At 44.7% G+C, this 125,983-nt stretch overlaps 3 protein-coding genes across 8 annotated transcripts; all 3 read left to right on the top strand.

Moving 5' to 3' along the window:
* The first annotated feature begins 14,526 nt into the window (after positions 1-14,526).
* On the top strand, positions 14,527-59,341 carry PRDM15 (PR/SET domain 15). Its single transcript, XM_029083161.2, is given in 25 exon segments — positions 14,527-14,571; positions 15,433-15,526; positions 17,095-17,197; positions 17,200-17,249; positions 21,661-21,911; positions 27,597-27,719; positions 28,024-28,122; positions 29,950-30,174; positions 30,768-30,897; positions 31,611-31,792; positions 32,097-32,191; positions 33,366-33,453; positions 36,161-36,328; positions 39,164-39,258; positions 41,742-41,873; positions 43,150-43,284; positions 45,821-45,984; positions 46,806-46,885; positions 47,322-47,441; positions 48,532-48,663; positions 49,541-49,624; positions 50,091-50,266; positions 52,506-52,586; positions 53,360-53,569; positions 55,292-59,341. Coding segments are annotated over 25 exon segments (3,540 nt in total). The 5' UTR covers positions 14,527-14,534; the 3' UTR covers positions 55,778-59,341.
* On the top strand, positions 55,945-88,955 carry LOC100080465 (histone H4 transcription factor-like). 6 transcript variants are annotated; one of them, XM_029083158.2, is made up of 9 exons: positions 55,945-56,029; positions 68,619-68,842; positions 69,656-69,767; positions 71,592-71,744; positions 72,727-72,804; positions 73,124-73,244; positions 74,097-74,235; positions 75,105-75,220; positions 75,963-77,916. In XM_029083158.2, the coding sequence occupies exons 2-9, from the start codon at positions 68,678-68,680 to the stop codon at positions 76,366-76,368; spliced, it is 1,290 nt and encodes a 429-aa protein (XP_028938991.1). In that variant the 5' UTR covers positions 55,945-56,029; positions 68,619-68,677; the 3' UTR covers positions 76,369-77,916. The 6 variants fall into 6 exon arrangements, with proteins under 6 accessions (XP_028938991.1, XP_028938990.1, XP_028938992.1 ...); XM_029083157.1 differs by lacking the exon at positions 55,945-56,029 and adding an exon at positions 56,858-56,921; XM_029083159.2 differs by lacking the exons at positions 55,945-56,029; positions 75,963-77,916 and adding exons at positions 63,278-63,539; positions 88,726-88,955.
* Positions 88,956-94,869: 5,914 nt separating this feature from the next.
* RIPK4 (receptor interacting serine/threonine kinase 4) lies at positions 94,870-125,000 on the top strand. The gene is made up of 8 exons (XM_001511271.4): positions 94,870-95,105; positions 105,951-106,242; positions 112,985-113,133; positions 114,509-114,558; positions 117,091-117,249; positions 118,344-118,444; positions 120,803-121,067; positions 122,817-125,000. The coding sequence occupies exons 1-8, from the start codon at positions 94,921-94,923 to the stop codon at positions 123,989-123,991; spliced, it is 2,376 nt and encodes a 791-aa protein (XP_001511321.1). The 5' UTR covers positions 94,870-94,920; the 3' UTR covers positions 123,992-125,000.
* Positions 125,001-125,983: the final 983 nt, after the last annotated feature.

Here is a 125,983-nt window from a genome sequence, read left to right as displayed (position 1 = left end):
CGAACTCACAGTCTAGAAGGGGAGACACATTAATATATGTAAAGAAATTACAGATTTGTACTGAAGTGCTGTGGGCTGTGAGCCCCATGATTATCTTGTGATTATCTTGTGTCTCGGTACCTAGAAGGCACTTACCAAATGCTATCAGTAGTATTAGTATTTAATGACCCTTTGCTAAATGCCTAAATGCTGGGGTAGATTTAAAAAGTTTGTTACATTCATAATGACAGAGATCTCATTAGGGGAAGGTGGAAAGGCCTTTTTCTGGAACACCTAGCCCTGGACACAAAGACATTTATCGAGTGCTTACTCTCCAGCATGGCTGAGTGGATAGAGCACGGGCCTAAGAGTCAGAAGGTCATGGGTTCCAATTCTGGTTGGGCCACTTGTCTGCTGTGTGACTTTGGGCAGGTCACTTCACGTCTTGGTGCCTCAGTTACTTCATCTGTAAAATGGGAATTGCGACTGTGAGCCCCACATGGGACAGGGACTGTGTCTAACCTGATTCGCTTGTATCCACCTCTGCACTTAGTACCATGCCTGGCCCACAGTAAGCACTTAATAAATACCATAATTATTAATAAATACCATAACTATTATTACTAAGGGCTTGGGAGAGTCCGAGAACGGGGCCACCACTCTCAAGGAAGGATGACTGTTTTTTGCAAATCGCCGGCTCTATCAAGCACATCCACAACTGCGGCCAGTTGCCAACCTGTGGACTGATGGCCCTCGCTGCCCCTTAGATGGGGCGGCATTAGGGGGTAAAAAGCCTCCTAGAGGAGTGGTATGGCTTAGTGGAAAGAGCACGGGCTTGGGAGTCGGAGGACGTGAGTTCTAATCCCAGCTCTGCCACTTGTCTGCTGTGTGACTTTGGGCAAATCACTTAACTGGCCTCAGTTACCTCATCTGTAAAATGGGCATTAAAACTGTGAGCCCCACGTGGGACAACCTGATAACCTGGTATCTACCCCAATGCCTAGCACGGTTTTTGGCATATAATAAGCACTTAACAAATATCATCATCATTATTAATAAATCCTGCCCCCCTGCCAGGAGGGATGGGGACCCTAAAACCGGGGTGATGGAAGCAACATGGCTTAGTGCCAAGAGCCTGGGCTTGGGAGTCAGAGGATGTGGATTCTAATCCTGCCACTTGTCAGCTGTGTGACTTTGGGTAAGTCACTTAACTTCTCTGGGCCTCAATTCCCTCATCTCTAAAATGGGGATGAAGCCTGTGAGCCCTGTGTGGGGCACCCTGATTACCTTGTATCTACCCCCATGCTTATAACAGTGCTTTGCACATAGTAAGCGCTTAAGAAATGCCATTATTATTAGTAGTAGTCTGCTGTGTGACCTTGGGCAAGTCGCTTAATTTCTCTGGGCTTCCGTTACCTCAGTGATGTCATCTGTAGACTGGGGATTAAGACTGGGGCCCCAGTTACGTCATCTGTAAAAGGGGGAATTAAGACTGGGGGTCCCACGAGGGACAACCTGATGATCTGGTATCTACCCCAGCGGGTCTCCGACATTTGTGTGACCTTGGCCAAGTCACTTCACTTTTCTGGGCCTCAGTTCCCTCATCTGTAAAATGGGGATTAAGACTGCGAGCCCCATATGGGACAGGAACTGACTGTGCCTCACGTAATTATCTGTTTAGACTGTGTGCTGTCATTGGGCAGGCGTTGTCTCTATCCGTTGCCGAACTGTCCCTTCCAAGCGCTTTGTCCAGTGCTCTGCACATGGTAAGCGCTCAATAAATACTATTAAATGAATGAATTGGGTAGGGATGGTCTCTTATCTGTTGCCAAATTGTCCCTTCCAAGCGCTCAGTCCAGTGCTCTGCACATAGTAAGCGCTCACGAAAGTGTACTGAATGAATGAATTGGGCAGGGATGGTCTCTATTGCCAAATTGTTCCTTCCTAGCGCTCAGTCCAGTGCCCTGCACATAGTAAGCGCTCACGAAAGAGTAATGAATGAATTGGGCAGGGAGGGTCTCTATTGCGTGGCTCAGTGGAAAGAGCCCGGGCTTTGGAGTCAGAGGTCATGAGTTCGAATCCCAGCTCTGCCACTTGTCAGCTGTGTGACTGTGGGCAAGTCACTTCACTTCTCTGGGCCTCAGTTCCCTCATCTGTAAAATGGGGATGAAGAGTGTGAGCCCCACGTGGGGCAACCCGATTCCCCTGGGTCTACCCCAGCGCTTAGAACAGTGCTCGGCACATAGTAAGCCCTTAACAAATACCAACATTATGATTATTGCCGAAATGTTCCTTCCAAGCGCTCAGTCCAGTGCCCTGCCCATAGTAAGCGCTCGATAAATACTACTGAATGAATGAGTGGGGTAGGGAAGGTCTCTTATCTGTTGCCGAATTGTCCCTTCCAAGCGCTCAGGCCAGTGCCCCGCACATAGTAGGCGCTCACGAAAGAGTATCGAATGAATGAATGGGGCAGGGATGGTCTCTATTGCCGAACCGCCCCTTCCAGGCGCTCCGCCCAGAGTCCTGGCTCCAGGGATCCCCCCGAGTGAAGGAGTGAGCGTTTAACGGCTACCGTAATTACGGTTGTTGCGCCGCACGCCGCCGTGCCCCGGCCCGCCCAGCCCCCGGGGGGGGGGGTCCGGCCGCCCCCGGGGGGGCCTCGACCTACCTCTTCCTCGTCCTTCCCGGGGCAGCCGGAGGCGAGCGGAGAGGACGGGGGAGGGGGGAGGGCGGCGGGGACCCCTGGGGGCCGCTGGCGGCGGGAGGGAGGGAGGGAGGGAGGGAGGACGGGCGGGGAAACTACAAGTCCCATGATGCAGCGGCGGCCCGCCGGCTTCCGGTGCTGCGCAGTTTCCGGAGCGGATCGCGACCTGGAGTCCGGATCCGATCCCCGCCTGCACATTCCAGAGGCAGGTAACCCCCCCCCCTCCCCGGCCCCCTCCCCCCCCCGGCCCCCTTCGGCCTCCCGTCCCCGCGCCCCCCCGGGCCGGGCCGGGCCCGCACTCAAGGCTCCCCGCTCCGCCCGCCCTCCCGGCCCCCAGCCCGGCCGGCCGCCATGCCCGCCGTTCTTTGTTACCTCCCGGCGGCCGCGGGGCCCCGGCCCGAGGTGGGAGGAAAAACCCGGCAGGATCGGAGCCCGGCAGAGCGGAGCCGAGCGGCTCCCGGATCCCCCCGCCGGAGCCCCGCGCACCCCTCCCCCCCCCCACCCGCACCCGCCGCTCAGGGCGCCCCACCGCCGACTCCCCTCCCCCCCCCAAATAAAGAGAAAGAAAAAAAAGCAAGCGAGACGGGGGGTGATGGGGGAACCGAGAAAGGGGGGCGACAGGTCCGGGCCGCTTTCTGCCGGTCCTTGGGGCCGGACTGCCAGGCGTCCCGGGCCGGGCCGGGCCGGGCCGGGCGGGCGGAGTCATTGCCCGCACCTCCTTTCTTTCCCCCCGCCGGTTTTGTCGGTGGGTTTTTTTCCCCTCTCCTCTGGTGTGGTGTGCTTGTCCGTTTTGTAGGAGGGGGTGGAGAGAGAAACCGATGCGGGCCGCGGGGCCGCGCTGCCCGGACACTGATGTCATTTCTCCCGCCTCTGCCCGGCGGCCTGCGCCAACACACTGGCGCTGACACCACCCCGGGCCCTCCCTCCACCATCCTCTGCCCTCCACCACCCCATGGTCTCCACCATCCGTGCCCTCCTCCTGCCCCATGCCCTCCACCTGCCCCATGCCCTCCACCTGCCCCTGCCCTCCACCTGCCCCTGCCCTCCACCCTCCTTGCCCTCCACCCTCCTTGCCCTCCACCACCCCGTGCCCTCCAACCCCGTGCCCTCCACCATCCATGCCCTCCAAACCCGAGCCCCCCACCATCCATGCCCTCCACCCTCCGTGCCCTCCACCCTCCATGCCCTCCACCCTCCGTGCCCTCCACCATCCATACCTTCCAACCCCATGCTTTCCACCCTCCGTGCCCTCCACCATCCATACCTTCCAACCCCATGCTTTCCACCCTCCGTGCCCTCCAATCCCGTGCCCTCCACCCCGTCCCTGTCGCGACTCCTCCTCGGGCCGGTGCACATCCTCAGGCGGCGACAGTGGTGACAAAGCTGTTTTACGCATTCCCCTCCTGTTTCCCTCAAACGGGTTTTGGTGGGTGTTTTTTTTTTAATCATCTTGAGGAAAAAGATGGGATGAGATGGACTTATAATTATACTGAGCATATAGTCATTCATTCATTTAATAGTATTTATTGAGCACTTACTATGTGCAGAGCACTGGACTGAGCGCTTGCAGTGTACAGTCCGGCAACAGAGAGAGATCATACCTGCCCAACAACAGGCTCACAGTCTAAAAAGGGGAGACAGACAACAAAACAAGTAGTCTGGCAATAATAATAATAATAGCAATTACCGGGTTTCCCCGGTGCTCACTCTGTGTGCTGCGCTGCGCTCAGAGGCAGTACAATCGGAGGAGATCGTTCCGTGAAAGGTGAGGTGTCAACACACTTAATAACAATAATGGTGTTTTGTTGAATGCCTACTGTGTTCCGAGCACTGTACTAAGCGCTGGGGTGGAGGCAAATGGAGTTTGGATTCCAAGCGCTTAGTACAGTGCTCTGCACACAGAAAGCGCTCAATAAATATGATTCAATGAATGAATGCGGCCCCTGTCCCATGTGGTGCTCGCTGTCTCAATCCCCATTTCACGGATGAGGTAACTGAGGCCCAGTGAAGTGACTTGCCCAAGGTCACACAGCAGACAGGTAGCAGAGCTGGGATTAGAATCCATGACCTGACTCCCAGGCCCGGGCTCTACTCACTAGGCCATGCCGAAGTCTCGAAGCCACAGGCGCTGGTGAGAGACCTGTTTTCTGACCCAAAATTGGCCCAGCAAGATTGGGGTTTTTTATTACTATTTTTATTTGGTGGGGCAACGAATTGGGGAGACCATCGGGAACCCTTTGATGGAGTGGACAGTTCACTGCAGCATCTGCCCCGCTTGGAGGCCCTTGACTTTGTTGTGAACTCCCCCCCACCCCTTTAAATTTTATTTATTTATATTGATGTCTGTCTCTCCCTGCCCCCAGACCGTGAGCTCGTTTTGGGCAGGGATTGTTTCTCTCTTTTGCTGAATTGTTAGTATAGTACTCTGCACACAGTAAGTGCTCAATAATTACGATTGAAGGAGTGAATGAATGAACGTTTCAGTTTGCTGGGCTTTCAGAAATGCCCGGCAATTGGCCCATCCCTGCCAAGGAAGATTTCTTAGCCAAATTACCTCTTCGAGTTTGAGATTTGTGGGAGTGAAGGGTTAGTGAAGGCACAGTTGGGTGCCTAATTCAGATCAGAGAGAAAATCCCCTCTTGCTTGAATGATGATTGGTTTTTCAATTAAGTTTATACCCCTCTCTCTGTTTTATTTTGGCCCAAAAGGGCTGTCGTTTCTGAAAGTGATGGGTTTGGTGTCGAGTTAAAAAGCAAGAAAATGATGTTGAGGTACAATCTGAATTCCAGTTGGTGACTACGGTTTCAATAATGAAAATTGTCCTGCCAGTTTTTAACAGGGAAGAGGGAGTGGGGAATGTCATCCTATCCCAATTTCCAAACTTGGAAATTTGAACATTCAAGTGCCCCCTTTCTTGTGTCTCCTCATGGTTACCTTTTATAGGGGCAGAGAAGGCTGGGGGTTACTGATGTGGAAGGTAGTGTGTGATGCAGTCTCAAGTCTTCTCCTTTATATGGTGAATTCAATTCGCGCAAAAAAATAGCTTTTATACTCCTGAGAGAAAGTGCCAAAACAGTGTAAATACAAACCTAAAAGAAAGAAGCAGTAAAATTAAACCAGAATTAAAGGTTTAGTTGGAATAATTTGGGGGAGAGGAATGCCATCTGGGTTAGGAGACATAGCCTAAATTTAGCGACTTCTGTTGTAAATGACCCAGGCAAAGGTCTTCTATCTCATTTTGGAGAATATTTTCACTTTAGATTTAATTTCAGTGAATTCAAGTCAAACCCAAAAGAACATTTCATCCTTGATTCTTTAATTCTAACACTCTCTTGAAATTACAAGCATAGTTTTATTTTTGAAATAGTAATTGATTCCTATTTTGCCTTTTTTTATTTCTATTTCTAAAGTAGAAAGTGAGTGTATGATGTTGAGTCCAAAATGCCAATTAGATAAAATATTGACTTTTTTTTTTTGTCCCCAATGCCCTCTAAATTCCAAAGCTAGGGGTTAAAGTACAGTTTATTCTTCTGAACCATTTGCCTTCTCTGAAAGAATGATTTCTCATTTCACATTGGGAACTACCTTGAGCCTGATTACAAACCAAGTTGTGGGATCACTTACCTCACTTTTTTTCCAGCGTATTTAGGATCTGATTAAAAGGTAGATTTGACCCACCGATTCAGAATTGGAATCTGGGATTCCCCAAAATTATTTTTAATGCCGTCTCAAGGCACTTATTCCTGCAGATACTGTTTTCTGTGATTTGAGGTGTTTTTATTTGCTTTTCAAATTCCTTCCTATTTGTTTTGTTCCATCATCACCCATAAAGAACCTGTGAAGGGCCCATTATAAGCTGCTTTCCCCCCATGGTGTTGCTGAAAGCAAGTTAGAGATCCTCACCCTCTAGGACATTAGCAGCTAAAACACAGAATTGGATGAGCAGGTCTGATTGTTTCCCCATTTTTATTTATTTTTGAGATTTGCCTCAGTCATTTTACAATTAAATTGCCTTTGGCACAATTCACAATTTAAAAATCGAATTTATATCTCTGTAATTTGATTTTCAACACACATGTGATCCATTGGTGCTTGATACACTTAATCACCATCACTACTGAAAGAATATTAAAGGGTGGAGAATGTCTAAATCATGATTTGCATACCTGACTATTAGGTGGACCAGTTGTTATAACTGCAGTTGGTTCAAACTTGAAATTTGAACATGTAAGTGCCCCCTTTTTTGTGTCTCCTCATAGTTACCTTTTATAGGGGCAACCCTTTTATAGAGGGATGGGATTGTGCCTTTGGCCTCTTCGAACTCTCCCAGGTTGTAACACAGTGATTGGCACACCTTAAGTACTCAATAAATATTATTGAATGACTTGTCTTCCGAAAAGCAGGAATATTGTCCTTGAAAGTGATATCGCTACTTCTTAAAGCTCCATGTTTTTTAAGACACCACAGAGTTGTCAGGTCCTTGTAATCGATAAAAAGTACAGATCCTAAGGAGAGAATTATATTGAGTGTAATCTTTTCCCACAGAGAAGTACGCTCCGTATATGATTGTTAATTTTGTTTTAAACCATTTTCTTCAAAGGAGAAAGGAAAGAGCAAATTTTTCATCCTTGTCTCGCCTGGCCCTTATTGGGCAAGTGCATAGGAGGTGTTCACGCCAAATGGTTGTCCAACAAATTGAAGAATCTTTCCAGATGAGGTTGTTATTATGAATCCAATTGTTCCCTTCGAAGAGTAATTCCTTCAGTTTACCCTTGTCAGTGAACTGGGCCTAGCACTGTGCTGCATGCCGGGGTCGATACAGAATAACGAGATGGGACAGAATCGCCGTCCCACTTGGGGCTCGTGGTCTGAGGGATTAGCAGGAATGACAATTTCATCTGCCCCTAATCCCTGTCATTTTACTTCTCCAGTATTTAAGGATGGAACTGTTCCCAGCTTCAGAGAGTCTCGGTCAACGTTTTAAAATTCTGCAGTAAGTCAGTGCATGCATTGCTTTTGGCAACACCCCCTCTTCTCACTGATTAGTGTAAAAGTAGAACTAGGGATCTGTGTGCCAATCAAACAATAGTATTTACTGAGCACCTACTGTTAGTGGAGTACTCTTCTAAACACTGTTGTACTAAGGAGAGTAACAGTAGAATCAAAACACATGTTCTTTGCCCTCAAGGAGCTTGCAGACTAGCGGGAACACTAGACACCAAGAAAAGTTACAGGTAGGAGGAAGCAGTAGAAGATGTAAGATCGTGGGACTGCAAGGACTCAAGTGTTTCAAGTAGTGTGAGTGCTGAAATGGGTGTTAGGGGAGATTAGAAATTAATTGAGGAAGGCCTCCTGGGGGCAGATTCGAGTTCAGCACCCACAGCCACACCACAGTCACATCTACCAATCAGTGAGCCAGCGGTATTTATTGAGCGCTTACTGCTGTAGAGCACGGAACTAAACACTTGGGAAAGTACAAAAATCAATGAGTGGGTATTTACCGAGCGCTTACTGGAGGCAGAGCACTTGGGAGAGTACAGTAGAGTTAAGTAAACACGACCCCTGCCCTCAAGGCCTTGACGATCTAACCTGGAGCTTTCAACCTCTCAGGTTCCATGACAACCTATGACGCCAACCAGGATCTCGCCCCCACAACCCTACAGCTTGAGCAGGGCAGAACCGAAGAATTGTGAAGTGGCCGGAAGCAGCAGTCTGGGCTAAAAAAGCAGAAGTAAAGAGCCCAAAAATGTTGGCCTTTGACCCTAAAACAGTAATATAGGGATCGGTGCCTAAGCTGATTGGCAGAGGCTCGTGTGCCAGAGGGGATGGTGGGATGTTCCAGCCTCGATTTATGGATGCAACAAGCTGCTGTTCCATCTTTCCTAGTCTATATCCAACTGCAGCCCTAACTTTGGCTTACCAGCCTCATGGGGTTTTCCCTAGTCCAGGGATCTTTTCACTGAAAGTGGAATGTTCACTTGTCAGGAAATTCATGAGCCGGTGCTGAATGGCCTGGTGTACTCATTCCACGCTGAAATATTGCCACTCCCTCACCGCTGCCGCTCATTTCTTTCCTTAAGTTTATTTTTTTATTTCGTAAGCCTGTGATGTAAAGTGTTTTGAGTGGAATAAAGTTTTAATGTTAATGTTTTTAAAACCCTTCAGTTTCATCAGTGGGAGAAAGTCTTTTCAAAACCTTGTCACTGACGGTTTACATCAAAGTAAAACATTTTTATAAGTTTAGTTCGGGAAGCACCGGAAGCCAACAAAGACCCACAATTGAGTTCAGTCTCCCTTCCAAGGATTCAGGATCCTTTATGAGCCTCTTTCCCTGTCTCTCTCCCCATATCCTTTTTCTTCAAACCAGTGGATCAGTGATATTCACTGAGTGTTCACTGTGTGCAAAGCACTGAACTAAGCACTTGGGGAGAATGCAGGTATAGTCAGATCGGCTTCCTGTCCTCAAGGAGCTTACAGTCTAGGGGATATTGCATAAGTCTTGTTTGGCATATGCCAAAATTCTGGAGTTTTCATTTGTACTTTTACCAGGCACATGGTGAATCAATTCTAAGTGATACAGTGTTGAGAAAGGATTGTAAGTTTTCCACTAAACTTGCTTTTATGAAAGATTGCAGCACCGCTGTGGTTTTTTAGATGAGTTTCCCAAATCCAAGTTCTTGTTTCCTTTGTCCCCAGCACACCTTATTTTAGGGTTATGTTTTTGAATCAACAAAACTTCTTAAACAACCTCCAGTGGTTTGCCTATCGACCTCCGCTCCAAACAAAAACTCCTCACTCTAGGCTTCAAGGCTCTCCATCACCTTGCCCCCTTCCTACCTCTCCTCCCTTCTACCTCATTCTACCGCCCACCCCGCACGCTCCGCTCCTCTGCCGCCCACCTCTCTCACCGTCCCTCGGTCTCGCCTTCCGCCGTCGACCCCTGGGTCACGTCCTCCCTGCCGCGGTCCCGGAACGCCCTCCCTCCTCACCTCTGGCCAAACCTGATTCTCTTTCCCTCTTCAAAACCCCTACTTAAAAACTTCAACGCTCCTCCAAGAGGCGTTCCCAACTGAGCTCCTCTTTCCCCCTCTATCTGCCCCTCTGCCATCCCCCCTTTACCTCTCCGCAGCTAAAGCCTCATTTCCCCTTTTCCCTCTGGCCTCCTCCACCTCTCCCTTCCCATCCCCACAGCACTGTACTCGGTCCTGCTCAACTGTATATATTTTCATTACCACCTATTTATTTTGTTAATGAATTGTACATCGCCTTGATTCTATTTAGTTGCCATGTTTTTACTGAGATGTTCTTCCCCTTGACGCTGTTTATTGGCCATTTGTTCTTGTCTGTCCGTCTCCCCCGATTAGACTGTAAGCCCGTCAAAACGGCAGGGACTGTCTCTATCTGTTTGCCGACTTGTTCATCCCAAGCGCTTAGTACAGTGCTCTGCACATAGTAAGCGCTCAATAAATACTATTTGAATGAATGAATGAATGAAAACTGCACAGTGATTTCATTAGCCACTGATGAGAACCTAGCTACCCCTGCCCATCTCCCTAAAGGGCGCTCTTAGAACGTAGCTGGCTACTTGTGGCTTGATCTGGTCTTCAGACAATTGGGCGTTATAATTGGATAAAGAACCCCCTTTTGGACCCAGGGACTCTCTCATTCAGATCTCCTCTTCTCCACCACTCAGCCAGTGACCTGAGAGTGTTTGAACCTGGTAAACTGTATCTCTTGCTGTGGCTTACAGAAGTGTGCGTTTGCCTCAGCCTCCTTTCCCTTTGTACTGAGATCTAATGAGCAGGATTCCCTTAGGGAATTGAAAACATTATGCAGGGTAACTCCTTGTAAACAGGAGATTAGGAATAAGTTTGTTTAACCAGTGATCTTGATTACTCATATAAATATTGTACCATTACTTCAGAAAAAGCTCTGAATTGCCTCCTCTATATTGCTCTACTCTATTCTCCAGGGTGGTCTGCCCTCTGGACCTTCCAAAACACCATGTATGCATGTGGAAGAGAAGACAGTGGGCAACCTCTGCTTTCAAATCACTTCCTGGGGGATGGGGAGATGAGATTCCCATCTAGAAATGGGAAAATCTAGAGATTTTTTTCAACTTCCTGGTAGCTCCTGGCACTTGACATCTTGGAAATGTTTTTTCTCCTCCCTCGTTCTCCCTCCCTCCTTGTCTCTCCCTCTCTCTAACACACACCCCTACTTAGTCAATGTAGGGACTTTTGTTTCAGAGAAATAATTTTACCAGTTTTACCCAATGATCCCAAAAGGCATGGAGGAAGTTGGAAAGCCAGTGCTGATCATTATACCCACAGCAGGAGAAGGAACAAGACTGTTCTAGACTCTAAGCTCCCCTTTCAAAGCTTTTTGTGGGTAGGGAACAGGTCTATCAAATTTGATATAGGGCAATCTCCCAAGCCACTCAGTAACAGTGGTCCGCACTCACTTAAGCATTCAATAAATACCACTGATCGGTTGTTGAGAGGCAGCTGCACCCAGATCTGTGGGCCACCAGTGATGGTGACTTCAGTCAGATATTGCTATTCACTTGACTCGGTGCAAATTGGGCCTGCTCTTTTTGGATATAAATGGATGTGGGTTGAGTATTTCTACTTTTATATCTCATTATCTCCATCGTCCTTCCTTGCCTCACCCCAGCCCCTTTTCCTTCCCTTTTCCTCCACATGCTTAACCAAATGGGCTGGTGCCTTGGAAGTCTCTCCCCGGCCCACACTGAATTCAAGAAAATCTGGTCCCTTTAAGAAGAGTAGGGGTGATGATAATAATTGTGGCATTTGTTGAACACTTACTATGTGCTCAGCACTGCACTTGGGGGTAGTGACAAGATAATCAAGTTGATTGTAGTCCCTGTCCCACATGTGGCCCACAGTCTAAGGGAGAGGGGAAACAGGGATTGACTCCCCAATTTACAGAGGAGGAAACAAGCAACAGAGAAATAATTTTAATAATAATGTGGTATTGGTTAAGCACTTACTATGTGCCAGGCACTTGTTTTAAGTGCTGGGGTAGATACAGGGTAATGCAAATTGGACACAGTCCCTGTACCACATGGGGCTCAAAATCTTAATCCCCATTTTACAGATGAGGTAACTGAGGCACAGAGAAGTTAAAGGATTTGGCCCAAGGTCACACAACCAGAATGAAACCCCGTGACCTGATTCCCAGTCCTTGCTCTGTCACTACGCCATACTGCTTCTAATATGTACTAGTAATAGAAATAGATTATTAGGCTAGTTTCCTAGGATTTGGTAGTAAAATTGTTAACTTTCACTCAATGACCATATGTATTAGCCACCCCCTTCCCTCAAAAAAAAGCAAAACCACCACGATCTTGGTTGGATTTTAGAATCTGGAGCTTTTATCTGAGTTGGTCAGCTTCTATAACAACTGTTCAGATCAATAAAGGCTGTTTGCACAAGAGAACTTGGAGGATTGTTTTTCTTTAAAGTGAGATCCTACGTTTAGTTTATTATGTAACTGACTGCAAGAAGGTGGCAGTGGTCTTTGTTCTAGGGGAAGATTAATTGTAAAGCAAGTGACCTTTTAAAGGATATTCTAGTTTGGGTTCCTCAGCTGCTTCAGTGAAATGAGGCAACGTGGGTGAAAGGGCCTAAATGCTGGCTTTTTTTCCTTGCTGTCCCTTGTTTTCTCTGCTTTTGGTGCAGGCATTTTTGGATCAGTCATCTGGAACCTAGCTCTTTCTCTTGCCTCTTGCTCTCTGCTCTGTCAGTAGCCTCTTTGAAGTGACTTGGTAGAAGGTCAGAAGGGGCCAGCGTAGCCAGTCCAGTGATACTGGAGCCCTGGCAGAAGGTGGAGAGGGAGCCCTAGGTTCAAATTCCAGCTCTGCCATTTGCCTGCTGTGTGTCCTTGGGCAAGTGGCCCTCAGTTTCTTCATCTGTTAAAGATGGGCATGAGAGAGTTGTCCTCCCTTCACCTTAAATTGTGAAACCCATGTGGAACAGGGAGGTGTACAACCTGCTAATGTTGTTAACTATTCCAATACTTAATTCAGTGCGTTTTACATAGTAAATGCTTAACTTGTTCTTTATTATTATTATTACCATTTGAGACTTTCTGGCTTGGGAGAGCAAAATTTGCCTGTCCCAGAGATACATAAGAGATGTGAGAACTGGGTACTTTCCCCAACTAAATTGTAAGCTCTCCGAGGGAAGGGACCATGCCTATTTACTTTCTTGAATTCATCTAAGCATTTAGTACAGTGCCCTAAGCATTTAATAGAGTAGGTGTTCCATAAATACTGTTGAATAGTCCTAGGAGTCCCACAACAGGCCACCAAAGCAAGGAAGACCCTGCTTCTTCCCTCTCCTGAATTTTTATTATTATTATAATTACTATTATTGTTACTACCACGACTAATCCTAATAATAATAAAAAGTAGTATTTATGAGCATCTACTTTGTTCAATGCACTATACTGAGTGTTTGGAATAGTATACAGAGGTACACTGTGGCAAGTGGCTGGTGGAGGTCTGAGGTCTGTGGAGAATTTCATACCTTATGTACATTTCCTTGGACTGGAAGCTCGTGACTAGAAGCCTATTCTAGATGCAAATGCTACTTGGGAATTGGCTGTTTACCAAGAGTTTGGCACAGGTAGGTGGGCATGGGTTTCATGCCAGGTTAGCAAAGTTGCTTTTTATCTTTTAGGTGGCAGGTCAAGATTCCTGAGATGAGCTAGTTTTAACTTGTCCCTTCCACTTCACTCTTCTATCACACCACTACTCTATTTTCTCTCCATCTCCTCCAACTTCCCCCAAACCCCACCCTCCCTCACCAACGACCATGACCAGGTCTCAAACTAGCCTTCAGCTTGGAAGCATTAGCATAAGGATGCATCCAATCGAGGGGAAAAACTCAGTTTGGATCAGGAAGTAAGCAATCAGTGTGGTCCTTTAGCCAGAGAAACTGGGAAGCTAGGAAGGGGGCTATTTTTTTTTTCTTGAGAAAGGGAGCAGTCGGGAGGAGGGGTGGTAGGGGTATATTTTCTGGGAGGAGAACCCCTGAAAATGAAAGTTCTTGTACTGCCATGGCAATGATCAAAAGTGTTCATGCTTCATTTTTTTTATGGCATTTGTGAAGTATTTACTATGTTCCAGGCACTGTTACTAAGCACTGGGAGAGATACAAGGTAATCAGGTTGAACACAGTCCATGTCCCACATGGGCTCACAGTCTAAGATTCCCATTTTACACATGAGGGAACTGAGGCCACAGAGAATCTAAGTGACTTACCCACGGTTGAGATAAACTTAGTGCCACACTGTCCCTTTTCATGGATTTCATTTGATCCTCCATTGAAGATTCATGGCTGAAAGATAAATGATCCCTTCCCCACATCATGGATTTTTTAAATTTCTCTGTTCCTTTCTAATTCAGTTGGAACTTGTGCCCTATTTATTTGCGATCCTATGGGCCTCTTGGTTGTTCTCCTGAGCTGCCTGTATTTTGAAAGATGATTTGTAAGAATTTAGAAGCTGTCAATTGATATGCAGAGATGAACATAATAAAGACTTTAGTCATTCTTTGGACTATTTTGGATAGTGATATATACAGTGTTGATACATTAAAATGGATGGTAAGAGTCACATGAATCCTAAGGTTACCTAGGCACCCCCTCCTGCCCCCTTTGAAACTCACAATTAGGAAACTTCATGCACATTGCTTTGAATTACTGCCTTTGTTCGGAGGGTCCAAGGATTCTTTAGGATCAGAGGTCGATCTTGCTTTAATGTCTCATCTGGCAAGTACCGCTTACTCTCCCTTCCCCTCTCATGTTTTTGGTAGGCTCCAGAGATGGCTGAAGATGGGAATGATGAGACTATGTTTATTTGTAAGTATGTTTCTCGTGGGGAGGGTTAAGATGCAACTTCCTTCCCAGGTGCAAAATGGGCTCTATGTGCTGCCTAAAGATACTTAAAATAATTTTTAAAAATGAAAAGTCACATCTAAAAGCCTAGATGGTTGGGGTGTGTTTTTTGTTTTTTGTTTTGTGTTTTGAAAAACCGAAAGGGAATTTCACAAGCTCTACATATCCGCTCTTGCTGGATGAAAAACGCTTTGGCTCTTGCCTGGATTTAGAACGAATAGCACAGCCTTCTCTCAGCTATCTACGCTGGGCAGCAGGGATACTAGGATGTATTGACTTTACCAGCCTATTTATGATTCAGGAAGTGACTATGGCTAGAAGTGAGGGAAACGTTTTTGTCAGATTTATGCGTGATATGTTGATGAGACTACATTTCCATGTGCTCTCCTTTCTTGGGGAGGGTTTTTCTCCTCTCCCAAAGAAGAAATTGCAAATGATTCTCAAATGTCTCCAATGAATCTGTTACTGGAGATTAAAAGAATAAATCTTTTTATCATTATTATTTATATTTTTAATGGAATGCTGTATTTATATATATATTTTTGTGCATAGGCATGGATATAAGGAAAACGTCTTGGGGGTGGTTTATGGAAAACAATGCCCATTTTAAATGATATACGGTAATAGAGAGCATCTGCGTTTATTCTGATTTGTTTTTATAACGTGGTGGGATCTCTTAGTTTGGCTGGTGTCTTTTCTTTCCATTTTGTTTCAGCATAGTGCTGGTGAATTCCCTGGAGTTTAGCTTAATAACTGCTAGTCAAGAACTGTGCATTATGTGCTTTGAAGCTTTGCTTATTGTCTCTGCTTGTTTTCTGCTTGTAGGGTGTGAAGACTGTGGTCAGTACCACGGATTCAGAATGTCAGAGCTGGGCCCTGTCGTTATGGTTAAAGATTCCTTCGTGTTGAGCAGGGCTCGGTGAGTGACCTCTACCAAGCTGCATCAGTCTGTTTTCTCCTTCCCCAACCTCCCCTCATTCCTTCCTTCCCCTCCCTCTCTCTCTTGCTCTCTCCTGTGCCCAGAAACAACTGACTGAATGATCACTGTCTGAAATATTAAGAAATCAGAAGTAGTTCATTCAGTTAGTCTTTTACTAAGCAACTACTCTGTGCAGAGCACTGTACTAAAGCCCCGGGAGAGTATAATACAATAAATTTAGTAGACACAATCCCTGCTTTTAAGGAGCTTACAAGTCTAGCAGGAGAGGTGGCATTAAATTAATTCCAGTTTTAAAAAAAGAGTTAGAATGGAGGCGTGGCTAATGTTTTCTGGAAAACACCTTTTCCTCCTCGTTCCTGGAAGGGGTTATCTGTGTTAACATTGATTATGTGCCCCCTCTGAGTCTGGTCCATGGGTCCCTGGATAAGTTTCTTCTATTATGGCTGGGTTTCTCCAGAAAAGAGGAGGTCCCCGCCCACCTCCAAGGCAGGAAGTGACGTGACTTTAGATATGGTTAACCTGAATTTTGGCCTTTTACTTGATTAAATTGTGGCTACTATGGTCGTATTCATGAATCGGTAATAATCATTTTGGTATTTGTTGAGCACTGTGTCAAGCACTGTGCTAAGCACTTGCGTAGGTACAGATAATCAACTCGGCACAGTCACGGGTCCCATGTGAGCTCTCATTTTTTTTGAGTGAAGGTGGGTAGTGCCAGTGGTTATCATTACCATAAGCATTATTTTTGTATCTACTGGGATTCTCTAAGGGAGTATTTGATGGGCTGAGGAGCTAGCTGTATATTGAAATACTTGGTTATTCCCTAGTTGGGTTTTCACTACGCATTCTGGCTGGTGAGCAGTCAGGGAATTAAGGAGCATCCGTCCAACCAACATCAACCTGCCTGGCCTCTTCACGCCACATTCCCAAGAAATCGTTGGCACACAGGCATAGAATGGTCTGGAAACTCCAGGTCTAAGCCATCCCTTCCTTGCCCAGGCATCTGTGTGAGGCCAGCTCCCCATCCCCAAAGAGAGCCTGGACAGCTTACCCATCCAAGCTGGACCAGACCTTCATGCCACATTCCTGAGGTGAGGCTCCGGCTGAAGCACTGCGTTTTTAGCCCATGCAGGGCTAAATTCTGTAAACCATTTGTTGATTCACATTGTCCAGTGGGCTCCAGGAGCAGCCTTGCTGTATGACCTTGGATAAGTCACTTAACTTCTCTGTACGTCAGGTGCCTCATATTATAAAAATGGGGATCCGAGACCTCTTCTGCCTCCTGTGAGACTGTACATCCCGTATGGGACAGGGACTGTGTCCTAGCTGACTATCTTGTATCTACCCAGCAGTTAGAACAGTGCCTGACAAATAGTACACACTTAACAAATACCACAATTATTGTATTATTTTTATTGTCATCAAGTAGCCATGTGTATAATGAATTTGGATGCCCGCTGTCAGCTAAGAGGTGCTGATTTCTTCATTGTAATGGTCAATGGTCAGATGTCCTACTCTTTGAATCACAGCTTTGTTTCGATTCCCAGGTCATCCCTTCCTTCCAATTTAGAGATCAAACAGCTGGAAGATGCCACCGAAGGTGTATTTGCAGTCACTCAGCTGGTTAAACGAACCCAGTTTGGCCCTTTTTGAATTCCAAGAGAGTTGCCAAATGGGAGAAGGAGGCTGCTTTCCCACTGAAGTACGGTCTGGCAGTAGCCCAAGCGCAGTGAGATGTTGGCTGAGTCTGTAGGTGATACCCGGGCAGGGGAAAGAAGTTTGTATGCTGTAATGAGACCAGGTTGCGATGGGCTGGAGAGCAGATTGGGAATGCCTCGTAGAGGAGCGGATTCTGTGGTTTTTCTCGGGATCGGGGGGAGGTTAGTCTATAGTCTCTTCCTTACAATCTGTAGTCTCTCCCTCATGCTGAAGGCAGCAGGCCTCGGCACCAGTGTTAATGGTGTCTGTCAGCACTTGGGAATGGAATGGTGGCAATATACGGCAGCCACTGCTGTTTAGGAGGCGAATGGAAGCTGCATTGCTGGCTCTCAGGCAGATTTTTTCCAGGGGTAAGCCTGGTTCAGGAGGAGAAAGTAGCGAGAAAATATTCTCCTTCCCTCTCTTCCTGAGCATAGGTGCCAAGGCCAAGCTATTGTACCCTATGGAGTTTGGTGGGGAAGATTAAGTCCCCATCGTTGGTGAGGCACAGGGCTTAGAGATGTTCCTGGAACTGTAGTAATAATAAATAATAATGGTTGAATTTGTGACGTGTTTTATTTGGTGCCAAGCGTTGGGATGATAAAATATAAGCAGACTCAAACAGACCCTGTCCTACATGGGGCTCTCAGTCAAAGGGGGAAAGAAACCGGTATTCTTATCCCCATTTTTACAGATGAGGAATCTGAGGCAAAAAGAAGTTAAATGACTTGCCCAAGGTCACGCAGCAGACAACCGGCGGAGCCGAGATTAGAACCCAGGTCTCGACTCTCAGGCCCATGCTCTTTCCACTGGGTCGTGCTGCGTCTCAAAAGCCTGATGGTCATACTCTGCGGTAGCACTATGTAAGCTAACATCCTTTACATTATAGAGACTCGTACCTCACCAAGTCAAAGAAATGATTCATGCAGAGCAAGTGGAAATATAATGCTGGTGATGTTCATTTTGCAACCTGGGTGGGCCAATTTTAAGCAAAGGAGAGGTGGACTGGTAAATATTTTTTGCAGGTGTTCACTATGTGAAGAAGCAGTTATTATTAATAATAATTGTGGTATTAGTTAAGTGCTTACTGTGTGTCAGGAGCATTGGGTATTCGTTAAGCACTGGGGTAGATACGAGATAATCGGGTTGGACACAGTCCCTGTCCCATATAGGGCTCACGGTTCTTAATCCCCATTTTACAGATGAGGGGAACTGAGGCAACAGAGAAGTTTAAGTGACTTCCCCAGGTCTTTGAACAAGTTACACACTGTCAGACTGCCAGTTAAGGGGAGAATCTGATTCTTGACCTCTGGGGCATATTTTGCAGTCCCTCCCCTTTGTCCCTCTTTCCAGGACCTAGTGGAAAGAGCACGGGCACATTTGGTGGGCACATTTGCTAGCTCCAGAGAGCCAAAGATACAGCCTGCCCTCAAGATCTAGCTCTGGAGTGTATATGCATAAGAAGAGGGCATGCTTGTTATGTGACCCAGCATCACAGCCATTTTAAAATAAGGCTAGCATTATTTTGCACCCAGCTAAATAACAATAGTAATAATTGCGGGTATTTGTTAAAACGCTTATTATTGCCAAGCACTGTACTAAGACACTTAAGAGATACAATATAAGTCTGGTCAGGCACAGTCCCTGTCCACAGGGGTTTACAGTCTAAATGGGAGGGAGATCAAGTAATTAAATCCCTGTGGTACAGAGGAGGAAACTGAGGCACAGAGTAGCCAAGTGACTTATTTGAGTCACAGCAGTCAAGAGCAGAGCTGGATTAGTACCCAGGTCCTCTGATTCCCAAACCCATATTCTTTCCCACTAGGCCAAGCTAATTCTTCATCAGACAATCCTGGGCTGCTTTCCCCAGGTCAGACCAACTCCTGCTGCCCACTGATGCCAAGTGCCAGGGTGGTAGGGTATGGGACTTTGTTTCCTTGGCCCAGGATTCCCCTCTCTTCCTTTAGACTGTAAGCTCATTGTGGGCAGGGAATGTATCTGCTAACTCTGGTTGTAATAATAATGGGTATTTATAAGTGCTTTACTATGTGCCAAGCACTGTTCTAAGCACTGGGTTAGATACAAGGTAATCAAGTTGTCCCACATGGGGCTCACAATCTTAATCGCCCATTTTACAGATGAGGAAACTGAGGACAGAGAAGTTAAGCGGGCTTGCCCAAGGTCACACAGCAGACAAGTGGAGGAGCTGGCATTAGAACCCACGACCTCTGACTCCCAAGCCTGTGCTCTTTCCACTAAGCACGCTGCTTCTCAATTGTACTCTCCAAGCACTTAGTACAGACCTCTGGACATTGTAAGCTCTCCAAAAATACCATTGCTTGAGTTTTGTTCTTTCTCCTTTCCCCTCCTTTTCTTCCCATCTGACTTACCCCCATCCAGTGCCACTATTTTCCCAGGTTGGCACAAACCTGATCATTCCTGCTCACATACACCAGAGCTGGGCATCTCATTGGTGTGTTGATGACAGAGGCTCAAAACTCCATTTTGTCCCTTGCCGTAAGCCATACGTAACCCATGCCGTTTTGGGCCATGCGCGGTTGTTATGGGGATCCATAATGCTGCGAATTACAGGCTGGAGAGCCATCTAGGAGTCTGTCAGTCAATCTGAAAGCTCCAAAGTGGCTATACTTTCAATTTTCTCCATATATGTATATTATATACATATATGTATGTGAATATATAAGTATATACATATATATATATATATATATTCCATCACACCCGTACTAAATATTTTTGTCTTGCAAAGCTATTTGAAAAATGACCACATTTTTCTTCCAGGCCACTGTGAAACACCATGCAATAGCTCCAACACATGAAGGTTTGGAGACTCTCAAAAGGAAACTAGTTGGAAGAAAACTAGCTTTTTTCTCCATCTTTACTAAACACAAAACAAGCTAAAATGGAATTTCAGTAGCTGGGATTTAGTTTAGATTATAATTTCCACCTCCATCCCTGGAGATGGAGGGCAAGTGAGACACATACATTTTCTGGACTGGACACAGGGGGATGGATTAGATGACTCCTTCCTATCCCTTCCTTGTGCTTCTGTTTTTAAGAAATGGACTTGAATTTCTAGCAAAGAGAGAGAGGAAAGGACAGATACAGAAAGGAAGGGAGAGAATGATATGGAGAAGGCGCAAAACCAAATTTTCAGAAAGAGATTCGACTGCTTGGTTCTGTTTGAAGATACTGTTGGCTAGTGGTGTACACAGTAACTGTGGGCACAGCTTAACAATTGGGTAGCCAGCTTTTAGCTGAGGGCCCTTTGAAGCTTCATCTTCATATTCATTTTTATGTTTCCTCATAATTCATTTACCTCGAGACTTTAATGGGTCTTAAAAATACACAATCCAGGATACTAGATTCCTTTCTTCTCTGGATCAGCTGGGGGCCCCTCTCCCACCATGGGAGAGAATTGAATCTGAAATACTGGGTGCTCCTGCCCAACTTAATGGCATTTATTGAGTGCTTACTTTGGGCAGGGCAGTTATTAATACAGTTATTAAGCAGTTGGGAGAGTACAATGCAGCAGAGTTGGTAGGCACGTTTCCTGCCCACAACCTGGGTTCCTCTAGGCTAGTGTTCTCCAAACCACGATTTGATTATTAGTCATTCTTTTAGTGTTGGTTCCTGTCACTATATCTGTCTCTCCACTCTCACCCTTTTCCTGGCTCTGTCAAGTCTTCCCTCCCCACAGCCCACTTCTGATATGGAGATTTTGTTTCTTGAGTTCTCTGCACTTGGACCTGTGACCTCTGGGCTTTGGTATCCTCACCACCCCACCCCCAGCCTCACAGCACTTATGTACAAATTGTATATTATACATTATTTTTATGGTATTTTTAAGTGCTTACTATGTGTCAAACACTGTTCTAAGCGCTGGGGTAGATCCAAGTTAATTAGGTTGGACACAGTCCTGATCTCGCATGGTGCTCACAGTCTAAGTACCTGGGAGAAGAGGACTGAGGTACAGAGAAGTTAAGTGACTTGCCCAAGGTCACACAGCAAGCATTTGACAGAGCAAGGATTAGAAGCCAGGTCCTCTGACTCCTAGGTCTGTGCTCTTTCCACTAGGCCATGCTACTTCCCAAATATTTTATGTATATTAATGTTAATTTAACCCCAGGTCTACCAAATGCCTGCTGTGTTATCTTGGGAAAGATGGGGATTCGGTACCCATTCTCCCTTCTTCTTAGACTCTGAGCCCCATATGAGATAGGGACTGGGTTTGATCTGATTGTACTCTGTCTACCCCAGTGGTAGACACTTAGTAAGGGCTTAACCAGAACCATGACTATTATCATTATTGCTTTTTCGTACCCATGGTGACGAATCGGTTCCTTTGGCATTCTTTCTGGCTGATGGGTGCTGGGTGTGGTTTAACCCCACAGGTTTTCCAGAAAAACGGCCTCCGGTTGCTTGGACACCTCCAACGAGGATGACTGCAACTGGATGATGATGGTGAGGCCAGCGGCGGCATACGAGCACCAGAACCTGACAGCCTTTCAGCACAACAGTGACATTTACTTCACCACTTCCCGTGACATCCCTCCGGGCACCGAACTGCGCGTGTGGTATGCGGCCTTCTACGCCAAGAAGATGGAGAAGCCAGTGTTGAAACAGGCCGTCACAGTGGGCAGCGGTAGGTGGGGGAAGCAGTCTTGGATCTTTCTTTGGCTCTGTGATGAATGCCAGGTGCCTTGTTGCTCAGAAGCGGCCTGGTGACTGAAGTGATGAGCTAATTTTGGTTTTAAGTGCTTTTTTTAAGCACTTACTATATGCCAGGCACTTCGTGTTGGAGTAGATACAAGCTAATTGGGTTGGACACAGTCCGTGTCCCACATGGGGCTCACAGTCTTAATCCCCATTTTACAGATGAGATAACTGAGGCACAAAGAAGTGAAGTGACTTGCCCAGGGTCTCGCAGCAGACAACAGAGAAGCAGCATGGCCTTGCGGAGAGAGCATAGGCCTGGGAGTCAGAAGGATATGGGTTCTTAGCCTGGCTCCACCACTTGTCTGCTGTGTGACTATGGGCGAGTTTACTTAACTTCCCTGGGCCCCAGTTTCCTCATCTGTAAAATGGGAATTAAAACTGCATGCCTCATATGGGGCATAGATTGTGTCCAGCTTGGTTAGAGTGCATCTATTCCAGTGCGTAGCACAGTGCCTGGCACATAGTAAGCACTTAAGAAATGACATTTAAAAAAATGTTGGTGCTGTGATTAGATCCCAGGTCCTCTGACTTCCAGGCCCCTTGCTCTTTCCATGGAGGTCAAGATAGCTTTGAGGGCAGGGGTGGAAGGAGCCAACCACTTTTTGTGTAGTTTTGTGTGGAGGAGGCTGGTGTGCTTTCTGGACCTATCTGCATGACTGTTTCAATTACTGACTCTAAAGCTTGAGTCTTTCCTCTTATCCCTGAAGCCAGGTCAGTTTTGGGTATTGTCCAACTGATAATTCCTCTGGTAAAATAGATCTCTAGACTGTTAGCTCCTTGTGGGCAGGGAACGTGTCTACCACGTCTATGTTGTACTCTCCCAGGCACTTGCTCTGGTGCCTGTACCTGCAGTAAGCACTCAAATACCACTGATTGCTTAAAACGGGCCACCCATCAGTAGGCAAAACAAGACACCTGCCTCTGCCTCTCAAATTGCTAAAACTCTTCAAGCTTTTACTCCAGTCCCAGTGGTTTCCTTTTCATTACTAGCCCCCAGGCATATGTGCAGAAGAGCAATCTTACAATTCCCGTCCACTCCATTTGATGGATGCATAATTGCCATAGATGATGTGCAATACATCTAGGATTTCCATATGTTATATCTGGGAGTCTGGCGATCTGGGTTGGGTGAAGGCGCCCAATGCATTAAGGGGGAAGTGAAAAGATGTCAACCCGGGGTTATTGTTTAACTAAGTCTTTTGAGTTACATGCGGTCTCATTGCTGTGATGGCGTTTTGTTCTTCCGCAAGTTGTTATTCCAGAAGCAGTGGTTATTGCTGCCAGGGAACATGGGCAGTAGATGGATGAGCAGGTCTGTATGTATTTGGGGCTTCCTCAGCAAGCCAAGAGTTTTTATCCCCCTCAGGAATGAAAACTCTTTCCCTCTCCTGCTGCCATCTGTGGACTGAATGGGAAACGAACTCAGTATTGATTTGTCTGGTGCCCTGCTTATCTGTTATACCAAAGCCAATGACCTTCTGGCCCAAACATAGACAAGGGCTGACCCAGAGTTTAGGGAGTGGCTGCAGGGTTAACCTGTTCTGTCCTTGGACTATTCTCCATCCAAAGAACTCGATGGAAATTGGATCAGTTCCTTGTTGACTGGTGATAAGAAGGTGGGAAGGGAACAGTTCTACAGTATTAGGGAGCCATTTTACAGTTCTGGAACCCCAGTCTTCCCTAAAGCCAACCGGAAACCCCAGATAAACCTTGACAGCAGCCCGCTGTCTCCAGGTCTTTCATCTTCCCAGGACTTCCACAGTCATCCAGTCAATCAGTCAATTGTATTTTTGGGCGCTTACTTTGTGCAGAGCACTGTCCTAAGCCCTTGGGAGAGTACAACAGAATTAGCAGACACGCTCCCTGCCCATAATGAAGTTACAGTCTAGAGGGAGAGACACATTAATGTGAATAAAATGACTGAACTCTATTGTGGGAATGTGCAACAGTCAAGAAGCCACTCACCTACTTTTCTTTCCTGTTTGCTATCACCCTGGTCTGACCAGTGCAATGACCTTATGGTTCTTTGTTCCACCTTTCAAGGTTTAGGCCAAAGAAAAGGAGCTTGAGCTTATGCTTGATTTGTTTTTCATTTACTAGAGAACATTTCACTGTTCAGTCTGGGAGCCAGGTTTGGAATAATTAACAAAGTCTGGATAAATTTAACCTTGATTTCTTGGTGAGGTGCCAGCTCCGCCAGCAGAGCCTGTGACTTTGTAGAAGCAGTACTGAAATCATTGTTCAGAAACACACCAAGGTTGAATTAGTTCTTGACAGATAGCCAATCAATCAGTGGTATTTATTGAGTGCTTACTGTGTGCAGAGCACTGTACTAAGCACTTAGGAGAGTACAATGCAAGAGAGCTGGTAGGCATGTTCCCTGCCCACAAGAGCTTACAGTCTAGAGGACTGACCACTTAAGTATTTTTCTAGGTGTTTTTTTCCCTTCCTTTCTGGACACGTGAGTAAATCACTTCTTGGAAATGCAGTGGAAGGTTCAGCTGCCAATTTGCATCCCAGGTTTTACTCATTTAGTTCCATCATTTATCTCATATTTTAAAATGTGTGTGTATGCTATTTGTATAATTTATGCTTTTGTCATATCATAAATTATTTCTATTCTTGTCTACCCTTTAGACTATAAGATTGTGGTGGGCAAAGAACATGTCTACCAATTCAGTTGTATTTTCCTAAGCGCTTAGTTCAGTGCTCTGCACACCATAAGCACTCAATAAATACCACTCGATGATGCTGAAATTATGTAGTTATGCTAGCAATAATCACATGTGTATTGGCCACCTCTAGTTGAAAGTTTTAGGAGAATATTTTAATTTGGAGTGTACTCGCTTGTGTAACTGGAAACTAAGTAGTAATAGAAGACAAGGAAATACAAGCAGTTCCATTTATTTTTTCTTTTTTTGTAAGAAGGAGCATGGCCAAGTGGATAGAGTTTAAGGCCTAGAAGTCAGAAGGATCTGGATTCTAATCCCAGCTCCACCACTTGTCTGCTTTGTGACCTTGGGCAAGTTACTTTGCTTCTCTGTGCCTCAGGCACCTCATCTGAAAAATGGGGATAAATGCAATCGAATGAATGAATAAGACCGTGAGCCGCATGTGGGATATGGGACTTTGTCCACCTGGATTAGCTTGAATCTACTCCAACACTTAGTACAGTGGCCTGGTAAATAGTAAGCACTTAACAAAATGCCATACTACTAATTACTAGCCTGCCAGGCAAAATGCATTCATTTTAGTTAGAGCAGAGCATCCTCACCAGCCTCACCATTTATGGGGATAGCTGGTGATGATGGTGTCTGTTCTAGGGGAATTTGGGGAGAAGCAGCTGCTGTCTCAAAGGTAGGGCATGACCCCCCAAAGGCAGACCTGACCGAAAAAGGCAGCAGCAGAATGCGGTCCAGCAAATGAAGGTCTTGGGGAAAAGGTGGTGCAGGACGGCTAGGGTGGAATTGGTGCCCTGAGGGTCAGAACTGGCTTTGGGAATTCTATGGTGATCTAGCTGAGCAGTCTGGGGGAACATTCAGGCTTTGAGATGAAAAAAATTGAAGGAAAAATGTACTCGCTGGCTGTAGCTGCTCCAGTGCCTCCAATTGTTGCCCATCCATCTCTGTATCAGGCAGAAATACCTCACCATCTGATTCAGAGGTCTCCCCCCAGTTATCCTCGCTCTCCTACTGCAGTCCAGCCTACCCATTTTGCTCCTCCAATACCAATCTACTTACTGTACCTCACCCTCACCATTGACCCCATGCTCACAGCTTCCCTCCTGCCTGAAACTCACTCTGACTCATATCAGACAGATCAGCACTCTCCCCATCTTCAGATCCCTACTGAAATCATAGTTGCTTCAGGAAACTTCCCAGGCCTAAGCTTTCATTCCCCCAACCTATTTTTCTTCCCTACTGCCGTTCCCATGGATTTAGCCCCACCTCCTAAGCACTTATTTTACTGTCTGACTGTGAGCTCCTTGAAAAGAGGGCTCATACTTAACAATCCTATTGGACTAAACTCTCCCAAAGGCTTTGTACAGGATTATGCACATAGTAGGTACGAATAAATACCATTGATTTCAGGCCCTAGAAGATGTTTTAGGTTGGGGGACGTAATCCTTAAAATATATTTTCGATATCAGTTGTAGAATGAACTGGATTATCCTGCCCAAGGTTACATGACATCTTTCATGTGGGGATTCAGTTCTGTGGGTTAACACCGGTTTTTGGAAGCTAGGTTCTAATTGGACGTATGTGGTCTTAAATGAGGCTCTAGTCTTTTTATGCCTCTCCAGCGTATTTCACCTGGAATGCGAAAGATGGGACCAGGGCAATGAATTCATGCAGTTGCCCTCTAGCTTTTGCAGCCTAATGAAACAACTCTGACAAACAGATTTTTCTTTAATGGTATTATTGAGACTCCTAGAAAATGCATGTGAATTCATTGTAGAAACAATATAGGCCTCGCAAAGTAATATGTATCTTTCCCCTGACACAACTACAGCATCCCCCGGTTGGTGAATATGATTGAAGAATCCAGTTAATGTCACCCCAGACTGGGGTCTGTTTCTGACAAAGGATGCTTGGAGGAGCCGTGTGATGGTGTCATCCTCATGGTTAGGGAACGTGCCTTCTAACGTCTCTAAATTTTCCCTCTAAATAACCTATTATAGACTCATCATGCATGGACATTTCATGCAAACAGTAGCATACAAAGTAATAGCTACCAGTTCTATCCAATCAGAAAGTATCAACAGAGTTTAGAAAGTTTTATATTATCTGGAGCTGTTCTGAGCCTATTGATAATCAATCAATTGTATTTATTGAGCACTTACTGTGTGCAGAGCCCTGTAATAAGTGCTTGAGTTAGTACAGTATGACAAAGTAGACACATTTCCTGCCCACAATGAACTTACAGTCTAGAGGGGGAGATAGTCACGCCAGAAGATGGTTTTGCTTTTGTTGGTTTTTTTTTCACTATGCATTTTTACCAGAATACCAGCAGAATTAGGAATCAGTCTTCGACAGTTTGAGCCTGCCTAGATAAAGCAAAAATCATTGTCGGAAGAAAAGGTCATGTGCTTGTGCTTGAAGCCAGACATGGTAAGCACTGCAATGGGAATTTTCCTTAACCCAGGGTTCTGCAAGAGCACCTGTCTCCACATTAGAGAACTAGCTGTATGTTGTATTATGAGAATTATTGTTGTTTCAATAAGCACTTTCTACGTGCCAGAGCATTGCACTAAACACTGGGTACAGACAATCAGATAGGACCCAGTTCTTGCACACTATGTGAGACTCACAATCTTAGAAGTGGGGCGAGCCAGTATCTTATCTCCATGGTACAGGTGAGGTCAGAGGCTCATGGAGGTCAAGTGACTTGCCCAAAGTCACAGAGCGGGCAAATAGAGGAGCCAGGATTGGAATCTGGGCCTCTTGGTTCCCAGTCCTGTGCTCTTGGCACTAGGCTGTTTTGCTTCTCTCGAGGTAAACCAAGGCAAGGACCCTAAAAGTCAGGGTCGGGCCCAGGCTGGTGATGGGTCATCTCTCCTGTGTGCAAAGAAATAACTTCCTTAGATTGAAAACCTTTTGCTTTTCTTCAGATGCCTGTTTGGCGAGGATGGAGTGTGACAGGGAAGGAAACAAAATCACATCTAAGCCACCAAATGCAGCCTCCTCCAATAGGAAGAGCAAGAAGTGCATTGTGCCAGCTGCTGAATTTGAAGGTGAGTCAGTGCTGGGCTCTCTGATGCGCTTGGGAAAGTCCATCGAAAGTAAAACACCCGTTCCCTGCCTATAAGGAGCTTTGCTCGCCTTGGGATTTGTGATTTATTTGAGATGTTGCCCAGTGTAACTCCTGCGTAGAGGAGAGACAGGGACTTTTATCCATTCCCAGAATTTTGCCAGGTTTCAAGTCCTGTATCCCTCACTCGTGTTAGCTTGTGATCTGTTCTGTGGGGTGGGGTTTTGTGTTGTGAAGGTGTTTGCTTGCTCTTCTCACCTTGCTTCTTCCTTTGTCCTCCGAATTAGCAAGCGTTCCCGAAAACACTGTGCCTACTGAAGCAGAGCCCAGCCAGTGGACATGTAAAGTGTGTTCAGCTACATTTCAAGAACCTCAGCTACTGACAGGTAAAAAGAAAGAGGAATGCATCTAAAGGAGATTTTAAACTGTGCATGGGGAAGCTCTGCTTTGTGCAGTCTCACTACTCCATTCCATCAGTTCCTCTCCCTGTTTTCCCACTCCTTCTACCTCTTCTCTTTGTAGTGATCCCTTGTGAAAAGATCTTTTTTTAAAGTTAAATAAGGAATGCGGTCTTTAAAAGTTGCTACATTTAAACCTGGCCTTTTAGATTTTTGACCAATGTACAATATGTAATGCCAAAATTGAACTTTGGCTAGAGTTTCAGGCAGTGATTAAGTGGATATAATTAAGGTGCACTGTTTTTGACTTGGGAGCCCTAGTAATAAGCACTCAAGTTTTTAATCTTCAGATTACTGATTAGACTGACTCTTCCTGGGAGCTGAGAGGGATTTTTTTTTCCAGACAAGTTTTAGTGGCAGAAATAATAAGGTTGAGTTTTTGGGCATAGATTGTTCTGAGCTGTCCTAGCAGATTTCCTGATATGTGATTGCTAATCAGGAAGAATTCAGAGGGGATTTGGAATCATTCTTGTCTGATGTGTTTCTTGGTGTTTATCTTTGTAGATGTGTTTGTTCTTTTTGTTGCTGGAAGCATTTTCACCCATCACTTCAGTATAAATAACAAAGCAGCTGTTAGAATTTTTTTAAGGCTGCAAGTTTCCGCGGAAAAGGATAAAGCTCACTAATTTTACTGAACTGAGATGGAACTATTTCGGTGTTGTTTAGGGATGCAGTGGTGATTATTCTAAGAAGCTCCAAAAAATGCAGCCATGTTAGGACAGTTGTTCAAAAGGTGATTCTCTTGATGCACAGTCAAGGAGATGTATAAGAGATAAGGAGTCAGAAAGACCTGGTTCTTGGATCAGCCCCCAATTGCACATTTTCAACCCTTTTCAGTCCACTCAGAAACCCTCAGGTTTCATGGGAGACCTAGGTTCAGGGCTAGGAAAACTAGCTGAAAAAGTCGAGGGGACAAAATGGGGGCACTAACCCCCATCGCCCCACAGGGATTGGCTTCTATGTTTGAATAACTAGCAACAGGAGTTTTATTGCCTTTTCTGATGTAGGTATTGGTTAGCCGGTTCCCTAAGTAACTCACCCAGTCCCATCTTTGGCCTCTTGAAAAATATACTGCTGATGTATGCCTTGAACTCTGCGTCATATTGTCCTCATTCTCTCCTGAAGTATAATTCACTCTTTTTCCAGGGACTGACTCTTTCAATCTAATAGGCCCAACATGTGAGTTCTCTGGGTTGGCCTCTGTTCTACAGCCTTCCTCCTTTTTACTTTGAGGTGGTTTACAGAAGCTGCATCCAGAGGCTTGTTTAATATGAAGTGAAATGTGCTGGGATATCAATCAGTCAATGATATTTATTGGTGCTTACTGTATGCAAAGCACTGTATTAAGTGCTTGAAAGACTAAAATACAACAGAGTTGGTAGACACATTCCCTGACCACAAGGAGCTTACAGTCTACAGTCTTACATTTCTTTGCTGTGAGCCTCATGTGGGACAGGGACAGTGTCCAACTCAATTTGCTTGTATCCACCCCAGCACTTGGTACAGTGCCTGGCACAAAGTAGGTACTTAACAAACACCACAATTATTATGATGATGAAGCTGCAATAGTGGGGTTTGAGGGGTGAAGGTATCTTCATTCCCTCTTCTCTGCAGTGACATTTTCAGTTCTAAAATGGAAGTTGTCTAATCCCAGTGCATAGGATATTCGAGAGCAGCAAAATGAAGAAATGCAGAGATAGGCCCTTTAAGCCTCAACTCTTCCCCACTCATTTCAAGACTCTTCTTCCTCGGCAGAGCACCTGTTGAGCCACCTGGAGCAAGCCAAAGGTGCCCCCACAAGCAACCAGAATGAAGTGACTCTGGAGAAAGAGCCAGAACTGCCTCCTGAAGATACACCTGTCATCCCTGAGGGCATCAGTCCCAACAGAGAACCAAAGAAAAAGCCTCGTAGGGGCAGAAAGCCCAAAGCTTCAAAACCAGAACCTCCCCTCATCATCATTGATGATAAAGAGCCAACAGGTGAGGTGGGAAACCTACCAAGCCCCACTTTCTGGAAGGGAGATTGCTTTTAAATTAATGGTTCACGAGCATATATCTCTACAAAGTACCCAAATCAGGGCAGAAAGCTTGTATCCTCCCACAAAGGAATTTGCAGACCCTTGTATGTTAGCAGGCCCCAAAATGAGCCTTCACAAATAGTCACCCCCACATCTGCAGGTTGGTGCTTCTCTCATGTCCTGCAAGAGCCCATGAAGCTCATATCTGAAACACCAATATTTAGATTGTTCTATTTATTATTTTTCTGATTTATTATCTTGACTTTACTGTGTCAGAGGTTTTAAGTGTTTTGCTCAAGATCATCTAATGGATAGTGGCTGACGTGATGAGGGCTAGGATTCCAGGTGTGATTCTGCTATCTAGCCAGCATTCCATGGTGACCTCTCCAAATGCTCCAAATTTGGGAAATATTTTTTATTTTGGCTTCCTGAATGGTTGAAAGACTATCCAGATCCAGGTCCAAGTACACTATTTTAATGTTCATTTATTTTCCTCTCTTCACACCTGACCTAACCTAAGCATTAAATAACATTTTGGTAATATGTTCTCAGCAGATCGAGTAGCAGAAATTATCACGGAGATCCCACCTGATGAGACCCTGAACCCAACTACAGAGGAGCGGATTATGGAGCTGGTTTTAGGAAAACTGCCCAGCACCACCAACAACATAAGTTCTGTTCCACCGTAAGTCACAGATTAAGCATTTTATTCCCTGATTACTACCCGGAGGAGGCCACTGAGTAGCCTTTTGAGTCCGGACAGACTGTAGTCTGAGGGGAAGTTCCTGGAGGCCTCCCACCATGTTTGGAACATGTTGGGTGGGGTGTTAAATATCAGAAGACTAACATTGGCCTCCCCATTCATTGTGGGTCAAACAGTGTTCTATGGGAAAATCACCAAGAAACAACTTTTCATTTTACCAAAATAGTCCCACAGGAAGTAGCACCCCACCATCCCTCCCGGGGTTTACTACCAGAGGACAATACACAGATCTCTGAGTATCGCATTGTCGGGGACCCCTGAAAGGAGGGAATGAGTGGCCATCATTTGTTCCAGGTATCGTCTTCCTTTCAACTCCTGCTTGCCTTTCGAGCCAGTACTTGGGAGGGAGAGAAGTGGAATCATCCATGTGAACCCCCACTGCCATTTTAGCCCTCTTCTTTCCCTCTTGCCCTCCACTATTTGAGCTCAGCTCTGATTCCTAATTCTGTAAGAAGAGCAGCCATGTTGACTGGTTTGCAGCTGGATGGATGGATAAGAGTTTTGGGGGACTGGGTATTCTAAGGCTGCTCAAACCTGGAATTGATTTCCAATTTTTGCCCATTGACCAAATCAGTTAACCTTTCAACTCTAGCTTCCTAACCCCAGTATGTGTTTTGGGGTTTTTCGCTCTCCAGAAGGTTCACTCATCACCAGAGTTCCATGTCCCTCAAGAGGAGTTTAATACTTTCGAGCAGACATGGAATGCGGCGGAAACTGATCAAGCAATTTGGGGAACACAAAAGAATTTATCAGTGCAACATCTGCAGTAAAAACTTTCAGAACAGCAGCAACCTCAGCAGGCACATCCGCTCTCATGGTGAGTTGTTTAGCATGTGATATCACACCAAGGTATTCATCTTCACCTTGGGTAGAATTTAAGAGAGGACTTGGAAGAGTTATCAAGGAGTAGCTGTTTTCATTTCTTTCTTTCCCTCTGGCTAGTAAGCTGGGGTGCACATGGGGACATTTTGAAGAATTCTGCTTCCTTTTTTCTAATCGAAGGGCAGGCATACTGGCTTGTTTGGAACTTCCCTTGTGTGTTTGGAGGTGTGAGGTAAAATCCCCAATATTTAAGCTAAATTGCTTAAGGCTTTTTGTGAAATTCTTGATTGATCTTTCAGGTGACAAGCTGTTTAAGTGTGAGGAGTGTTCAAAATTATTCAGCCGCAAAGAGAGTTTAAAGCAACACGTTTCGTACAAGCACAGCAGAAATGAGGTGGGTGGAAACAGCCAGATGGTCTTTTTTCTATCTTGCACCCAGTTCTCCTGTAAAGCGAGGGTTGCGTTCTTGCAGAACTCTGCATCCAGGAAAAACTCACGCTTCAGTGCTCACCTGTTCTTATGCTGCACGTGTACTCACAAGCCATTTCTTCCATCGACATGGGCTGCCATATTCCAAGAACCTGGGTTTTGTTAGAACAATGTTCTCTAATTCCCTAAGAACATTTCAACCAAAGGGTGTTGTGAAAGCACAAGGTCTGGCAGAATTGAGTATATGCCAGTGAAACAGGCAGTTTGCTCTGCAGTTTTTATTGATGATGATAATAATAATGGCTTTTATGAAGCCTGTACAGTGCGCTAAATACTAGGATAGGTGCAAAGATGAGATGAGACACAGCCCCTGTCCCACATGGAGCTCATGTTCTAAGGAGGAGGGAGAACAGATATTTTATCACCATTCTATAGATGAGGGAACTGAGGTACAGAAAGGTTAAGTGACATGCCTAAGATCACTCATCAGACAAGTGGCAGAGCCGTACCTAATCAGTTTTCCTGACTCCCAGTTCAGTGCTCTTTCCACTATTCATTCAGTCATTCAGTAGTATTTATTGAGCGCTTACTATGTGCAGAGCACTGTACTAAGCACTTAACTAGCTCACACTGTACCTGGGGAAGAAATGGAAGTTGCATTTGAGGACTAGTAGAAGGCTACTGGGGCATTTGATATAAATGGTGCCAGGGGAAGGTATCAGAGGATAAAGGAATTGAAAGTGGGTAGAGTCTGGGAAGTACAGTATTATCACACTATTATTATTATATTATAACCACTACTGCTTTAAAGCTGCATGTTCTTTTGACTGTAATTTGATGCCAGGTTGTTTTGATGGCTAAAATTACAAAGTCTTTCTCTTATCAAATCAGTTGCCCCTTGGAAAGAAAGCAGCAGAAAAAGTTGTAAAATACAGAATGCTTGAAAAAGTTTAAAAACCCAGAATGTCCACAAACCCTACAATCAAAATTAATTACCAAAATGGATTGACTGAAAGAAACTGATGTAACAAAAAATTTTTTGAGAAATCTAGTCAGGTCCTTATTCTTTTCCTTCATTTTTTGTTTCTAACTCTTGTTTCCTCTTCTTCGTAATTGTATTTCCTCTTTGCGCTTTCCAGGTGGACAATGAATATCGCTACAGATGTGCAACTTGTGAAAAAGCCTTTCGGATAGAGAGTGCTCTGGAGTTCCATAACTGCCGAACAGGTGATGAGAACCCATTCCAGTGGATTATGCTCATTCTATTGCCCTAATCTAATTTAACCCGTGTTTGCACTTCAGCAGTATGTAGATATTTTCCATCGGTTGTTGTTAGTAGAGACATGACTCAGGAGAGAGATCGTAGAGTCGTCAGCTGTGCTTTTCAGTTATTATTCTGACGTGCAGTGGTGCCTAGAACAAGGCACTTGATATTTGCTTCCTTTAAGAAGTTGATACTCACGCCACCCTCAGCCACACAACACTATGTACAAATATGCAATTTATTTTAATGTCTGACTCCCCCTCTGGACTGTAAGGTCCTTGTTGGCAGGGAACGTGTCGGCCAACTCTGTTACATTGTACACTCCCAAGCACTTAATATAGTGCTCCGCACATAGTAAGCATTCAGTAAATACACTTGACTGATTGGCTAAACACGGTAGGCATAGAGTAAATACTATTGATATCAATCAATCAGTAATGCTATTGCAAAGTACTGAACTGAACCCTCGCAAGGCTACTTTAGAGTTAGTAGATAGGCTCTCCGTCCTAACAAGCTTACTATCTAGTGGGGAAGACAGACATTGTATTACATAAGGGAGGAAGCCACAGAGTTTAAAGGTATTTACATAAGTGCTACAGAAGGTGATGGGGTGGGGACCCAAGTTGCTTCGGTGACAGTGATGGGGAGAAGGCGATCACAAAAACAACAACAAAACAACCCTAATAAATTATTGGGCGTGGGCAGAAAAGAGCAAACGAAAGGCACCATTCTGCCCCTAGGCAAAACCATGATGTTAATGGCCCCTGGAGTACTGTCTGGAGTTCTGATTGCTGTGTCTCAGGAAAGACAAAATAGGAACTGGAGAAGGAACAGAGAAGGACAAAGTAATCAGAGGGTGGAACAGTTTCAGAATGAGGGCAGAAAAGGACAGGACTCTTTGGTCTGGAAAGAAGAAGGTGGGGACAGGGCATGATAGAACTGACAAAATCATGAAGGGAGTCAGACGAGATGAGCACAGAGTTGTTTTCTTATTGCCCAGCACCAGGCTCAGTTGTCCACTGAAGGTTGGAGATGGTAGGTTTCAAACCATTTTTTACAATGACGGATGATGAGCACAACAGAAGTTGTGCAGCTTGAAAGTATCCATGGATTTCAAAAATTGGCTAATTTTGTGGACAAATGGCTTAGAACCCATTACTGGATAAATCATGTAATCGGATATCAGGAAGGAAAGGCTTGGTATCTATGAGACAAAATGCAGGGCCAAGTGGACAAGCATAGGCTGGCACTGTTCTTCTTACTATGACCATATAAGCTTAGAATAATTTTCCAAGGCTGTGTATTCTGTAGTTTAATCTATAAAAAGTAATCTTTTGAAGCTATTTTGAAGAATATCTAACAGCTAGCATTTTCTACTTGGAGATCTAATGCTAATACGAAGATTTCAGGTCCAGACTCTGGCCTTGAGCGCTCATTTACTGAGCAGTAGTTGTAGCTAAATCCAGCTAAAACGTGCTGATTCCAAGGGGAGCCTGGCAAATTGGCTCAATCGCCAGGGACCGATGAACATTTCTCCTAGTGCAGGCCCACCTGGACGCCTGAGACTGAACAGGGCCCAGACTGCAGGGGGCACTGCCTGCTTTCTAGTCACCTCTCATTCAAGAAGATGCTTCACAAGATCTTTTCAAGAAAATCTTCCTTTCTGTTGGTGAGAGCAGCCACGTTCCTGGCTCTCTGTTGAGCCCCCAGGGGTATCCCAGAGCCTGTGCTTGTTGGACCTTCTTCTCCCTCAAGCTCTTCCCCACCAGTTCCGAATCCCAGGTCAATCTTCAGCATCCCAGATACTGAGTTCCTATCCTTGGCAGGGGAACTGGGAGACCAGCGACATTAAGTGACAAGACACGCTCCCCACCGTCAAAGCCTTATCGAAAGCACACCTCCTCCAAGAAACCTTCCCCCACTAAACCCTCCTTTCCTCTTCTCCCACTTCGTTATGCACCACCTTGACTTGCTCCCTTTATTCATCCCCCCTCCAAGCCCCACAGAATATGTGTACATAGCTGTAATTTTATTTCTTTATATTAATGAGCATCTCCCCCTCTAGGCTGTAAACTGGTTGTGAACAAGGAATGTGTCTGTTATATTGTACTCTCCCTAGTGCTTGGTACAGAGCTCTGCACAGAGTAAGTGCCCAATAAATACAATTGACCGACTGTTGGATTGGGCTCCCGACTTGACCCAACTCCTGGGGTGCATTGCAGAGATTGTTAAAATGTTTTAGGACTTAAATCTCAGGAAAAGAAGGTTGTCCTGCCCTAGGTTAAAGGCATTAAAATGGATCATTCTGAGAGATTTTTCCACAAAGGGAAGAACCTGCCCTGGTCACCGTAAAGTCAGGATTGAAATATACTGCAAATTGACGTTTTTGGAGTTTTTCATTTTTGTTCTTTAAAACATGATTTCTGGATGCTTTTTGCTCTCAAGAGTATGAGTAGATGAAAATTTAAAATATATATTTTCCTCATGGTGTGCCAGCTACCTAAATGATTCTTGTTTTTTAATGAACTTTCTTACCTCTTGTACTTTCCTTGGCTCTAAAACTTGTTATATACCCTAAAGCATAGAAGCTTCCATAGCTCAACTCATGGAGGGGAGCATGCAGTTTTAAAATAGTAATTTAATCTTAAAATGCCATTTTCTCTCGGACAGATGACAAGACGTTCCAATGTGAGATGTGTTTCAGGTTCTTTTCTACAAATAGTAATCTCTCAAAACACAAAAAGAAGCACGGGGACAAGAAGTTTGCCTGTGAGATATGCAATAAAATGTTCTATCGGAAGGATGTCATGTTGGATCACCAGAGGCGGCACTTGGAAGGTGAGAGCCCATTTGGAGGGTGCTTGATTTGATCCTTAGAAACCAGTGTCCTAGAGGCTTAAATCATTCTTTCATTATTTCCTTTTGGAAATATTTTTTCCTGCATCAGAACCATGGGCAAGTCACTGTAACCTCCCTGTGTCTCAATTTCCTCAACTGTAAAATGGAGATTTAACCCCTGTTCTCCCTACCCCTTAGACTGAGCACCCCAAGTGAGACAGGGACTGTGTCTGATGTGATTATTTTGTGCTCTTGGCAAATTGACTGATCGATTCATTCATTCATTCATAAGAAGCTTGTGGCAGGGAGGCTACCGTGTCTATCTGGGAGAGTGTTTAAGGCACTAAATGCAGGAAACAACTATTCAGTGGGTTGAAAAATATCCATCCATCCTCCAAGTAAGTGTAGTAATCTATTATGTATTGTTCTAATGGATCTTGTTTCATAACAAGTTTCATTTGGCGATTAGAACAAAATTCACATCCCAGTTCTAGCTTTATCACTACCTTGTGAGCTTTGGTAATCCAGTTTCTCCTATCTTCTTTGCCCACTGTTGAAAAGCAAGGGAAGAGATCTCAGCCCTTTTTCAATACACCTGGAGAATTGTGAGCATTCATGAGTGTAATAACCGGTCAATCAATCAACTATTTATTGAGTACTTACTGTGTGCCAGGGGACTGTATTAAGCACTTGGGAGAGTACAAACGACAATATAACAGACACATTTCCTGCCCACAATTCCCCCTTGAGAGAGGTCCTTCATAAAGCAGTGTGCTGTTATGAGCACCAGCAGCATCTTATTGATAGCCAGAAGAGAACGAATTGAATTCAGTGAATTCAGTAAGTCAAGTTACATTATAAGCCTCCATCAGGATTTTGTAGAAGGGTGGGTGGAATCAAACACCTTGTAGGAAATTCTAATAGAGAAGATTGTTGGGTAAAAATAGGGAGTTAAAAGAAAGAGCTCATAAGGCACCCAATCTCCACAAACTCTGCATTTCAAATTGTCGAGGCTGGGGGGTGCCAGCCATAGCACACATCCCATAGGGCACCCCGGACCTCCCATCCTCTTGCTATAGTTGGAGATTGATCCCCAAAACAAGGGGCTACCACACTGCTTCCACTACTGCTTGAAGCCCACCGCCAGGTTTAGGTTGCCCCTCCTAAGTTCCTGTGAGGAGCCTCTGGATCTCCTCAGCACTGCCCCGACCGAGTGGCAGGGTCTCCGTGTTGAGGGCGGACCCGCCAATAGGACTTTGGGGAAGGGACCCAAATCCAAGGGCATCAGTGGTAGGTGTTTCGTGGCACGGCTCCCAACTTCAAACCCACACACCCTAACTTTTCTGCAGGAATCCTGAGGATTGACACAGCAATCATCTTGGCCTGATGTAGCCATCATAATTCCTGGCTGAGGCAGAAATTGCAAGCCTGAGGTACCTGGAATAATTTTAAACCATGAAGAGGAATTATGTAAGGGAAGGTACCATTCTTATCAGTGAAAGTGAATCAATCAGTGGTATTTATTGAGCACTTAACGTGTGCAGGGGACCATACAAAGCATTTGGAAAAGAACAGTGCAATAGAGTTGGTAGACATAATTCCTGCCCACAAGGAGTTTCCAGTCTACAGAGTGAGGCAAACATTAAACTAAATTACAGATAAGGGAAATAGTAGCGTATAAGGATACATACATAAGTGCCTTGGGGCTGGGGTGAGTATCAAAGTCTTGAATATATTGTTTCCTTTGATTTTTTGTATTGAATTCTGCTAAAATAAAATGAGTGTATGTGGCAAATGTTGAAAGGATTAGCGAATTATGTTTACATCCACTGGAAAACGGGGGGGGGCGGGGAAGCAAAATTCTGTCAGTTGTCTTTCAGTCAAGAAACAGCAAACCACCAGCATTTCTTCCCTAAAATCTCTGTGAAGTGGGTAAGTCTCTTTAACCCTCTAGACTGTAAGCTCATTTAGGGCAGGGAACACGTCTGCTAATTCTATTGTATAGTTCTCACCCAAGTGCGTAGTACAGTGTTGTGTACATAGTAAGCACTCAATAAATAGATTGATTAATGTTGAATGATAATCACTGATTTGGGTCAGTGGAAGAGAATCCAGAGATCACGTTTCTTGGCTGTAACACTGAGAAGGGACACACAATTGATTTTTCCTTTACTTTGATAAAGTTTTTGTAAAGACACTTTGAAGTCAGGGCTCGATGTTATTCCTCTCAGCTTACATTCATCAGTGGGCAATATTTTAGTGGTAAGGAAGCACCTGCTCTGAATAATAGTAGTGACATATATTAAGCACTTACTATATGTCAAACACTGGTCTAAGCATTGGGGTAGATAAAAGTTAATCAGGTTGGACTCAGTCCCTGTCTCACATAGGGCTCAGAGTCTAAGTAAGAGGGAGAGCAGGTATTTATTCCCCATTTTATGGATGACGAAACTGAGGACAGAGAAGTTAAGTGACTTGTTCAAGGTTGATCACACAGCAAGCAGTCGGCAGAACTGGGATTAGAACCCAGGTCCTCTGACTCCCAGGCCTGTGCTCTTCTTTCCACTAAACCACGCTACTTCTCATGCTCACTGTTAACTCCCACAGACATTGAATAATGCTGTAAAGAAGAACTATGTTGTCCTAGACATTCTGCTCCCAAACTACCTTTTCCTGGAAGTTAATGAATGAAATGGAAGCCAATTCCTATGCATGTGACTTTTACCTGCCATACACCTGTGGAAAAAAAGCACCTGCTAAATTGGAAAAAGTGCTCAATGACAGCAAAACTGACTATTTTTTCCTTTGGGCTTTGTGGGGGGCTGGTAATTTCAGGAGTGCGGAGGGTGAAAAGAGAAGACTTTGAATCCAGTGGAGAGAGCATGGTCCGCTACAAGAAAGAGCCCTCTGGATGTCCTGTCTGTGGAAAGGTAATACTAACGGTTCGTTATCAGCTCAGGCAAATTTAGAGCTTTGTATTCCAGGTTCAGGCCTCAGAAGCTCAGGCTTTAACACTCAGAAATTTTGACCTGGAGGTAATAAGAAACTCCTTTTATGTTAAGGGGAGAAAGTGCTTTGGAAATACACAAGTTCATCGTATTAGTTGAAAGGATATTTATGAATTGTGGAACAATTGGGCTTATTGGTGGTGAAGAAATTTACCGTTTGGCATTGCAGATGCAAGTTCTTGATGTCTTCTAATGTGTTTGCCCAGTTTTATTTCTGGTATTTTTGGTTGAGGTTGCTTTAAAATGAGTTTTTAAATTTTTTCTCATCCCCGACCTTGAGCACCCACTTATTTTCTTTATTTTTAACCTCTACCACCTCTTCCATCCCTCACCCTATGTCCTTTCTCAAGAAGACACAGATGTCAGGCGGGAAAGACAATTGGAATGTCTTTCAGTGAGCCTTTAGATTTGGATCTCTCCAAAGCTATTGCCTGAGTCAATGCCTGCTTTTTAGGAGCAATGGTGATTCTCCATCTTTCCTCTTTTTCAGTTGGACTCCCATCCTCTCTTATTCCAGGTGACAGACAAGATTAATAGGAAGGACTGAAAAGACCCAAAATGGTGGCTTTCTGGCTCTCTAAATCCTGTGTATTCCTAGTTCTCATGCCCCTCACCCATTCAAATTCCCACTGTTTCATCCCTACACTCAAAAGAAAAAGTTGGCACCTCTGCCTACCAGATCAGCTTTTCTTCTATTACAACAGTACAACACAGACTCTTCTAGGTCATTAGAATTGTTCATTTGGGCTTGTTCAGAGTCAAAAACCTTGAGTGGCCCCAACAGTGAAATACGGTTGGTTGATATTTCCATACATTGTCCCCGTTCACATGCAATTGTTTAATTCCTTTTTTTTCCAAAAGATTTTCCTTGAGAAGTGTTTACTTATGGTTACATTCTTCAGATTATTTTCAGAAAATATACATTGCCCTGAAAATTTTTCAGAAAAATCAATCCTGTTAAAATTAGAATGATAATTTACATGTGTCCTTATTTTTTCTCTTTCATATGTTTCCTTCTGGGGCATTGGTGCCAAACAGGGAATTATTTCTTCTCTTGCTTCTTGGAGTTGTCTGAAGGAAACAGTAGGCAGTATTCACAGTCATTTATATAACAGTGTCTCAGTTGATTCTCACAGTGATGGAGAAGACTGGTACTTTCCTCAATCAGGATGATCAGGGCACTGAGTGACGTCTTTGTTTTTGTGGCTAGCAAATCACCCCTTTATTTATTTCAAGAGCTGCAGCCCTGGAAAGCACCTATGTCTCTAGTGAGGCCCTGACATTGTAATGGAATCTTTAAGTCCACCAGTTTGGAGATTCACATTCCCATATTCTGTCTGCAAATTTTTTTCCTGAAGTAACATTGTAAGCTAGTTTTAGGTTTAAGTTAGATTTTATGTTCTTTTAAGCAATAGAACTTTTTAAAACTTAGTGTCAAAACATTTTCATTTTTGTGTTAGCACAGTTTTCCCATATGTCTGCCGAATAATGAACTTGAAAAGAAAATGATCAGTTTCGCTTTTCCACTAGTTCATTGTACTGGAGGCCTCATGGTTTTGCGGTAAGGGCATGGGGGTTTATCAGGAGATCTGAGTTTTAGTCCCTGCTTTGCTATGGCCTGCTTTGTGACCTTAGGTAAGTCACTTCTGGGGGCCACAGTTTCCTCATCTGTAAAATGGGGATAATAATACCTGCTTTCCCCATCCCCTCAAGGGTATTTGGAAGATAAAATGAGGCAACTGATGTGAAAGCACTAAACAAAAGTGTTATACAAAAAACATGGCATTATCATAGGAGCTCAATTTTAACTGGTAAGTTAAAGAAACATAAATGACTTTGGCCAGTGAATTACAAGTTTTAAGAGTCTTGTCACTTCAATAATTGGGGAATTTTCTTACGTGACAATGTTTCTAGGTGGTTTTTTTGGATAGCGTTCTTTAAGCTGAAAGCACAAACATTTTTGTATATTAAAAATCCACTACCTTCCAGTAAATTCAAAGCGCATTGTTTATCTTACTTTTCGCCAAGCTTCTCTTATCAAAAAACTTTAATCTTTTCTGATATCAATCAGTAGTACAGAGCACTGAGACTAAGCACTTGGGAGAGTACTATTCAACTGGTAGACATATTCCCTGTCCATGAGGAGCTTACAGAGGGTGGCTTACGTAGTCAACTACGGAATATTGCCAGGAAAAATACAAAAAGTTGATGCTGGGAGAAAGATTAGATTCTGGTATATGAGAATTTGTTTTTCCCACACCCAACCAATTGCAGCACTACACTGACATCATAGGAAAAACCAACAAATATGGATTTTTTTTTGGTGCCCATTTACATGCCTGATTGCAGTTTATGAAAAAACAAAAGCAAAGTATTATTCACTGTGTCACTTCTTTTCTCTGTAGGTGTTTTCGTGTAGGAGCAATATGAATAAGCACCTACTGACCCATGGAGACAAAAAATATACCTGTGAGATATGTGGTCGTAAATTTTTCCGAGTGGATGTGCTTAGGGATCATATTCATGTTCATTTTAAGGTATTGTTGCATGATCTATTGAGGGTTCTTTTAATCCTGCATTTTATTAACTGGATCAGAAAGAAACTAGAACTGTAACCAACTTCAGTATTAGTATCGCAGGAGCAGGTCTGGTTGGTTGCAGCCCAACTCCACAACATGAATTGAGAATCTCCCCACAGCGTTTCATGTCGAAAGGGATTAGTCTAATGGTTAGAGATAGGAGCCGTGGAAATGGCACCAACCCCCACAGCAAAGGAAGATTGGTTAAAGTAACCAGGTTAAGCCCACGTAACACTTTTGCTCTGCATTGCAAAGGGTAACCTAAGCTAAATCAGTACTGTTAATGTCTGTAGTGCTGAACTCTTGACTTCCTAGCATCCATGTTCCCTTGGGTCAGTGGTTCTGTGATTTTTCTATTCCAAGTTCCCTCAGAAAGCTCTTACGAACCCCTTCTATTCCCCATTCCCTGCCATATTCTTTCACTAAAGAAGAGTCCCTGTCTTCTTCTTGAGCAGATCTTAGAATCTGAGAGGAAGGGAGTGTGATGCAGGTTTCCCTTTGAAGGCGACGGGCTCTCCCTGTTCACACAGCCCAGAATTTACTGCTTGTCACCACCTCCCATACAGCTGTTCAGACCTCTGCAGTTCCAGCCTCCAAAGCTGCTTCAGAATTATTCTATGAACCCATGGAGGTTTCTGACCTCCAGTCTGAAAAACACTGCCCTAAGGGTAGTAAGATAATGGTGGCCAGAGTTTTTTGTTTGTGAACAGTCTGTTCTATCACCCCTTTCCTTGCAGATGATTAGTTTTCAATAGTTTTCCTGAAGCTCCCCTGTGGACACCACCCTCTCCCTCCCCCTGAAATAAGAATGAACAGGTGGAGCAGCCATAGTGAAAAAGGGCTCAGTGCCCAGCAGTTCTAAAGAGACATGAGCAGGCAAACCTAATCTCCCTTACTGGTTTAACTGGATTCAAACAAGTTTTCCATGGAATTTCCTGGACTGAAGCTAACGTGTAAGAAATTTACCCCTATGCTCTGGGCATTTAAAGGATCCAGTATTCATCGCTTGGAGTTGAGGAAAAAGGACATTCAGTATTTTACACAGGTGTTTCTGTTTTCTTTTGAGGGGAATCCCAAGTTTGGCTGGAAAATGAAGACTTGCTGTTCACATTTCTTAAATGAGCAAAATAATGTCTTTGTCCTTTGAATTTAATTAGTAGCAATGGTAAATGTGTAGGGATGAAACTTTGTGTCCCTGTTAGATATACTAAACCATCACACTTTCCTTCTATAGGACATTGCACTAATGGATGACCATCAGAGGGAAGAGTTCATTGGTAAAATTGGAATCTCGTCAGAAGAAAATGATGAGAACTCTGATGAAAGCGCAGATTCAGAACCACACAAGTATAGCTGCAAAAGGTGCCAGGTAGCTTTACTCTACTTTTAAATTCCTAGGCTTTTCTTCAATGGAAACTGACAGGTTTTTTTTTTAATTAGTATTTGTTACAGTGCTTACTATGTACTGGTCACTATACTAAGCTCTGGGATAGATACAAACTAATCAGGGTGGACATGGCCCATGTCCTAAATGGAACTCACAGCCTTATTCCCCATTTTACAGATGAGGGGCAACTGAGGCACAGAGGAGGTAAGTGATTTGCACAGCAGACAAGTGTCAGAGTCAGGATTAGAACCTGGGTCCTCTGACTCCCAGCCCTGTTATCTTTCCACCAGATCATGCTTCTTCTCACTTGGAAAATCTAAAGCTCATTCAAGAAGCCAAGCTTGATGATCTTTCCATGTTGAAAGAATCAAGATCTGAACTAGATCTTTTTTTTTGAATGAAAGCCAAGGCTACTGATGCAAAACAGTACCACTACCCCCTTTAAAGGATAATTGTAGTGTCTTTTGAAATCCATGAGTTTAGGACACTCTAGAACAGTTAAGTGTTTCTGTGGTGTTTTTCCTTTTACCTCTTACATTTAAAGCCACAGAGAAGCACCATTAATACTGTGCTTTATGAGAACTACCCAGGCCAAAATTTTAGTGCCATTGTTTAATTGCATACATTGATTGAAGGTTTAGCTTCCGATGCCCTCAATCTGCCTTTGTAGTAGAGGAGATATTTGAGAGACAGAAATCCTTTCGGTCCCTAGTTAGTGCTCAACAAATGTTGTGGACCAACCGACTGCTTTCAGTGTTGGGAAGGATTGGGATCTGATTTGTATTGAAGTAGTAAGAGCAGAGCAATGAAATTGACCCAAATGCATGAAGAAATCTTCTCTTTCCTTCTTCTACCTCACAAATTTAGAGGAGCAGCATGGCCTTGTGGAAGGAGCATGGGGCTGGGAGTCAGAGGACCTGGTTCTAATCCCAGCTCCATCATGTGCCTGCTGTATGACCTTGGGCAAGTCACTTAACTTCTCTGTGCATCAGTTACCTCATCAGTAAACTAGGGATTCAGTACCTGTGCCCCTCTTGCTTAGATTATGAGCCCTATGTGAGACAGGGACTCTGACCTGATAGTCTTGTAGCTTTCCCAGTGATTAGAACAGTCCTTTACACGTAATAAGTGCTTAACCAATTCCACAACTTTTCTTATTATCATCATTATTATCGTCATTCCAGTTTTCCTCACTGAAGGCACTCAAATATCCTCCCCATTTGCTGCCTCTCTGTCAGCAAGTGTTTATGGGTGAAAGAGCAAATAATCTCCCTTTGGAACTCATCATAGCTTTTGAAATACAGTTAGCGTCTTAGGGAAGCAGCGCAGCCTAGTGGAAAGGGCTCAGGCCTGAGAGTCAAAGGAGCCAGATTCTAATCCTGGCTTCACCTCTTGACTGTTGTGTGACCTTATGCAAGTCACTTAACTCCTTCGTGTCTCAGTTTATCTCTATAATGGGGATTAAATTTTCCTCCCTCCAATTTAGACTGTGAGCCCCCATGTGGGACAGGGACTACTGTCCATCCTGATTCTTGTATTTACCCCAGTGCTTAGTACAGTGCCTGGCACATAAGTGCCTAATAAATCATTAAAATGAAAAAAAAAACAAAAGAGAGAATGTTAATTGACAGGATGCCTCTCTCCCAAATGTCTTAAGGTGGGAAGGACACCTTTGCTACTGTAGAATTCTCATTCCCTGCTGACCTAAGAGTAAAGAGAGGCCAATCCCAAATCTAGGGCTTCAGATTTCTCTAATGGTAGAAGGCCAAAGCAATCATATTATCCAAGGAGAATTCAGTTTTCTTGCCTGACTGGCAGACCACAACAGTTCATCACCTAGGGAGGGGCAAGCAGGACCCCACCATCCCCAGATATTGGCAGTCTCGGAGTGGGAGGAAGGCCACCAATTTCTGTGATCTTTTCATAAAATATGTTACTTCTGTCACTTGCCTGCTGGGTAAGCTTGGGCAAGTCACCTAACTTCTCTGAACCAGTTTCCTCATCTGTAAAATGGGGATTCAATACTTGCCCTCCCCTTTCCCTTTAGAGTGTGAGCCCCATGTGGCACAGGTGTTCTAGCCAATCTGATTATCTTGTATCCATCCCAGAGTTTAGCACAGTCCTTGACATATCCTAAATGCTAGACAAATACTATTATTATTATTATTGCTATTATTATGAGGAATCTTCCCTTGGATTTAATTCAGTATGATAGTTCTTTGGGAAAATCCCCAAAAAGCAGCTGGTGCTTTACTCAAGTCCTGTAGTGAGCTCTGGCCTGACCCCAACTTCACCCCCACCAGGAATGTCAGAGCCCCTTTGTGGTTATGCCTTTAGATTCCCCTAAGAAAGAGATGTGGATTCTTGTACTCCAGGTCCGGGACAGAGAAATGTGATCCCTTTCCCTAGAGGAGGGCTAAAGGGGCTTATCCAGAATAACACTCCTGGTTCATGGTCTCCTATTAATTATTATTATTTTATTTAAGCACTGTATGTTCATTACTGGTTCATCTTGCAGCTGACATTCGGCAGGGGAAAAGAATATCTCAAGCATATCATGGATGTTCACAAGGAGAAAGGTTACGGCTGTAGCATCTGCAATCGACGCTTTGCCCTGAAAGCAACTTACCATGCACACATGGTCATTCACCGGGAGAACCTACCTGATCCCAATGTGCAGAAGTAAGGCTTTGTGCAGAATAATGAGGTAGTGGGAGTTGTTTTATTAGCCCCCGTATTGTGGAACACTGGTGGCACTTGGATTGATGGAGCCTAGGGCAAGAAGAGGCTTTAGAAATGTCATTTTGATTACCTCTCAGTAACCAAATCTGACATTTCTATTTTAATTTCACCATATCCGCACAGAAATAGATGTTCTTCCTATTAATGTTCAGCCACCTTGAGAAATCACCTTTTCTCTTCCTTACAGCTCTTCAAGCTTTAAATTGCAAGCTTTAAATTGCAAGCAGCTAATTTTAGATGCATGTACAAGCAGTCATCATTGCACTCCTTTTGCAGCAATAAATGATTAAAGTATGGGAGACAATAAAGCTTGTGGTCTTTTTTAAATTTTCCCCAATCTTGCTTCCTCATTTTGAACTCCTGTTTCTGACCCGAGACAGTCCGTGACCCACATCAGCTCATAGTCTTAATCCCCATTTTACGGAACAGAGAATTAAAGTGACTTGTCCAAGGTCACACAGACAAGTGGCAGAGCTGGGATTAGAACCGAGGGCCTCTGACTTCAGGCCCATGCTCCTTCCATGAGCCATGCTACCTCTGAATGTTGACAATGTTAAGGAGAGCATATTATGGGTTCTCTCTCTCTCTCTCTCTCTCTCTCTCTCTGTCTCTCTCTCTCTCTCTCCACTGCCCACCCCCCTCAATCCCCCACCTTCCCAAGCTCTTTCTCTTGACTTCCTGGAGCCTGTTTCAGTTGAAATGAGAACACCTTTGTATATTTGTGAGAACGCACTGCCCACAGGCTTCTACTCTTGTTTTAGGTACATTCATCCTTGTGAAATATGTGGAAGGATATTTAACAGCATCGGAAACCTGGAGCGGCATAAACTCATACATACAGGTAGCCCAGGCTTTCCTCTGGTTGTGGACTCTCTCTTCTAATTGGCTGTTACCAGGGGTTCCGTAGCTTTTTGTCACAATTCATTCGGGAGGCAAATGATTGAAGTAGTCAACTGTTTTAAAGAACATTCCCTGAAATGACTTCTTTTCCCCAGGGTAATTGTCATTTAAAGCTCACTGTATCTGTAATGGGTGATAATTCCTGCTTCCCTTTGATGGTGAGCCCCCTGCCACCCTCCTCCTGAGCACCCCCCACCCACCCAAGGACCTCAAATAGCCGAATGGTCCCTCACAGAAGGATTTGCATCGTGCAGGTAATGAGAAATGCGCCAAAAAGACTTCCCTTTAGAGCAGCTTTACCTAGGAGGGGAAGGGTCAACATCTCTGGCTATCTCCACTTGGTGCACTCATCGATTTGTTTGTGGTATTTTTTTAAGGTGTCAAAAGTCATGCATGCGAGCAGTGTGGTAAATCCTTTGCCAGAAAGGACATGCTTAAAGAGCACATGAGAGTGCATGATAACATCAGGGAATACCTGTGTGCAGAATGTGGGAAAGGTAAGGCAGTATCCAGTATGCCTTGAGGCATTTTAGATGCATGTAATCAATTAATCAGTTGAGTAGAATAGGATTACTGGTTCCTTTTTATGGAGAGGCTACTACAAATAATGGGGGAAAGTTTTAAAGTGGTAGGGTTTTCATATTTAAAATCAAAAATGCTATTAAGGCTATGTGTAAGAAATGACACCACCACCTCCACCTCACTGGACCTCTGATTCTGACAGGAAAAACCACAGAAAGGCTCACTGAGCCTCATTACCCTTGATTGGCTTGGACACTGGATGTGACTGATCACTATGATTTAGGCCTGAGGACTAAGCCCTTCCCAATAACCTTTACAGAGAATGAGATCTTGTGTTAAAAGTAGGATTGCTTTGTAACCTGATTTATGCATGATTGATTTTTCCTAGCCAGTCACTGATCACTTGAGCTGGTGGTTCCCATTTAATCCTCCAAAAAACAAACCAAAAATCATTTGCAGGCTCCCTTTCATGGTTATTTTCATCAGTCAGTCAGTGGTACTTGTTGAGTGCTTAGTCCATGCAGAGCACTGTACTAAGGGTTTGAAAGAGTTGGTCCATGACATCTGACTTCCAAGCCCGTGCTCCAGAGCAACCCAGCTCACCCGATATACTGTTTGATTAGCAGCAACTGCAGTGTTGGCAGATTTTCACATCTGCTTCTAAAGAGAGGCAGTTCACATCCATAGTCCAGTGGTTGCTCTGTCAGATTGGAACAGTTTTAAAGCAGTTTGAAGATTAACATTAAATTATTTAATTGGGCTATCTTTAGTTTGATCGCTCTTGTTGGTGCCTTTCACGAGGCCCCATGTGTTTTGTGTGTGTTTTTTTAATTACCTCTAGGTGTTTTAAAATTCTAAATAAAACTCATTGAAAACCACCTTGAGCTTACATTATGCCTGAGCTAATTACTGTTATTTGGTTCTGGCATATCTTGTCCCAGCAGTGAATGTGGGAGTTTGCTTGATATTAATTTGCAACAATTTACTGATTTCTCTGTTCCTGCCTAGTCAGTTAAGGAGATGAGTTGAGTTCTGTTCCCTCACCTACTTCTTCCTTTGTCACAGGCATGAAGACCAAGCATGCTCTGCGACACCATATGAAGCTCCATAAAGGTATCAAGGAGTATGAGTGCAAAGAATGCCATCGGAAATTTGCACAGAAAGTCAACATGCTGAAACACTACAAAAGGCACACTGGTGAGCAGATTCATCAGTCACTGGTACTTACTGAGTGCTTACTGTGTGAAGATCAGTCTACTAAGTGTTTGAGAGGGTGCAGTACAATAGAATTGATATGATCCCTGCCCACAAGGACCTTACATTTTAATTCTTGGGAAGATAACATATCTCTGCCACCTTATGGAGTGATCTCGTCTATCTAGATGGCTGGGGGATAGTAGCACGTAAAGGCACATGAGTAGACTAGATGGCCATTTAAAGGCCTCTTCTCAACCTAGATTTCTGAGATGAACATTACCATTCAGTTCCGCTGAAATACAATAGTTGTGTTCCTGAAGGATCTCACGCAATGGGAAAATCATGCAGTAACGATTTGAGTCACTGGGTAAAAGATATCACCGTGGCTGACATTTTCTCTACGAATTCCTGTACTATTGATATGCCCATCAGTAGCAGAACACTCTACTCCTGCCACTCACTGTTATTTTATTGTATTTTTAAGTACTGTAAAGTTCAGAAACACAAAATATTGTTTGGTACAGTGCAGTAAGGCTAGGCCAGAGGCCAGGAATTGAGGCAGCTGGAAGCCTTAGACAAGATGGTACCAGTCCATACAACCATTCTATCCTACACTGAATCTCCATTTGTGCCAATTTGTGGACCATGCTATATCCAAGACAGACAGTCACTGTGGGAAAGATATCCCTAATTTATCAGTAGCATTCTTGACAAATAGTATAATGAAAGTATGTCTTAGAGCAAACCTGAAAGTTTAATATTTGGGGGTTGCTGGTTTGTTTTTCAATGCTATGTGCTTGCATTTTCCCATTTTTGTTTTGGAAGAGGTTTCATTGGCTCTTGCCAGTATCTTGTTAAATGTGCTTTTCTCTTTAAGGGATTAAAGATTTCATGTGTGAACTTTGTGGAAAGACCTTCAGTGAGAGAAACACAATGGAGACCCACAAGCTTATTCACACAGGTAAATAACATTATAAGGCACTAAGTGAATTCTTGAAGCAAAGTTTGACTTCAGATTGGCAAGATGATGAAAGCTGCCTGAATCAGTACCTTGTCTTCATCAAGTGTTGGTTTTATTGGACACTAAAAAAACAGCTTAACTACACCACTTTGAAATAGTTTTGTCAGCGCCCAAAATGTTAGCAATCTGCAGAATTTTCACCTATGGATCCCATATGTACCACTGGCAACCAGCATCAGTAGTTTGCAGTACACAGGAAGAAGAAAGTTCTCCTACTTTACTATCTATTTTTCATTTGAAGTGTTAGGATGGTGCTAATTTGTAAGGCTGATTTAATAGTCTTTCTGCAGAACTGAAATAATAACATGCCTGCATTCTATTTAATAACAACACAGTGGTTCTGTTGGGAGACAGTGTATACATTGCTTCACCCCCTCTTTTTTTTTCTTTCACTTTCCCTTAAAAGTGGGAAAACAGTGGACCTGCTCTGTGTGTGACAAGAAATATGTCACAGAGTATATGCTTCAAAAACACATTCAGTTAACTCACGACAAGATAGAAGCGCAGAGTTGTCAATTGTGTGGGACGAAAGTTTCAACCAGAGCATCAATGAGTCGGCATATGAGACGCAAACACCCAGAGGTGAGATGATTTTAGCCTGTGGTATCTTAGGGAATGGCATGTCTGTCTGTGTCTCTCCATCCTTTTACACAGAGAGTAAATGGCTGAAACATTTCCCTAGTTTAAGCTTACGTCTGATCTTACACCGTGAGCTAAGCATTAAAATCCAGCAAATCTGCTCGTTAGAAAACAAATTGATATCCCCGGAGCCCTGCGAGACTGTGACTCACTGGGTGGGAGCTATGGTTTCATGCTGATCCCTCCCAGGATAAACCTTTTTTCCTTTGGTTCTTACTCGTCTCAAGATGAAGCTTACCCAGATGCTCTACCATATGGCTCCTCTACCATGTTCCCATTTGACCTCTTTTACCTCTTTGTTTTTCTCATTCCCCGCTTCGTTTATTTGAAGAGAGCCATCATATTTTCTAGGTTGAACCTGCCCTTTTTTATTCACTTTCTCGTGTAAGTCTTCTCAGATCCTTGATTGCTTTATTGCTCCTTTCCTCCCCTCTCCTATTCTCCTACCACCACCATTCCTATTTCTTCCCTCCCCTTTCCTTTTTCCTCCCTTCCCCTCTTTAGAACGTTCTACAGCATACTTGAATATCAGGTAATGTTACATAAGAAACCAAGCTGGAAGATCAAGTCCTTGTTATCCATGTCACTTCCACGATTGTAAATATCCATTAAGCTCTTCTCTCATTCTGGTCCTGGTGGCTCAGCTTCCCGGCATTCTAAAGTTGAGAAGGTTTGCACTGCTAAGGTTCAGGACCAGTCAATCAATCAATGGTAATTATTGAGCACTTACTATGTGCAGGGCACTGTAGTAAACGCTTGGAAGAGTACAAGAAAACAGAATTAGCAAACCTGTTCTCTGCCTGTAACAAGCTTACGGTCTAGAGGTGAACTTTTAGGTTCAGCCATGCATAGTTCAGCACTCTGCACTTGGGCACTCGATAAATACCATTGATTGGGTGGATGGGTTGGTGAAAGGCGAGATCCCTGGAAGGCAGCCGGTGATAGCAAGGTGATGGATTCAAAACTCTGTATTAGATTGTTGACTCCTTCCTCTCTATCCTCAACAGTTTTAGAGTAGATGTTGTCTGCAATCAAACCTCCTGCCTCCAGGAGCATGGATATTCCTGAAGCTTTGCACTGAAACAGCTGCCATTCAGAGAAAGACATAGTCCAGGTTTTACAGGCTAAACTTGAACACAGCCACAGAAATGAATACAAAGCATCTGATCACTACAGTCCTCCACTGATTGTCAGTGTTGTGGATTTACTTGGAGCTTCTGTTCTGGCTGGTCTTTTGACCATTTTAGTGTTCTTATTTTTATTATTTTATTCTAATTTTTTATATCCCCCTTGTCTTCTTTACACACACACATACACCTGCGAAGAGAGAGAAAAGTAGGTGAAAGAAGGTGGAGGAAAAGCAAAGGGAACAAAGTGATATTGATTTTGCCTCATAGCTCTGGTAGGAAAAGTTTTGGTGAGAGCAAGCCAAAACTATTCATTGAAGTTCACTTGTCAGGCTTATCTGTCCATTTCAGTGGTCCAGGTTGCCTCTGTGCCCTCATTCAGTAGATATGGGGAGCTGGATAGATTATCCTGCAATAGAGAGTCTGTGAGGAAGTGAGCTTTACTGTCCAAAGTTCATATTTTGATTGGCTTTAACACTGAACAGCTTTTCATTCTGAAGGCTCTAGGATTTACAGTGTTTTATAGCTTCTTAGTGATGGGCTTTCATGCTGCTTTCATTAAATGTTCATTTAAGTCAAACCTATTAAACCCTAACCCAAATTCCTATTATAGCTCTGTCAGCCAATTGTGAGGCTTTGGAGATAGCATGGCAGATATTCCCTTTGTAATCTTTCTATTTAAAAGGCTTTTCTGCTGAGAAGCAAGAATAAAAAGGTATTATGGCATTCAAGCTAGTTTTACTCAGGGTCCTTTGATAACCCTGCAGAGTTACTCTTTGAAGCTATGTAGAAAATGTGTTGGCAGGGTGACACTATGCAATTCAATCTTGAATCCTTGGTGCCAGTGGCCACACTTATGGGGATTAAAATGGGGATTGAGGAGCTCAAAGTGATCGCAGTCCCTGTTGAGGAAAGGACCATTTCATGGAAGCTCATCATGACTTTTGCATTACAGTAGGCTACATAATTCTGTCCTGCAGTTCGCCAGGACTTTAGAATCAACCATTCTCAAATTCTGTAACATGCAGGCCCACAGCTTCTGTTTTTATATGTAGGTTCTTTCCGTTAGAATTGGGGACTTAGAGCACCTCCCAGAAACAACAACTATCGACGCTTCCTCCATTGGCATTGTACAGGTAAGACCAGAACCCCAGAGCCCCTTCCAACCAGTGCAGACTTCCTGGGTGGACAGTGAATACAAGCCATCCTCAAAGAAGCCTAGAAAACCAGCATAAGAATCAATTGACTTCAGGGACCAATGACAAGGACAAATGGGTCGGTACAATCCACGTATCAGCCTCTGGAGCCATTCTATTGCTTTTTCTGTGTGGTTCACATTCCATTGCCCTTTGTTCTAAACTTTCCTTCAGGAGTCTTTTTCATTATTTCTTTGTGATGCATTGCGGGTAAAAAATCTGCTAAAGTAAAGGGTTTACTGTGGTATTTTATAATCAGTAAGCAGTTCTTCAATTTTGGTGTCCCAAAATAGTAAACTGAACTACCTCTGAGGATTCGACCCAGAAATGTTTCCCAGAATGTTTTTATGTACCTTCTACCTGAATACTTAGTCAACGGCCCAAAAGTTTTTTCACTTCTTAAGGCAGATCTCTGCCCATTTGTTTCCTGTTTGTTGGAAGAATTCAAGAAAAATGTTTTTGAGTGCAAAAAAAAAGTTTTTCTTCTCAATGATTGACATAACGTCCTGTTTTTTTTTTCAGTGACATGGAAGAATTGATCTACTGCTTTCTTATTTCTTTGAAATTCTAAGACGGCATTAATATTTTGACTGTTTTTTTTTATGTAGTCGCTGGTGTTTGATAATGTTAGTTTGTGCTGAGTTCACAGGTGCTTAAAACTCTTGAGAGGAGAGCCTTTCCTATCAGTTATTGGAACTCTTCTGTTTCTGCAGCCTGAACTCGCTCTAGAACAGGGAGAATTACCTGAAGGGAAACTTATGAAAGCTGCTAAACGAGCTCATAAACGAAAGCAAAAACCAGATGACGAGGAGGAAGCATCAGTGCCAGAGGATCCGGCGTTCACTGAATTCAGCGAAAAAGAAGCCGAATTCACAGGGAACGTAGGAGACGAGACCAATTCGGCTGTCCAGAGCATTCAGCAGGTCAGTGCTCCCTTATTATGAAAGGCTGGGGAGAGTCAAGCACATCTGCTGACAGGGTCGGAGACTTAGGAATTTAGCCAACAAAGACACTGCGGCAAAGATGTAAGGGATAAAGAGAATGATGGGCCCAGCTAATCCACCCCCTTTTCCCTGGAGCTATGAATCAAACTGGACTTAGAGGCCCAAGGATCCTCTTCAGACTCTGTCTCAATTTACTTCTCTTTGTCTTGCTCTCGGGGATTGCAAGCATGATAAGCCATTCCACTTCTGTTGGCACAGTTTGTCACCGCTCTGAACAGGCAGATGCTGACTGACAGATGGGATAGTTTGGGCTGGATCTAGGGTAAAGTTGTCACCGGGACCGGAAACTCCACCCTCTAATGATGAGTTTAAGAAGGCTGATGAGAAGATAATGCTGTGCTACTCTGTCATTTCTGTTTCTGATTCCTGGACTAGAAGAGTTTTGTGTGTTTTCCCAGATTCCTCCCTTATTTTCTCTTTCCCCTTCCTTCCCAGTCACCAGTGCTACTACCCTTGAATAAATTAGAGATTTTTGAGTTCAATATTTTTGTTTTCTGCTTTTCTTTTGAGTCTGAGGTTTAACTTTTTCCAATGTGATATTATCCAAAACCTCAGACAGGGCTGTTTCCCAGCTGAAAACTGGGAGTCAGTTGCTTAGGATAGACCTGTCTGGCATACTGCCATCAAGAAGGGAGCAGTTCTCTGTGAGCAAAAGCTTTGCATGGATCATGAAACAAGGAGGCAAAAGAGAAAATAGGACCAGATGCAACAAACGTTAAGTTGAACAACGGACAACTTTTTTGTGTGCCCAGTGTAGTTGGCATGGATCCCACATTGATGTTTTTAGACACTCACTTATTATTTTTATGGTATTTTTTAAACACTTTTTTAATGTATTTGTTAAGCACTTACTATGTGCCAGGTACAGTACTAAGCCCTGGGGTAGATACAAGCTAATCAGGTTGGACACAGTCTTAATCCCCCTTTTACAGATGAGGGAACCGAGGCACAGAAAGTTAGGTGACTTGCCCAAGGTCAAATGGCAGAACCGGGATTAGAACCCAGGTCCTTCTGACTCCTTGGCCTGGGCATTCTCCATTAGGCCATGCTGCTTCTCATGCTGCCTGTGTGTCCAACACTGTTCTGATGGTTGGGGTAGATATAAATTAATCAAGTGGGACATCATCCCTGTCCCACAGTAGGCTCCCAGTCTAAGTACTCATAGATGAACTTCATTATCAGTGGTGTCTTCAAAGACAAAGGGCAAATCTAGATACACCCCCGCTCCAACACACACAGAGACATATATATATATATATATATTTATATACACACGTGTGGCTCAGTGGAAAGAGCCTGGGCTTCGGAGTCAGAGGTCATGGGTTCGACTCCCGGCTCTGCCACTTGTCAGCTGTGTGACTGACGGCAAGTCACTTCACTTCTCTGTGCCTCAGTTACCTCACCTGTAAAATGGGGATTAACTGTGAGCCTCACGTGGGACAACCTGACTACCTTGTATCTACCCCAGGGCTTAGAACAGTGCTCTGCACATAGTAAGTGCTTAACAAATACCAACATCATCATTATTATTATTATAAATATATAGTATACAAATGGACAGCAGAGGAATTTTTTAAATGGTTATTAGAGTTGCTAGAGAAGGGGTGAAACTAAACAAAGTGACTGTGTGTTCGTCTCTAGGTGGTGGTGACCCTGGGCGATCCAAATGTCACGACTCCATCTAGTTCAGTCGGGTTGACCAACATTACCGTTACCCCCATCACCACCGGAGCCGGGACCCAGTTTACAAACCTCCAGCCAGTGGCCGTGGGCCATCTCACCACCCCTGAACGTCAGTTGCAACTGGACAACTCGATCCTGACAGTGACATTTGATACGGTCAGCGGTTCTGCCATGCTCCACAACCGCCAGAACGACATCCAGATCCAACCCCAGCCAGAAGCCTCGAACCCGCAGTCGGTCGCCCATTTTATCAACCTCACGACCCTGGTGAACTCCATCACTCCCTTAGGAAACCCCATAAGTGAACAGCACCCCCTCACGTGGAGGGCAGTGCCTCAGACTGACGTCCTGCAGCCCCAGCAGCAGCAACAGCCGCAAGCACAGCAGCAGTCAGGACAGCCACAAGTTCAGACTGAGCAGCAGCAGCAGATGTACAGCTATTAGTTATAAAAAATCTTTCAGAGGACTAGATGGTCTAAATACAGAAAAAAAAGTCTTGGAAAACTTCAAGATTGTTGCTGAATACCAAACAGAAAAAAAAACCACAAAAAAACTCTTTTCATTCATTATATTGAAAGTACAAGTTGGCCATGCTACTGCAAAACTATTTCCAAATCCCTGCATCATCTATTTTTTTTTTTTTAACCATCCACCTCACTCAGCAGCAAGAAGGCTGTATCCTGGCAATTAAAAGTTGTAAGTTTGAGCAGTGGGACCACCTCCTACCTTACATAACATAGAAAAACTGCAGAGAGTAAATAGCACTGGAAACCTTGTGGGAAAAAAAAATCCCATTTGATTTTTGGGGGGATGGGGATGGGAAGGTTAAGGATAAAGAGAGGTAGATTGGCATCAGACCCAAGCAGTTTTACATGGCACATCTTGACCAAAAAAGGAGGTTAAGTGACAGAATAAAGGTTCTGGATATGGCATAAAAGTCAATACTTTCATCAGTCAATCAATGGTATTTATTGAGCGCTTTCTGGATGCACCAAGCACTTCATGAAACCATTACTTTGCAGTGATGAAGAAACCTCTTCTCACCAATCTGTACTTTTTCCAAAACAATAGGAAAGTAAGGATTTTAAAATATTTATTGTTCTTAATGGTATTTGATTCTGAATTAAATTGTCTACAACTTTGAATTAAATCAGAACGTGAGAAGGAGGTGTGTGAAATTCCAAGGTTTAAGCAATGTGGACAAAGGAAGTCACATTGAACAAGTTATTACTAAAATTTTGCCATATGGTCTTTTAAATCTCCTGGATATTCCAGGGGGACCATTTTGTATTCAATGCCCTCGACTCACTATTCTCGATTGTCCACTTTGAAGGAGAGCTTCTGCCCTGTAAAACCAGCTTTCCCCATTCCAACAAATCTGAGGGACATCTGAGTTGCAAATAAAAAAAAAACTGTCCCACTACTTAGGCACTGGACCCCCAAAACAATGAACCAGATGTTGTTTCTCACCCACTAGGACATGCTGTTGGCCTGTGGGGGACCTGAGGTGATAGTGCAGACATTATTAAAACTGATGCTGCCATTTCCAGATTCTACTTTGGAACTACCTCATCAACTTCTTCTGATGGTAAATACAACATCTGCCTCCCGCCCCCGCTAGTAGGAGCTGAGAAATGGGGTTATCTTCTGCTGAGAGGAGATGCTCTTGGAAGGCAATGTTTTCAGAAGGCTTAGAGAGACACACTAATGGATGCTTATCCTAAGGCAGCGGAACCCTGACAGATAGGTCTCCTGTCTAGATGTGAGTGGAGAGCAAAACCCATTTTTCACCCACATGATGTTTCTGGGCTCTGTCTGAAATAAAAATTCAGACTTGCCTGAGGAGCGCTTGCCATGGGCAGTAGAAGGAGTCTTTATTCTGATGCTGATCAAAACCAAGCGGGCTTAGCACACTCTCTTGACAATAATGTTAAGAATAGATCATCAGTGAAAATGGGGTCCCTTGTAACGTTGGTGACTTCAGTGAGACACACGTAGTATGATTTGTTGAGCAACTGTATGCCCCTCAGCATTAAACCTAGGTTCCATCCCAAGGTCAGAGCTTTGTAAGTAATGCATATACCTTGTTCTTTGTGTTTTGTTTTTTTCCAAAGGGAAAGAGGAAAAGGGAAAAGAGGTTCTTGAAAACAAGTCTTCAAGGCCAGTGGTTTCTAGGAGGTTTCCAGGTGGTTTCCAGGTTGTTAATGTTAACTGTGGCAGGTGTGTAGCTTTGGTACTCTTGGATTGGGCCAAGATAGTGTGAGGGCACCTGTGAGGTAAAATCAAAGATGGTGACAGTCTGAACCAAGGACTAGCAGCTACAAGGGGCAGGCAATCTGACAACATCTTCCTGCTCTCAGGTTTCAGACAGAAGGAGGGGATGATGGAATGCTTGCCATGATCATCCTGGCTTTAATATGCTCCCAACCAAAAAAATCTTGGGGAGATTTGAAAATTGATCACCTACTTCCTCCAGGTACAACTGTACCTAAACCACCCCTGACAAGTTAGTGTACCTATCCTAAACTTAAAGTGCTGCAAAGGACGAGTGTTATCAAGCCTGGACCTCACTTGATCCTCATCCTCTATGGCAGAGATTTACCAAATAGGAAGAACACCATTAAGTGGTATTTCCATGTTGTGATTTTGGAATACATATGATCCCGAGGAAGCTATTCAAGGATCCTTTTAAGAATTTTCGGGGTACTTTGCGGTGTGGGAATTTCTGTGTTTTACCTGTGATGTGTATCTACAGAAACACACATTATGTGGAGGCCTGGCGTTTTTGCTGTAAGCTGCCCGAGGGCTGCTTCAGGGTGGCTCTCGGTTCAGGGCTGAGGGAACCAAAGCAACATACACCAAAAATATGCAGCCTCTACGTTACCAGCCACAAAAAGCTAAGCAACATTTGTATTTATATTTGTAGAGATGATGAAAGATGGCTCAACTGACTCATTAAATTAGATTGTTCAATGGAATGTTAATTTTTTTAAATGCCCTACACTCATCATTTGTAGGCTGGGGTTCCATAGTCATAAGGATTTTGAAAAGGCTCCAGGGTTCTTTAGCAATTTGAATTCATTGACTTAATGAGTTGTTCCCATTAGCTGAATCTAAAGTGCAAATGTCCCAATTAAAAAGAAAAATAACCCATGTTGAGGTGGAAAACATACATTTCTTCACTCTCCTTTGTCAAATAAAGGCCTTTTTCAGTACAGCTTGATCGCATAAGGAAGGTTTTTGATGTCTAGTGGAAAAATGTTTGAGAGCCTAATTTAAATAATGTGACTAGATTGTGCCACTCTGTGTGTGTGTGTATGTGGGTGTGTGTGCGCGCGTGTGCATGAGTGAGTGTGTATTTAAAGAATATACACTTTTCTGAGAGGTGTCAGAATATTTCAGAAAAGTCACCCAGATTTATCCAATGCACTTTGTCTGAATGAGGTCACTGTTTTGGGCAAGGTGCCTTTAAGTTGGACTTCACATGATATCTTACAATATCTGGTCCTTTTTTATTTTATAACTGTGACTTTGCATATCAGAAACTGGACAGCAAAAAATTACTCAGCCAAAATAGTGATAAGTGTATATTGTTGTGTATATATCATTATACATTGATAAGAGTATTCTATTTAGTTAAAAAAAAAAACTTTTCCATGGTGCAAAAGCATAGCTGCAGAGGAGAAACTGAGGTAGTGATGTGTCTACTAGTTCTGAACCCATTTTTGGTTGTGAATGAATAAATCATGAGGATTTCTTTTTTGCCTGTGAATTCCATTAAATTACATGCTACATAACTCTATTGCCATGAGAGTGTAAATCTTATGGGAAACCTAACACAGGGTACAATTGTTTAACATTGATTATGTGCTACATGTTAAGTGGAGGAGAAACATGAATTAATGTATCCCAAAAGGTTGTAGTGTGTGATGAGTTCTCTCAGGAAAACGTACTGTATCAAGTGCCATTACACTGTGTCTAATATTAAACTGTTTTAGAGAATTCCAAGTATGGAAAGTGTTATTTCATATACAGAAGAATTACAGAGCAGTTGTTTCTCTTCCTCTCCAAAGGTATAGGCCTAGTGTTGTAAGGCAGTAGTCCAAGATAGCTATTTTCTCACTGAATAAAAATGGGAGATTTAAGTTTATTTTGAGAGGGTAGGTGTATGTGAATTCTCATGGGCTTGTATTATCATAATTAAATAAAAAGGTGTGATGCTGTTTATTTTTTAAATCAGTAGGTCTGCCTATCATCTCTTGTAAGGGCCCACGATTAGAGAAGCTGGTGATGGAAATTCTCCATATCTGTTTGGTATTCTATTGTGCTTCATTTAAAGTCAGTAGTAGCTCAGCAAGCCAAAGAGATGTATTGCAAAACAGATGAGCAACAGGCCATGATTTTGACTGCTGAAGAGATTTAGTTGTATTTTTTCTTTAAATCAACCATTAGTATCTATTGAGTGCTTGTGGACAGAGCCTTGTATAAAATGCCTGGGAGAGTTCAGTAGAGGTAAAGGGCCTGTCCATGATGAGCTTACAAATTTTATGTTAGCCAGAAGTATGCATTTAGTCAAAGACTGAGCACCGCAAAGGCAGCTGAACACATCTTGCAGCACTTACTAGCAGTCCTGGATGAACCAATCAGAACATTCATTCGTATTTAATGAGCGCTTACTGTGTGCAGAGCACTTTACTAAGCACTTGAGCAATGAACAGATAAAAGATGTGAGGCCACCTAAGCATAAAGCTTGCGGCACATTGTTAGGAATAATCCAGAAAGGACTGGTTAAACATTTATGTTTTGGGAGCCACTCTACATGACGCGGGAATGGAGACAATTCACCTCTGGGCAAATCTCAGAGTCTGATCAGACTGCGGTCAACTCCTTGAGGGCAGAGATCATATCTACTACTGTATTTACTCTCCGAAGCGCTTAGTACAGTATTATGCTCGTAGAAGGCACTCAATAAATAGTATCGATTGTTTTCTATCTTGCAGAGCTCTTTCACTGCAGCAGAACTTAAGAAACTAGGGAATGTTCTTCGACAAGGGAAGCCAATCTGAACCTGGTGTTTTCAATTAATCAATTAATAGGATTTATTGAACACTACTATGTAGAGTGCTATACTAGGCATTTGAGAGTTCAATACAGTTAGTAGGTATGGTCCGTGCCCTCAAAAGCACTTCCAATCTAGTTGGGGAAACAGACATTAAAATAAATTACAAATAAGAGGAAGTAAGAGTATAAAGATGGGCACACAAGTGCTCTGGGGGCATTTTGTATTACTGAAGAAACTGCCTGTGCACACTATCAGATTGAGTGAGTACTACAATGTGAGCTTTTCCAAGAACCAAGCTATATACAATAAGAGGATTGGATGTAGACTCTAACAGTGAGGTTGAAAAACCTCTCATTATATTACTGAAGACTCTTTTAAGAGCAGGAACCACTTTATTGCCATATGTTCCTTAAATGACTAGCAAAGTGCTCTGCATGGTAGGTGCTCAACAAATGTTGGTATGATCATGATAGTGGAGGGCAACATCACGCTGTTCCACCTTAGAGACAGTACTGGGTATTCTTCCCAGAATAGGTAATAATAATAATTGCGGCATTTGCTAAGCACTTGCTATTCATTCATTCATTCATTCAATCGTATTTATTGAGCACGTACTGTGTGCAGAGCACTGTACTAAGCGCTTGGAAAGTACAATTCAGCCACAGATAGAGACAATCCCTACCCAACAATGGGTTCACAGTTTAGAAGGGGCGGGGGGCAGGAGGGTCTATGTGCCAAGCCCTGTACTAAGTGCTGGGATAGATACAGTACTGTCAAATTAGACACAGTCCTTGTCTCTCATGGGGTTCACAGTCCCCTGTGACATACCTTCTGTTAAAAGAACTACATTGAAAAATGATGAGAACAAGGAACCCAGAGGTGTGTGAAGGTCATTGTTTCTTTAGTGGATTTTCTTTAGTTGATTGATTGGGACTACTAACTCTACGTGACTTTTGCCTGCAAGTAGTACAGTGTTCCGCATAGAGTAAGTGCTCAAGAAATACTATTGACTTCTCAATCCTCTTTGTAAAATTCCCCAAATGATAGCCAAAATCCTCTGAAAGAAAGCAGCAAAAATGCAGTGCTCTGCACACAGTAAGCACTCAATAAAGAGGATTGATTATTAACTGCTTACATCTTATCAGTTTCGAATATCAAGTGAGCCTCTCCAGACACCTTTTAGCCCATCTCTTCCTCCACTCCTTAAGCTTCCTAACACCGCCCCCCCCCCCCCCCCCGCTTTTTTAATGGTATTTATTAAGTATTTACCATGTGCCAGACACCATGCTAAGTGCCGGGGTAAATTCATTCAATTGTATTTATTGAGCACTTGCTGTGGGCAGAGCACTGTATTAAGTGCTTGGGAAAGTACAATACAGTAGTAAAGACAGACAATCCCTACCCAGAACAAGCTCAGTCTACATCGCAAGATAATCAGGTTGGATACAGTCTATGTCCCACTTGGCGCTCACGGCCTCCATCCCCATTTTACAGATGAGGTAACAGAGACAGAGAAGTGAAATGACTCACCCAAGGTCACACGGCAGAGAAGTGGCAGAAAAGGGATTAGAATCTAGGTCCTCCAGCTCCCAGGTGTGTTTTCGTTCCACCGGGCCATGTTGCTTCTCTGTTTAGACTTGTCGGGCTCTGTAGGGTCCTTTCCAATTTTTTCTGGGTTTTTTTTTCCTTCTTATTTATGGCCTTTATGTCTCCTTGTTTTTTCCTCCCCTTCCCCTCACCGCCCTAGTTTTAACGGCGAGAGTTTAGGACCATGTGGCAATTTAAATGTGGGCGGGGCCTGGTGCGTCGACCTGGCTTGAGGGGAGGGTGAGGCCTAGCGTATGGCCTGAGGTGTGGGGCCTAAATAAAATAAATGGTGGTATTTGTTAAGCGCTTATTATGTGCAAAGCACTGTTCTAAGCGCAGGGGGATACAAAGTGATCAGGTTGCCCCACGTGGGGCTCACAGTTTTAATCCCCATTTTCCAGATGAGGTAACTGAGGCCCTGAGAAGTGAAGCGACTTGCCCAAAGTCACCCAGCTGGCAAGCGGCGGGGTCGGAATTAGAACCCACGACCTCTGCCTCCCGAGCCCGGGCTCTTTCCACTGAGCCACGCTGCTTCTCCATGCATGGTCTATCTATTCTCTATCCATGGCCTAGTGCGTGGGTGGGGTCTAAGGTGTGGGTGGGGCCTAAAACAAAGATGGGGCCTAGTGCGTGGGTATGGCCTGAGGTATGGGTGGGGCCTAGTGCGTGGCATGAGGTATGGGAGGGGAGTAGTGCATAGGTGTGGCCTGAGGTGTCGGTGGGGCCTGGTGCGTGGGCGTGACCTGAGGCACGGGTGGAGCTTAATGCATAGGTGTGGCCTGAGGTGGGGCCTAGTGCGTGGGCGAGGCACGAGGTGTGGGTGGGGAATAGTGCGTGGGTGTGCCCCGAGGTGTGAGCGGGGCCTGGTGTATGGCGGGGACTGAGGTTTGGGAGGGGAATAGTGCGTGGGTGTGATCTGAGTCGTGGGCGGGGCTTAGTGCGTGGGCGAGGCACAAGGTGTGGGTAGGGCCTAGTGCATGGGTGGGGCTGAGGTGTGGGCGGGGAATATTGCGTGGGCAGGAGCCTGAGGTGTGGGAGGGGAATAGTGCATGGGCATGGGAGTGGGCGGGGCCTAGTGCGTGGGAGAGGCACAAGGGGTGGATGGGGCCTAATGCATGGATGGGCCTGAGGTGTGGGAGGGGAATAGTGCATGGGAGGGGAATAGTGCACGGGCATGGGAGTGGGCGTGGGCGGGGCCTAGTGCGTGAGCTTGGCATGAGGTGTGGGCGGGGCCAACTGTAGAAGGGCGGGCAGGGGCGCGGGGGGCGGTGTCAGGGTCTTTACGTCAACGGTCCCACGTCGCCGGTCCTGCGTGGGCCTGCGGGGCCCCCTGCCCTTTCCCGTCTCGGCGTCTCGTCCCTTCCCTTTCTTTCCCCTCAGCAGGCCCCCGGGCGGGCGGGCGGGCAATGGCCCTCAGGGCCAAGCCCCAACTCGCCCACCTCGTGCTGCCATGCGAGTGGGGAGGCTGCACGTTTGTGGGAAAGGGCATGGACGAATTTTGTAATCACGTTGCCGGTCACTCGAGAGAGCACTTGAGTGACCCGTCGGGACCACGAGGTAAAGGGGCAGTGACCACCTTAATAATAATAATAATAATGTGGGGATTTGTTAAGCGCTTACTAGAGACGCAAAGTGGCTCAGTGGAACGAGCCTGGGCTTGGGAGTCAGAGGTCATGGGTTCTAATCCCGGCTCTGTCAGCTGTGTGACTTGGGGCAAGTCACTTCACTCCTCGGTGCCTCAGTGACCTCATCTGTAAAATGGGGATTAAAATGGTGAGCCTCACGTGGGACCACCTGATTACCCGTGTATCTTCCTTAGCTCTTGGAACAGGGCTTGGCACATAGTAAGCGCTTAACAAATACCAACATTACTTATGTGCCGAGCACTCTTCTAAGCGCTAGGGGAGATACAGGGTTATCAGGTGGTCCCACGGGAGGCTCACAGCCTTAATCCCCATTTTGCAGAGGAGGTAATGGAGAAGTGAAGTGACTTGCCCAAAGTTTGCCCACCGGGCTGTGGGACATATTGGCTTTTACATACCTTAAAATGAGGCCTAAAACAACAATACCGTTGGGGGGGCGGTTGCGCTGAAGCAAGTGCCAGAGCTACAAAGAATACATACATATACATATATATATATATTCATTCAATAGTATTTATTCAGCACTTACTATGTGCAGAGCACTGGACTAAGCACTTGGAATGGACAATTCGGTAACAGAGACCATCCCTGCCCATTGATGGGCTCACAGTCTAATCGGGGGAGACGGACAAAAACAAGACAACTTAATCACGATAAATAGAATCAAGGGGATGGACACCTCATTAACAAAATAAATAGGGTAATAAAAATATATACAAATGAGCACAGTGCTGAGGCGAAGGGAGAGGGGGAGGAGCAGGGGGAAAGGGGGCTTAGCTGAGGGGAGGTGAAGGGGAGGCAGAGAGGGAGCAAAATATATATATATATATATATATATATATATTCATTCATTCAGTCGTATTTATTCATTCAATAGTATTTATTGAGCGCTTATGGTGTGCCGAGGACTGTACCAAGCGCTTGGGAAAGTACAATTCGGCAACAGACAGTCCCTACCCAACAACGGGCTCACAGTCTAAAAGGGGGAGACAGACAACAAAACCAAACGCGTAGACAGGCATCACTACCATCAGAATAATAGAACCATGGATATATACACATCATTAACAAAATAAATAGAGAAATAATATACAAATATGCACAAGTGCTGTGTGGAGGGGAGGAGGGGCAGAGAGAAAGGGAGGGCTCAGTCTGGAAGGCCTTCTGGAGGAGGTGAGCTCTCAGTAGGGCTTTGAAGAGGAGAAGAGAGTCTGGTGGATGTGAGACAAATATATATATATATATCTATATATTACCTTATTTTGTTAATGAGGTGTACATTCCCTTGATTCTATTTATTGTGATTATGTTGTCTTGTTTTTGGCCGTCTGTCTCCCCCGATTAAACTGTGAGCCCGTCATTGGGCAGGGATTGTCTCTATCTGTTGCCAAATTGCCCATTCCAAGCGCTTAGTACAGTGCTCTGCACATAGGAAGCGCTCAATAAATACTATTGAATGAGTGGATATATATACACACATATGTATATATCCTTTTTTAATGAACCCCACGGTTTTTCTCCAAGAAACTACATTAAAGTTGCAGAGACTGCACCATCGTTAAAGCCAAATTTGAGCCCGTTAATCCCTTCAACGGCTTTGCAAATCTGCTTTAATTGGCATATGCCGTGTCTAACAGATGCAAGACCATCGTTAGGGAAAACAAATCAATTACTCCCCTTCTATGGCTCGACTTTGAAGGCAATTACACAGTCGGTCTCCCAAATCATTTTGGTTTTGGTTGTTTCGATTGGGGGCTTTCGCACTTGCAAAACAGCCGTTAATGACCCCAATTTAAATGCAAAAGAAAGTTGGAAAAGTCCTGGAGAAAAGCGACTTGAAGGGCATTACTGTACTGATGTAAACCGATCACAACAGGTAAACATTTCTACTTTGAAAATGCTCTTAGCTCTTTGGAAAGTTTTTTAGAGACAGCTAATGTGAAAATGCCCTAGAAACTTATTTTCTGACAGAAGCTATGTACAAGCATTGCTATTGTGATTCCAGAACAAATGAAGAAACCATTTCTAGGTAAAATATTGGAGTACCTGTATATTATAAAAAATGTTAGTGTGATCTTTGTTTAAAATGAAGGCATCCAGATAGATAATTTTAGGGCATATGGGATTTTTCTTTTTTTTTTTTAATTGAAGAAAGTCAATGCATGTGATTTGAGTTTTGGAAAGTTGCCCCTTAGAAAAATTGAAGCACAGAAACGTTAGACAGTGTATCTCCCGAGAATATAGGTAGGCCGTTTTGTCCAAATGGCTATTTAGGGCCTTTTGAGAAGGGGATAAAGTCACAAAGTCCTCCCAAATGAAGTGCATTACTTTCACCCTCAGTGGCTCCTACTGGGTCTGAGCCAGCCACAGTAATCAATCAATTGTATTCATTGAATGCTTTCTGATTGCACTGAGAGTTACAGTACAGGTACTGTTAAAGTAACTCAACACCCACACTGTGTCTGGAGGTTGCCGATGCCATCTGCAGTCAGCATTGAGTTAGGTAAAAGTGGCTGAGAACAATATGCCACCTCTGCCCTAGCTTTAGTCAGGGGATGACATGAATCAAATCCAGTTACTGACTCATAAGTAAATAATTTTTCTAAATAGTTTGTGGGTTCTAATTCCGCTCCACCGCTTGTCTGCTTTGTGAACCTGGGCAAGGCATTTCATGTCTCTGTACCTCAGTTTCCACATCTGAAAATGGAGGTTAAGAATGTGAGCTCCATGTGGAATCGGGACTCTGTTGAATCTGATTTGCTTGTATCCATCCCAGCGCTTAGTACAGTGCCTGGCAAATAGTAAGCTCTTAACAAATACCACTAATTATTATTATTATTATTCTAAACCAGAGACTCACAAACCATAGGCCTGAGAGTCAGGAGACCTGGGTTCTATGGTCAAGTCACTTAACTTCTCTATGCCTCAGTTTCCTCATCTGAAAAATGGAGTTAAAACCTATTCTTCCTCCCTTTTCAATCAGTGAATAGTATTTGAGTGCTTACTATGTGCAGAGCACTACTAAGTGCTAAGGAGAGTATAATACAACAGAATTAGCAGACACATTCCCTCCCCACAATGAGTTTACCACCTATACGGAGAGGCGGACATTAATGTAAATAATTTCTTATATTTAATTTAAAGATGTGTACATAAGTGCTGTGGGGTTGAGGGTAGAGTGAATATCAAATGCCCAAAGTTCACAGATCCAAGTGCATAGATGCTGCAGAAGGTAGAGGGAGCTGGGGGAAAGAGGACTTAATCAGGAAAGGCCTTTTGAAGGATATGTGACCTTAATAATGATCTGAAGGTAGTCTGTCATCTTTGGAGGGGAAGGGAGTTCCAGGCTAGGGGGAAGATGGGATAGAGGTTGACAGAAAGATAGACGAAGAGTGGGGCACAGTGAGTAAGCTGATGCTAGCGGAGCTAAGTGTGCAGGCTGGGCTTAGTAGATCAGTTAGGAGAGGGCAAGGTGATTGTTTTAAAACTGATGGTAAGGAGTTTGTATTTGATGCAGAGGTGGGTGGGCAGTTATTGGAGTTCCTTGAGGAACGGGGGAAATATGGACTGATTAGAAAAATATTCTAACACCAACTTCCAGTTCCTTTTGGTCCTCAAGCTTGACAGCAGAGACAAAGTTTAACAAGACTGTGTCTCTTAGAGACACAAACTTCACACTTAGTCACCAAAGGTTGAAGATTGTTGGCATTGAACTTTGCCATCTGAGATATAAATATAAGAACTAAAAAAGTCTCTCTTAGCAAAAGACGGTAATCTGGAATGGGCACTACCAAATTTTTTTCCTTGCTGTGCTGTTTCCTAAGTGGTTAGTGGGAAGAGGAAAGGAAGCCACATACTGCCTCTGGTGCAACAGACTTTTGGATTGGGGGGAGGGGTGGGGCTAGGGCCAGCAATTACTGAGGATTTCTGCTCCTGAATCCTATCATTTCTCTGCCATTAAAGAGGCACAGAAGGACAGGAGAAAGTGGGATGGGCACCTGGATCAGTGGAGGAGACTGGCAGTAGTAGTCAGCGTTGAGACTCAGTGAGACCCAAGAGCTGTGTTGAAAGTGGCCATTCCTAGCACTTGAGCCATAAACTGCCACAGAACCTGCTGGGATGCACCATCCGGGGGACATGCCAGGGATTGCTGATGCCTGGTCTAAAACTGAGTAAGTTAGACAATCCAGGAAATGTGCTTATCTTTGAATGTCAAAATTCTAGTTCCTGCTCCACTGGGGAGTAGTTCTTCCATGATATTCTGCAAACAACTGGAGATGAGCATTCCAAATTCCTGATTTGAGAATTGTATTCAGTTTTGGTCACGGTGCATTAAGAATGAGGAGAAAAAGGTTGTGAGAAGAGTGACCAAAATGCTACTATAAGGAAAAGAATTGAGGCTGTTGAACCGGGACTTGAGAGGGCTAGGTGATGATGTACTAGTTTTATTCAAGGTCACAAAGGAGTTTCTTGGGGAAATTCTGTTCCGGTTATTCCCCATGTCCTCAGAGGGCAAGTGAAAAGGAAGCAGCCCTAAAAATAAAGCAGAAGAGATTTGAGTTGGCCAGAAGGAAGAAGATTTTGACCTGTCAGGGTAATAAAACATGAGAAAAGACTGCTGGGGAGGAGTGTATCAAATCTTATAACATCTTTAAGGAATAATAGGAACTACTTACCTCAGGTGGCTTAGTTACCTGCCTGGAGTCAGGAAGCTGGACTAGGTGATCCCTTGGGATTCTGTGCACCAATCTCTGCTTCTTAAAATGGGAACACTATGGGCAATCAAGTACAAGAACTATGGGAATAAGAAAGCTTATATTTTCAGGACAGAATTTGGAACTCACTGGCAGTTAATGCCAGTACAGAAACAATCCTGTTAATACTTTTGAAGAAAAAAGTTTGGAAAGCATCCCCATATTTCACATACTAATCTATGAAATCTGTAATTCCATAGGTGTTGTAGTATATGTATCTGTCTTCTTTTTGTATTTAGAGCACTACCTGTGCCTTTGGAGAAGGTGTGAATTTTGGGCAATTGGCTCCAATGAATTGATGATTCATGTGAATTTCCATAGCTACCATACCAAACTGAAATATCTTGGTGCTCAGATCAGAGCTTCCCACGAAGATTTTCCAGAATGTTCAGAAAATACTCAAAGCCAAAATGTGATTCCAGAGATTACAGAAGAATTTGTTTGCCACTGGGAACACTGTGATGTAAGTCAAGCATTAAAATTTGATTCCTTCCCCTCTATCCCCTTACCCCCCTTCTATACCCACCCCCACCTTACTGGCTATACCTTTGCCTTTTGGGGAAGAAAGTCCATGTTTTGGTAGGTTTATTTTATTCCTCCTGTACTTAGGGTATTCCAGCATTGAAAAAGGGCTTAAAAAAGAATGACTAATGTAATACTTTGCTAAATTATACACTGCATATACATCCAGTTAACTTAAGACACAAAGCAAATAGGTTAGCTTTATTGGGACATTTTCTTGATTGACAATGGTACTGACAGGTTTATGAGCCACTGCAATTTTCTTGTGTTGTTAGAACTTGTCATACTCAATTTTATGGTAAGCAGACAAGTTCTAATGTAGTGAATAAGCCCTTAACTACCAACAGAAATATGCACAAACTACCTTTAGTTCAAGAAATTGGAAAAACAAAAACACTGATTTTGTGTGTGTGTTTAGGCATACCGTTTGTTTCACACATGTTGTGAGGAATAGATGGTCTAGGTGATTGAGAATGGAAGCTTCCACATTTAATCACTAGTTCATATCAGCACCTACTTATTCTCTTTCCTTCATTTTCTCTTAAATTTGAATTGGGATGAGAATGCTATGTGTAGACCATTTATTTTCTAAAACTATATCCTTGACAACAGCTCTTGCTGTAGGAGGTATTGCATGTAGGATCATGCAAGGATAAATTATCTTCCCTTCAGTTAAAATCCCATCTACAGTGCCACAGTATATGTTCTTCTGTCTCTTTGCTTGACTGAATTTATACAACTGCGTTGTTTTCAGATGACCATCAATAACCCAGAATGGTTCTATCAGCATGTTAACATGCATGCCTTCTGTGCTGAGAAACAAAGTCTTTCCGAAAGCAAAAAAGCCATTCTCTGTCGTTGGAAAGGTAGAATTCCAATTTATTTTATTAAAATATAAAGTATATCCTTTGTTGCTATAAAGTGTGTTGAATGGCTTCTGGTGGCAGAATTTTTCATGTGACAGTACAGTGCTCTGCACACAAACTCTCAATACTATTGATTTTATACTGCTAAAAAAATCTTAGAGTGGGGAGACCCACCCTGATGCCTTTTTAGCAGCCATTCTTCTGAAACCTTCGGTGGGAGATTGGAGGCTCTATGTGACAAACCAGGACACTCCTCTTAGTTGTTCAGGTGGTACAGGGAACAGGTCTACTAACTCTGTTGAAATGTACTCTCCCAAGTGCTTAGTACAGTGCTCTGCATGCAGTAAGCGCTCAATAAGTACCATTCATTGATTGCCCCTCCCCTGACACACACTTTGCCAGTAGGTGGGGTGGTGTGTGAGGAGATGCTTAACTGTGAGCTACTCATGGGTCCTGGTACAAGTGTATTGGAAGTCAGGATGGAATTCTCTTGCACACTGTTAGCAGTTAGGCAGTGCTCAGTCAGAACCAGATAACCAGAAAGGAACCTGCATGTGATTAGAACACAAATGTTGGAGAAGCAGCGTGGCTCAGTGGAAAGAGCATGGGCTTTGGAGTCAGGGCTCATGAGTTCGAATCCCAGCTCTGCCACTTGTCGGCTGTGTGACTGTGGGCAAGTCACTTAACTTCTCTGTGCCTCAGTTCCCTCATCTGTAAAATGGGGATTAAGACTGTGAGCCCCACGTGGGACAACCTGATTCCCCTATGTCTACCCCAGCGCTTAGAACAGTGCTCGGCACATAGTAAGCGCTTAACAAATACCAACATTATTATTATTACTGTTCCTTGGAGCAAACTTTTCTGAGAGTCCCATTTGGCTAATGGGAACCCTTTTTTGGCTCCAGAAAAATGGGCCTGGGATCGTGCTCTTTATGCCTCAACTCAACCTGTAAATTGAATATGCATTCCACAGCAGTCACTTGGTTATCATTTTGAGATTTGGAGAGGACCAAGCATAGTCATTTCAAGGTTAGACTGTAACTCATTATGGACAGGAAATGTGTGCTAATTTTGTTGCATTATACCCTTCCAAATGATTGGTACAGTGCTCTGCCCATATTAAGTACTCAATAAATACGATCGATAAGCAGATGAGCATTCTGTTTTTAAATACCTTAAAGATTCCACAGTCTCTCCTAGCAATTTACTCGGGATAACACTTTTTTAGTAGTAGTAATAGTATTTATTAAATGCTTATTCTGTGCTGAACCCTGTACTGAGCCCCCTTGGTTCGATGTTGGAGGGGATGGCTCTAACCTAAATCCCTGTTTCTCTTTGTCTGTAGAAGAGATGGTAATAAACAGGCTCTCATCCTCTGGATAATAGCCCTTCATTTATTCAACCTGTTTCACACATTCAAAGATACCTTTGTACCATCTGGCAGGACATGAAATAAAAGTCTGTGTTCACTAGAATAGATGTGGAATCAGGAAGATTTTCCCAATGAGGGTTAATTTAGTCCAGCCAACACAGTGATGTTTACACCGTCAAATTGGCACATGAATAATATGCTCTCAGTGGGGGTAAATCCAAAGACAAAAATATGTGTGATGTCTGGTATACTGTACTTTGGAGTTTCCAAGTCCTTGGAAAGACCTGTATAACGAGGGCCTCAGTAACACAGCTGGATGTTATAGAGATTTTGGCCCAGCCCCCCTACTCCTGCCCCACCCTGGATGCACCCTTGATGATAGGCGATGGATTCAGAGTGGTGAAAGGAAGAGGTGACCCATATCATGAATATTGACTGACTGCTATCTTTAGATTGTGAAGGCATATGTAGGAGTCGGCATAAACTCCGGGAACATTTAAGGACTCACACTCAGGAAAAAGTCGTGGCTTGTCCCTCTTGCGGAGGGATGTTTTCCAACAATACGAAGTTTTTTGATCATGCCAAACGACAGATTTCAGAAGATCGTAAGTAAATTTTCTCAATCTGCTGCTTTAGAAAAAAATGATTTGGTCTGATTCCTAATAGCCATTTAGGAGGCTAATTCCTTACTGTGCATTTCTCCTCTGGATTTTGGCTTAAAACCCAAGAACAGAATTGGAGAAAGTTCTTCCAATAATGTATCCTTGTCTGGCTATAGAGGTATGGTGGGGTCATGTTAGTAGTAAGTGCAAACCTAATTTAAACCCCATGTTATAGGAAAATTGACTATGAAGTGTTCTGAAGGGTTATTGTTTTTATTAAATCCTTAATTTAAAAATCCATCTCCTAGTTCCCAGGATGCCCTTTGTGGGTCTGGTTCTGTGGCATTGGAAGTATGTTTCTCCAGCACAGCTTGGAGTTGACAGTGATACTCCCAGGAGCGTCGGGTGGGGAATGGGAGAGCGGGAGAATCCCCTCCATGAAAAAGGATATGGGTAGCAAGTTGTTGGGGCTTCCCCAGTTATCAAGCCTTATGCACCGTGGACACTATGGTTTCCCTAGAAGGAAAAGTGTCAGTAAGGGGGGAAAAAGAATGAAAAAGACATTCTTTTTTTCCCCCATTAATGTCACAATTATTAGTTTCCTTAAAAGGTTCCAAGTTTCTGAGAGTATTCCCCAAAGATTCATCTGAACTAATTTTTCCTTGCTGGAAATTGTGTCTCTCTGTGACTAGTGGTATTTTTTAGCCAAAATTTGCTATTTTACCCAAAGAGAAATGCCTATGGAAATAATGATAGTTCTAAACCCAGCTATAATCATTAGATGATTTACTGTCACTTATTTTCAGCAACTAGATTATTTGTTTCAACTATTGACTATTACTTATAAGCATGTCTTTTCCGTGTATTGGTTTCATGATTCTTTGGTATTTCATTTAATTTTATGAGAAGAAAGGAAAAAAACTAATTTAAAAAGCAAGTAATCTAGACCCACTTATGTCACTGATTAATTTTTATTTAATTTCAGAGCAAGTATTTGTTTGTCAGTACTGTAACAAGCACTTTGCAAGTGAGAGACTTCTACGAGACCACGTCAGGGTACATGGTGAGTCAAGATTTTATGAATGCATGTGTTCCATAAATTTATTACGTATTAAGTTATCTGTGCAGTTAGTTGCACCATACTGCCAATAACTTCAGTTCTACTGGTTTGAAATTACAAAACAGGAATTCTGACTTAAAAAATCTGAAAAAAAATTTGAAATTTAATGAATTTATCTTTGGAAGAGTTAATGTTATTGGGTCATTCTGATATGTGACCTAAAGGATGAATCTTTAAAGCAAAGGTGACTTCACTTTGTAAAGAAATGAGGAGGCTTGAAGTTTGCCTGAATTTTGCTTATATGATCTTCTTCCCTCCCCAGTAAGCCATGTTAAATGTGCATTGTGTGGCCTGACATGTTGCAACCTTTCATCACTGAAGGTACACATCAGATTCCGGCACAGTAATGAACGTCCTTTCCCTTGTGATTTTTGCGACAGTAGGTAAGAGTCAATGTTGGGGTAGCCACACAAACTACAGAAAATAATTCAGGATTGGTTGTAAATTGCATCTGTATGTCCAGCACTTAGTGGTATTACCCAAAAAAAGATGGTTTAAGTGTCTCAAAGTTAAGGGTGAAGCTCAATGGCATAGACTAGAGGGTGTTGGGGGTCCAAGGAATCCCTGGAACCATTTGCCAACCATAACATGGATCTGTGGACCTTTGACTTCCCCATGGTCTGACAGGACTCAGGTATCTCCTGCCAACACATACATCTTTGGTCTCTACCAAATGAATGGTTTGGCAGGTTGGAACTTTCTGCCTCCAGACCCTAGGGCTGCAGGATGCCCAAATCTCATTTTAGATCCCAGATTCAGATCAATCAATCATTTACTGAGTGCTTATTGGGTGCAGAGCAGTGTACTAAGTACGTGGGAGAGTGCAGTGTAACAGTATAACAGAGTTGGTAGACATGTCCCCTGCTCATAATCTGGAGGGTTAGTCTACTAATTGTTGGAAGGCCACTCCTTTAATTCCCAGGGTGTGAAACTGGAACCCAGCATCCCCTTGCTCTTCTGCAGCTCCAGCCTGAACAGAATCTGGGCTGTTTGTAGAAGCTGTGCAACCGGAGAACCATTATCTCTATAGCTCAATCAAAGAATGGGTAATTCCCCTAGTCATTAAGAATTGTTTATTTTGCTGTCAAAGAATTATAACGTATCACTGGAGCCATGCTGTGTAAGCTTAAATAAGGAATCGAAAATTGAAGTGCTTTCCTAGTGCAGATGTCTTATTAAAAATTAATTGCAGCTTGGGTTTTGTAAGTAAAATTGTTTTTATCTATTCTATTCAGTTTTAAGAATACTTATGATCTGCGTAAGCATATTGAGACACATAATGATTCATCTGCCTACTGCTGTGAAGTTAATAGGTGTGATTTTTCCTCTCGCACCTTGCAGACTTTTAGACAGCATTACCGAAGAGTACATGAGGTAGGTATCCAAAAAGTAGAGTAAAAACTACTTTCCACAGAATTTATCCGTAAGACACCAATTATTACTTGGATCTACAGCTGTCTCTTTTTTTTTGCCTTTACATCAAACAGGCCTATTAATTAAGAAAACAAAGAAGTAGTTTTCCAATGCTTCCTAACAGCCTTTAAAATTTATCTTCTAGACTGTGAACCCGTCTTCTAGACTGTGAGCCCGTTGTTGGGTAGGAATTGTCTCTATCTGTTGCTGAATTGTACTCTCCAAATGCTTAGTACAGTGCTCTGCACACAGTAAGCCCTTAATAAATACGATTGAAAATATGAAAAAAAATTACAAACCATAATGTTCCTTTTGTAGAATTAGATAATCTTGTGATGCCATACTTGAATAAACAGAAGTGATCTTGGCAGCGAAAAGGATTTGGATTTTTGTAGACTAGAATTTGTAGGTTTGTTGTATGATTTTTTGTTTTTCCCTCACAATAATTTAAAGCTACTATATATATATAGTATATATATAAATTATTAAATAATTTAAAGCTACTATATATATATATAGTATATATATGTACATATATAGTAGCTTTAAATTATTGTTGTTATTATTATTATTAAATTGTTATTATTATGTATATATATATATGTATATATATTACAGTCTTCAATATGAAAATTCAACTGAAGAGGTTATAGTTATATGAAATGAGTAAGGTAAGTAAGCAAATAGAAAGCCATGTTTATTAAGAGGAGCTTTCCATAAGAAAGACTTCTTATTTTGTGTTGAATTGGGGTTTTAATGGAACCAAAGGTTTTCTCGATATAAAATAATTTCATTTTTACCTCAGTAATTTTGTTTCCCTTTACACATAGAGTAATGGCACTATAAAGTACAAATGCCATATCTGCCAGAAATGTTTTTCATGGTCCTACTCTTTGACTTTACATCTTCGCAAGATACATCAACTAAGTGGCCATTCTCGCTTCAGGTATGTATTTTGAGCTTATCAGTTCATTGTTGCGTAGTGGAACTGTGAAAACTGCCTGCCACAGTCCAAAAATCAATTAGGTTCATTCTGTCAAGAGGTTTAGTTTTTCAAACTGGGCATAATTCTGGAAGAAAGATAAATTATTATGTGTGTAGTTCATGCTAGTCCAATTAGAGAGAGACTCTCCTCCACCCTTAAATTGTATGTTACATGATGAACTGTAAATTCTTGTTCTGTCAAACCCCACAGTACTCTAGATCTATCTTTGTTAATCCGAAAATTTGTAGTTCTGAAATGGGCTGCTTATTTGATGAACACATGCACACTTTAAAAATATTTTCTAAAATAAAAAAACCCACAGTGGTGTTTTTGAAACAAGAATTCATGGTGAATGGGTGGGTAGAGTCACCTTTCATTCCCACTAGACTGCAGTCTCACTGTGGGCAGGGAATGTATTTACCAACTCTGTTATGTTTTATTCTCCCAAGTGCTTAGATCAGTGCTCTTTTAGACTGTGAGCCCGTTGTTGGATTGTCTCTATCTGTTGACGAATTATACATTCCAAGCGCTTAATACAGTGCTCTGCACACAGTAAGCGCTCAACAAATATGATTGAATGAATGAATGCTCTGCACACAGTAAGTGCTAAGTAAATATGATTGATCAGTCTGTAAAAGTGGACCCACTCTCATGGTTTCCCTTTTACGTTTCATGGGTTTGATATAGTCTTTTGTTTTTGAAGGTACAAAGAAGATGATGATGGATATTGGAGCTTGAATGTAACTAATTATCAACTCAACTTGGGCTTAAGTCAGGGTCTTGAAAACCATAAGTTAGCAAAGAAAGCCTCAGTAGGCGAAAATAATACTAGCTCACTACTGGAGAGCTCTGCCCCTTGCCAAGAAAGAATTTCATCTATGGGGCTGCATTCCTCTACCTTTTCGCTTCTTTCAGAAGCTCCAGCAAAAAATCCAGCCCCAGAAGTGGAGACCTCTTTAAGGGAATCTGTATACTGTGAGCTTCAGAATGATCCAATGGCTCTTGAAAAATCTTCATGTTTCACTGAGTGTGATGAAACCATGACACTTGGTGCAAAGGAAAAAATAGAGGAGATGATTCAGGTCTTTACATTTGAGATGGCTCTTTAGAAAGACTATTTTAAAAAGCACTCTCTTATGGAGAGAACTTAGTCTGTTTTAAGAGAAACTCCATATCTTGTTGAGGATAACATTCCCTAGGAGTGCAGTAACTTGTGATAAATTGCAATCAGCTCTTCCTCAATGTGTCTTTCCACTGTGCGCATTGGATAGTAGGTTGTTAGGGAATTCCGGGGCTATTTGTTCTGACAGTTTGCAACTGCCGGATAGAATAAAATGTCATAAGAGCTGGCGGTGTGCATGGACCTGGTGAAGGTCAAGGTATTAAGGTGCTATAACCTGAATTTTCATTAATCGGGGCAAGGATGGATTATGTGAAATAACTGAGGCATTCTTAGAGAACTGACTGAACTCCTCTTCAGCATCAGGGAGTCAGCTCTGAGTGGGAGTCCAGATTGGGATGTTAAGGACAGGGAGAGGAAGAAAAAGCAACAACCCACCTTTCTTCCTTTCTCCCCTTCTCCAGTTATTCTCCTGACTTCTAAGTTTCTTGTCCCGCAATTCAGTAACATAAATAAGATTGGAGTGGGAAAGGGGCGGAAGGGTGTGTGTCTAGATCACTGCACTAAATCCTCTTGAGAACTCATTGTGGCCATTCCCAGTTTGGGAAGGTAGTTTCAATGGCATTCAGCTAGGCACAAGGCCCAATGGCATCAGTGTAGTGTGCTGAGTGCCTGAGTTCTTTCCTGGCAGAATCTGACCCATTATGTTATGCTGCATGTAGATTGTTATCCAGTGATGTAAATGTAAGATCTGGGCCTCCAACCAAGCCAAGGAAAAGGGCCTCTACCAACTGTGGAGGAAGGTGCTGATGCATCTGATTCGACACCCATTCTCCCTTATTGCCATCCCACAGGCGGCTCGTGGGCTGGGGGCACCGATACTGTGCCCAGGTGTGATCATGCCCAAAGAAGAAGATGAAAATGCTAGTGATAGGGAGAGGCTTTTTGGAGGTCCCCTTGCCCTGGGGGACTTTTTGGGTGAAAGTTAGATTCCCTGCTGTTGCAACTTTATTCTTTTAGCTGTATGTGATATTAAAGAAGTTCTTTCCAGTGTTTTTCTGCGAGCTTGTTTCCTGTTTAATTTAATAGAACTATCTAGAAAAGATTTGTGTGTGGATGCATGTGTAATTTCTGCCCAGTCATGTGCAGTGATTTGAAAATTCTCCTGCTGTAGTCATCTTACCAGGTTTTGAGTTCTGGTATGATTCAGTGAAATAAGCACATTCAGTACTCAGATGGACATTTTCTAAATGAGAAGGCATTCATTTCTGGTGGCCTGCGTTCGGATTTATGGTGTGGCATGCTCATAAAATAACCACACACTCGATCGACTCTTGACAAGGCAGAAATAGTGATAGAAGTTTCATTCATAAAACCTGGTAATATATGAAGTTAAGCATATTTTCATCACAAGCTACTGAGTTTTTAGTTTATGAATGTGGTTCTAAAAGTACTTTGTTCATCCATACATAAATGTATTAATTTTGTTAATATAAAGTTTAGGGCGTGTTTAATAAAATGTATGAACTGTTTTGAAGTATGTGTTATAATTTTTAAATCCATACAATTTGAGGTGTTTAATACCTGTATGCAGATCAAAGATCCCAAATGTTTTTAGACTAGTGATGAACAGTTTAGAATTATTTCAAAGTAGTTCCCTTGCCCTGTCAAAAGCACTCCACTACCCGATATAATTACTAAGTAACTAGTATTGGAGTGGAAAATATTCCATTGCAGTAGTGCCTCACAATGAATCAGAATTTCTGGGATTGGCTTTTGCCTTTTGAGCACTTTTTGATGATATGCCTTAGTTTTGGTAATGTTAAATGATGGTCTTTTTTCATCTACCTTGGGATAGGTGGCTTTGGCGATCTGTTTCCAGGTGAACTCCCTAGGGTACCATCAGCAAATTTAGCTTTTAGTTCAAACCAGGTTAAAATGAACAGACCTTCACCTTTAAGGCAACTATTTCCATATCTAGGAAGCCACAACAATGTCAGTCAGTGGTATTAATACCATTGATTAATTAATTGAGTGCTTACTGTATGCAGAGCACTGTACTAAGTGCTTGGGAGAGTACTATACAACAGAGTTGGTAGACTCGTTGCATAGTAGCTGAAGCAGCAGGCATTGGAGGATTGTGAAGGTACATTTGAAAGCAAACCTGAATTGATCCCCATTTTACTGGGCGGAGCTGGGCCGTGAACAGCATAGAGAAGGCATCTTAAGATACTGGAAAAACACCACTGCCTTTGAAATGGGAGGAGAGGCACACAATATTAAAGCAACTTCTTTCTTACAGTGGGAATCCTGTATCTTTTAGACAAAGGCTGTCAAATGTGTTTCTTTGGACTGGACAGGATCAGCGTTTCCTGAAATAATAACGATGGTGCCCACCAAATGTTTACTATGTGCCAAGTGCTGATAAAAAATAAAAATCAGACTGGGCACAGTCCCCATCCCATGTGGGACTCACAACTTTAGAAGTAGGGTGAGCAACTACCTTCTTATTACACAGATGAGGAAACTTGAGGCCCAGAGCAGTGACTTACTAAGGTAACATAGGAGGGATGTAGTAGAGCCAGAACTAAAAGTGCTGGGTTTCCAGTTAAGCAAAGGGAGCTGCCTCAGACAAGGACAGGAGAAATGGTTTAAAAGGTAGTAAAGTCTAATTTTTCAAAGTACAGGCAGTTCCTCTGTAAACGTTTTCCCAGCGTATTTGAGATAGGGTACTGGTAGGGAATTAGGGAACATTCTTTTGACAACATGGCTCTCTGGAGACAATGTGACAGTGGAAGCATTGGTTGTGCAGGACACTGCCCAAGACACCCAACTTTTACATTAATAGGGTTTGTCAGGAACGTAGTACCTAGTTACCGGGAGAACTGAATGCGCAGTATCTTGCCAGTCTTAGACTGACCCTTTTAGCTATATGTAAACATTAAATGGCCCACCTGGAAAGAAAAATCACTCTCATTTTGTGAGAGATTACTTATGAATATGAATGTTGTGATATAAATTTTTGGAAAATGTACCAGAGGTTGTCAGATTACCCCAGAGAGGGAAATGATGAGAAGAAAGATGAAAAACTTGCTACAAGTAGCTATCAATCAGTCATTGGTATTTATTGAGCATTTACTGTGTACAGAGCACTACTGTGTACAGAACATTTACTGTGTACAAGCTTGGGGAAGTACAGTACAACAGAGTTAGAGACATGTTCCCTTCCCACCAGGAACTTGCAGTCTAGAGGGGGAGACAGACATTAAAATTGATTACTGATACGTACTTTGGGGCTGAAGGAGGGATGAATATCAAGTGCTTAAAGGGTACAGATACAAGTGGATGGGCAATAGAGAGGGGAGAGGGAGAAAGGGAAATGAGGGCTTAGTTGGAAAAGGCCTCTTGCAGGATATGGGGGTGGCCCTCGATGTCTGAGAGAGCTGAAAGTCAGCAAGGATTAGGATGGAGTAAAGGTTGTTGAATTTGACAAGAGGGTGGTCATTGTTGATTTTAGAGTAGTTCCTGAGGAATGAAGGGAATAGAAACCAGATTGGAGGGGAGTCAAGGAGGGAATTGGATGAGAGGAAGTGGAAGCAGTAGGTGTAGACAACTTGCTCAAGGAGTTTGGATGGGAATGGTAGGAGGAAGAGGGGAAAATAACTGGAGGGAACTTGGGGGTCCAGGGAGTTTTTGTTTTTATTTTTTTTTTAGGATATGGAATACCTGAGCATGCTTGAAAACAGTAGGGAAGAAGCATTTGGAAAGCAAACATCTAGTTTTTGAGCTCTGTTTTGAAATACAGGTTCATTATTATTCATTTGGAGCTTTCTTCCATTTTATATATGAAGTAAGTATTTTGAGTTTGTGAGTTTGCCCTGTGGGTTTACATGTGGGTTTCTTGTCCCTTAGCAGAATAAACATCCGCTATTTGATATCTGTTTCCAAAAAAACACCGTCAATTTTGCATTCACCGGCATTGGAAATCACGCCATAAGGAGATTTAGATCTGGGATTTAAATGTAATTGATCATCTAGGAGCCATGGCAGAAATTGCAGAGTTCTTGTCAATCAGCATTTTCCTCTTAGTTCATAGCTGTTGTGATAGTACATTTCTGTAAAGAGCTTTTACAGTAAAATCAAGAAAACTACCAATCTCTCATGGAAAGAGCAAAACAAATCCAGTGTATCATGACTAAAAAAAAAAAAATGGTTGCAGAGGGAAAGACAGTTACATGCGCACTCGGCTACAGTTAACTACCTATGTAGCTGATTCTTAGACTTTTTTTCTTGGCTCTAAAAGATACACTCAGTGACTGCTTGCAGCCAAGTAACCTGCCCTGTCTTGTCTTATTGCTTAACATGTATAATTACTGCTTTCTCTAGAATTCATTTACCTATTCGTTTCCACCAAGCACATGTTTTATGAGTCATTTCTCTAAGATACTTTTCTTTAAATAACTTCATACAGCACATTATTAGGAATTGGATTTCCATTGAACATGCTTTCTTTATTTAAAATATGTATTTCAAAAAGGGAAAAACATTCTAGCCTCTATGAGCAACAATTGAAGAAGATCAGCGAGGCCCTAAAGGGTGTTTTTACAGGCATGAGTTGAAATGGCAGTTTTCAATAACTTTACTAAAATAGCTCAAGGATATCACCTTAATTTTAGCACATAAAGGATCAATTTGTAAAAATCCCTATGATGATGATTAGGTTTTTTAATTTTGTTTTTTTTTTTTTTAACAAAGTCCCATCTTGAAGAACTGGGTACTAGGCTACTGCGGAAGAAGGCAGTGGTAAACCACTTCTGTATTTTTACCCAGAAAAGTATATGGATACAGGACCAGAATGATTGCAGTTGGAGAGTGGGGCAGTCTGGGAGAGATGTGTCCATGGAGTCACTATGGGTTGGAGATGACTCGACAGCATAGGACAAGACATAAGGACTGTGGGCCTGAGGGTAGAGTGAGTATCCTGTGCCTAAAGGGTATAGATCCAAGTGTGTAGGTAATGCAGAAGGGAGGGGGAGTAGGGAAAATGAGGGCTTAGTTAGAGAAGCAGCGTGGCTCAGTGGAAAGAGCACGGGCTTTGGAGTCAGGGCTCATGAGTTCGAATCCCAGCTCTGCCACTTGTCGGCTGTGTGACTGTGGGCAAGTCACTTAACTTCTCTGTGCCTCAGTTCCCTCATCTGTAAAATGGGGATTAAGACTGTGAGCCCCACGTGGGACAACCTGATTCCCCTGTGTCTACCCCAGCGCTTAGAACAGTGCTCGGCACATAGTAAGCGCTTAACAAATACTAACATTATTATTATTAAGGCCTCTTGGAAGAGATGTGGTTTGAGATGTGACAGTTCTCCAAACAGGTCTCCCTTTCTGTAGGTAATGACAGTTATCTGTAGGTTTTGGCACACATTTTTTGGAGGAGAGTAAGAGGTATTGTTTAAGTGGCAGGCTGGATCAGATATGAACTAAATGATTGGCAGAAATTGTATCTGTTCTTATCTTTCCTCCCTTGATCCTTCCAACCTTCATTGTTTTGATCCTCAGGGAGTGGGGGTGTTCCGTTTGGAACTATCCCGAATTGAAAAGGTATGACCCCTGCCCTCAAAAAGCTTAAACCTGGACCACTTAAACTAAGAGATGTCTTGGCAAATGTAACTTTTAAGTTTTTAATATCTGACCTACTGGTTCTTTTTTAGCTACATTTACCTTTAATGCTTTTCTTAGTTTGCATTCACTAGGATAGAATTTTGGTAGAGCAGCAGGAAAAAAGGCAAGGGAGGGCAGGGCAGGGTGAGGGCCACAAGAAGGGAGTGGCGAGGAGCTGAGGTGGGTGCGAGGGAGTGTAAGAAGAGGGATGGTTGATGGAAATTAAGGCACTTGGGTTCTTTCCACTAGAACACACTGCCTCTGGATGCTTCCCCAGTAAGTAATAATGATGATGGTATTTGTTAAGCGCTTACTATGTGCCAAGCACTGTTCTAAGCACTGAGGTAGATGCAAGGTTATCAGCTTGTCCCACGTGGAGCTCACAATCTTAGTCCCCATTTTACAGGTGAGGTAACTGAGGCACAGAGAAGTGAAGTGACTTGCCCAAAGTCACACAGATGACAAGTGGTAGAGCTGGGATTCGAACCCACGACCTCTGACTCCCAAGCCCGTGCTCTTTCCCTAAGCCATGCTGCTTCTCATAGCCATGCTGCAGTCAATTTCCTGACGCACCTGCTCCTTCTGCTTTTATGCTTCCATTTGTGAAAGCTCCTTCCTTACCTCTTTGATAATAGGCCTCTTTAGGGAAGGGGACTGTGTCCCATCTTATCTGGTGACTACCCCGGTGCTTATATTGGTGCTTAGCTTAGTTAAGCGTTTCATAAACATCGTTGTTATATACTATTTACAGGTGATGGGCCTGGGGCTGGTTTTCTGTTTCATATATTTCTTAAAGATGCAGGTGCAGAGGGGAAGGCAGTGAGTGCTGACTGGAGGGGAAAGAAAAAAAAGCCTCACCTCTAAAGCTCATAACCTTGGCTCGTGTGGTGCAGTTGGCTACTCTTCTTGCTTTGGGCTACTAGTCCTCTATCGAAGCTGCTATTTGGAGATGGGGCCAACAGGTGGCAGATGGGTACCAAGGGAAGACACCCGAGGCAAATAACTTGGCCAAGGCACCAAACTGGGTGTGTGTGAGAAACAAAACCCATCTAAAATAGTTTTACGCCTAGCTGTTTTGAGAAGAAAAGACTTGGCCGGGAATATAGATTGGGAATTGTGATAGAAGAGATCCCAGCTGTACCGTAACTTGTAGGTACTTGGATTGTAAGATCCGTGGTGGGCAAGAACGATTCGCTTTGAAAGAAGAGAACTGGTGCAAGGAGAATAGCAAACTCAAAAGTGATTCTGTTTAATGGTAGTTCCAGGGTGACAGTGTGGACTTGTGGAAGGAGCATGGGGCTGGAAGTGTGTACTCTTGGCTTCTCATCCCACCTGTGCTCCTGCTCGCTGTGTGACCTTGAACGGGTCCCTTAACTTCTCATTGCCTCTGTTTCTCATCTGAAAATTATTACTGTTTTGTTAAGTATTTCTATGTGCCAAGCTCTGTTCTAACCCCTGGAGCAGATACAAGTCAATCAGGTTGGATACAGTCCCTGTCCCACACGGAGCTCACACTCTTAATCCTCATTTACAGTTGAGGTAGCTGAGGCACAGAGACATTGAGTGACATGCCCCGGGTCACACAGACATGTGGCAGAGCCACGATTAGAACCCAGGTGCTTCTGACTTCCAGGCCCATGCTCTATCCACTAAGCCACACTGCTTCTCGATAAACAGAGGTTAAGGTCTGTCTCAGACACTGATCTCACATGAGGCTGGTTTGTGCCTGCAGTTTACTTAGTTGCCTGAAGAACCCCGGATGGGATCCCATTTTACATCTTTCATTACTTGGACCCTGGGACGATAGGAGTCCAGGCGGGGTAGATACAAAGGAAGATTCCCCAGTGAGTTTGGTTGTTATTTGCTCCGAGTTTACACTGTGTCCCTTTCTACTAACACCTAGCACTGACCTAAGTCACCTGGTAGGCTTCATACTCAGCACTGGGTTTCTTTCAGACACACACGTAGCATAAATGGGAAAGAAGTTTAGCGCAGAGAGAGCACTGTAATATGCGCTTGGAGAGAGTATCGAATACCTGTGCACTTTACATCTTAGATTATGAAGCCCTATGTGGGACAGGGACTGTGTCCAATCTGCATCTACCCCATTGCTTAGCCTAGAATTTGGCACAGAGCTAACTGTAGATCTAGACTTGTAAATGCCAGTGAGCAGGCAGATACTCTGTTGTATCGTATTCTCTCAAACACTTAATATAGTGCTCAGCACACAGCAAGTACTCAATAAATACCACTGAGTAACCCACTGATTTCAGTGCACTGTGTGAAGAGCTTCAAAAAGTACAGCCAAAGCACATTCCCTGACCACAAGGAACTTACAGTGTAGTGAGAGAAGCAGGCTAAAGTATGTTCAAAGAGTGGGATCAGAATAAATGAAATGGGTGTTTAATTTCTCCCCAGGTGTAGAGAGAAAGGCGCTCCAGGCTGGCTATTCAAAAATGAGAAAATTTATCCCTTCATAGTGTTTACTTTGTTTACTGTTGATGTTTTGGATTGCTGAATATTAATTTATTTTCATTATTGTTTTGATTATATTCCTATTGTTATTTGTGCCCATCCTCCCCCAGTTAAGTTGTGAAATCCCTGGGGGGAAGGAGCAGGGCTTGATTTTCTTGAATTTATTATTTTCCCCAGTGCCTTGTGCAGACCGTTTTGTAGGCACTTTGTAAAAGTTAGTAAAAATTAAAACTGGGATAATGGATAAGGTGACCAGATTTTTCAGAGCTCGTGGAAGAACGTGTCTGCCAACTCTGTTGTATTGTACTCTCCCAAGCGCTTAATACAGTGTCATGCACTCAATAAGCTTCCGATAACTACCATTGATTGATTCAGCTTTGGGTATCCAAGGATTGTGGAAGGGCAACAAAATAGAAAAGACAGAGTAAGACATCCACAAAGGGCTGACAGTCACCCCTCACTCACATACATACACACATGCCCACACATGCCCACACGGCCAGAGAGGCAGGTACATGAATGAATGTGGATCACCATGTGTTACTATCTAACACAGAGTTACTGAACAGCAGGAGCAATGACCAAGCACACACTTCTACGACCCCTGGCTCACCATAGATTCCTTCTAGGCGTCCAATGTGTAGCTAGTCGACTGCCCTTTCCTGGGGCTGGAGGAGATGGAAACAGTAGCTGGAACTCTGGGGAGCTGAGCACCCCATAGCTCCCTCACTTACCTGCTGTGTTAACTACCTCCTCCTGCTGCCATGGCTGGGCTCCCAGAGTTTTTCCCCACTCTCAAGGCTGTCCTCTCTGTGCCCGAACAGGGGATTTTTGTCCATCCCTGTACGCTTCTCGGGAGCAAGGAATGTGTCTTAGGTTTCTGTTGTACTTCCTGTGGCGCTTAGTGCAGTTCATGGCACTTGGAGGGATGCTCGATAAATACCTTTACCACCATGGGGGCTTTTTGAGCGGGAGTCTAGGACTTGGCCATCCCAGATTTTGGAGAAGGACTGGAGTGTTGCCCATCAAGGCTTGAAAGGACTGAGAATGATGAGAGACCTTGTTAGCTCTCTGAACCCTGTTCCCTCCCAGTCTATATCCAGGCTAAAATCCCAACCCCCTTTTTGCCCCCACTTTCAAAATGAGAAGTCTGGCAGGCAGTTTGGTCCAGAGAATGAAATGTGTTCTATTTCTAGCCCCGAGAAGAACAAAGGGAGCTTTCAACAGTGGAGATCAGCGTTTATATTCATTTCAACCTTGCGGCCAAATAGCCCAAGTCACCAAATTCCATTCTTTTGACTTGGGTCTTTGAGACCAGTATCCATTCCAGACCAGTATATGCTACTGGTACTACAGGTGGGAAGGAACCCTGCGTTGGTGAAATAACATCAGTATTACTATAATCACCTAGAAATCAGTTAATTAGTGTGATTAAGAATTAAAATTGAGGCATTAGCCCCATCCAGTACAGTTGTTCAGGAGTTTAACACTTGTCAATGAACAACTGGCTGTGTCTTCTATCCCCTCCCCTTCCTCCTCCTCCCTATAACCACGTACACACATTCACACACACACAAAAGCTAGTGGGGTCAAGCCAGTAGCATTTAAGGGCCTAAACGGATTTGGTAGGGCACCCAGCAATGATGACTTGCTCCTGATGCCACTGTGAGCTTATTCGGTAGCTGAGAGGCCAGATCCTCTTGCTAGCTCTGGGAGAAAGATGACCATGGGAATCCAGAGTGATCTAATGGGAAGAATATGGGACTGAGGCTCAGGAAAACTATGTTCTAGTCCCAGCTCTGCCACTGGCCTGCTGTGTGGTAGGACCAGTGCTTAATAAATGCCGCAACTAAGTACTGTTTAAATATTTTACATTTACTGTTAAGTTACTGACCCTTTTATATATATATATATTTATATATATATATGAAGGTTACGGAATTTAGGTCAGGGGCTTATGGTACAGTTGTATTTCAGGAATTCCCGAGAGTCTGTTTTTCTCCCCCTGCTTGGACTGCCTTTGTTTTTCCAGGAAATGTTGTTTTAGTAACTTTCATCTTTATTTTTTGAGGGGTAGATGTGAAAGGTGCCACTGCATTTATTTTTAATAGATTCTGTGCTCTTAAATAGGACTACCATTTGCTAAGGACTCCTTCCCCCATCTCAGGAGGTGGTGAAAGATGTAGTGATTGGTGCTGGTGTGGTTAGAGTAGCAAAGGGAGGTCACATCCATCAAATTAAAAAAAAAATTGGTTTTTGTTAAGCACCTACTATGTGCCAGCCATTTGTACTAAGTGTTGGGGTAGATACAAGGTAATCAGGTTAGACACACTTCATGTCCCACATGGGATTTACAGTCTTAATCCCCATTTTACAGATGAGGTCACTGAGGAACAGAGAAGTTAAGTGACTTGCCCAAGGTTACACAACAGACATGTGACAGAGCTGGGATTAGAACCCAGATCCTTAGATCCTTCTGACTCCTAGGCCCATGCTGTATCTACTAGACCACATTGTTTGCTGTACTGTGTGCAGAGCACTGTAATAAGCACCTGGAAAGGTACAGTAAATGGGAGCCCCCACAGCCTGTGCCCTCAAGGAGTTTAAAGTCTAGTGGCATGCCAGAAGTGGGTTTCTTAAATGAATTTTTGTAGGAGGGGAAGAACGTGGGTAGAACCAACCGCCACCCCCTTCCTCTTCTCCCCCGCCCCCCACCCCCAACTCCCTGGGAAGGCAGGGGCCAAGGAGTGAAGCTGAGCATTGTTAATGTCAAATGCTGGGAAAAGTGAACTAAGTGAACTATTCAAACATTCCTGGAGGCAAGGTGTAGCTGTAGGCAGCACAGAAATGTAAAATTAGAGTCTCTTAGCCTGGAGGAGTAGGGCTCAGGGTAGAGGCTAGAGCATGGGAACAACTACAGAGAACCTACACCCTGTACATTTATGGAACAAAAAGTCTTTCCCCTCCTCCACTGCTGCCTCGCCCTGTCTCTGAACTGACATACTAAGTAGCGCCCGAGAGTGAGAACCAGAAAACCTGGCGGGGGGTTTGAAGGGAGTGTGGGGAGTGAAGTTTGAGGGGAAGATGGATCCATGTCTGTTTTCAACATTTTTCGGTCTTTTTATGTTATTCTAGCACATCTTTGTTGTCTTACGGTTTTAAATCCCTCTGCCCCTACTTCCTTTTAAAAACAAGTACTGCCTCAACGTGACAAAGTCAGAAGTACTGGGTGGTCTAGGAGATAGTTGCCCTTCCATCAACCAGACTACTGTTTTTTTCCCTTATTATTATAAACCCCGCAGGGAGCAGATTAGAAGCCTTTTTTCCCCCTCCCCTATCCTGTCAGGCCCCGTAGGTGAACCGAGATTACAGAAAGTGATCTAATCCCTAAATTTTGTCTCCCACGACTCACCCACCCACCCGCACCCTGCACTTTCCTGCACTAGGTAAAATGAGCTAGTCTGTGCTTGCGGGACCCTTGCAAGTTTAGTGTTGTTTTGTCTGGGCAAAACCGCTGGAAGATAAACGGGCCCATTATCCCTCCACTCTGGACAGACATTCCTGTCTTCGTAGTCCCATTCAGTAGTAAGGAGGTTGCATAAAGATGAAGAATAAAGTTCAGCATGCCTCATTATCAGTTGAGCAAATCGGGAAAACGGGGGAGCTGTGGATTAGAAGGTGAGTTGTGTGATAGGGAGGGTGACAATCAAAGGGAGAGAAAAAGAACAGGAAAAATGGACTCCACGTGAACATTAGGTCATCCAAGGAGCTCTGCACTTTTCACCTCCTCAAATGAGGATTGAGAGCCCAGAGGAGCACGCTCAGTTATATGCCAATTGGAAAGATATAGAAATGGAAGGAAATGGTTCTGAGCAAAAAGAGAGAAGAGGTTTATTTTTCAGCCCTCCTGGCTCTGGGTAGGCTCCTTACCCCCTGAATACATAGTGGTATTTATTGAGTGTTTACTGGGGGGGGGGACACTGTACAAAGTACTTAGGAAACTACAGTGCAGTAGATTTGGAAGAACAGAGATTCACACACAAACATAGGCCCCACCTATGTTTATTTTTATTTATATCTAAATATAAAATTAGTGATTTAATATAGAATAATAAGAGTATCTATACATCAGTGCTGTAGGTATTTATGCATATATATGTATGAGTTCAGATGAGTCCTTGCCAAGAAATTCATTTTCTTTTTCAAAAAACAGTTGTACCCAGAGGCGTGATCAGAGAAGTGCCCAAATGTCCTGGTTTCTGCAAGGGAAGCAGTGGAACATCTCTCATACCTGCTCACCCACGCCATAGGAGTTGGTATCCAAATGAGGGCCCTGGGTGAATTCTCTGTCCAAAAACCCTGGGGAGGCCGATTCTGGGGTTGTCTAGGGGTTTGAGCCTGCTTTAGGTGTCCATCTTGAATAGATCTAACACCACTACTTTACTCCATAAGTGTTTCCTGCCTCCTGGGTCTGCTGTGAGAATCTCTGGGCAAACCTTGACCTTCCTCCATTTTCTCACCTCTGGTCGTGGTCACTTCAGCAGTAAGGTACAAGTGGCAACCTCTGGAAGTAGGACCGTTTATTGAGTGTTTGCTGTGTGCAGAGCTCTATTCTAAGTTCTTGAGAGAGTACAGTATAACCAAGTTAATAGACATGTTTCCTGCCCACAACGAGCTTACAGTTTAGAGATCCTAGGAAATACCTTCCATATGGGGATTATTCCATTTTGGTCTATGGGTCTGTGGTACACCCTTGTGGCAGATCCTGGCATCCCGAACAGTTTGGATGAAGGACTTTGACTCACTTTATTCATTCAGTTGTATTTTTTGAGTACTTATTATGTGCAGAGCACTGTACTAAGTGCTTGGGAGAGTACAATACAACAGTAAACAGACACATTCCCTGCCCACAATGAGCTTACAGTCTAGAGTGGGGGTAAATGCTTAGCAAATACCATCAAAAAAATGAACCAGCATTCTTATTTTGTTTTTGTCCAGTATGTGGATGCATGGTTTAAATAAATGAAATGCTTATGGTTACTTTGCTAGAATAACCATATTTTCCTTAAATGTAAATTCCTCAAGGAAAGAGATCTTGTCTACTAATTGCATTGATCCAAGCAGTCGTGCTCTAGGAGAAGCAGTGACTGCTATGTGACCTTGGGCGATTCACTTACCTTCTCTGGGCCTCAGTTTCCTCATCTATAAATTGGAGATTGAGTATCTGTTCTCCTTCTTACTTAAACTGTGAGCCCCTTGGGGGACAGGGACTTTGTCCAACCCGATTACCTGTTATCTACTCCAGAACTTAAAATGGTGCTAGGCACATGGTAAGTGCTTAACAAATATTATTATTATTATTTCTCTCCTAATCTTAGTACAATCTTCTGTGCAGTAGGCCTCAAGAAATTCTATTGATCAATTAATTGATGAATGAATAGAATTTCTTTAGCGCTTACTCTGTGCAGAGTACTGTACGGTCAATTTGTGGGAGTTCAGTAGAGTTAGCAGATTCATTCAGTCGTATTTATTGAGCGCTTACTGGGTGCAGAGCACCGATCCTTAGACATGATCCTTGCCCCAGAGAGTTACAATCTTTGGAGGGGGGTGGAGAGAGACATTAAAATAAATTGTATGTCAGGGATTTTATTTGCCTTGGGAAAGTGACTATTGAGAGAATGTGTGAAGTGGCCGTCTGAATGTTTAGTCTCAATTCATTCATTCATTCATTCAATAGTATTTATTGAGCGCTTACTATGTGCAGAGCACTGTACTAAGCGCTTGGGATGAACAAGTCGGCAACAGATAGAGACAGTCCCTGCCGTTTGACGGGCTTACGGTCTAATCGGGGGAGACGGACAGACGAGAACAATGGCACTAAACAGCGTCAAGGGGAAGAACATCTCGTAAAAACCGATGGCAACTAAATAGAATCAAGGCGATGTACAATTCATTAACAAAATAAATAGGGTAACGAAAATATATACAGTTGAGCGGACGAGTACAGTGCTGTGGGGATGGGAAGGGAGAGGTGGAGGAGCAGAGGGAAAAGGGGAAAATGAGGCTTTAGCTGCGGAGAGGTAAAGGGGGATGGCAGAGGGAGTAGAGGGGGAAGAGGAGCTCAGTCTGGGAACGCCTCTTGGAGGAGGTGATTTTTAAGTAAGGTTTTGAAGAGGGAAAGAGAATCAGTTTGGCGGAGGTGAGGAGGGAGGGCGTTCCGGGACCGCGGGAGGACGTGACCCAGGGGTCGACGGCGGGATAGGCGAGACCGAGGATTCATTTAGGAGGCTATCTAGATTCAAATATGGTACCTATTGTGGTATTTTGTGTTTTGTTTGCAACTCTTTTGAAATTCCAGAGCTGACTTTACATACAGGGGAGGGTGAGGTAATTGAGCAAAAAGCACTAAAGTGGCTCATTTTCATGTTATGTGCTTTCACTTCCCCCAGTTTAACCTTAATAGACCAAAGTCTCAAGTGTTTTGAATTTCGTTAATACACGTTTTAAGACCACGTTCCTGCTCCGATACCCAGACTCTGCTATTGTTATTCTTCCAAGTATTTGCATTTGTGTTGCTTGTCTCTGTGAGAACCTTTGAAGGAGAACAATTTTCTAAGAATTAAGGTAGTAGTTGTAGTGATTGTATTAACTGCCTGCTGCGTACCAAGCCCTTAATGCAGTACTTTGCACACAGTAAGGGCGGAATAAATGTCATTGATTCATACTAAGCACTGGTAAAAACTACATAGATGAGAATTAGACACAGTTCTTGGCCGTCAAGGAGCTTAGAATCCAAGAACGTAGGAAGAGGGAAAGTTGGAAAGAGGAAACAATAAAAAACAAACGAAGACATAAGGACAGTGAGTAGTAGGGCATTGTGGCAGAGTTTCAGCCTCCTTCTGACTTGGTCCAGGAGTCACACTAGGTTACGGAAGTGTTTGACCATCTAGATCCCTAGAATGTGAACTCAGGGAAAGGCAAAGATCATGCCTACTCGCCCTATGGTAGTCTCCTAAGTGCTTAATAAAGTGATGATGATGGTCTTTGTTAAGCACTTAGTATGTGTCAAGCACTGTTCTAAGCACTGGGGTAGATCCAAGCTAGTCAAGTTGGACATAGTCCCTGTCCCACCTGGGGTTCTCATTTTACAGATGAGGTAAACTGAGGCACAGAGAAGTTAAGCAACTTGCTCAAGGCCACCCAGCTGACTGCCTGAGCCGGGATTAGAATCCAAGTCCTTCTGACTCCCAGGCCTGGGCTCTATCCACCAGGCCATCCTCTGCACAAAGTGTTCAGTAAGTGTTATTGATTGACAGAAGACAACTACAACCTTCCCAATGCTCTAAAAGTTGAGAAGACCTCAGGCTGCAGGAGTTCCCTCTCCCTTCCAGGACTGGTCTGGAACTGATGGATTTCCTGGTGGCCTGGTGCTGAGCAGCTCTTTCCTTGGGGCTCAGGACCGGTGTATGTGGACCCGTTGTGAGTTCTTACTTAAAGAGGATCCATATTCGTTGTAAAACAGGCACCAAGAATTTACAAGATTAAGTTGTTACGCTAGGCTGTAAACTCCCCGAGAGTACCCAGATGCTTAGTACAGTGCTCTGCACGTGAGGCACTCAATAAGTACTATGGACTATAGCTCAGAGTTGGCTTTTGGTTGATTTTGAAATGAATGGTCTTCAGGCTTCACCCTAAACTGTCCCTTTAGCACAATTCCAGTATGGCATGGGTAAACTTCACATTTGACCGCTGACGAGTGCTTAGGACAGTGCTTTACACAGAGTAAGCGCTCAATAAATATGACTTAATGAATCCTGCAGACATTTTTGTCCAGAAATGATCTGTCCCTCGGCATCTCCGTGGTAGAGGTAGCAACACTGATCAGCAAGTTTTCATGAGGTGAAACGCCCCTTTTCCTTTTGCTCCGCTGAATTTTCCAGAGACCCGAAGCATCTCTCTCTTTCCTCCAGAACCTAGGCCCTTTTTATTAGTGTAGTGTGTCTGGGCTTTTGAGTCTAACAGTTGATCTGATTATCCTGTATCTACCTCAGCATTTAGAACAGTGCTTGCCACATAGTCAACACTTAATAAAAATAATAATAATAATAATGTTGGTATTTGTTAAGCGCTTACTATTTGCAGAGCACTGTTCTAAGCGCTGGGGGAGATACAGCATAATCCGGTTGTCCCACGTGGGGCTCACAGTCTTAATCCCCATTTTACAGATGAGGTAACTGAGGCACAGAGAGCTGTCACACAGCTGACAGGTGGCAAATCTGGGATTCGAACCCATGACCTCTGACTCCCAAGCCCAGGCTCTTTCCATTGAGCGATGCTGCTTCCTATAACAAGTATCTGTGATATTTGTTAACAGAGAAGAGGAGGTTAAAAGGTGCTCAGGTGGATAATGTTAGTTTGTCCTCTTAGAATAATGTGTGGTATTTATAAATGTTTATGTTCCAAGCCCTGTGCTGAGCACTAGGGTAGCTAGAATACCTATTTGCCTTCCCTTCTGCGTCACCTAAGCACTTGGATTGATGCCACTCAGCACTAGGTTTTGGAGAAGGAGCGTGGCTCAGTGGAAAGAGCACGGGCTTTGGAGTCAGGGCTCATGAGTTCGAATCCCAGCTCTGCCACTTGTCGGCTGTGTGACTGTGGGCAAGTCACTTAACTTCTGTGTGCCTCAGTTCCCTCATCTGTAAAATGGGGATTAAGACTGTGAGCCCCACATGGGACAACCTGATTCCCCTATGTCTACCCCAGCGCTTAGAACAGTGCTCGGCACATAGTAAGCGCTTAACAAATACCAACATTATTATTATTATTAGGTTTTCATCCTAGCCCCACCGTGCTTTTTTTTTTTTTTTACATAAGTGCAGTGGTAGACACCACCTCATCTGGTTGGACACAGGCCATGTCCCCATGGGGCTCGCCGTCTTGGTCCTCATTTTACAGACGAAGTAAGTGAGGCCTAGAGAAGCGAAGCGACGGGCCCAGGGTCACACAGCAGATGCGTGGTGGAGGCAGGATTCGAACCCAGTTCCTCTGACTCCCAGGACCCGGAGTTGTGCTGCCCTACTACATCTCTAGGCCGTGAGTTCGTTGTGGGTGGGGAATTCATTCATTCAATAGTATTTATTGAGCGCTTACTATGTGCAGAGCACTGGACTAAGCGCTTGGAATGGACAATTTAGCAACGAATAGAGACCATCCCTGCCCAATGATGGGCTCACAGTCTAATCGGGGAAGACAGGCAGGCAAAAACAAGACAACATAATCACGATAAATAGAATCAAGGGGATGATTGACAAAATAAATAGGGTAATAAAAATATAGACAAATAAGCACAGCGCTGAGGGGAGGGGAAGGGGGCTTAGTTGAGGGGAGGGGAAGGGGGAAGGGAATGTGTTTGATGTCATAGTGTCATTCATTCATTCAATAGTATTTATTGAGCGCTTACTGTGTGCAGAGCACTGGACTAAGCGCTTGGAATGTAGAAATCGGTAACAGATAGAGACAGTCATTGCCCTTTGACGGGCTTACAGTCTAATGAGATGTTCTTCCCCTTGATTCTATTTATTGCCATTGTTCTTGTCTGTCTGTCTCCCCCGATGAGACTGTACGCCTGTCAGAGGGCAGGGACTGTCTCTATCTGTTGCCGATTTGTCCATTCCAAGCGCTTAGTTTGCTCTGCACATAGCAAGCGCTCAATCGATTAGACCGTCCAAGGGCAGGGCCTGTCTCCATCTGTTGCCGACTTGTCCATTCCAAGCGCTTAGTACAGTGCTCTGCACAGAGTAAGCGCTCAATCGATTAGACCGTCCAAGGGCAGGGCCTGTCTCTATCTGTTGCCGACTTGTCCATTCCAAGCGCTTAGTGCAGTGCTCTGCACAGAGTAAGCGCTCCATCGATTAGACCGTCCAAGGGCAGGGCCTGTCTCTATCTGTTGCCGACTTGTCCATTCCAAGCGCTTAGTACAGTGCTCTGCACAGAGTAATCAAAAGGCAGGGACTGGATCTGTTATCGATCTGTCCAATCCAAGCGCTTAGTACAGTGCTGGGCACAGAGTAAGCGCTCAATAAGGACTACTATTGAATGAATGAATGAGTTAGTGGGGGGGGCGGGGGGAGGTCTCCCCTCCCTAGACGGTGAGCGGCGCGTGGGCTCGGCTGAGGGGGGTGGGGGGATGTCAATCAAACCCCGCCAGGCGCAGGCGCAGGTGCGGGGTCCCGCGGGCGGGCGGGGGGCCGGAAGTGACGTCACGGGCGGGCGAATGAGTCCTCACCTGAGTCACCTGGGCCGGGCTGAGGCGGGCAGAGGGAGGGAGGGAGGGAGCGAGGGAGGGAGGCAGGGAGGGAGCGAGCGGCCGGGCCGGGCAGGGCCGCGCCGCCCCACGCCGCCCCACGCCATGGACAAGGAGAGCAGCGGCAGCCCCGGAGAGATGGGGCTGCTCCGGGCCTTCGACTCCGCCGAGTTCGTCAGCTGGGAGAAGATCGGCTCGGGGGGCTTCGGACAGGTCTACAAAGTCCGCCACGTTCACTGGAAAACCTGGCTGGCCATCAAGTGTTCGCCCGGACTGCATGTGGACGACAAGTGAGTGCCGCCCGCCCTCCCTCCGTCCCTCCCTCCCTCCCTCCGTCCGTCCGTCCGTCCGTCCCCGCCGCACCAGCGCCGGCGCCGGGCCGCTTCGGCCCCGACCCGCCGACCGACCGACGCTTGGACGCATTCAGGCGGTCGGTCGGTGGCATTTATTCATTCGTTCAGTAGTATTCACTGAGCGCTTACTATGCGCGGAGCACTGGCCTCAGCGCTTGGAATTCATTCACTGGTATTTACTGAGCGCTTACTAGGTGTAGAGCACTGTCTTAAGCGCTTGGAATTCATTCAGTAGTATTTACTGAGCGCGCACTATGTGCAGAGCACTTTCCTCAGCGCTTGGAATTCATTCAGTAGTATTTACTGAGCGCTCACTATGTGCAGAGTACTGTCCTAAGCGCTTGGAATTCATTCACCAGTATTTACTGAGCGCTCACTATGTGCAGAGCACTGTCCTAAGCGCTTGGAATTCATTCACTAGTATTTACTGAGCGCTTACTATGTGCGGAGCACTGACCTCAGCGCTTGGAATTCATTCAGTAGTATTTACTGAGCGCTTACTATGTGCGGAGCACTGTCCTCAGCGCTTGGAATTAATTCAGTAGTATTTACTGAGCGCTTACTATGTGCAGAGCGTCCACCTCCAACGCCGCAACCCGCCTCGCTTCGTGTCGTTAGACACTCCCTCTCCCCCCCCCAACACACACACAGAAACACACAAACACAAAAATACCCCCGTGTTGTTTCGTGAGTGAGTCCAAAACCTGGGCATTTCCCCGTGAGGCTCCAACCTGCTTCTCTCTGAGCCCGTCAGTGGGCAGCAGGGACCGTCTCCCTCTGTCGCCGAATTGTCCATTCCAAGCTCCCAGTCCAGTGCTCTGCATAGAGGAAGCGCTCAAGAGATACGATTGAATGAACGAGTCTCTGCCGTCCCTCACCCGGACCCCGTAAATAGCAGCTTTTTCCTGCCACCGGCCTCGCACGTCCCTCCTCCCGGAGTTGGCGTTTTATTTGGCGTCTTTTGGGTCCTGCAGGGATCGCTTGAGAAGTGCCAGCCCGGACGGCCAGGGCTGGAAAATGTTCATCAGAATCATGTTAGAACCTGGCTTCAAAGAAAACAAGTACAGGCCACGTAAAACGGCGGAGGGATGGGAGCTTTAAAAATGTCTTTACCTACGCGGTGCCCGGGATTTTTTTTTTTTTTTGGTCATTTTTGTGTACGGTGTGGGTTCGACTTTTGTGCCCAAACATTACGAAAATACACCGTGCGGGGCCCTTGTTCGTTAGAGGCTGTCATCCTTGTTACTTGGTTTTATCGACCTTATAATTTCCTTTTTAAACACAAATTGGGGTAAGAGGATGATTACCTGTTTTGGAAGCAGCCTGCGACCACATACTTGGTTAAAGCCAGATATTTGCAGGACGCGTCTTGCGGCTTTTGAGGATGGCGAATGTGAGCCGTGGGGAAAGTCTGCATTAAATCTCTGGCGCAACTGAGGCCGAAACACTGAATGAAAGATCTTATTTATTAAGTGTTTTCCGAGACAATGTTCCAGAATTCTTGAGTTTGAGACAGGGCAGACAAATGAATGGAAGATTGTTCTTTTCCTCACCTGTAAAATAGAGATGATGATAATAATAGCTGCCTCTCCCTACCTCCCAGGAATGTGGTGAGGATAAAACGAGAACCGATGTGAACACACCTGAGACAGTGAGAACGGTGCAAAGTCAAGATGTAACAGTAGAATAATCACTGTGCCTTGATTTTTTCCTTTGTCTGGCTTTGTATTCTTTTACAGCCACACCTCTCATGGGCTTCGGGTTCCCCCACCTTATAATAAGGATAATTCCTGGCCTCTCTCTCCCCTGGTTGATAGGTAGGTCTCAGTGGTTATCTTCGGGGCCCATGAAGTTTTTTTTAATTCAATAAGGATTCGGAAGATCTCTTTAAAGCCATTGTTGAAATTTCACTTAATGCACCAGAACAGATTGCCCTGCATAACTCTAAGATAATGAAAGTAAGCGACTCTTGTAACGTTTCGGACAGCCCCAAGGAGTACCTTCAGTTTCATTTACAGTAGAGGTTCTGTTGGAGAGATTGTAGGTTTGAATAGAAGGCTTAGCCCAGTCCCCCTCTAGACTGTAAACTCATTCTGGGAGGAGAACTGCTAATTCTCTTGTATTGCACTCTCCCGAACCTTCTAATCGTTCTGCACATCCTAAGTACATCGTAAGCCCTCAATAAATACCATTGATTGATTGATTCCCAAAGGCCTGGGTCTGAAGGGACTTAATGTCATAAAGTTTTCATTACTGATTAAAGGAAAGCAAGCAGGGTAAATGCTTGCAGATATGACATGTTTAGGGTATGCAGATGGCAAGTCACCTTTTGATTTTGGCTGCTGGCTTCTTAAAATGATTTTATTTGTATTAATTCCAAAAATAACAATAATGGTCTCTGAGCGTTTAGTCCATGCTAAGCTCAGAGGTTGATACAAGCCAGTCAAATAGGACACAGACCCTGTCCCAGAAAGAGAAAAGGTATTGTGTGTTAGAGAAAAGGTGTCAGGGAGGACTCTTCACTATTCCTAGGCCTCCGGACTCAATTTTTGGGGCCTAGCTGTGAATACGAGTCAAGCGATCCTCACAAGTAACCAGGAGAGCTACCCAAATAACACCCTCACGGTGTTTTAAACCAGGCCCAGCTTTGTGAGCAGAGGCGGATTTGGCGTCATACAGAATCAGCTTATTAGAAACGTAGCCTGCGTCTTTAGCAATTTTCCTCAGCAACAGTTCTATTGCATTCTTCTCCTACTTGAAGGTACGGCTTCTCCTCTTAAAGGCGGGTCACCTGGGCCATTGCACAGCTAGGTTTTAATCATGTTTTGTCCTTTAGCTGGGAGCCTTTCCTGCCCTGCCCAAATCAGGCAGGTGGTGGCTTGCCTTGTGTTGCTGTGCAATTTTGGAGGTCAGAAAGCTCTGCTGAACAGGAAGTGCCGAACCACTCGCAGTTTATGAAGGGTGAACGAGAGAGGACAGGATGGAATCTGGTCCTTTGTCCATGAAAGTTGGCCTCCACCAGGGTATCCAACCCCTGGGGGAAAAGTGAAACATGTTTAGGATTCTCTCTCTTACTCACAGTTTTGGTTCACAATCTTTTATAGCATTTCAGTTTGCCCGGATTGGGGTTAGAGGAGAGTAGGAGGTTTTATTTCCAGACTTTGAGGTTCAGGAAAACTGGTATACCCAATTTCCTCCATCTTTCTTTTTCCTTTGAATTTTCCTGCCTGGGTGTCAGGCAGCCTATCTTGGTGTTTTCCACCCAGGGGTGGGGGTTAGGGGGGTTCAGAAGGACCTCAGAGCGTGACATGGGGCCCGAGAGTGGGCTTTGGAATGGCTTTGGAGGATGGGAGGGAAGAAGAGCCTTTGGAAAGGAAAATCTGTTGAACCTGAAGGGAGGAAAACCTTCTGAAAGAGCCAAAGGGGGAGGGTTAGAGGAACAGCGAAATGAAGCCTGCTTGGCCTGTGAGCCCCATGTGGGACCGGAACTTTGTCAAGTCTGATTAACTAGTCTACCCCAGCGCTTAGAACAGTGTTGTCATATAGTAAGTGCTTAACAAGCACTTCACAACAGTAAAGGAATCCTGTGCAGGAAAATCTGGGAATCATCACTTGCTACTCATTCGTCTATAGGCACTTTAGATTCTAAATTGGCCAGAGAAAGTGAAATTTGCAGCAAAACAAAGATTTAGAATCCGAAAAATATCACCACATCACACATGCAAATTGTGGCAGTGGAATGTGTGGCCTCAGAGGTCGTCCGAATAGTGTTTACCCCTTCTCGTTTTCTTGGCATTACCTTGTCAGTTCAAAGACTAGGTGTGAATAAATCACCACTGCACCTTGCAAGAACCGCGGGTGATTAAGGGAAGGAAATGAGATGCCACTTTTTTGGTTCGGTTCTTAAATATCTCCGCTAATGGGTGATTGCTGCAACGCCAAAAAAAAAAAAAGAAAAAGAAATACAAATTATGGCTTAGACACCCATTCACGGAAGAAGCTAGTGTTAGTTAACGACTCAGCTAGTTCAGACTAGCCTGACTAAATTGTGGGTTTGTAACTGGAGCACAATAGTGTCATCAACCAGGCAAGCCCATTCCTTGGAAATATAAAAATAGCAAATCCGGAAAGCCGGTGAGGCTCATTGGAGAACCGGAGACTGTAACTGGATGTGTTTAAAATAAAACCCTAATTTCTCCGATGAACCCACATTCCACAAAGTTTTGTGGAATTTGCTTACCAACCACTATAATCCTTCAACCGTCCTTCCTATTTGGTCAGCATGTTTTTGGCCTCCAAAATACTAAAGGCCCAGCTCGACTCCTTGTCCCCAGACAAATAACAATAGTTTCTTTTCTCCCCTACAGTGGACTATCTTTCTCCATCCTACTGGAGCCAAAGAGGTTCTCCCTATACTGCTTTTGGAAATACAGCTGTACAATATTTCACTTTATTGCCCTTCTCAGGCTAAAATTTTCCCTGTGCACTGTTACTTGGAGCAAATGTTCCGAACATCAGTTGTTAAGAAACAGGTTCAAGATGCCCCACCTATCCCACCAGAACCAAATAATGAAGCTGAGACTTTTGCCCTTGATCTGTAAGCTCCTTGTAGGTAGGGATTGTGTCCACAAACGCTGTTGTAGTCTCCCAAGTGTACAATGCTCTGCACACGAGTACAAACTCAATAAATGCCACTGATTGATTTTCCCCATTAGGACTTGAAGAGTTTAAATTTGCTCTTTCCCATAAAATAGAAGCGGAAGCAAACCTGAGGAAGATAGAGTAGTCTGACCTGGGAGTAAGAGGTGAGGGATCATGTAGATTAATTCTGTTGTTGTATTCTCCCAAGCGTGTAGTACAGTGCTTTGTACACAGAAGTTCAATAAATATTATAGGTAAATGCTCAGTAAATATTTTTGATTAGTCACTTTCCTGCTGGGTGACCTGGGACAAGTCACTTAACTTTTGTGCCTCTCTGTGAAAAATGGGGATAAAATGCCCATTCTCCCCCCACTTATACTGTGAGCCCCATGTGGGACAGGGACTGTGTCCAATCTGATTATCTTGCATCCCCACCCCCAGCACAATTCTTGGCACATAATCAGTCCTTAGTAAATACCATAATTTATTATTGATTTTTTGTTATTATTATTGATTGAACTGTAGCTCTGCAGCAGGAACAATGATCCCCTGGCTCTTTAGAGCCTTTGGGATGGTTCAGGCTGAGGAGTGGGTAGAGTTGCTGGAGAAATTCTATTGTTTTATTACTGAAGAGCAACGCAGGATGTGTCTAGGACTTCATCTGACCCTAAGACATTCAGAGTCCTGTGAGGGAGAACTGGGGAGTACCCACGACCATCGATCTGTCTTCTCTCATCCCTGAGCACCATCAAGTGCTGGGTTGCCACCATCTCCTACTGTCAACTTATGCACTATAAATAATAATGATAATTGTGGTGTTGCTATGTGCCTACTATGAGCTGAGCACTGCACTAAGCACTGAAGTAGATACAAGATCATCAGGTCGGATACAATCCCTGTCCCACTTGGGGGGGGGGGCGGAGAGCGAACAAGTGTCGAATTCTCATTTTACAGATGAGGAAACCGAGGCACAGAGCAGTTGGATGACTTGCCCGAGATTGCAGAGTGGGGTTTAGAGCCCAGGTCCTCAGACTCCCAGGCCTGAGCTCCTTCCATTAGGCCTAGCTGCTTCATTCGTTTTTCTGGTTGACTGTTAGCAACAAAATTCCCAAGATCCAAAGCATATAAACTGGCTGGTTTTAAAAGTTGATCTCCCAGTGGCCTAGTAAGTGTTGCCTTGTCAGTTAATAGCCATAAACTATCACTGAGGGTAACCTGGCAGGTTTGACCAAATTTCAGTCGAGGAATCTTTAGAACAAAATTTTACTGAAAAATCGTAATACCTCAAATCTGTAGAGTCCTTTTATTTTTTTTTTCCCAAGTGCTTTTTAGTCAATCACTTGAATTTTAATCTTCACAGTATCCCTGAGAGGTAAGGTGAAACAGGTATCATTTTCCCCGATTTACAAAGGGGGAAACCGAGGTCCAGACAGAAGTTAAGTTATTCACCCAAAGGCCCGCAGCAGGCCAAGGGTAGCACTGGGGCAAAAACCCAAGCCTCCTGACTCCAGAGGCTGTTGTCTAGAAAGGAATTCAAACCGAATCTGATCCCATCAAAAGTGAATATGTCCTCCCATTTGATCTCCCCCCCACCCCTAAAAACAAAGAACATTTACAATTTGGGTCTGAGAGGCCTTTCTTGTGGGCGTGTGTACATATCCTTGTACTTTGTTGCTTCTCTTACTTGTAATTGATTTTGATGTTTATCTTCCCAACTAAACTCTAAGCTCTTGGAGGGTAGTGATCATTTCTCGCAACTGTTGTACTCCCCTGTGTGAGCTGTGAGCAAATTGTGATGACCGTCCCCACCCCTGCATGAGTATTATTTTCCAGCACTCAGTACAGTGCTCTGCACACAGTAAGTGCTTAATAAATTTGAGTACTTCTACTAGTACTGTTCCTCAAAAAATACCATTGATTGATAGAAGAGCCCAGAACCATGGCCTCAGTTGAGCAGGGAGAAGCCAATCTTACTGGACATCTTTTTAAAATTCCATCTCCGTTTCTACCAGTCAACCCCAGTGTAAGCCTGCATGGTGTATTGGAGGACTGCAGGGCTATAAATTCATTTTGGAAGGCAAACGAAGACATAGTATGTTGGAGGGAAAATGGGTTTACCAGCACAGGTTGATCAAAAACGGATGGCTTTAAAAGGCCCCGTTTCTTCACCACCGATGTTTCTTCTGATGGAGCTTGAAGGCAGAACAAAGGCCATTTCACCTTTTGAGGAAACAGTGCCCCTCTGTTAAAAGGATGGGGCGTTCCAGGGTTTTTCACTGTTGAGCTATAAATTGTTCTTATGTTACAGAAAAGTACGACGTTTGGGATTTTGATTCAGCAGTACAACCAGTACTAGCAAATAAAAAAAACTTCAATTTTTTTGTGCCTTTACATATGCCGAATCAAAAGTAAGCATAGTAATCGAATGCTTGAAAAAACACACGTGTTTGGGGAGTGGGCAGTGGTGTTATTTTGGGGTGTGTAAATCAGAAGTGTCCCTGAAGTCTGAAACAGTATAAGGCTGTACAGGAGTGGACCTCTGAAAGTAACAGCTTACTTCTGACAGAGAACCGTAGGATCTGCGACAAATTCTAAGTGTTGAAAAGGAGTTATTTTTAAGAACTACAAAATATCCAAACCGTCCAAAATATAGTTAAGAACCTTTCAATCAGGAGGAGGACCCTAATTCTAATCCTCTCTGTAGGTCTCTCTGGGTTCCAGCCCCTTCAAAGTGTGTTTTGGCATAGGACTAAACTTCCCCGGGGCCACTGGGCGGTCCTTGCCGTTAATTTGCAGCCAGTGCCCTGCCCAGGGCTCCCCTGGCAACTAGGGTCTGTATTGCCGAGGAGGGAGGAGGAGCCCTGGCTCCAACCTTGTGCCCCAGGACTGCGGGGCAGGTGAAGAAAGAACTCCCTGAACTCTTTGAAGGAAGGAAGGCAGGTTGGAGGAATGATGTGATGCCAGCATGCTGTTCAAGACACACTAATGATCACAGACAGAATCACCTGGGCTTAGATGTGCATCGCAAAGGCTTTTGGCAAATGAAAGCGGACCAAGGCCCACCAGAGCTTATGAAAGATGTCTTGCCTCTCCTTCTCCTGGCCTTTGCCTTTTAGCTCCTTTGTTAAACAACAGTCAAGCCTAAGTCACTGTAGCAACTTTTGGAACACCTGTTTGAATGGAAATGCTAGGAACATAAACAGATTCCTTTAGAAGCGTTCATTTACACCAGCACATTCACTTCTTAAACAAACCAGATTGGCAAAGTTGGATGGAGAGAATTGAATGATTTAATAGCCACTAGCTTTAACAGTCCTAGTTTTTTCTTTACTAATACAGACCATCAGCCGCAATTTGCCAAATATCAAATTTAATTAGGAGGGCTCAGAGGAAGAGAGACGCTTAGTTTTTTTCCTTTTTTTTAATTAAAAAATTTCGTTTTAAATGGGACTTGACACTGACTTGATCAACACCCAGACTAGTTTTGTTATTGCTGATTCTGCTCGTAGAGCTTCAGCTAAATTGGTAGTCCTATCAGGCTAGCTCAGGGACCCCGAACCTTTGCCAACATACCTGCAGAACAGCAGTACAGTTCTTACGCAGTGCTGGGGGTAGGGTGGGACAGGTTTTGGAGTGCTTAGGTGGATCTTGTGTTTTATTGGCCTCCGAAGTTGGCAGGCACTGGATGATGCTTGTGTCTGCAGGGGAAGGGGTTGATGACTCTCCCTCTCTCCCCTGATATACCAGCACAGTGCTTGGCCACAGTGACGGTGGCTTCCAAGTTGGAGGTCCCTTAAGCAGCAAATGTCACTGCAAGACTGCAGGAGTCTGGACATGCTAAGCTGCACGTTTAAAATCAGGAGGGAGAGAAAAGCTTCCAGCAACAGGCTGGAGTCCGATTCCTCAGCCCCACACACGGCAGCCCAGAATTAATAGCTTTAGTTTAAGACTTCCACCCTCTTCTGAAAGTTGTGATGCATTTGATGGGTGACAGTACGACAGCAAAGAAAATTAATAGCAGCAGAGTCTTTGGTCAGTCAGAATTGCAGTGGCTTAGTGATTCACTTGTGCCACCCATTTGCACTTCCTGCCCAAGGGAGCTGTAAATAACATCTGACCATGTTTGAGAGAGAGCTTGTCTGACATTCTGTTAGGGTTTCAAGCCACTAACCACCCGCGGTATTAACACTGCAAGGAGGTTGACTGGCTACCAGAAACTCTTGTGAGGGTTAGAAATATTTGATCAATCAACATCAGATCTGTCACTCTTTTCTACCCAACCCCCTCTCCCCGACTCTCACACATTTCCCATTTTCTGGAACAGAGCGAGTGAGCACATTTAGGGGAGGGGGGTGGGTGGAGAGTCTCTGTTTTTCAGGAGCTGGACTCCCTCCTGTCCTTCTCCTTCTGTCCTTCTCCTCCCCACCCCATCCCTCCATGCTCTCCTGAGTGGCTTCTGCTGCCATCACAGTCGTCCCCCCCCCCGACACCCATATCATTTGATAGGCCAGTTAGACTAGCAGTGATACAAAGAGCCTTATCCAGAGGTCCAACCCGTTGCTGACAGGCTGAGTCTGCTATGAGTTCAACTGAAGAATTATGTTACTGACTGTTCTAAGGTTTTCTGAGCTGAATTCCCATCCACGGTACTGTATATGCAACTTCTTATTTTTGCAAAATTAAAATGAGTAGTGGGGAGTGGAGGAAGAGACCTAAATTGAGAGGGTTTTTAGATTCCAGTCTTCAGCAACAGATTAGGAATTTCCCAAGTGGCAGTTACACACATTGAAGTGAAAAACATGACAATTTCTGGAGAAGCAGGGAATGAATGAGATTTTTTCCCTCCTCCCAGAATACTAATCCCTTTATTGTTAGAATTGCTTTTTTATTAGGAGAAACCCATTTTTTTCTTTGAAAGTTTTATTACTGAGTGAAAACAACACAAACCTGAAAAAAAGTTGTTTCCTACCTTGGTGGTCCGATTATGAATCTTCCAGCATGTTGAGGAAGAAGCCGGCATAAACAAGTTTTTAAACTGTTGCTGATTCTTAACAGTAATCCCAGAGTAGATGTTCTACAAATAAGTACAAGTCGACATGGTCAGCCCTAAATGTAAAAACTCATGTCGCTAATTCGAAGTTGAAGGATTACAATTCTTGTAACTTACTGAAGTTATGAATATTGGTAGGAAGTGCTTATTCACATAAGGCATTCCAATAGGTACTAAATGATGACTTTATTTAACATCGGCTCCTCCTTTTGTTGCCTATAACAGAGTATTTCTCAGAGATGATTCTCCTCGGGATGCTTCATTCCTTCCTGGACATAATTGAGACCTCCCAGACTATTTCCATCATTCAGTATCGGTCACCGAGGTTTTTTGCACCCCAACTGATTGTTAGGCACCATACGACGGTAGCAAGACACCTGTTCCTTGGCCACGGGAGTTTACGGTTTATTGCAGAGAGTGAAGGACCAAAAGAAGGAAGTCTATCTGTGTAATTCTTGTCACTTTCATCGTGTAACTCTGGCCATAGGCAGAGCGTGGCAGTGAACGTGCATTCTCAGTCCCTTCACTGAAGTAGAAGGTTGGGCTGTGAGGCAGGTGCCAGTGTCACTGGCCAGATGGAAGACTGGATTTCAACAAGTAAACCAAGCCCATTTCCTGGTACAATCACTTTATAAATTTTCCTTGGCTTCTGGGTCTCCCACCCCAGATGGGGGGCAGTAGACAATTATTGCGACACCAACGCATTTGCCAAGCTCTAGTGTTGACTTGGCGTTATCTGAAGGGATTGAGGTAATTTGAGAAATTTCTCTCCACCTCATTTATAATAGCCCCATGATGCATCGGTGTGTTTCAGTAGCCTTAGGACTGAAGATCTCCAGAGAGCCAAGTTTAATTATGTGAAATTAGAAGTGGGTGATCTGCACACACACGCTCACCTCCGATGTAGTGACGCATTAGGTTCTAACGCGAACAGGGCAGAGCCCTTTTGGGCCTAGCCGGCCTTTATGGCCTGTTGCGTGGCCATTTCTCGTCGCTGGCGGCTTAAAGCAGAACACCAAGATCTCAGGAGCTCTTGGTGCTGTGTCTGAGTTGGGCTGTTAAAGCACTGTCTCTGTTACCTTCTTGCCTAGGGATCGAGTGGAGCTTTTGGAAGAAGCAAAGAAGATGGAGATGGCCAAGTTCCGCTACATCCTGCCAGTCTATGGCATCTGCAGGGATCCCGTGGGCCTGGTCATGGAATACATGGAGACGGGATCCCTGGAGAAACTGCTGGCCTCGGAACCACTACCGTGGGAGCTCCGCTTCCGCATCATCCATGAGACGGCGGTGGGCATGAACTTCCTGCACTGCATGTCCCCACCCCTACTCCACCTGGACCTTAAGCCTGCCAACATTCTCCTCGATGCACATTACCATGTCAAGGTACGGGCCCCTCCACTGAGTAGGGTTCATGCAGTAGTTGGGAGGCGCGGAGATCACTGCATCATTGTGTCCTAAGAGGCGGATAGTTTCATGAAGTAGCGTGGCCTAGTGGTAAGAGAATGGGTCTGGGAGTCAGGAGACCTGGGTTCTAGTCCCAGCTCCCACTTGCCTGCCCTGTGACTGAAGTAAATCACTTTAACCTCTCTGGGCTTTGGTTTCCTCTTCTGAACAATGGGGAGGAGAGACTTGTGGGGGACGGGGATTGTGCCAATCTGATTATTCGTCTGCCTCTGAATCGGCCCCCATTTACACCATGAATTGAGCGCTTCCTCTAGCAATGCACTCTCTACAGCAGGCTTTCTTTAAAGCCTCCTCTCTACAGGATGGACATGCAGCCAGTTGACTGTCACCTTGGGCAGTGATTGCGGGGGTGGGGGGCAGGGCAGTATGAAGACTCCCAGTAATGTGTTGGTTCGGGGGGCATCTCTGGGATGACAAGGCTGAACTGGAGGGTCATTATTGTCCTGGAGAATCTGAATTCTAGGTTTTGGATGCTGTCAGGTTTTTCTCTTCCTCCCCCCGTGCCTCCCCTGCCCACCAGTAAAACCCACAGAACACAACTGGAAAGGACTAAGAAGTGTAAAGGGCAGTGTTAAAGGCTCATGAGGGAAATACCTGTCCTCAAGTGCTCAAAGATGGCTGGGCTTGAGGTTGGTCAGTAGTTGTGTTTTTCTTGTATCCCAATGTCAGTGTCATGCAAGTGTAAATAAGAGTTTGCCCCCAGCTCCCTCCCAGATCCTTTTTATAGAAAGTTATCCCAGAAACTGCCTTGGAGGTTACAAAGCTTCAGAAAGTCCTTGAAATCCCCAACAGTCCGTCGACTCTCCACTCTGACTCAAATTCCAGATCAGGAGACCCGGGAAGACCAAACAGCACAGAAAATTCAAAAGATTTCTTGGGTGGCAAAACCGAACCTTTGCCGTGCAGCTTTTGGGGGAATCCTTGCTCCCAATGGGTCACACATCTGTCATCCGTGATGGATGGAAGGAGCAGAGAGGGAGGAAGAGAAAGGGGACCTCAGGAGTCATAGTGTGGAGTGGGGATGGCTACCCCAGGCTCTGCTCACCACATACACCCCACCCTGCCACCATCAGCTGTGGTGTGCTCCCATCTTCCCCACTGCAACAGGAAAGGCACGGATAAACCAATAACAAAGCATGGGGTATCCATGGATAAAACAATAAACCGAGAGCGTGTAGTGCCGCGGACCCAGTGGGTGCAGAGGTGGCGCTTCGAGAATAAAAAGATGAGATCTCTGCCCTTGTAGCTGACAAACTGAGGACCCACACAAAAACTGAGTTATTTGGAGGGGTTTTTTGTTTTTGCTTTTTTTTTAAAAAAAAAGCCAGTGCAACTGTGGATGATTTGAGTCAGTTAAATTCATGTTTATTGAGAGACAACAGGTGCACAGCTTAGTAATAATCTTCAAAAATCGGTCTCTTACACCAGCAGCTCTGCAGTCACAGTGACAGGTTTACTCTTTAAGACAAAAACAGTGGTTGTAATTGGGAAATCCAGACTTTCTCTCCCTTCGTCCCTCCCCCACCATACTTTTGAATCAGTAATGGAATGGCGTATATGAATTTGAAGCCCTGACTTATTTTGTGGCCAACTTTAATTAACAGGTGAGGATTCCTGAAAGAATTGAAAGATGATTTAATAAAGAGGCTGAAAATGACTAAGAAGGGAGCGGGGATAAACACTTCATGGGAACAGCTCTCTTTACAAAGCACTTGACAGGAAACAGAATGAGTTCTAAGTAGAGAACACTGGTAATGCTTCCATGGCAAGAGTAGTTGTAACTTGCACAGCTCTTCTGTGAACATAATATTTCTTTGAAATGTCAAGTAGGGATAACTAGCTTTTGAGCAACACCCTTAACAGGGGATATTAGTCATCCTTTTAGGTGCCTCAAAACAAACAAAAAAATGTTTACATAACATTTTTTTAAAAACTATTGGAGATAGCTAACTGGGTGGTGGAAAGGGCAGCAGAAAAAACATGTTTGAAATGCCATGAGATTTCCCTTAAAAAACCTAGTTCTTGTGTACATGCAAAGCTTTGAATCAACTTCAATCACAAATTGAAAAACCAAAAACATCTTGGAATAATCATCATTATTCCAGGCAACTGGTAGCCTCTCTTCCCCCATTGCTTGGGAGCTCACTGTCCCAAATTATTCCAAAGAAGGAAGCAAGTTCACATACTGGGCCATTTTTAGGACATCTCATTCCTTCGCAACTAGCCCAGATCAGGCTGACAAGGTTCAGTGCCGGAGCCCTTGCAGAAGGTTCAGTGTGTGGTGTGTCTGTTGTTGAGGAAGGACCTAAGGGTGTAGAAAAACCCAAGCTAAAATGCCTATTGGTGCAGAGACAGTTGCCAACTGTTGCAAAAACCATGGAGTTTTCAAGACTTCTTGGGACCTGCAAGGAACTTAGTCTGGTAAAATCTCTTTATCCCAGCCTCTAGGACTAATTTGAGAGGATTTGGGCCAGGAATCTTTTGAAAAGTGCATGTGGTCTTCTGAATGAAAAACGTTTGCTGCAATACTGAAGGTTTTTTAAATTTATTTTTTTTTGAGGGCCCATGAAACAAAGACTTTAACTGAGTTAGCAAGCCTTGTTGGGTTTGATCCCTGAAGTGTAATCTAGAGTAGTTTTGGAATAAGCAAGTTTTATCTGAGAAGAAAGGGGCTTGACCGACAGGTGTCCCGGGTCTCATTCCCATACCCATGGTTGACTTTATGGGGGGAATTTTAAAATTCACCTCCACTCGGGGCCCTGAATTCTCCCATTTGGAAACTGTAGTTCTGAGGCCCATGGGTTACATTTTTCAGGAATGTTGGTATTTTTGTGAGCAGAACCCTTTTCCAGCTCCCATTTATTCTGAAGAAGTAGAATAATAATAAAATAATGTTGGTATTTGTTAAGCAGTTACTATGTGCCGAGCACTGTTCTGAGCACTGGGGTAGAGACAAGGTAATTGGGTTGTCCCACGTGAGGCTCACAGTCTTAATCCCCATTTTACAGAGGAAGGAACTGAAGCACCGAGAAGTTAAGTGACTTGCCCAAAGTCACACAGCTGACAGGTGGTAGAGCTGGGATTAGAACCCATGACCTCTGACTCCTAAGCCCAGGCTCTTTCCACTGAGTCACACTGCTTCTCAAAATGTAGGTACCTAAAGTCCAGGGCAGGTGAGTGAAGTAATCAGGGTTTGAAGTGGGGCAGGATGAAGTAGAATGTGATCCAGCTTCTCTTCAGAGGACTTGAAAAATCCTTGCCACCGTTTAAGCGGCGTGACTACAGCCTGGGCCCGCGAAGCTGCTCTGGAAGGGAGGTTACGGAAGTGTGGGATTGAGGGGCACTAGTGTGGCAGGAGCTGAGGATTGGCAGGATGCCTAGCCAGGGTAGAAACAATACAACAACCATCTGGCTTCAGCCTTTCCCTGTCTCGCCTCCATTTGTCCTCTCTCTCTCTCTACCCCCTTTCCTCTTTCACCCTCTTCCATTCTCCCCTCACCCCACCTTCCTCTTTCCTGAAAATCATGTCGGTTTTAATCCAAGGACCACAGAATTAAATGCGCCATCAACAACTTCGATAGGTTCGACACATTTCTTCCAGACACCGATGAACTGGCTAACTCCCCAATGATAGGTGGTTGGTTTTTTTTGTTTTGGTTTTTTTCATGGTATTTGTTAAGGGTTTACTATGTGCCAGGCACTGTACTAAGCACTAAGGTGGTTACAGGTTAATCAAGTCCCTGTCCCACATGGACTCACACTCTTAATCCACATTTTACAGATGAGGTAGCTGAGGCACAGAGAAGTTATGTGACTCACCCGAGATCACACAGCAGACAGGTGGCAGAGTCGGGATTAGAACCCAGGTCCTTCTGACTCCCAGGCCTGTATTCTGTCTACTAGCCCAGGCTGCTGCTTTGAAATTAAACCAGGCAGGGGCTCAGAAGTGAGTGATTGGTCTTGTTCACCTCCCCAGGCGGCCAAACTAACACCGAAGGCAAGTGTTCCTGCTCAAACATGAACTGATAACCAATGTTGAAAATCAGGCACCATCCTCATCTGGGATGTTTTTTTCTTCTTCTTCTTAATGAGCACTCCTAAGGGATGAGGAAAAGGATTCCTTGAATAAAGGGGAGCGTTTCAAACTCTTGCAGTTCAGCTGATTATGACATAATGTCCATTGGCTAGTTAGCTGTTGCTAACCCAGGAGCAAGTCACACACTGTATTAAATTTCATGACTCAGGCCCATTTCCTACCATTGAATAGGTGTGTTCAAGGAGGAGTCCCCTGAGTTAATTAAAAGGCTTTAAAAAAAAAAAAGCCCAAACCCTTGAAGGAGAGTATAAAGGGTGCATTTTCCACGTGTAACAAGACTCCCATTAATGTTAATGAGTTGTGACTTAATCCCACACACCGTGCACCAGTTGGACATCAAAGGGGCTAATTTAAACCCCGGGAAAGCTGGAAAACTCAGCAAAGGCTGGCAGTATGAGCAGGACATGCCCCCTGGGTTTAGGTGTTCTAGAGCCTCCATTTTTTAGTAGACTCCTGCCTGTTAAAAAAAAAAAATCCCAGTCCCTTGAATTTCATCATCCAGATTTAAGTGACACCATTTTTAAAAGTCGTCTTTGTTACCGGAGGTTGGGGGGAATCACAGTGATTCTCCAAACCTTCTCTTCCTATCTTCTTTTTCTTCACCTTTCCCATGCAAAAGGATTCTTTCCGAATCTGGAGGAGGTTGCTGAGATTGCAGTTTGCAAACATGACGAGCCGAACAAAGCATTGCACGGGGTTTTAGGGAGTGATGGTGAAGAAGACCATCGATCATGAATCATATATATAAAAGACTGTGGGGTGGAAAATGGAATATCTCGCAGATGCTGCCTGGTTTGTGTATTCTGTGTGTCTTGAAAAGCAACTGAAGGCACGTTTCCATTTCAAGAGCTTGCTGCCACTTGTCTACTTTAGCTGGTCCCATTACATAACCTCACCGATTGAGGCAGTCGTTTTTTTTTTTTATTATTAAAAAAATAATAATCCTGCTCTGTCTTACATTGTTCGGACGATGCCTGTCATGGTGCTTTCATAAAAATAAGATTACAATTCATTTTGGATTGCACAGTATTCTTTGTTCTGAAGACATCCATTTTTCTCAATGAAACACACTTCATTAGAATCCTAAAAGGACAAGAGGATTATTATTCTTAACAATAATAATAGTACTTAGAAAGTGCTCGATAGGAAGCGCTTACAAGTGCAGGGGTGGATACAAGATAATCAGGTTGGACACAGTCCCTATCCCACATGGGGCTAGCAATCTGAGAAGGATTTTATCCCCATTTTACAGAAGAGGAACCTGAGGCACAGGAAAGTGGCTTACCCAAGGTCACACGGCAGACCAGCGGCAGAGCTGGAATTACAATCCAGGTCCTCTGACTCCCAGGCCTGCTCTCTTTCCATTAGGCCATGCTACTCCCCTATAGGTGTTCGATCAGAGATATTTATTGAGCCCTCAGTACTAGTTTGGCTGCCTGGGAGGTGAACAAGACTGATCAGTCACTTCTGAGCCCCAGCCTGGTTTAATTTCAAATCAGCAGCCTGGCCTAGTGGATAGACCACGGGCCTGGGGGTCAGAAGGACCTGGCTTCTAATCCCAGCTCTGTCACCTGTCTGCTGTGTGGCCTTGGGCAAGTCCACTTCTGTGCCTCAGTTACCTCATTTGTAAAATGGGGATTAAGACTGTGTGCCCCATGTGGGTCAGGGACTTGATTAGCCTGTAACTGCCCCAGTACTTTGTACAATATCAGTCGGAGATCCAGCACTTCTGTCTGTTCAGTTGTACATCTGATTATTTATTTTGATAACACAGGAAATGATTTTATCTCTGGCTCCCCTGTTAGAAGTGTAAGATCTCTGAGGAAGGGGAATGTCACTTGCTTGTTTGTTCTTCCCAAATGCTTAGTAGGGCACTTTGCACGTCACAGGTGTCTAATAAATGCTATTATTGGCTCCTGCTGCTACTCCTCCTCTACTGCTAATGATGGCATTTAAGTGCTTACTATGTGTCAAGCACTGTTCTAAGCACTGGGGGAAGATACAAGCTAATCAGGTTGGACCCAGTCCATGACCCACATGAGGCTCACAGCATTACTTCCCATTTACAGATGAGGGAACTGAGGCACAGAGAAGTGAAATGACTTACCCAAGGTCATCTAGCTGACAAGTGACAGAGCCCAGATTAGAACCACCCAGGTCCTTTTGACTCCCAGGCCCATGCTGTATCCACTAGACCACGCTGCTTCTGCTATTAGAGACAGCCAGGGAAGATGATTTCCCTTTAAATTTCATATGCGAAAGAGCATGCTATCTTCATTCTGGATTAAGAAGGAAAACACTTTTTAACTTAAGAAAAAAGATGTGATTTAAAAAAACTACAGTACTTACTCTCAACTAGATTCTGTCAGATGTACTGATGTGGGTGTTTATTTTCAATAACAAGAGAACAATGCCTCCGGTTTACTTTTGGAGGGAGGTTATTTGTCCGACACAGAGAAGGTGGTCTGTAGCTACAAATTTAGTGAACGCGACAGACTGTTAACCAGTCACGCTGCTTTGAAATGTGATCAGTTTCCTTGAGTTTCGGGCCACTTTGTTTGGCAGATCTCGGATTTTGGCCTGGCGAAATGCAGCGGGCTTTCCCATTCCCACGATCTGAGCATGGACGGACTCTGCGGCACCATCGCGTACCTCCCTCCAGAACGGATTAAGGAGAAGAACAGATTCTTTGATACCAAGCACGACGTCTACAGGTTGGTGCAGAGCTTTCACTTTGCGCCGGCTCGACTCTCACAGACAAACCGCCTGCAGTGTCATTGTCTTAAACTCATGCAATGCTTTTAGCTGTACTGACTCTTAGCGGCAGTCGTATTTATTCAGCGCTTACTTTGTAGGGCACTGTTCAGAGTGCTTAGGTGCAGTGATTGGTGTGATCTCTGCCACTCCAACTACCTTCTTCCCTGAAGGATCTGTTGGGCCTGGCCATCTACAGGTGCCATTCAGGAGTTAAAACATGGGCCAGAATGGTTGGGAATTATGCGTGTCACATAAGGGCTTTTTGTATGTGTGTCTGTGTGTGTCACGGGTGGTTTTCCCAGGGGTACTAGAGAATTTCTGCTTATTTTAAGTGCTGCTGAGCCACAAATGAGGAATGTTAATGGTTTGTGGGAGTGCCAATTAGAGCCAGTTGTGACTTGACTGACCAACTTTGGCATTTAAAGAGACTTGGCATTTTTGCAAAATGCAGAATTCATTTTTTCAATGTTTTGATTGGAGAAACTTACGGTTTTCTGGCTGACAGCGTTTGCCGGCCCACCTCTCCAAAATGTGTTCTTTGTTTCTACGACTGGGTCAGTAGTCCCTGGTACTTAGCATCTCTTGTCCTGCATAGTTGGATTACTGCTGACTAGTGATCGGAAATCTTTATGTGCTGATTTCCCCACTGTTGAATTTATTTTTTCTTTTGGGGGGTCCTAAATCACTTAGTTCCGTGCTTTCTCTCAAAGTTGGGAGGCCTTCACCAGGGAATGGGACAGAGGAAGGAAAGGGGGTCATGAGCTCTTCTCTTTGTGGCTCTAACTCCACGGTTGACTACATCTGACCTCTTGTGTGGCATAGAACCTTGGCCGTAATGGGGTTTGACAATCTCCTCTACATGTTCTCGGCTGTACCTGTCAGTTTTTTGTCCACTGTTGAATTACACGAGTTTACCAGCTTTATGGCATGGTGGGAGATGGGAAAATAAATTTTTTTTCATTTCATGTAGTTTGAAACCCAAGTCCCAAATGCTTGAGGTCTCAGAACTGTCTCTGTGACTATCAGCAGGATCAAATTTTTCTGTGCATATCCAAGCCCGGAGCCTTACCGCTCTATCCTGGGCTGGAGTTCGGATGCCTCAGTCTTAGACCTTTACCCCATCTGCCTCCACACACTGTTGTGTGTTTACAGCGCAATTCTTGGCTCAGCAGAGCTACACCTGACCACTGGCAAGTTCCCGAGCCCTTGACGAAAAACCTGTAGCACAGTAACTCACTTTTGACACTCCCGGGTGGGTTGTTTTGAGCCCTTTGGCTGTGTCTTTAGCTCCCAAATAGGCAGCTAACAGACCCATTTTTTTTTTCCTTTCAGTTTTGCCATCGTTATCTGGGGGGTGCTGACACAGAAAAAACCTTTTGCAGGTAAGCAGGCTTTTTCGGGGAGAGTGAATGTTGTGTCTGTTTGGACTATATAAACTGTCAGCTTTCATGGAATAGTTGCTTATCTGTTTCTCTGCAAAGTGGGCATCTGACTCAGTAGGGTATTTAAGCCATTTTCATACCTGGAAGCCAAGGCTGAGGGGGGGAGCATAGGGTGCTTGGGTTCTGTTTCCAAGCCTGGAGGTGGAATGGGACCTTGATCACCTGCTTCCTTGGGCTAGGCAGGGTCCAGGGACGTAAAAGTGGTAGATGATAATGAGCACCTTGATCTTTGGGTCCCATTTCTGACCCTGGGGTAGGGTTCTCAGGGACCTCTTTCAGTACCCCCCTGGGGTCCAGCATGAAAGCAAGAGGGCCCAGTCTCTAAATGGGGGCAAGTTACTTTTTGTGGTGGTCTCTCTCTGGGGGTCTGGGTGTACGGAGGGGTGGCCTCCATCCTATTTCTAACCCAAGGAGGGGGATGTCGGGACCATTTTGGGTCAGAAAGGGAGCCCAAAGATCGAGGTGCTCATTATCTTCTGCCATCTTTACGTGCCTTTCTCCCTTCCCCTTTCCTTTACTGAGGCACATAGTCCTAGAACTCTTTAGATGGCAGCGTTCCAGCTTTACATAAGGTTTTTTTGGGTTTTTTTGCCCTAAATGCCACCCAAAGCTGAGGTACATAAGTGTAAATGTCAAGAATAAAAGCCTTCAAGTTTTATTGCCATGTAGGTACAGGAGTTCAAAGTGCAGGAGCAGAGAGTTGCTTCATGAAACAAAGTAATCAGTGATAGGGAGGAGGAAAATGTTTCCAGTCTATGTTTAGAGAGTGTATCTGTTGTTAGTGTTTTTAAGTTTTAGAGGATATAAAAAGTAATTGAGACTTCAAGACTAAATTTGCACAAGGATAATAACAACAACAGTGGTATTTGTTTCAAACGCTTACTGTGTGCCAAGCACTGTTACCAGGTGCTGAGGCAGAGAAGATATTCAGGTTGGATACACTCCTTGTCCCACATGGTGCTCACAGTCTAAGGGGGAGTGAGAACAGGTATCGAATCCCCATTTAACAGATGAGGAAACTGAGGTCCAGAGCAGTTAAGTGACCTGCCCCCATATTCCGCAGCAAGTAACTGGCGGAGCTGGGATTAGAATCCAGATCCTCTGACTCTCAGGCCCGTGCTCTTTCCACTAGGCCACACTGCTTCTCACCATGAATAAAACCATGGTAATCACAGAGTAAACAATCAGTGAGTTGTATTTATTGATTTCTTTTTCAATTCGAGTTGTCCTCGGGATCTAAGTTGCTCGTTTAGAATACTGCCCACGGGGTGTAAGCGAAGCACGTTTTACTCTGGAGGCTCCCACTTGGAGTACTTTCTCGCCTTTTAGGTCTTTGGACAAAAGGTCTGAAGAAGCACGAAGGTCTCCCAAACTAGCCCTACCTTCCAAGTGGCTAGGACTCGGTGCCTGGCTCTGTCTCCCCATCTTTTTAGCCCCAACCAGAGGAGCGTGTCACGGCTCCTTCCCTTCTCTCCCTCCAAGGGAGGCAGGAGTCTCAACTGCCACTACTGAGGAGAGGCCGCCCCTCTCCCACCCAGAGCCAGCTGGCTCTGTAGCCCAGGGATGGGAGCTGGGAATTTTTTTCCTACAGTCCATTCCCCTGTTCGAGTTGACACAAACGCAAACCCCTCTGATCTCACTAGGGCTCATCTCCTTCTCCCTCTTACATTGTCCCCGGCCTTGGAGCTGTATTCATTAAAGCACCTGATATTCACTACCAGCTCCACAACACTTACGTATTCGGTCTCCCCCTCTAGACCACAAGCTCCTTGTGGGCAAGGAACGTGTCTACGGACTCTATGTTGTACTTTCCCAAGCGCTTAGTCCAGTGTTCTGCGCACAGTAAATGCTCACGGAATACCACCGATTGCTTGGTTGATCTCCCCCGAGGCCCAGACCCCCTCTGCTCTGTCCCCTTCCTAACATTCCCCTTTCTAGTCCCGCCACTCCTTTTTGTGGAGGAACATTGTGCAGGGGCCAGCGACAGTCCGCTTCCACTATTCAAAGCACAGCACAGAGGTAGCGGTGGAAAGAGCAGGGGATGGGAGTCAAGAAGACCCTCCTTCTAGCCCAGGCTAACTGCTTCCTGTGCAAGATCTCGGGCAAGTCACTTAATGCCTTTCAGCCCCAGTTTTCTTACTGTGGACTGTTTGGCACCTAATAAGTGCTTAATAAATACGGTCATTAGCTCTTCAGGAAGCAGATGCTGTTTTTAAAGCATAAAGTAGGAACAGAAGGCATGGGGTTAATGAGATGTGGTAAAGTAGAGCAGCTTTTGGTGACTGGTTCCCCCCCCCCCCCAAAAAAAATCAGTTTCTCCCTGCCAGGGCTCTGTTAACTGCACAGGTAATCTAAACTTAATGTTTCCCCGAGCTCTTTCCCACAGTTATCTTTTTCCCCCTAAAGATAAGAAATCCTTCCCCCAATTATGCTGAGCTGTTCTAACTTGCATCCCTTCACCTTGCTTTCCAGATGAAAAGAACATTCTTCACATTATGGTAAAAGTAGTAAAAGGCCATCGCCCGGAGCTGCCACCCGTTTCCAAGTCCAGACCTCGCTCCTGCAATAACTTGATCAGACTCATGCAGAAGTGCTGGCGGGACAATCCCCGGGAGCGGCCAACTTTTCAAGGTAAACTTCCCTGGCCTTCCAGAGGCCCATCTCGGTGGTGTGGGTGCTAGCCTGTAACTGCTCCTCGCACCGTTGGAACAGGAGGTGATCGCTCAGAGGCGAGATGTAAAACCAACAAATCTGGGGTGGGAGCCGGCCAAGGGGGACGGTGAAGCCCGAGAGGGTGGTCGGAGGCGAAGGTGCCAACTGACGGGAGAGGAAGCGGCCTGGGGATTTCTAAAGCCGAGCTGAGCCGGGGGCTGTGTAGACCATGTGATTCATGCTGCCATGGGGAGCTGGGACGAGGCTGGCAGGGGGTGCCCAGAGTCCTGGCAGGTGATAACATAAAAGAAATTCAAGTCGGCTTCAAATACAGTGAAATTATCATCATATCCCAGCTTAACTGGGGCATGCTGGGGAAGCCTTGGCCTAGGGGAGAGAACACAGCTGGGAGTCGGGAGACCTGGGTTCTAATTCCGGCTCCGCCATCTGCCTGCTCCGTGACCTGGGACAAAGTCACAACTTCTCTGGGCCTCGATTTACTCAGCTGTAAAACGGAAGATACCTGCTCTTCCTCCCTTAGATGGGGAACCCCTTGTGGGACAGAGCCTCTGACCAATCCGATTATAATGCATCTACCCTAGTATCTGGCCCTTAAAAAGCAGTTAAATACCACAGTTACTGCTAACGTAACTTCACCTGATTTACCGCAAGGGGACAGTTGCTTTCACATTTCTCTCTGGCTGGGCCTTAGCCTTAGAGTCCTTTTCTCCTCCAAGGCTTATGTGAGACCCCAGCTCTCGAAAATTGATCTCCACTTGAGGCCCAACAACCCGAACAGGATGGGAAAGTAGATGGAGGGATCAGGAACCATTTAACTTCGTGCTTCAGTTCCCTCATCTTCAAATAAGGAAGAGGAGGAATACCTGTTCTCCTTTCTACTGTGAGCCCCATTTGGGACCCAGTTATCTTGTATCTACCCCAGTGCTTGGCACATAATAAGTGTTAACGAATGCCACCGTTATTACGTTTGAGTGCTTTTTATGATGACTCGAAGCCATTCGTGTATAAACTCAACCTAAATAATGACCAAGCTTGTTGGGGCCTTTTCAAAGAAATTACTTCTGAAACCGAGGACCTGTGTGAAAAGCCAGACGATGAGATCAAGGAGACTCAGGAGCTGGACATCAAAAATCCTCATGAGCCAAAAACAGAGGTAATTCTTTTTTTTGTTAAAATGACATTTTTTCCAAGTGCATGCAGAGATAGAATTTTGAAAAAGAGGCTTTTCTACTGATGAGGGCAGCCTCTCTCACAAGTTCCCTTAGTCACACTGCTCTTCTCCTTACCAAGGCAGCTATTCTTTCTGTACCTCAGCAGGTGTTTGGGCTTTTTGGGTGAATCCTCGAAGGCTCGGGAGTCAGGGCTCAAGTGCACTCCTGGTGATGAGGGAGAGAGCTCTGCATAGCTCCTCCTCCTTCTGTCCCCGGGCCTCTTACAAATGAGCCCAGATTGCCACTCATCTGGCTTTTCTGGGTCTAAGATACTCTATAAATGTATCCATTTTTTTACTGCAAAAATGGAACGCTGCCAGGAGACACACTCTGTTTCAAAGAAATCGGTTCAAGATGGGATCACTTCTAAATCGCTTTTTAAATAACTTGAAGGCTGTAAGATTATGGGCAGATCTGTTAAGTAAGAGCAATAACCCAATTTTATAACCTTTTATCTGGCGTTTTGCACAACACTTTTTACTTGAGATCTATTACAGAGCAGGCCTAAGACTTCTCTTGAAGGCTTAGTTCACAGTGAACATCAGGGCAATGCCTCCTGGGGAGGAGGAGGGTGATGATGACTCACACTAATAAAAGTCATCTTCGTTCCTACCCCTGTTCGTGACCCTTGGTTGCTTTATGCACTTTTGCACCTTAGGAATTACCCTCTGAACTGTAACTCTTAAAAGCACTATAACCAATCAGTTCAAATACTATAACCCCGTGCTGCTTGGGAGTGAACCAAAATATCCAACAGAGATTTGAAGGATTCAGATCTGGGCGGGAGGAGGGACTTCTCTAAGAAGGGAAGCCTTATTGATCAATCAACCAGTGGTATTTACTGAGTGTTTACTGTGTGCAGAACAGTGTACTAAGCTCTTGGGTGAGTACACACACACACACACACACCCCGACATCCTCCCCCGACAGGGTCTGCTTCTTCCTTCAACATCTCAAAACCAAGCCTCCTTCCCCTTGACACCATAATCCATCACTCATCTATCACAGTCACGATGAAGTGGCTTTTCAGAACATCGAGTTGTCTTTACTTGCCGTGCTGGCTACCAGTGGTGTCCTAATGGGTCCCTTGCTCTTGAGTCATCTTTTGTTTCACTGACTAAGATTATGTGCACACATGAGGTGACGTCCTGAAGAAGAGCAGTTTTTGCACGTCCTACTTGTGACTAAAGAGGTTGCACCATAGTATTTGACATAATTTCATTTTTAAAAAAAGACATTATTCTGCATTGCTGCTTTGAACAGGTAACACATATTTAATGTACCTCCTAATTTAATTCTTACGATTTAGATTTCTCAAAACCCTGCCAGTCTGACCCCTTCTAAGGTAGCTCAAGGGCAGAGATTGTGTCTATCTACTCTCTTGTTCTCTCCCAACAGCTTAGTACAGTGCTCTGCATGTAGTAAGTGCTCAGTAAATATCATTGATTGATTGGTTCCATTGGCCTGCTCTGCATGTAGTAAGTGCTCAGTAAATATCATTGATTGATTGGTTCCATTGGCCAGGTTTTCATCATATTTTTGTCTCTGTGATGGTGCATTTGAGGCCGGTAGAGCCATCAGTGACCTGTGGCTAGGGAAAATAGAATCTGTATCCTTTATAGACATTTGGCATTTTCCCCCTCCTCTCAGCCCCATAGCACTTATGTGCATTTCTATAAATTACTTATGTTAATGTCTGCCTCTGTCTTGAGATGGTAAGCTTGTTGGGGGCAGGGAACATGTCTACCAACTCTGTTGTATATACTGGTATGGGGCTCTGCACACAGTTAATGCTCAATAAATACCATTGATTGATTGAGATTTGCATTGTCAGTTGATGGGAATATTCTTATATTCCTGCAGTCTGAATCTACTAGCCGATTCCTATGATCCACTGGTTTTAAGGGAACCTGTTAAATGTGAATTTGGTTTCACCCTCATAACCACATTACATGGTCTGCCATCCCCAGAGGTCCAAAAAATATCACTGCCCCTGACAAGGGCACAGATCACTGGCCTGTGAGGAACGGGCTTTGGAGTCAGGGCTCATGAGTTCGAATCCCAGCTCTGCCACTTGTCGGCTGTGTGACTGTGGGCAAGTCACTTAACTTCTCTGTGCCTCAGTTCCCTCATCTGTAAAATGGGGATTAAGAATGTGAGCCCCACGTGGGACAATCTGATTCCTCTATGTCTACCCCAGCGCTTAGAACAGTGCTTGGCACATAGTAAGTGCTTAACAAATACCAACATCATCATCATCAACTGGTCTTCATTTCTCTACCTCTCATTTTTTAAAACAGGAAATGCCTGCCTTACCTGCACCAAAGCGGGCATCCGCGCCAGCATTTGATGCCGACTACAGCCTCTCGGAGTTGTTGTCCCAACTGGATTCGGAGACTTCCCAGACGATGGAAGGCCCGGATGAGTTGAGCCGGAGTTCATCTGAATCGAAGCTGGTGTCAACCAGCAGCGGCAAGAGGCTCTCCGGGGTGTCCTCTGTGGATTCTGCCTTTTCCTCTCGGGGCTCCTTATCCCTGTCGTTTGAGAGAGAGAATTCAGTGAGTGGTAAGTGGAGCCAGCGGGGGTCCCCGGAGGAAAGAGGAATGAAGGTGGGGAGGATGAGTGGACTTAAGGGGCTTTGGGGGGCTGGGTTGAGCCAAGCAACCTGGAGAAGCATTCCAAACTTGAGGACTTGGTTTCATCTGTCGCTGTGATGTCGCCTTCTCTGCCCTCTCGCTCTCTCTGCTAATCGGTGCACCCTAGAGAAAGAGCACAGAGGAAAGAGGACAGAAGTCAGAGTTTCCCCGAGATGATGATGGTGGTAGTGGTTTCAGCCGCTTACAGTGTGCCAGGAGCAGGGGTAGTTACAAGATTAAACAGGTTGGACACAGTCCCTGCCCCACACAGGCTCCACGGCCTAAGGGGGAGGAAGAACAGGTACTGGATCCCCATTTTACAGATGAGGAAACTGAGGCACAGAAAAGTTAAATGACTTGCTCAAAGTCACTCAGTGGGCAAAGTGGCAAAGCTGGAATCAGAACCCAGATCCGACTCCCGGGCCCAAATTCTTTCTACTAGGCCACCCATTGGACAGACACCTTCCCAAAGCCTCTCTGGCTTCGTGCTCAAGGTCGCAGACCATCCCAACTTCCATTCTTTAAAAGAAAGATCTGGTTTGTTTTGTTTCTCCCTCCTTTTCCAGTGATAAGCTCCCTGAAAGAGGAACCTATCTGAGGAAAGAAGATCCTTGTTGATGAAAATCTTCAATCCCGCAAACTTTGCAGTGATCCGCGGGATAAACCTTCTCACTGTAACAGGAGAATGACCTAGTTTATAGGGACCATTGAAGCCAAACTTTGCAGCCAAATGGCTTCTCGCTTTGTACCCTTATAAAAAGGAGGCGGCTGAGGGCCCGTGTTGAGGCTTGGTCTTTATTTCCCGTAATTCTGCAGCTTTGGCCACATCTCTGTATAGGCAGGTGAAATTTTATAGATCTCAGAGTTCGGGGCTGTTGGAGCTTCCTGCGCCTCTCCCCGAACTGCTGTCCAGATGGCTTTTCTTAAAGAACGGCCATTCCGCATCCTAATCCTCATTTCTCAAACACTTTCAGTGGTTGCTCATCTATCTCTGCCTCAAACAGAAATTCCTCCCCCTCAGCTTTAAGGTCCTCAAGCAGCTCACCTCCCCCTCCCTTTGTTGGCTTCTCTCCCACTACAATCGCGCCGGCCCGCTCCGCTCCTCCAACACCATCTTACCGTGCCTCCATCTCGCTCACGACCTCCACCTTCCCGCCCCACAGACCAGCACTCTTGCCATCTTCAGAACCCTACAAAAATCCTATCTCCTTCAAGAGAGCTTTTCCCCCATTGGCCTCTCATAGCTTCACCCTGGGTCTGGACCCCTTAAGGACTCATGTATCGATCATTATACTTCGTTGTATCCCTTATCTAATTTATTTTAAAGTCTGTCTCCCTGCCTGGGTTGCACGTCCCTAGAGGACAGGAACTGTGCCCAACCACCTTACCGTACCCTCCAAAGTGCATAGTACACAGTCGGCACTCAGTAAATACCATCAACTGTCCGACAGACTCCGGGGTGCAAAGTAGTTCCCGACAGGGGCGCCTCTCAAACTCAGATTGGGCCCGGGAAGTGACAGGAAGCTCCGTACCCAGAACCGAGGACCTCGCTTGCCAGCTGGGGAGGGTCTCCGGGTGTCAGAGGGTCCTACCCCTATCTTTCTAAACGTGCAGTACGGAGCCCCACGCCCAGTCGGTGCCCACGGACTCAAGGGCCGGGTGTACTTCTCTCCCCCAGATATCAGCACCACCGACCTCCACAAGAGAAAGCTGGCAGAGGCGATCACATCGGGGGACACGGGCAAGCTGATGAAGATCCTCCAACCCCAGGACGTGGACCTGGTCCTCGACGGCCAATCGAGTCTCCTGCACCTGGCCGTGGAAGCGGGCCAGGAGGAGTGCGTCAAGTGGCTGCTCCTGAACAACGCCAACCCCAACCTGACCAACAAGAGAGGGTCCACCCCTCTGCACGTGGCCATCGAGAAGAAGGTCAGGAGCGTGGTGGAGCTCATCCTGGCCCGGAAGATCAACGTCAACGCCAAAGACGAGGACCAGTGGACGGCCCTGCACTTCGCCGCCCAGAACGGGGACGAGTGCAGCACGCGGCTGCTGCTGGAGAAGAACGCCTCCCCGAGCGAGGTGGATTTTGAGGGGCGGACCCCGATGCACGTGGCCTGCCAGCACGGGCAGGAGAACATTGTGCGCATCCTCCTGCGGAGGGGCGTGGACGTGAGCCCGCAGGGCAAGGACGACTGGCTGCCCTTGCACTACGCCGCCTGGCAGGGCCACCTGCCCATCGTGAAGCTCCTGGCCAAGCAGCCGGGCGTCAGCGTGAACGCCCAGACCCTGGACGGGCGGACCCCGCTGCACATGGCGGCCCAGCGGGGCCACTACCGCGTGGCCCGCATCCTCATCGACCTGCGCTCGGACGTCAACGTCCGCAACCGGCTCCTGCAGACGCCCCTCCACGTGGCGGCCGAGACAGGGCATACCAGCACCTCGCGCCTGCTGCTGAACCGCGGGGCGGAGAAGGAGGCCCTGACGGTGGAGGGCTGCACCGCCCTCCACTTGGCTTCGCGCAACGGCCACCTGGCCACTGCCAAGCTGCTGCTGGAGGAGAAGGCCGACGTCCTGGGGGCCGGGCCCCTGAGCCGGACCGCCCTCCACCTGGCCGCCGCCAACGGGCACGCGGGGGTGGTGGAGGAGCTGCTCGGTGCCGTGGCCATCGACGCAGCTGACCGAGAAGGGCTGACGGCGCTGCACCTGGCCGTGCGCGGGGGCCACGCGGAGACCATGGAGGTCCTGCTGAAGCACGGGGCCCGCATCAACCTCCAGAGCCTCGGCGCCCAGGCCCCACCGCTGCTGCCGGGGAACAGTCCCGTGGCCACCCTGCTGCGGCGCAGGAACACTTAGGCGGGCCGCCCCCGGGCCCTGCTGTCTTACTGCTCCACACCTGGAGGGGAACGGGACCCCCGAGGGGGCAGGAGGGGCGGCCCGGGGAACGGGGTCTTTTACAGTCTACTCTAGGTCCAAAATCCAAGAGAACATTCGAGCCGGAAGCCACTGGTCGCGGACCTTCGGGTCCTGCGGGTCAGCGGAGCCGTCGCTGAGAGGGAGGAGAGGCGAGGGCCTCGGGGAACGGGAGTTCCGCCCGCCCTCCGTCGTCCCCGCTCCGGCCCGGGAACGGGGCCGGCTTCCGGGGTTCCGGCGGAAGGGAGCGTGGTCGGAGGGTTTTTGGGTCCTTACGTCCGAATCGGCCGAACGGGTGGAGCTAGGTGCCGGACTTGGATCATTTCGATGTCGTGCCCCCCACCCCCAGTTCGGCACAGGCTGCCATGTATGCGGAGGAAACATTGGGCCTTGGCCACGGTAAACCGTGAGAAAGCGGGGTGGACGGGCAGCCCCGTTCCTGACCCCAGCCCCCCAAGATGGGCTGATACTTGATCGACAGGGCTGGGCCGGGGTTGGGCGGGGGGTCCTTAGGTGACCTCTAAAGGCCACCTTGTAACTAGTGTAAGATTGCTAATATATTATGAGAACTCAATAGTGTCAATATTAATGGATGCATGTCTTTACATTTTTTTAAGGTGATACGAGGCAACAAAAAGTTTATAGCTTGAAGCGTGTTGGAAATGCGACAGCAACCCGCAGTTAGTTAACTGTTCTAGTAACCCAGAACTTGCTGAAACCTTCTGAAATGAGTTTATTATAGAACTTGCCTCCACTGGGTCTGTCCTCATGGAATGAACTGACGTGTAATATATAGATTATAAATATACTGTGTATAGAGTATTTCTACCGGTTGTATACGTGATATTTTCTATGACAGAAAATATTGGAGCTGTTTAGAACTGGCTATGTTTTAATATGCCCTGTGCCTGTTTTTCCAAGATCCATCTCAATAAAGCACGTAACTGCTCGATTCTGGTGGCATTAACTTTTTAAGGAAGCTTCGGGCAACGAAGCTCGAGAGATCTCGACTTCTCAGTGATACTGGCAGAGGTAGAGGCAGAGGTGGCTGGCTTTGCCTTGGGGAGTGGAGGGTGAGGAGCAGCAGTTAGCTGAGAACCGGCAGAGGATGGAAAATTAGTTCTTCCTTTTACCTGGGCCAACAGCCTTTCTAGATGTGAAGCAAGCAGGAACTCCTCACCCCTGGCCGTAAGCCGCTCGATGGGCTCTTCCCCGCCTCCTGCCTAACTTGGCTCCTCTCCCTCTAAACAATCCAGCCTGTTCATTTCACTCCTCCAACACCAACCCAACTGTCCCTCGCTCTCATTGCTGATACCATGGATCGCTTGCTCGCATCCTGCCCTGAACTCCCTCCCCCTTGGCATCTGACAGACTGCTGCTCTCCCCCTCTGCAGGACCCTAAGAAAACACATCTCCTCCAGGAAACTTTCCCTAATTAACCTCATCTCCTCCATCCCATTTTCCCTCCCTCCTTCTTTACCCACACACTTAGTCCCACTCCTAAACCCTGATTATCTCGTGACTATCCCAGTGCTCAGTACAGTAGATGGCACATAGTAAGTATTTAACAAGTACCATTATTATTATTTCAAGCCCTGTTCTAGGCAATGGGGTAGAAACAAGTTAATTAGGTCGGACGCGGTCCCTGTCCCGCATGGGGTTCCTAGTTAAGTAGGAGGGAGAAAATATATTGAATCATCATTCACATTTGAGGAAATTGAGGCACTGAGAAGGTAAGTGACTTACCCAAGGTCACAGAGCAGACAGGTGGAAGTCAGATTAGAATCAGGTCCTGTGAGTCCCAGGCCCGTTCTTTTTCCAATTGACGATGCTGCTTATAATTGATTGATTGTCCTTTCTGGGCCTTCCAGAGGACTGGAACAAACCAACAAAGAGGAGACGAGATGATCTCCTCCCTCACCTGGCCCCCCCGCC

The sequence above is a fragment of the Ornithorhynchus anatinus genome, chromosome 18, assembly GCF_004115215.2.
Source record: "Ornithorhynchus anatinus isolate Pmale09 chromosome 18, mOrnAna1.pri.v4, whole genome shotgun sequence".
NCBI lineage: Eukaryota > Metazoa > Chordata > Mammalia > Monotremata > Ornithorhynchidae > Ornithorhynchus > Ornithorhynchus anatinus.
This window is presented reverse-complemented; position numbering and strand designations above follow the sequence as displayed.

Coding starts and splice junctions, on each gene's coding strand:
- LOC100080465 (XM_007667209.3), top strand. CDS start 63,389: ATGGCCCTCAGGGCCAAGCCCCAACTCGCCCACCTCGTGCTGCCATGC. Junction 71,745..72,726: donor ACGACAGATTTCAGAAGATC/GTAAGTAAATTT, acceptor ATTTAATTTCAG/AGCAAGTATTTGTTTGTCAG. Junction 75,221..75,962: donor AGTGGCCATTCTCGCTTCAG/GTATGTATTTTG, acceptor TTGTTTTTGAAG/GTACAAAGAAGATGATGATG.
- RIPK4 (XM_001511271.4), top strand. CDS start 94,921: ATGGACAAGGAGAGCAGCGGCAGCCCCGGAGAGATGGGGCTGCTCCGG. Junction 118,445..120,802: donor CTCATGAGCCAAAAACAGAG/GTAATTCTTTTT, acceptor TTTTTAAAACAG/GAAATGCCTGCCTTACCTGC. Junction 121,068..122,816: donor GAGAGAGAATTCAGTGAGTG/GTAAGTGGAGCC, acceptor TCTCTCCCCCAG/ATATCAGCACCACCGACCTC.